Source organism: Loxodonta africana, chromosome 1 (assembly GCF_030014295.1).
Source record: "Loxodonta africana isolate mLoxAfr1 chromosome 1, mLoxAfr1.hap2, whole genome shotgun sequence".
In the NCBI taxonomy this organism is placed as follows: Eukaryota; Metazoa; Chordata; class Mammalia; order Proboscidea; family Elephantidae; genus Loxodonta; species Loxodonta africana.
In genome coordinates, this window is record NC_087342.1 from 87,158,017 (window position 1) to 87,302,195 (window position 144,179).

Genomic DNA, 144,179 nt, shown 5'->3' on the forward strand with positions numbered 1-144,179 from the left:
CAGGGTCAACTGAATGTATTCACCTTTTCTCCACACTGGAAGGGTGATAATGGCTCCAAAAAATATGTATTCATATTCTAGTCCCCAAACCTGTGAATTTTATCTTATTTGAGAAAAAGGTCTTTATAGATTTCATTAAGGATATTGAGGTGAGGAGTTTATTCTGAGTTATCCAGGCCTGCCCTAAATGCCATTACAATTGTTCTTGTAACAGAGAGGCAGAGGGATGTTTGATACACATACACAGGGGAGAAGATGCTGTGAAGACAAAGGCAGAGATTGAAATGACAAGGTCACAAGCCAAGGAATTCCTGAAGCTGCCAGAAGCTGGAAGAGGCAAGGAATGAATTCTCCCATGAGCCTCTGGAGAGTGTGGTCCTGCTAACACCTTGATTTCAGATTTCTGGCCTCCAGGACTGTGAGAAAAAAAATTCCTGTTGTTTTAAGACACCCACTTTGTGTTAACTTGTTACGGCAGCCACAGGAAATTAACATATCTGGTAAAATGGAATAAGCACATTCCACCCCATCTTGCCCACTGAATGCAACCACAAAACCTGAATAGAATGCAAAATCATACAACTACAGTGGATACAGTTTGGCAGTTTTTTATAAAGCTAAACATTTACTTACAATATGACCCATTAATCCTATTCCTAAGTAATTACCTTTAAAGGAAAACTTACATTCATACAAATGTTTTTAGCAGATGTTTTCATAATTACCAAAACTGGAAACAACACAAATGTTCTTTGGTGTGTGAACAAATGAGCAACCTGCTGTACATTTGTAAAATGGAATAATAGCAGTAAAAAGAAGCAAAATTCTGATACACACAGCAGTTTGGATGAAACTTAAAGGCATTACATTAAGTCAAAGAAGCCAGTCTCAATGTAACCTAACCCTACAAATGCCAGTAAATTTCCATTAGTCCTTAAACTAGCCCAAGCCAGTTTGTTCCACCCCACATGTGCAGAAGGGCCAGCTGTGACCCTTAATTGACCTCAACAGAGGCTGTAGCAACAGGTGGAACGAAGCAGAAGGAAAATCATCACCCAGACCCTATTCCAAAGTAGAGGTCTGATGACAAGAAGCACGTCACCTCCAGTTTCCTGGCTGCCATAATTCCTATTAAGTCTTCCTTCTAGAATCCCCCACCCCCCCCCCGCCCCCAGTACCCTTGCACAGCCACCATCTTGCTGTCCAAATCGTGTATAAGCCCTGCATCCCTGTAGCTCCAGTGGGTCGGATCTGAAGAAGTTCCTCACAGCTCATTACTCTGCACATTGCAACAAAGTTACTTTCTCAAAGACAAGTGTCCGGTATTTGGCATGTCTGAGCACACCAGACAAGGGCCCACCTTCCTGGGTTCAGTGAAATCAACAGGTTACATACTATATTATTTCACATTAATGACATTCTTGGAAAAACAAAGCCATAGTGATGGACAGCAGATCAGTGGTTGCCGTGGATTATGGGTGGCGGAGGGCCTGACTACAAAAAGAGAGTATGGAAAGCGATTTGAGGTGATGGAACTGCTCTGTATCCTGATTGTGGTGACTGCTATTGGAAACTATTAAAAAGAAACAGAAAACAAAAACCTCATTGCCGTTGAGTCAATTCTGACTCACGGTAACCCCATGTATGTCAAATTTGAACTGCACTCCATAGGGTTCAATAGCTGTGACTTCTTGGAAGCAGATCATCAGGTTTTCTTCCATGGTGCCTCTGGATGGATTCAAACCAATCTTTAGGTTAGCAGTGAAGCAATTAATGGTTTGCACCACAACTGCCCTATAAAAAATAAAAATCCATTGCCATTGAGTCAATTCTGACTCAAAGCGACCCTGTAGGACAGAGTAGAACTGCCACATTGAGTTTCCAAGGGGCACCTAGCAGATTTGAACTGCCAACCTTTTGGTTAGCAGCCAGAGCTCTTAACCGCTATACCACTAGGGTTTCCAGCAATTGCCCTAGGCTACCAGAAAGTCCTTAGTAATTTCTTTTTATTAATAATATAAGTGATAGTATGGGAAAGCCTGAAACTGCTTATATGGCTCAGATAGAAAGGGTTCTTCATTAAAAGTTTAATTGACACTTTACTTTTGTTGTCTCTCCACTGTCTGTGAAGATACATGATAAAACAGGAGTAACCGAGCCGTCACTATTTTTCCCCTTGGTATCAATAAAATTTGTGATTATATCTGGAAAAGGGTAAACTAATGAATTAGAAGAGATTTACTTGTCTATTTGAATATAAATGGCAGCCCCCCTGAAGTTCTCTAAGGGTTATTTTTTAAAATTACATACAGTAAAATTGACTATGTTTAGTGCATATTTCTGTTAATTTTAACACTTGTGTAGTTTCCTGTAAGGAGCCCTGGTGGTGCAATGGTTAAGAGACCAGCTGCTAACCGAAATGTTGGCAGTTCGAGCCCATTCAGCAGCTCCATGGGAGAAAGACCTGGCAATCTGCTTCTGTAAAGATTACTGCCTAGGAAACCCTGTGGGGTAATTCTACTCTATCACATGGGGTCACTATGAGTTGAAAATTGACTAGACGGCACACAACAACAACATAGTTTTCTGTAGGTCCCTGGGTGGTGCAAACAGTTTGCACTTGACTACTAACCTAAAGGTTGATGGTTTGAATCCACCCAGAAGTGCCTAGGAAAAAAGGCCTGGAGATGTCCTTTCCAAAGGTCATAGCCTTAAAAACCCTGTGGAGCCCTGTTCTACTCTGACACACATGGGGTCACCATGAGTCAGAATTGACTTGACAGCAATGGTTTTTGTTTTTGTTTTTTTTAATTTTCTGTATTTCCTTTTGAGACTTATTTCACTTAGCATAATGTTTTCAAGCTTCAATCTAACTTCATTTCTCTTTATGGCTAAATAATATTCAATTGTGTATATGTACCACATCTTGTTTATCCACCTATCTGTTGATAGACATTTGGATTATTTCCACAAATAGATTTCTAAAAGAAATCATTTTTAATTTTTAAAATATTGGTCCCTCTGAGCTTTTTAGTAATTTGAGTGGATGATATGCTGATCACTTTTCTTTGCAAACACACACCTTTTTTTACAATCCTCTTAAACTATTTAATTCTGAAATGATTAAGGGAATTTTGGTCTGATGAGCACAATAAAATGGGAATATTGTTCATTAATTAAAACATTATTTTGGGTTTTTTATTTTTCTTTTAGTTTTTTTTTTGTTTGTCATTGGATGCTTTTAACATGTATTGATTGGATTTACTCATTCTTTAAAAAAGAAAAAAAACCCACATATCTCTCCAATTTGGATGTGTTTTTATATAAAGTATATTTCTATAAATTTTATTTTATTTGAACTATCCCACAATTTTCTCTGAATTATTCCACTACATTAATTTGCTGAGCTCTCTGGATTTTCTATTAACCAACATGTATAATATTAATTCTAGCTCATTTTTTATAGCCCTTTTACTATTTTTACCAAGGCTTTAATGAAAATATTGATCAGATTATAATCAAAGTCTATGCTAAAATAGAAAATTCCTTCCTCAAAACTGAACCTAATTTACAAACTCAGAGCATCTCTTCAATCACTCATGAATTGTCTCTATGATTTACTGGGACCAGTGAAACTGAAATTGTTAATGAATGAAAAATTCTTCTTATTAGAGAGGCCTAGATCTGAACGCACATCACAGAAAAGAACAGTATACATTTTTTTCCCTCCCTGAAATGCATAGGCTATAAGATTCAGTTAAATGAAGATGATAATTAACTGCTTTCCACTGAGGTAATAATACCTTGAGGGAGAGCTCTGTAAAGTCCTAGTCCTTGAACTCATCGTGTGTACCTGAAACACCAGTCATGCTGAAAAGATTTGTTCCCTAGTGTCTGGGTAACACCGGCTTCATTTCAACTACCATGGGCTTAATGGGGAATTTAAATGTCCCTAAATCTATGCTTCCTGTTCAATCTCTTATGAAAGTGTCTCAGTCTTTTTCTTACATGGAAATTTCACTGACTGAGCTGCCAGCCCGATTCCCAAGTAGAGAAGTTTCATCTCAGGATTAACTGAGATTTGTTCCTACTGACTAGGATCGTCCCTGGTGAGTGTAACTTTTGGAAATTTGATGAAATTTATCCAACAGTTATGTAGCATCTGCTAAGTGCCGGTGACTATGTGAGACACTGTAAATATAACCCTACATAAGATATATTACTCCTTCCCAAATCATGACTAGCTTAAGTAGGCTGAGAAACATATGCAAATAATTAAGTATAACATTAATATAAATTATAAGGAATCTCAGTGAGTGAATGCGGGCTCAAAAGCTAACATTTCATACTACTTGGGTTGCCAGGTAAACTCAGGAGACTTTTTTAAAGGAGAACAATTAAAAGATAATTGTTTGCCAAGCAAATGGAGAAGGTATCTAGTGGTAGGAATTCCAGACAGAAAGAATAGCATGATTACAAAAAAGATTTTTCTAACTGAGCATAGTGTAGCAATATGATTGGTACATTAAGAGTAATCTAAGTAATTCAGCATTACTAAAGTGTGTGTTTGACATGGGGGTGGGAAAGTCACAATGAGAGATAATACTGGAAAGGCAGTCGGGAACATGTTGTGGAAATATTGTTTGCCATCTTAAGTTTTTTGGTCATTATTATATAATCAATAATGCAAACAAAGAGTTAAAAAGCAAAATCTGAAATGTAACAGATGATCATCCTGGCAACAGCATAGAAGTTGGATGGGAGGAACATTGAACTTCAGAACAAGATTGCCAGAGATGATGAAAATGTTAACTTATGTAGAAGTGGTACAACAGAAAGCAACAACTACAAGACACAATGAGCAGATAAAATTTGGAAGCTCAATTGGATGTGCCATCCTTTAAAGTAGAGACCAGTGGCAGGGAGATGGTTGGGAAAAAAGATGAAGTTTCAATTTGACAGCCTCAGTTGGAGGTGGTTGTACGCCAACCATGAAGGTATATATGAGAATCTGGAACTCAGATCTATGGAAATGCTTGAAACATTCTCACCCAGTATGTGTGCAAATCATGTAGAAAAACAGCTAACTCGTCTCCTTTAAATGGCCCTTAAAAAATATTTTTAGTAACAAAAAAGAGATCAAGTACAGAGTTTTGAATACCATCAAATTTCAGTAGGTATATAGAGAGGACTCAGCCAAAGAGAGTGATATCCACACAGGAGAGAACCAGCAGGGCATGCCATCATAGACCAAAGGAAGAGAGATGTTCTAGAAGGAAAAACTGTACAGTAATATCATATATTCAAGAAAGAAAATTTAAAATAATAATAAGAGCACACTGAATTTACTATTGAGATGGTCATTTGTGGATTCGCTAGAGGTGCTTAGGAGGACTCATAAGGATAGAAGCATGACAATCATGGTTCAAAAATGAATGAGATGTTAGAGCGAACCCAGAAATAAACACTGTTCTCTTAGGAGCACAGCTATAAAGAGAACAACAACAGCAAAACTAAACCTGTCGTCATTGAGTTGATTCCAACTCATGGCGACCCTGTAGGACAGAGTACAACTGCCCATAGAGTTTCCCAAGGAGCAGCTGGTAGAATCAAACTGCCGACATTTTGGTTAGCAGCCTGAGCTCTTAACCATCGCACTACCAGGGCTAAGAGAGACCTTAAGAAAGAACTAAAAGTAGAGTTACAGTTTTTCTTTTAGCAAAAGAGCAGATTGCCACTTACAAAAAGCTAGCATAGGGAGAAGGGGTAACCTGGAAAGGAGGAATGAGCTCTCTCCCTCTCTCTCTCTTTGAAGAGTGAGCAGTTAGAAAATTGTAGAGATAATTTCATTTGTATGTAGGTAGGAAATTGAGGGACTTCGCACCTAACTAGCCACATTTTCTTATCTAAGTGATTGGCAATGCCGCCTCCAGGAAACAAGAGGAGAGCAGTGAGGAAGCCGCTTAATGACTGCTGTACTTTCTGAACAGCTTCTGTGATAAATTAGAGAGAGTCTTATTGAAAGGAAGAGATCTACTTTCAGGAAAATACAATGTTTCAACAAATGGGAGCTCAAAAACAGGGGACAAGGTATAGAAATATTTTACAGGATAAAACAAATTTGCAAATACATGGTTAGTGAAGGAAGAAAAAAATCTGTTTTGAAAGCAAATAATGTACAGAGAAGACACCATACTTTCGAAAAAAACGTTAGTTCTACTCTAAGATAAAGAATTATCAGTGGGGTGAAATGCAGGTATTAATGATATTAATTATATCTCCATAGAAATAGGGTTCCCTACCTTCCCGTTTGAGAAGTGATGCATAAATACAATTTGCAAAGAGTGAAATTAAAATAATAAAAATCAAAATATATTGATGGGAACTGCTGAGAGCAGAAGTGTGTGTGTGCGTGTGTGTGTGTGTGTGTGTGTGTGTGTGTAGGCTTTTTCCTGTGGTTTACTTCCTCCTTCCTTCTCTTACGAAGAAACTTTAATATAAAGGCTAAAGGATGGATATTTTTTGTCTAAATTACACTAATAATGTGTATTATAAATGGAAAATATAAGTAATGCTCTTGATTTTCAATCTAGTAACAATTCATTTTTAAACATAATTCAATTGCTTTCAGATATTTCTTTTAAGTTCCAAAGCTATTATCTAATACTGGGAGCAAGATAAACCAAGCATTAGACTTGGCAGCCATGGGGATTAAGTTATGCTTACAGGAGGAACAGGAAAGGGGTAGGGGCAAGAAGGCTATAGAAGCTCTTTGAAGAAAAGAAGTGTTACCTCCCTCTAAACCCTGCTGTTACACTTAGTAAAGTAGGGGGCTGGGACCATGGGGCTAGATTAAGGGCTCTTCCAGTCCTGGTACTGTTCCTTCTGGAGAAAATGGTTCTCGTAAAACATTAGTTTCTGTGAGTTCTCAAAATAAATTATAGCAAAAACAGAATTGCTAGCTCAAGAGGTCTTCAGCCTTTTCCTATTCTTTAGCAAAAAAAAAAAAAAAAAAACACAACATAATGACCCTATAGGACAGAGTGGAACTGCCGCATAGGGTTTCCAAGATTGTAAATCTTTACGGAAGCAGCCTGACACATCTTTCTCCACTGAGCACCAGGCGGGTTCAAACCCCTGACCTTTAGGTTAGCAAGCAGCCTAGCACTTTAACCAGGCCCCCTGGCTTCCATTGTTAAGATGTGAATAAGTGGAACAAACCATAAGATCTAATGGAGTAACTCAAAATTACTTGATAACTATTTTTATTTGTCTGTATAGAATTGAAATCAGTTGTGTATATACTCAGTTAAACACATATTTTCTTAGTGCTTATATGTTAGACGGTGCAAATAGTTAAGGATGGTGCAAACGGTTAAGAATGGGGGTTCACACACATCCAGAGGCAACTCAAAAAAAAAGGCCTAGCTATCTACTTCAGAAAATTCAGCCACTGAAAGCCTTGTGGAACACAGTTCTGGTCCAACACACAGGGGCTTTCCATGAGTTATAATTGACAGATTGGCAACTGGTTTGGTTTTTTGGTTTTGTATGTTAGATACAATTGTCAAAGGTAGAGGAATGAACAGAAATGATGAAGGCATAGTCTTCGCTGTCAAGAAACATAGTGAAAACAATACTAATTGACTTCTCAACAGATTCACAGATTTTTAAAAAAAGAAGAAAAAATCAGCAAGTGATTCTGATACACAGAGTGACTCTATGATTCTATAGTAGCACCCACCAACCTCCCTAACAATTTTGTTACATCTGTTATTAAGTTTTTTTGTTTCGTTGGTTGGTTTACTTTGAGGAAAGGGCTCCCACTAACGTATTTCAACTCCTAGAGAAAAGGAATAAAGAATTGTTTATTCTTGTTTACTCCATTACCTAGCATTCTGCCTATCACACACGGTAGGAATTAAATACATTTTAGAAAATTTTATTATTTGCTAAAAATAAATTTGATTGAAAATGTCCAACCCAAAGTCACTTCAAGTGTCTTGAAAATTAAATGATGTTCTCTGAGGATAACAAATTATCATTTACAAGTTGTTCCCTGAAGTTTCAGTGACATCTACATGTTACCAGTTTGAGACTTGTTTCACTCCTCAAGCTTGCTCTAAAAAGCCTACACCAACCAAACTTCATCTTTTAAAAATGTTAAAAAAAAAGGCAAGGAATATGATTATCCTTATCATTAACACCTTCCCTAGGTTTGCCTGGACTCTGTTCCTAGATTCATTTAAAAGGTAGTTTCAGACTGCTGAAAACCCTGGTGGCGTAGTGGTTAAGTGTTATGGCTGCTGACCAAGAGGTCAGCAGTTTGAATCCTCCAGGCACTCCTCGGAAACTCTATCTGGCAATTCTACTCTATCCTTTAGGGTTGCTATGAGTCGGAATCAACTCGGCAACAGTGGGTTTTGGTTTATCAAAGACTTAACTTAGATGGTTAGCAAAGGAAGTTTTAGTGCAAACCAAAGGTATTACATCAGGGCAATACTTAAGGTAATACTCTTTTTTTTTTTTTCCAGTTGCCTTTGGGTCGATTCCAACTCATGGCATCTCCATTTGTTCAGAGTAGAACTTCACTCCACAGGGTATTCAAGGCTGTGACCTCTCGGAAGAACATTGCTAGGCCTGTCTTCCCAGGTGCCTCTAGGCAGTTCTAACTGCCAACCTTTCATTTAGTAGTGGAGCACTTAACTCTTTGTGCCACCCAAGGACTCCAGTGTACTACTAAATTACTATGCATAAGAAGTAATTATACTGGTATATCAGAATCATTTTCACTGAGTTACTTGAGAGTAAAGATTTTATCATCTCTGTTAATTTTTCTACCTTTGACAATCCAAACTCTGATCCAGAAAATTATCATTACTTTTTTTAATCTATGCAATGTTGTTGAATAGTTAAGTGCTCAACTACTAGCAGAAAGGTAGGTGGTTTGAACCAACCCAGCAGTGCCTGGAAAGACACACCTGGTCATCTGCTTCTGAAAAGCCATAGCCTTGAATACCCTATGGAGCAGTTCTACTCCGCATGGAGTTGCCATGAGTCTGAATCAACTTGATGTCAACTAATAGCAGCAATGCTTTGAATAAATGGTTAAAGATTTTCCTGAACTGAACACGGAGGACACTGAGTTACTCGACATAGGTGTATATTAAGTATCATATGCTCTTTCCCTACAATTCCTTGGCTTCCTAAACAGAATCATACTTGCTGTCTTCAAAATGATCAAGGCCAACTTGACCTCAATGAGTGGATTCCTCCTCATGGGGTTTTCTGATGACCGTAAGTTTCAGATTTTACATGCACTGCTATTTTTGGTGACATACCTCCTGGCCTTGACAGGCAATCTGCTCATTATCACCATCATTACCTTGGACCATCATCTCCATTCCCCCATGTATTACTTCTTGAAGCACCTCTCGCTTCTGGATGTCTGCTTCATCTCTGTCACTGTCCCCCAGTCCATTGCAAACTCACTTACGGACAATGGTTACATCTCCCTTGGTCAGTGCATTCTTCAAGTTTTATTTTTCATAGCTCTGGCCTCATCCGAAGTGGCCATCCTCACAGTGATGTCTTATGACCGGTATGTGGCCATCTGTCAACCACTACACTACGAGGTCGTTATGGATCCCAGTGCTTGTAGACGTGCAGTGATAGCTGTGTGGGTTGCTGGGGGCCTTTCTGGTCTTATGCACACAGCCATTAATTTCTCCATACCTCTCTGTGGGGACCGAGTCATACATCAGTTCTTCTGTGATGTTCCTCAGATGCTGAAACTATCCTGCTCTTACGATTTCATTAATGAGATGGCAGTGGCTGCATTCACAACCTCCACAGCATTTATCTGCTTGATCTCCATTGTGCTCTCCTACATCCACATCTTCTCCACAGTACTGAGAATTCCATCAGCTGAGGCACGGACCAAGGTCTTCTCCACCTGTCTACCTCATCTATTTGTGGTTACTTTCTTCCTCTCAGCTGTAAGCTTTGAGTTTCTAAGGCCACCCTCTGATTCCCTATCAGCTATGGACCTCATGTTCTCCATATTCTATACTGTGATACCTCCAACGCTCAATCCAGTCATCTACAGTTTACGGAATGAAGCCATGAAGGCAGCTCTGAGGAAGGTGCTGTCAAAAGAAGAATTTGTTCAGAGAAAGATGGGTTTAAAAGCCATTTTTAAACTCTAAAGAACCATGTGAATAAAAGACATTGTTAATATGTTTTAGATCTTTAAAGGGATGAATCTATTTCTCCCCAGAACTCTTCTTCCATTTTTTCTTTTCTTCTCAAAATCTCATTTTTCCTAAATTAAAGATGTTATGCTCTTAAGGATGTTGGACCTTCTGCCTCTAATTAAGATGTCTCTTTAAGACATCTTTTGGGAATTTGTCTGAAACAAAAGGGAAAATGCAATTAGTTTGGGGGCTGGCTAGCATAATTTATAGTTGGTTTTGACAATAGGTTCAGGTAAGGATGACTATGTTAATGTGTGAGTATATGCACAATGCATGCATGTGATTTTTAGTGGGCCTCCTAGTTCCCTATCCGTATTAAGTTTCCTTTCCTATTAAGTACTATAATAGCTATTTACACAATTTTTTTCTAAATGCCAGGTATTCTTATACGTTTTACTTTTAACCCTAGCAAATAATTCTTCTTGCTATGCCATATTGTCACTATTTCACCCATGAGGACACAAAATTTAGGAGAGAAGAATTCATTTTCTTGAGATTTCTCAAATAAAAAGTGGTAAATCTGTGATTCAAACTAATATTTCTCTGACTCAAAGCTTGTTTATTTACCTCTATTCATTGCAAATTTTTGTTTTACCCAGATATGAGTGTGTGTGCATCAGCTATAAAAACAAGCATATACTATTATAATCTATTAATGAGATAACTATCAGATATGTGCTTTTCCATTAATGGAAACTTATATACTAATTCATTTCCTCTCCTGATCTGTAGAACAGTTTGAGGAGATGTTTTTGCAGAGTTGGGGTGGGGGTTACCTCCTGAGTCCATAAAGTACAACAATGAGTAGTACATGAAGAGATCAAACCTATGATTGTGTAAGATAATGAGTGACAAGTCTTGTGTATGTTAAGATCTGACTCATTTTTGGGTAATGCTACAAATTCCTTCAAAAAAGCCTCATAATTCATAAAAAGACAAAATTAAACCACTGCCTTCAATTAAAAAAATAATAAATTTATTGTGGTAGACTATATATAACAAAAATTGCTGTTTTAATCATTTTCCAATGTACAATTCAGTGATATTAACTACATTATTCATGATGTTGTACAACCATCACCTCTATTTCCAAAATTTTTTTAGCACTCCAGATAGAAACTCCTCACTCCTTAAACAATAATTCCCCATTCCCTCCTCCTCCCAGCCCCAACCAAAAGCCTGTTGCTATTGAGTTGGTTTCGATTCAGAGTGACCTTATAGGACAGAGCAGAACTGCCCCATAGGGCTTCCAAGGAAGGGCTGGTGGATTTGAACTGCCAACCTTTTGGTTAGCAGCCCAGCTCTTAACCACAGTGCCACTAGGACTCCTCCCAGCTCCTGGCGACCATTAATAAGCTTTTATCTCTATGTATTTTCCTACTCTAGATATTTTCTATGTGTGGAATCATATAATATTTGCCCTTTGTATCTAATTACATTTCCCTAAATGTTTTCAAGGTTTATTCACTGAGATAAATTAAACTATGTGCTCTAATAACAATGGGAATGAGCAATTGTTGAGTAATGGAGGGTTATTTTTAATACAGCATTTTTTAAATTAATGGATCTGTCTGTAACATAAATGTTTGGTCATACATTTCTTCCAGTCTACGGTTGGAATTGATGACAAAAAATTAGAGCCATATTTTACAGGCCTGGAACTTGGTAAACAACCATTCCTTTCTTTACATGTGCATTATATATATATAATATTTACACACACATATACTAGATATATATATGTATGTAAAATGTAAAGAGGTTACATGTTATTTGCATAAAATTCCAAAATGGAGCTAAACAAAGACATAATTAAAAGTAAAAAATAAATCCATTGCAATTGATAGTGTGCAACTTATGAATGCCCTTCTAGATATTTTTCTATTCATACACATGCCTATGTAAATATTATATTGCAAAGTAATCTTACTGTACGTAATGATTACTAAACTTATTTGTTCCAAAATAATGTCATAAGCATGTTTCTAGTTGAAAATATAAAATTATTGCACTGGCTGTATGTCATATTACACCTGTTCAGAATGTTTTCATTTCTGTTGTCATTATTCTAAACAATACTTTGATGAACTTCTTACTCCATACACTTATTTGTGCACATGTATGATAAGCTCCTTAGAACACACGCGTAGTAGTAGAATTCCCTTTTCTTTCTTCTCCCATCACCTGTATGTGTTCCATACATCCTTGCACCTCCCTGGGTGCACAACAATCCTCTGCTTTATCTCCTTTAAAAGAGGAAAAATTCCATGGAATGCGTTAATATTAAATTTTAATTACATAGAGTGTTTTTTCCAGCAAAAGGAATTTTGAAATTCTCAAAGGAAAGAGAAAAAATGATACTAAACAAAGATAATTAACATCGTAGAATTTCCTGTTTATTTGACTGAGATAATTTTGAGCTAGTTTTGGTGTTGCTGTTGTTAGGTGCCATCAAGTTGGTTCCAACTCATAGTCACCCTATGCACAACAGAATGAAACACTGCCCAGTCCTGAGCCATCCTCACAATTGTTGCTCTGCTCGAGCCCATTGTTGCAGCCACTGTGTCAATCCATCTTGTTGAGGGGCTTCTTTTTCACTGATGCTCTATTTTACCAAGCATGATATCCTTTTCCAGGGACTGATCCCTCCTGATAACATGTCCAAAGTATGTGAGACATAGTCTTGCCATCCTTGCTTCTAAGGAGCATTCTGGTTGTACTTCATCCAGGACGGATTTGTTCATTCTTTTGGCAGTCCATGGTATATTCAATACTCTTCACCAACACCGCAATTCAGAGGCATCAATTCTTTGATCTTCCTTGTTTATTGTCCAGCTTTCGCACATATAAGAGGCAACTGAAAACACCATGGCTTGGGTCAGGTGCACCTTAGTCTTCAAGATGACATCTTTGCTTTTCAACACTTTACAAAGGTCTTTTGCAGCAGATTTATCCAATGCAATGCATCTTTTGATTTCTTGACTGCTGCTTCCAAGCGTGTTGATTGTGGATCCAAGTAAAATGAAATCCTTGACAGCCTCAATCTTTACTCCATTTATCATGATGTTGCTTACTGGTCCAGTCGTGAAGATTTTTGTTTTCTTTATGTTGAGGCACAACTCATACTGCAGTCTGTGGTCTTTGATCTTCATCAATAAGTGCTTCAAGTCCTCTTCACTTTCAGCAAGCAAGCTGTGTCATCTGCATAATGCAGGTTATTAATAAGTCTTCCTCCAATCCTGATGCCCTGTTCTTCTCACATAGTCCAGCTTCTCAGATTATTTGCTCAGCATACAGATCGAATAGGTATGGTGAAAGGTACAACCCTGACGCACACCTTTCCTGACTTTAAACCATGCAGTATCCCCTTGTTCTGTTCGAACAACTGCCTCTTGATCTATGTACAGATTCCTAAAGAGCACAATTAAGTATTCTGGAATTCCCATTCTTCACAAAGTTATCCATAATTTGTTATGACCCACACAGTCAAATGCCCTTGCATAGTCAATAAAACACGGGTAAACACCTTTCTGATATTCTCTGCTTTCATCCAAAATCCATCTGACATCAGCAATGATGCCCTTCATTCCAAGCCTTCTTTTGAATCCAGCTTGAATTTCTGGCAGTTCCCAGTCAGTGTATTTCTGCTGACATTTTTTCATTATCTTCAGAAAAATTTTATTTTTGTGTGATATTAATGATATTATTTGATAATTTCCATACTGTGTTGGATCACCTTTCTTTGGAATGGGCCCAAATATGGATCTCTTCCAGTCACTTGGCCAGGTAGCTCTCTTCCAAATATCTTGGCATAGACAAGTCAGACTCTCAGTGCTGCATCCGTGTGTTGAAACATCTCAACTGGTATTTGTTTTTCTCCAATGTCTTCAGTGAAGCTAGGGCTTCTTCCTTCAGAATCATCAGTTCTTGATCATAGGCTACCTCCTGAAATGTTTGAACATTGACCATTCTTTTTGTAGAGTGACTCTGTGTAATCCTCCCATCTTCTTTCAATGCTTCCTGCATCATTCATAATTTTGTCTATATAAACCTTCAGTATTGCAACTCAAGGCTTGAATTTTTCCTTCAGTTCTCTCAGCTTGAGAAATGCTTAGCATGTTCTTCCCTTTAGGTTTTCTATCTCCAGGTCTTTGAGCTGCTCTTGAGCTGCTCTTTGAAATCTTCTATTCAGCTATTTGACTTCATCATTTTTTTTCCTTTTGCTTTAGCTACTCGAAGTTCAAGAGCAAATTTCAGAGTCTCTTCTGACATCCATTTAGGTCTTTTCTTTCTTTCCTGTCTTTTTAATGACCTCTTGCTTTCTTCCTGTATGATGTCCTTCATGGCATTCCACAACTTGTCTGGTCTTTGGTCATTAGTGTTCAGTGCATCAAATCCATTCTTGAGATGGTCTCTAAATTCAGGTGGGATATACTCAAGGTCATATTTTGGCTCTTGTGGACTTGCTCTGATTTTCTTCAGTTTCAACTTGAACTTGCTTATGAGTAATTGATGGTCTAATCCACAGTCAGCCCCTGGCCTTGTTCTGATGGATGATATTGAGCTTTTCCCTCTTTTCTTTCCACAAATGTAGTCAACTTGATTCCTGTGTATTCCATCTGGCGTGGTCCACGTGTGTAGTTGCTATTTATATTGGTGCAAAAGGATTTGCAATGAAGAAGTCATTGGTCTTGCAAAATTCAATCATGCGATCTCCCATATCGTTTCTACCACCAAGGCTATATTTTCCAACTACAGATCCTTCTTTGTTTCCAGCTTTCACATTCCAATCATCAGTAATTATCAGTGCATCCTGATTGTATGTTTGATCAATTTCAGACTGCAGAAGTTGGTAAAAATCTTCAATTTCTTCATCTTTGGCCTTAGTGGTTGGTGGGTAAATTTGAATAATAGTTGTATTAACTGGTCTTCCTTGTAGGCTTATGGATATTATCCTATCACTGACACGGTTGTACTTCAGGATAGATCTTGAAATGTTCTTTTTGACATGAATGCAACACCATTCCTCTTCAAGTTGTTATTTCCAGCATAGTAGACCATATGTGATGTCCTATTCAAAATGACCAATGGTCATCCATTTCAGCTCTCTAATGCCTTGGATATCAATCTTTACGTGTTTCATTTCATTTTTGGTGATCTCCAATTTTCCTGGATTCTTACTTTGTACATTCCATATTCCAATTATTAATTTGTTTGCAGGCGTTTCTTCTCATTTTGAGCTGTGCCACATCACCAAATGAAGGCCCCAAAAGCTTGACTCCATCCAAGTCATTTAGGTCAACTCTACTTTGAGGAGGCAGCTCTTCCCGGTCATATTTTGAGTGCCTTCCAACCTGAGGGCTTATCTTTCTGCACTATATCAGACAATGTTCCACTGCTATTCATAAGGTTTTTACTGGCTAATTCTTTTAAGAAGTAGACCACCAGATCCTTCTTCCTGGTCTGTCTTAGTCTGGAAGCTCAGCTGAAACCTGTCCACCATGGATAACCCTACTGCTATTTGAATACTGGTGGCATAACTTCCAGCATCACAGCAACACACAATCCCCACAGTACAAGAAACTGACAGACATGTGGGGGGAGCTAGGTTTAAGAGGGAAAATATTCTTGGAGCCTCACCAACACCCTCAGATAAATAAGATGCACTATTTATAAAGGAAGTCTTTATTCAACCAAATATGTCATTCAGAGATTACCTATCGAAAAGGAATGAAATGCCTGCAAAAATTGGCAGATTAGTCTTAGGAAGTCACACACCTCAATGATGGAGTTATCATGGGCAGTTTCTCAATTTGTTCTTTGTTCCCTTTTTCATTTATTTGTTCATCCCAAATTTCTCATCTCAATAAATCTTCTGTCCACCTTTTGTTGAAGTCAGATCCTTGAATATTCCCATTTACTCAATGCTTTCATCCAATCAATCAGCACTATTGATTATATCTTTTATTTCTATTGTCATCTTTTTGGTCCAGACAAACATTATGTTGGACTGGTCCATTGGAACAGCCTTATAAATGGTTTCCACAAACTTTCAATTTTTAATGAAATATAAATTTTATTTTGAATACAACTTTTTTTTCTCTGTTTTGCATTTTCATCAACTTTATTATGGCAAAATTTACATATAGCATATTGCATCCATTTACATTCTATAAACCCAAAAACCCAAACCCACTGTTGGGGAGTCATTCTGACTCAGAGACACTCTATAGGACAGAGTGGAACTGCCCCATAGGGTTTCCAAGGAGCCAGAGGCTGGTGGATTTAAATTATTGACCTTTTGGCTAGCAGCCAAGCTCTTAACCATCGTGCCACTGGCGATTATGTATACTGATTAAACCACCACTCATAATCAAGATACTGAACATTTTCATTACCTCCTAAAGAGTCTTGCTTCTTTTTTTGGTCCTTCCTTCCTCTTTCCTTGCCCCCAAAACTGCTAACCTGTTTTCTGCCACTATATATTCGTTTGCCTTTTCCAGGATTTTATATTAGTGAAATTATATTCACTCTTTGGTGTCAAGCTTCTTTTGCTGAGCATAATGTGTTTGAGATTGATTTACAGTTGGGTTCTCTTTTATTGCTAAATTGTATTCCATTATACAAATATATCATATTTTGTTTATTTACCCAGTGGTTTGTGAACAATTGGGTTGTTTCTGGTTTGAGGCTATTATAAATAAAGCTTTTTATGAATAATTGTGTACAAGTCATTTTGTTGACATATGTTTTGATTTTTTTTTTTAAAATAAATCCTTAGGACTGGAATACCAAACACTCATTGCCATCAAGAAGATTCTGACTCACAGTGACCCTATATGACAGAGAAGGACTGCCCCACAGGATCTCTAAGACTATGAATCTTTACAGAAGCAGATGACCACATCTTTCTACCACAGAGCTGCTGGTAGACTCAAACCGCTGACCTTTGGGTTAGTAACTGAGTGCTTAACCACTATGCCACCAGGGCTCCTTTTTAAGGCCTAGAATAGCTGGGTTTATATGGTAGGTGTTTGTTTAATTTTTAAAAGAATTATCAGACTAATTTTCTAAGTGTTTGTTCCATTTTACATTTCATAATAATATGCAGCAGTGCCTAAGAGTCCCAGGTGCTCCACATTCACACAAACACTTGGTATTGTCAGTATTTTTAATTTTTGGCTTGATAAAATATGTGTACAGTGGTGTATAAATATGGTTTTAATTTGCATTTCCTTAATGATTAACGAGGTTGAGCATCTTTTCATGGGCTTATGATCTGTTTCTGTATCTTCATTTGTGAAGTGTTTGTTCAAATCCTTTGCCCATTTTTAAGTGGATCGTAGGTCTTTATATTATTGAGTTGTAAGGCATATATGATTATGTGTGTATATCTATATATCTATCAATATATTCTGGATTCAGTCTTTTTTCAGATATAGTAGTGTTACAAATATTTTCCCCAACCTCCTGGGGCTTGCCTTTTTATTTTTTATTGGGGGGGGGGAGGAAGAGGTTTCTTCTGCAGGGCAAAACACTTTTTTAATTTTGTTGAAGCCCAATGTCCGTGCACTAAGACAAGGAAAGTAAAAGAAATCTACAGAAATTTGACTAGAGGAAAAAAAAAATTTTTTTTTTCTTAATCCTGGAAGATATATTTGACTACATAGGAAAATCTCCAAAAACCAACAGAAAAAGCATTAGAAAAACAAAATAATTGAGCAAATTTCTTGGCTCAAATATAAAATTTATTTCTACACACCAGAAAAACAAAGAGTGAAAATATAATTTTTAATAACTACCAATGTAAAGAAGTCCTGGTGGCATAGGGGTTAAGAGCTTGGCTACCAACCAAAAGGTTGGCTGTTCAGATCTACCTGCCGTTCCTTAGAAACCCTGTGAGGCAATTCTACTTTGTCCTATAGGGTCACTATGAGTCGGAATTGACTGCAACATGTTTGGTGATTTTTTTTTTTTTTTTTTGGTTGTATTAACACAGGGATGGTCAGGTAGACCAGTGGAAGAGAAGAGAGGGCCCAGGAAAGATTCTCACATACACAGTAATTCTAAATCTGTAAATTGTACTGGAACAATTAGTTCTCCACATTGAAGAAAGAAAAACAAATCGATTAAAACCTACCTAACTCCATATCCAAAAATCAATTCCAGGTACATCAAAGATTTAAATATTAAAATCAAAACTTTTAAAAGTTACCTCAAGGACATCTTTATACCCTTGGAATAGGAAATAATTTCTTTACAAAAGACAAAAAATGTCTTTGTCATAAAGGAAAAGACTTATTTTAACAAATTCCACAAATTACATTAGAATATTTGTACAACAAAGAAAACTATAAAAAGTGAAAAATCAAGTACAGAATAAGATAGAATGTTTGTTACCCCCATAAGTGACAAGATTTAGAATAGTATTCTGAAGATACAAATAATTCCTACAAATCAATAGGAAAAAGAAAATGACTCAAATGAAAATGAGCAAAAGTTCATGAACAAGCCCAACATGGTCAATCAACAAGTGAATAAAAATCAAATATTTTTAATAAAATGGAAAAAATAAATTAAAACTACAATGTGCTAATATTTCACACTTATACTTGTTGTCAGAGCAATACCAAGTTAGGTAAGTGTATAGATCTAGGAGAACTCTTATAGAAAGTTGATGGAGGTGTTAATTGCTAAAACTACTTTGGAGATAGTGTCACGTTATTACGTGGGGGGGGGGGGTTAGATGTGAAAAGGAAAAGCATGGCCTCTTGGGGAATTTCAACTGGGGGCCATTTGGGGGACAGGGAAGTAGGAAAAGGAGCTTGGAGTGATGTACAAAGAGAAACAAACTCTGCTCTTACTGGCTTATGTCTTTAAAAATTACTGGAACTTCCTGGATCAAAGGAGAATGAAGAACACCAAGGTCACACAATAACTGTGAGCCCAAGAGACAGAAAGGGCCACATGAACCAGAGACTTACATCATCCTGAGACCAGAAGAACTAGTTGGTGCCCAGCCACAATCGATGACTGCCCTGACAGGGAGCACAACAGAGAACCCCTGAGGGAGCAGGAGATCAGTGGGATGCAGACCCCAAATTCTCACAAAAAGACCACACTTAATGGTCTGACTGAGACTAGAGGAATCCTGGCGATCATGGTCCCCAAACCTTCTGTTGGCCCAGGACAGGAACCATTCCCGAAGACAACTCATCAGACATGGAAGGGACTGGACAGTGGGTAGGAGAGAGATGCTGATGAAGAGTGAGCTATTTGTATCATGTGGACACTTGAGACTGTGTTGGCATCGCCTGTCTGGAGGAGGAGTGGGAGGATAGAGAAAGTTGGAAGCTGGCAAAATTGTCACGAAAGGAGAGACTGGAAGGGCTGACTCATTAGGGGGAGAGCAAGTGGGAGTACGGAGTAAGGTGTATATAAACTTATATGTGACAGTCTGACTTGATTTGTAAACGTTCACTTGAAGCTCAGTAAAAGTTAAAAAAAAAATTACTGGAACTAAATATTACAAACTTTTAATTGTTATTGCTTTATAGAAATTGAAGTGTGAATTTTAGTTGCATTGCTTCTAAGTGCCAGAGGGGTAAAGAAAACAGAATAGTTTTATCACTCAGTTCAGGCTTCCACTATGAAAGATGACTCCTGGCCCCCCCACACACACAAAAAAGAACTGGGTTCTCAAGGGAAATAGCATGTTTAAAAAGATCTGTCTGATTATGGGAAAGAAAGGTTTGAAGTTGGTGATCAGCTTTGATAGCTACTCACACACCAAAAACAGCTTTGGTGAGTTTTCCGATCTTGGATAAGAAAAGAAGGAAATATTTTATGGGAACTCTGACAGAACCTTATGTTCATCGAGTTCAGTTTGAAAAAACAGAGTGTTAATTCTAACAGGGAAGGGTGCTAACTAACTTCCCTGAAAATGGGCAGATTAAGAAAGTTCAAATATCAAATTTATATGAATGTATTATGATAACGAGCTATTTAAGGAAAATCAGTTAGTTGAGAAATGTTCATATTTTATGTGTTTATGTAAGTACGCAGTAAGACAGCTGTGAAACACTTATTCAAATAATTCCTGATAACACTAGGAGGGACACCTTGGATAGATATGTTTTCAGTGTAATTGTGGCTTTCCCCAATGCTCCTGTACATCTTTTATTAAAACTTAGAGATTTTTAGCTGAAACTTAGCAGTATGAATTATAAGGCCAAGTATTTGGGATTCAGATCTCAATTAAATACTCTGAGTCTTAGTTTTTCCTATAAAAATGAGATTTAACTCCTAGAAGATAAAAATGTCTGTGTGGATTAAATAAAATTTATTTAATGATCATTTCTAGCATGGTGCGTGTCTCATAAAAAATAAACACTTAAAATTGTTTAGTTTTTTTTACTTCCCTGTTGGAAGATAATTACTTGTGCAAATTTGGCAAATTAAAATATTTAATGAACCAACGTAAAAATTAAGTATAGACAATAATGCTATATATCATTTTGCCAATTCAAGAAAAAAGAGGACAAAAAAATGAAACTTGAAAAGGGAGATATATGTTGGAAACAACATAATTGCTCCAACACAGTTGTTCCAAAATTGCTCTCTAGTTCCCCCTGATTTTTACTATCTAATAAAAAAAAAAAAAAAAAAGGTTTTGATGGAAATGGATGAAGTTGGAGGAATTCTAGATAGATTAGCCTTATGATTCATTTTCACAGAGTAAAAGAGACTTTAAATTTGGCAGCAAAAACAAGTTTTTAAGATTTTAGTTAATTTAATATCTGTTTTTATTGTAAATCTAAAACCACTGACCCATGTCAGTCAGTAGGATGTATAAATAGAATGCTAAAATGCCAAGTTCATTCTTCGGGGAAGAGAAGAAGTGGAGGAGGCAGAATAAGTCTGGAGCGTTAGTTGGAGATGCTGACATTGGAAAAATAAAGCAAATGAGAGAGCTATTGAATTGACCAACAAAAGTCAGTGGACCAACAAAAAATGGCAAGGAATGGGGAGCAAGGGCTAGCCTCAAGATTTAGCATTCTCCCAGTTATCATTTGTAAGATGAATTATAAAATACAAAAAAAAAAAACATTTGGTAAGATGTCACATGGTTCAGAAAAAAGCCCAAAGAGACTTTGATACAGCAGTTGTTCCAGCTGTTACCTAGAACTCACAGATGGAGGGAAGAAAAATCAAGAAATATGAGGGACTCCTTAAGAAGTGACTCATCAGCCCTCGTAGACTGATGAGCGTCTTAATAAAGGGAGAGATACTGTTTATTTCCATCCCACAAAGCCCAAAACATTGGGCAATAAGCCAAAGCTTGATTTCTTCCTTCTCAGAAATATGTAGCCCTTTATTCCTCCTGAGATTCTCTTTTTATATTGCAAATAATAAGAAGAGAAAGTGAATGAAATGAAGATTCAAAGAGAAAGTTAAGTTAGGTACCAGAAGATGCTTCACAAAATTAAACACCAAATCTGAGGATGATGTGTAAGTATTTCCTTTGAAAAAGTATTTTTGCTCTTGATTTCAATGATATGCCATTAAATAAGATATTAATTGAAAGGGCAATAATGCTACACAATTTGACCCTTGGCTCCACAGTTACAGGCGCTCTCCCTATGACAGAATTGTTTGGCTGGTAGGAACCTTAGGGATTGCTCTGTCCAACAGCTAATCCATTTTTCAGTTCCCAATACTATATTTCCCCTAAAGGGGCATTCCATCTGCTGAAATAAGACAAGATGGTATGCAGAAATACAACACATTCAGTTCTCAGAAATCTGTAGTCAACAGCTGATTATGGCTTTTCTGTTGACTTAAAAAAAGCATTGGGTTTGTTAGTGGAAATGAAAGTTGATGGGGTTTTTGGTGGTACTAATTTAACTATTTTTTGTGTGTGTGACAGAACCAGTGACTTTAACACATTTGTCTCAACTATAACTACCAGGTTACTAGTACAGGCTGTAACCTACATGTTTGGATTTCAAACATGTAAAGCACAGCTGATACATTAAAAAAAAAAACTACCAACCCCACTGCTGTTGAGTCGATTCCGACTCATAGGGACCCTATAGGACAGAGTAGAACTACCGCTTAGAGTTTCCAAGGAGCGTCTGGCGGATTGTGAACTGCGGACCCTTTGGCTAGCAGCTGTAGCACTTAACCGCTATGCCACCAGGGTTTCCAACTGATACATAGCAGTTACTTAATAAATAATTGTTTTAAGGAGCAAAGAAAGATAAATGAATGGAAATTTAGTTTAATACCTTTCTACTGCATCTTCCGTTTTCCGTATCCCATTTTCTTCCAGCTACTACCACAATTGCTATCTTCGATCTGATTATGGCAAACATGACTATGAATGGATTTCTCCTCTTGGGGTTTTCTGACATTCGTGAGCTGCAGATTTTACATGCTTTGCTATTCTTGGTGATATACCTATTAACCTGGGCAGGTAACTTCATCATTATCACCATCACCACACTGGACCAGCATCTCCAATCTCCAATGTATTACTTTTTAAAACACCTTTCCATTCTGGACCTCTTCTTCATTTCTGTCACGGTCCCCCAGTCAATTGACAATTCTCTGACAAATGATGGCTATATTTCTCATGACCAGTGCATACTCCAGGTTTTCTTCTTCACATCTTTGGTTTGGGCTGAGGTGGCCATTCTCACAGTGATGTCTTATGACCGCTATGCAGCCATCTGCTTCCCACTGCACTATGAGGTCATCATGGATCCTAGTAAGTGTAAGTGGGCTGTGATAGCCGTATGGCTAAGTGGAAGCATCTCTGGAATCTTGTACACAACAACCACATTCTCTATCACATTCTGTAAGGCCAAAATAATCCACCACTTCTTCTGTGATGTCCCCCAATTGCTAAAGCTCTCCTGCTCCAATGATTACCTTCGAGTAACTGGAGTGGCCACTTTCATGTCTGTGGTGGCATTCATCTGCTTCACCTCCAGTGTCCTCTCCTATATCCACATTTTCTCCACGGTTCTAAGAATACCCTCTGCTGAGGGCCGATCCAAGGCCTTCTCTACTTGCCTGCCCCACCTCTTTGTTTTCTCATTTTTTCTCTCCACAATTATCTTAGAGTTTCTAAAACCAACGTCAGATTCTCCAACTGTTTTTGACCTTATGATTTCTATCTTTTACACAGTAATGCCCCCGGCACTCAATCCTGTTATCTACAGCCTGAGGAATGAGGCCATCAAGGGAGCTTTCAGAAAGTTATTGTTGGATGGAGAATCCACCAGGAGAAAAATATTTTTGTCCTGGTGTTGATGGCTGGACAATATTATATGCAAGGAACTTGTTAAATAGTACTGAATTCCTTCAACATGTGGTGTTAAGGAAAAAACCAAAAACCAAACTCACTGCCGTTGAGTCGATTCCGACTCATAGCGACCCTTTAGGACAGAGTAGAACTGCCCCATAGAGTTTCCAAGGAGCGCCTGGAGGATTTGAACTGCCGAAGTCTTGGTTAGCAGCCATAGCACTTAACCACTATACCACCAGGATTTTCGTGTTAAGGAAAAGCAATAATATTTCCCCCCCCGTTGATTAAGAAAGGAAACCCTTCACATAGTTCTTACACCTTTTTAGTAATTAAAACCATTTGTTCATTCTTTCAAATTAAGAGAAAATAAACAACTATAACCTTATAACGTAGGCCCGCTCCTCTCCTTTCCCTCCCAGTACATACAGACATAGACACAAACATATATGCAGACACACCAACAATTACAAGAACACTTTCTATTTTTTTTTTTACTCTGAGTAGGCAATACTACAACAAAGAAACAATGAAATAGTGATAATTTATCCACAATCCCACCAACTAAACAAATCAATAATTTTTATTTCAATCATTTAATTTCAAATATCCATTCTCATTCTTGTCTTTATACACGTGTATTGGTACAAGGAGCCCTGGTGGTGCAATGATTACGAGCTTGGCTGCTAACCAAAAGGTTGGCAGTTTGAACACACCTAGTAGCTCTTTGAGGAAAAAGACCTGGTGATCTGCTTCTGTGAAGATTCAAAAACCCGTTGCCATGGGGTCAATTCCAACTCATAGCAACCCCATGAAGATTACAGCCTAGAAAACCCTATGGGGCAGTTCTACTTTATAATATCGGTCCCTATAAATTGAGAATTGACTCAAATGCACCCGAAAACAATGTACAGCCACATAGTTTTACTTTTATGTTCATGGATCCATGGCATTCAACAGAATTCACATTATAATGTAGTAAAACCTGCAAAAGCTGGCACCTATGTAAGGGGGAAACCTGCCAGACAAGGAAAACTCAAATATTTACTACTAAAACCAATGATAGAAGAGTGGTAACACTACTCCCTGTCAAAGGCAGAAAACTTGCCATACCTGGAAAAACAAGGCAGTCCCTTTGAGTTCGGCTATCACCGGTTTTGCTGTATATTTAACCAATTAACTGTTTTATACATATAGGTTGTTTCCAATTTTTAAATGTTATAAATAATGCTGAAAATGGAAGTCCTGCTCTTCATAAAGAATAGGATTGCTGAAGCAAAGTGTATAAAAAGTTCAAATCTTTTGAAAGTATGTGACTATGTTGCTTTCCCACAATATTAAACCATTTTATGTGGCCATTAGCCATGTATGGCCATGTCAGTTCTCCTACATGTTTCATATGATTTTATTAATTTACACAAGAAATATTCATAGAGAGCCTATTAGGGGATTGAAATCATACTGAATGCCTGGAACACAAAAGTGCGTAAGATACACACAGCACTGGATTTTGTAGAGATTTTTAATTTTGCTGTTTGTACAGCAGCAAAATTTTGCTTTTTATAATTTTTTAAATATTCATGACAGCTTCAGAGATGAAGCATGATTATAATATTTATTTTTCATATTTTCTATTTCAATTCTGCACATTTTATGTTTTTTGAATCTTATAAAAAGTTTTATAAATATTAGAACTCTCTTTTATAATGGCAAAAAAAAAAGCTTTTCTAAGTCCCTCTTTAATTTAGTTTTCGGGCTACTTTTTCCGTGCACACATTATACCTTATATGTTGAATATGTATTTTTGAAAGTTGTGAAAATAAAGCTTAACTAGCTCAGGCTATCAAATCAGTCTTATATGTTTAATACTCAGATCTATTTCCTCCTCAATTATTAGGCTATTCAATCTACCTGCAATAATGTGTAAATCACATTTTTTTCTTTCTAAGTTGTATACCACTTAAATATTTTAGCACAATTTCTGAAATAATTATTTTATTAACTATTATTTTAATGTATCTACTGAATCACAAAAAGAACATAGCTATTATTTGTAGTGTTATACTTTCTTTTTTATTAATCTTTTTTATGTTTATGCTAGTTAAATAATATTGTAATTGTTGTTTGCTACACTATTTTGCATAGTAGAATCATTCTTTGATCTATAAAGTATTGTTATTGTCTTCTTATTCTCACAGATGAATTTTTAACCTTTTCAACCATTCCAATATTGTGTTTGTTCTTGAGATGATTCAGTCAATATCTATAAATTAACTTGAGAAATGTTGTGCTCTTTGAAGTTACAAAGTTTGTTTTCAGCAATAAATACTAAAATTTTGTCCACACCAAGTCAAATCTTGTTAATGCTCTTTATCAAAGTAATTCACATTTCTCAATAGGCTTACTATGCATTTACATTTGTGTAATTAATATAAACCTCATTTTCTATTCATGTTTAACAAGCATGTTTGAACAGCATCTTAAATTATCAGAATTCCCACATTACTATTACCACCTCCTCAAAAAGAAAACAAAAACTTCTGGGTGTCCCATAGCATTTCCGAGGAGCCTGGTAGATTTGAACTGCCGACCTTTTGGTTAATAGCTGAGCTCTTAACCACTGGCAGAAGTTATATGAAAAATAAATAAAATGGTGGGGAAAAAAAAGAAGAAAAGGAATGGAAAGCAAAGGAGAAAGGAGGACAGGTGAAAGGAAGAAAGGAGAGGAAAGAAATTTTAGTTTTCCCTAGAGAGCCTGGGTGGCATAATGGTTAAGAGCTTGGATGCTAACCAAAAGTTCAGCAGCTCAAATCCACCAGGCTCCTTGGAAATGCTATGGGACACTTCTGTCCAGTAGGGTCACTATGGGTTGGAATCAACCTGACGACAATGGGAATGTTTTTGTTTTGTTTTAAGAGACGCATGAGAGAACTTGAGACCAAAAAGCTGTAACATCATAAGCAAAGTAGCAATTTTGTAACAATTTCTGTTTTATTTACAAAATTACAAAAAACACGGCAATTGAAATCTAGTCTCCAATTTCTTTAAGCAACAATGATTAACAGTTTGTAATATTTAATTCTAATAGTTTTTAAATATATAACCCATTATGAGTTGAGTTTATTTCTACTTCCACCACCCCAGGCTATTCTTCCTTCTTCCCTGTTCCCCCAAGAGGTCCATCCTCTGAATTCCCCAAGGGGAAGAAAAAAAGAAAAAAAACACGATTGCCGTCTAGTTGATTCCCTACAAGACAGAGTAGAACTGTTCCCAAGGAGCAGCTGGTGGGTTTGAACTGCCAGCCTTTTGGTTAGCAGCCTTAGCTCTTAACCACTGCACTGCAAAAAAAGGCCATCCTTTTCACATCTAAAACCTCCCTATGTAAAGTGAAATTGTCTCCGAAGTAGTTTTAGAGATTTACACCTCTGTCAACTTTGTAAGAGATCTCATAGATTTACATATTACCTAAATTGGCATTGACAATAAAGATGGGTGTGAAATAGTTTTAATTTACTTTTTTCATTTTGTTAAAAACATTTAATGTTTATTCATGTGTTTATTGACCATTTTAGGCTTGTTCACGGACTTTTGCACATTTTCATTTAAGTCATTTTCCTTTTCTTACTGATTTGGACTCAAGCTGCCAACTTCTTGGTTAGCAGCCTGAGGTCTTAACCACTGTACCACTAGGGCTCCTGTCACTTACAGGAGCAGCAAGCATTCTCTCCCATTCTATAGCTTGATTTTTAACTCACTCTATGGTTTCCTTTGATGTGCAGATATTCAAACTGTAGTTTGTGGAATTGATTAAATAAGTCTTTTCCTTTTTGGTAAAGACCTTTTTATGTATTTTATTAAGAAATCCTTTCCTATTCTCAATGACATAAAGATAATCTCTTCCAGTTGCTTTTTGAAGTTTTGACTCTTATATTTAAATCTTTAGTCTACTTGGAATTGATTTTTGGATATGAAGCCAATAGATTTCAGCCTACTTATTTTTCTTCCTTCAATGTAATAACCAGTTTTTCCAGTACCATCTACTGATTTGACATTCCTGTGTATGTGAGAATCCCTTCTGGGCCCTCTGCTCTCTTGCACTAATCTACCTATCCCTGTGTTAATACAGCATTGTCTTAATTACTATGCATTGTAAGTCTTGCTAGCTAGTAAAACAAGTCCCTCCATTTTGTTCCTCTTCTTCAAATATTTCCTAGTTACCTTGCATTCTTCACCTTCTGTGTACATTTTAGAATCGGTACACCAAATTATAATAAAAAAGAATTCTTTTTAACAAGAGTTTTATTAACTCTGCATATCAACAAATGAAAAATAAACTTATTGAACATATCATCTCCCCAATAATAATCAAGGTAAATACCCATATTAATTTAATATTTTTCAGGTACAGTTTTATAATAGTCTCTGTAAAATTCTTTCCATGCTTTATTAGATTTAATTCTGGACATTTTTATTTTGGTAGTTATTAAAAATTATGTTTCTAAATTATGTTTTTACTCTTTTTTTCATTTTTTTATTGTGCTTTAAGTGACAGTTTACAATTCAAGTCCATTTCTCATATAAAGACTAATGTACACATTGTTATGTGACCCTAGTTGCTCTCACTGCAATGTGACAGCACACTGCTTCTCTCCATGCCATATTTCCTGTGTCCGTTCAACCAGCTCCTGGCCCCCTCTGCCTTCTCATCTTGCCTCCAGACAGGAGCTGCCCACATAGTCTCATGTGTCTACTTGAGCTAAGAAGCACACTCCTCACCAGTATCTTTTTATGTCTATAGTCCAGTCTAATCTTTTTCTGAAGAGTTGGCTTCAGGAATAGTTTTAGCTTTGGGCTAACAGTGTCCGGGGGCCATGACCTCTGGGGTCCTTCCAATCTCAGTCAGACCATTAAATCTCTTTGTTTGTTTGTTTTACTAGGATTTGAAGTCTGCATCCCACTTTTTTCCTGCTCCATCAAGGATTCTCTGTTGTGTTCCCTGTCAGGGCAGTGATTGGTGGTAGCCAGACTAGTTCTTCTGGACTCAGGCTGATGGAGTCTGTGGTTTACATGGCCCCTTCTTTCTCTTGGGATCATATTTTTCTGGTGTCTTTGATGTTCTCCATTCTCCTTTGCTCCAGGTTGTTTGGAACCAATTGATGCATCTTAGATGGTCACTTGCTAGCTTTTAAGACCCCAGACACCACTCACCCAAGTGGGATGCAGAACATTTTCTTAATACACTTTGTTATGCCATTTGACCTAGATGTCCCCTGAAGCCATGGTCCCCAAACCCCTACCCCTGCCACTCTGTCTCTCAAAGTGTTTGGTTGTATTAAGGAACCTTCTTAACTTTTGGTTTAGTCCAGTTGTTCTGATTTCCCCTGTATTGTGTGTTGTCCTTCCCTTCACCTAAAATAATTCTTGTCTATTCTCTAATTAGTGAATACCCCTTTCTCTTCCTCTCCACCCTCGTAACCATCAAAAAATGTTTTCTTCTGTGTTTAAACCTTTCTTTGAGTTCTTATAATAGTGGTCTCATACAATATTTGTCCTTTTGTGACTGACTAATTTCACTCAGCATAATGCCTTCCAGATTCCTCCATGTTATGAGATGTTTCAAGGATTCATAGTTGTTGTATAGTATTCCATTGTGTTAATATTCTATAATTTGTTTATCCATTCATCCTTTGATGGGCATCTTGGTTGTTTCCAACTTTTTGCTATTGTAAATACAGTGCTGCAGTGAACATGGGTGTGCATATAGCTATTCCTGTGAGGGCTTTTATTTCTCTAGGATGCATTCCAAGGAGTGGGATTGCTGGATCGTATGGTAGTTCTATTTCTAGCTTTTTAAGGAAGTACCAAATCTATTTCCAAAGTGGTTGTGCTTACATTTTTGCTCTTGGTTTTTCTGGTGTGTAGAAATAGATTTTATATTTGGGCCAAGAAATTTTCTAAATTATCTTATTTTTCTAATGTTTCATATGTAAGTTCTTGGAGATTTTTCTGTGTAGGCAAACATATCTTCTGAGATTAAGGAAATTTTTTTTCTTCCATTCAGATTTCTGTAGATTGTCTTTATATTCCTTGTCTTAATGCACTGACATAGATCACAAGTATAGTACACTTACTGCAATATTTCAGACTTCACGAAGGGTTAGACAATTCTCTAAGCGTCATTTAAAATGATGAAATAAATATTATCTTTGCTCTAAACTGATTCCACAGCACTTGGAGTCCAGGTCAGGGTGATCAGTAATGAAAGTTATGAAGATGGAAGTCCTGCCTGGAGTGCCTGGAAATCAGACCCCGAAACCTTTTGCCATCAAATTGAATCTGATTTATAGTAACCCTATAGGGAACTTCCCATAGTATATCCAAGGCTATAATCCTCACAGAAGCAGACTGCTGCATCTTTCTTCCTTGGAGCAGCTGGTGGATTCAAACTACTGACCTTTCAGTTAGCAGCCAACCCCTTAACCACTGAACGGCTGGGGCTCCTGGAAAGCCAAGCAGTTGGAAACAACAACTGGGCAGCTGGGACAAGCTCTGGGCCAGATACCAATAGAAATACAACTATAGACATGAGTATTTAATATCAGAACAGCAGGGAGATGAAAACACTGAGCTTGTCACTTTTGTTATGGGCCAAAACCTCCAGTGGGGTAGAAGTGATTTAGGATCAACTTAGTGTTCCAAGTCCTGGCAGAAGTAGAAATATGTCCTCTCCAAAAAAAATAAAAAAATTCCCCAAGATAGTCCTGTGTATCTTCCCTAATATTAAGATCACACAACAAAATCAACAGCAAAGACTACTACAGACACAAGAAGGTAAACCACTATGCTTGAGATTCAGCAGATACAAGAAATGACATACTTAGACTCAAAGAACTACAGACATTGAAATTTTATGATACAAAATACAGAATCGCTGTGTAGGACATATAATAATTCATTAAAGATATAACTACAAACAGGAGTATGCAACAACAAATTATAAATGTGTAGAATAATGTAAAATCTTGAGACTTCAAGAAATGAAAGATATGATAGTTGAAATTAAAATATCTTAGTAGAGATGAAGTTAACCAGCATATTAGATGCAGCTGAAGAATTACTAAACTGAGAGATAAAGTAAAAAATTTAATCTAGAGTAAAGCAAAAATAGTTAACAACATGGAACATATGTAACAAACTGTAGTAGATAAATTTGAGGACAAATTATGTACAGCTGCTCCCATCAGGAGATGGGGTCCAATTCCTTAATCCTTGGATACGGAATGACCTTACGACTTGCTTTGACCCATGGAATGCAGTGAAAGTACCATCACGTTACTTCCAAGACTAGGCCTCAAAAGATCTTGCCTTTACCCTTTAGGAATACTGCTATCACAACTAAGAAAGCTGGGTGATCCTGCTGGGGAGATCACATGGAGGAAAACTGATGCATCCCAGGAAATAGCCCCTGCTACCTGCCAGAGATGTGACTGAGGTTATGCAAGAGCAGCTAGTCTCCAGCCAACCTGCCAACTGATCAGAAATGAATTGGTAAACCCAGCTGACCCCACAAGAAGAAGAGATTACGCATCCCAGCAGAGCCCTTCCCAGATTGCCAACCTATAGAATTGCAAGAAAATAAATGAATGTTGCTGTAAACCACTATATTCTGAGTTAGTTTATTACACAGCCGCAGATAACCCATAAGGGAAATTAATAAAGATGGAAGATTGAATAAGAAATTTTGAACTATATCTAATTAGAGCATGAGAATAAGAGAAGAGGAAAAAATGTAGATCAGGCAATATTTACAGAGGTAATAGCTGGCAATTTGCCAGAACTGGAGAGAAATTTTTCATCTATAAATTCAGAAAGCACAGTGTATCACAAGTGCACACACACAAAAAAAAACTAATAACTGCACACATAGTACTGAAACTATGTTACACCAAAGAGGAGGTATTGAAATGAGCCAGAGATAGTGGATAGCTCTCCTGTAAAGGAAGAACAATTAGAAAGTTAACGAACATCTTAACATTTACAATAAAACCCAGAAAAGAGTAAAAAAAAATATTTAGAAGTATTGAATAAAATAATTGTTAATGTAGAATTGTATATTCATCAAACTAACCTTCAAGAATGAGGAATTTTTAGCACTATTTGCAAATAAAAACAGAGTTTACAACCAAGACATTTGTACCTAATAAAATTCTTTCAGTTTTTATTACTAAAACATTCAGACTTAAATAAAATTAGAGAGTGGTATAATCAATCTCCATGCACACATCAACCGGGTTCAACAATGGTTAACATTTACCATTTTTATTTCATTCATCCCCCATTTTTTTTGAAGTATCTTTTTAGCTAATCCCAGGCATCATGTGATTTGATCTTTCAATACTTCAGTACATAGTATAAGAACATTTTTAAAAAATTACAATAACTTTATCATATGTAAAAACTTTAACTAAAATTTCTTAATATTATCTAATACCCAGTCCATGTTTTATGTTCTCAGTTGTGTAAGAATGCCTTTTTAAAGCTGATTTGTTGGATTTAGATTCCAAAAAAGGTCTACTCATTGCTTTTGGTTAATAAATCTCTTAAAACTCTTTTACTATATAACAGTGCCACTTCTACTTTTCTTTTTTTTTTTTTGCATTTATTTGTTGACATAACTGGGCAGCTTGTCTTGTAGAACTTCCTATGCTCTGAGTTTGGCTGATTTTATCCTTATGGAGTCATTTCACATGTTTATTTATTCCCCCCCCCCATTTCCCGTAAACTCATAGTTACATATTGAAGTTTGGTAAATTTATATTCAATTGTTTTAGGCTAGAATACATTCTGGGTATTGCTATATAGCATCACATCAGGTAGTGTATAATAGAGGTACTTCCACTTTTAACTATGCTGAGGTTATTCACCGTTTGCCATCATGCCTGGCAGAGTACAGGGTCAGCAGAAAAGAGGAAGACCCTCAAGGAGGTGGATTAACACAGTGACTGCAACAATGAGCTCAAGCATAACAACGATTGTAAGGATGGGGCAGGACCCGGGCGCGTTTCGTTCTGTGGTGCATGGGGTCGCTATGAGTCGGAGCCGATTCGACGGCACCTAACAACAATGATAACAAGGTTATTCAGTGCATTCAAATATTATAAGCTGTTCCATCTATTTGCCATAGCATCCCCTGTTTATCATTGCTTAGATTCATTATATGGTAAGGATCACAAAATGAGGATTAAAATATTTTAGCATTTCTTTTGCATTTATTACATGTAAACATTCTATTAAAAAGTGTTTTCTTAATATTTTATTGTTTACCTTGAGGAAAGGTAAATGACAAATTTATTAATTATTATTAAAAGAATTTCTAAATGATGTGCTTCAAAAAAAAGAAAAATGATACCAACCTGAGATTTAAGAATGAATAGAGGACAAAATGTAAGCGTGTAAGAAAATCTAGACAATCGTTGTCTGAATGAAATAATAATAGTGTTTAATCTGGAGTTATAAAAAGTGGAAGGGGGGTCATAAACAGAATACAAAACATTACCAAAAATGATGAAGAGAAACCAGATAACTGGGAGCTCCTAAAAATCAAACACCTATGCTCATCTAAAGACTTCACCAAAAGAGCAAAAAGACCACCTACAGATTGGGAAAGAATATTCAGCTATGACATCTCAGACCAGCGCCTGATCTCTAAAATCTACATGACTCTGTCAAAACTCAACCACAAAAAGACAAACAACCCAATCAAGAAGTGGGCAAAGGATATGAACACACATTTCACTAAGGAAGATATTCAGGCAGCCAACAGATACATGAGAAAATGCTCTCGATCATTAGCCATGAGAGAAATGCAAATTAAAACTACGATGAGATTCCATCTGACACCAACTAGACTGGCATTAATTCAAAAAACACAAAATAATAAATGTTGGAGAGGCTGCGGAGAGACTGGAACTCTCATACACTGCTGGTGGGATTGTAAAATGGTACAACCACTTTGGAAATCCATCTGGCGTTATCTTAAACAGTTAGAAATAGAACTACCATACAACCCAGAAATCCCACTTCTCGGAATATACCCTAAAGATACAAGACCCTTCACACAAACAGATATATGCACACCCATGTTTATTGCAGCTCTGTTTACAATAGCAAAAAGCTGGAAGCAACCAAGATGTCCATCAACGGACGAGTGGGTAAATAAATTGTGGTATATTCACACAATGGAATACTACGCATCGATAAAGAACAGTGACGAATCTCTGAAACATTTGATAACATGGAGGAATCTGGAAGGCATTATGCTGAGCGAAATGAGTCAGTTGAAAAAGGACAAATATTGTATAAGACCACTATTATAAGATCTTGAGAAATAGAAAAAACGGAGAAGAACACATACTTATGTGGTTACAAAGGGGGGAGGGAGGGAGGGAGGGAGAGGGCTTTTTATTGATCAATCTGTAGATGGGAACTGCTTTGGGTGAAGGGAAAGACAACACTCAAAACAAGGAAGGTCAGCCTAATTGGACTGGATTAAAAGTAAAGAGGTTTCCGAGATAAAATGAAAGCTTCAAAGGTCAGCGAAGCAGGGGCTAGGGTCTGGGGAACTTGGTTTGAGGGGACTTCTAAGTCAATGGGCAAAACAATTCTATTATGAAAACACTCTGCATCCCACTTTGAATTGTGGCGCCTGGGGTCCTAAATGCCAACAAGCGGCCATCTAAAATACATTAATTGGCCTCAACCCACCGGGAGCAAGGGCAAAGGAAGAACACCAAGATCACACGACAACTAAGAATCCAAGAGACAGAAAGGGCCACTTGAACCAGAGACCTACATTATCCTGAGACCAGAAGAACTAGTTGGTGCCCGGCCACAATCGATGTCTGCCCTGTCAGGGAACACAACAGACAACTCCTGAGGGAGCAGGAGACCAATGGGATACAGACCCCAAATTCTCATTAAAAGACCACACCTAATGGTATGATTGCGACTAGAGGAATCCCAGAGACAATGCTCCCCAGAACTTCTGATGGCACAGGACAGGAACCATCCCCGAAGACAAATCATCAGGCATGATAAGGACTGGTCAGTGGGGGGGAGAGAGATACTGATGAAGAGTGAGCTAATTAAATCAGGTGGACACGGAAAAAAAAAAAAAAAGTGGAAGGGGGTGACATCACCGAAAATGGTGGAACTCCAAAACTGTCCCTCCACTAAAGCAGGGATTAAGCTGACAAAATGGTTGAAATCAACTTCTGTGGAACTCTGGAATCCAATAAGAAACTTAAAACCACTAGGGGAATGCTTAATAAAGAAAGAAGGTACTGTGGCATTTTAAATTGCCCTCCTACTGTCCCCTACTCCCCAGCTCTGTCGTGGCTCTGAAGACAGGAAGCATCATGCCTTCCTGCTGCCAGAGAGAGCAGTGCCCACCTAGTCGAGAAAGAATTGTGGTGGTGTGTTTTGACCTGTCTGGTGGCTCCCTGAAGGATTGGCTTAGGGGCTTGCCTTTGTTTCCCCTTACTGGGCGCTTTCTCAGGGCTGAAGTGGTTTCCTGGGTAGCGTTTGTCAAAGCACTTGCAGGCAAATGTACTAGCCGCGGCCACCTCAAATCAAAAGCAAAGGTGTTGCGGTTGAGCCGATTCCAACTCATAGCGACACTGCAGAACGGAGTAGAACCGCCCCCTAAGGTTTCGGAGGGCCGGCTGGTAGGATTCGAACTGCAGATCTTTTGGTTAGCAGCCAAGCTCCGAACCACTGCGCCACCAGGGCTCCGCAGCCATCTAGAGCATGGCATAACAGTCTGGACAATGGCGGAGAGTAGGGCTTTGAACAGCTCCTGCATATATGGTGCAGAGAAAGACAGAAATAGCCCTCATTTTCAGAGTTGCTAATCAAGAGGCTTCACGGTTGAGTAGTAAAGGAGCTTTGAAATCTGCAGATGAGGACGTTATTAAATTTTATACTTTTATTCGCTTGCATTTTCTAACCTCTAGGTTGTCCATAGTGAATTTCTGACAAATGAGGCATTCAGCCTTTCATTCAACTTTTCATGATTTAAACAGGTATTTGCTTGTCTACCTGTTTGTCCCAAGCTGTTATTAATTTCATCAGGGTAGGGATCCTATGATATTGTTCACCAATTAATTAGTGTAGTACAGTACCAAGCATATAATATTCACTGAAACAAAATTGTGCTAATTTAATTATAATCAAGATTTTAAATAAAAATACTTATGTATCTCTTTTAACAGGAAAGGTTAGTGCTCCCTTCATAGCTTCTAAGAGCATAATGTTCCCTCCTAATGTGGATGCCCAAGTTTTCACTTCAAAGTTTGTATTGAGAAATACTGTTGAAGTCACTGTATAAAATTAGGTTATCCTTGGAGCCCTGAAAGAGGAATAAAAGAGGAGAACATTAAGAGATCTGAGCAGTAGAATGGTAGTCCTAACTCAAGGTTAGAAAAAGCCGTAACAACTGACCTCATTCAAAGAAATAAATGATTTTTGATTCATTAAATGAATAAATCCTTAGTCTTCTAATGCAGGGATTATAGGTTATTTTCCATGACGGGTAGTTGGGTGCTGAATGTGAGTATGCAGAATTCAGTGAAGGACCGTGAAAGGGAGAGAAGACTGTCCTTACTGCCAAAACTCAGAGCATAGGCAGAAATTATATAAGAAGGAAAAAGCAACACATTTTGGCAAGGAAGTATCTTTTCTCTCCAAGTTTCTTTTGGAAATTCTGCACTAAATGTAGGAAAGAAGAGGGACTCCGGTCGTGGAAGGGGTTTCTTGATGCTGAATTTTCTGAGGTTGTCTAATTCGGCTTCCTCCTGGAGAGATGATGGAAATTGTGGGGGTGGGATGGAGGGAGTAGGGATGGAACTGGTGAAGTGGTCTGCCCAAATTTACACAGTGCCTGGGGCAGCCAGGACTCAGGTATCCCAACCCTTGCACCAGTGGACTAGTGAGGATTTCTCCACCCCCACCCCACATCACCCTTCTCATTTTTGGTGGTAAATTAATTTTATGCTTTAATATTTCTGCCTACTGTAGAATCAAAACAATCCCATCAGGGCCCTAGCATTTTTTTTTCCAACCACTTTCTCACCATTGCTGACGTGTCACAGGTTAAAGAGAGAAATACAGGCATTTCCTGGCAGTGGGGCGTACTTCAGAAGCAAATGAAAGGGATCCTCAGAGCCAGGTTTCCTTGTTCCCTGCTATCTCCCAAAAAACAGGAATCCCAGGAGAAATTCTGTTCAGTAGTCAGGAAGCTGGCCCCTCCAATGCAGACAGCTGCAGCAGACAGACTAGTATAGATCTCTGGAATAAAACAGGACGGCTAAAGGGAGCTGGTATGTTCACTCATTCATCTGTTCAGCAAGGATTTATTTGGTGCCTAAGTGTACTGGTTTTACCTGTTCCTTTTATACGTGCCAAGTAACTCTAAGCGTCATTTATCAGTTTTGTGGTTGGTACAAAACGTGCCTAAAGAAGTACTTGATTCTGGGTGTGGTTGTGAGGATTGAGTCAGGATTAAACCAGAGAAAGGATTATTGAATATAATTACTACAGAACAAACACCGACGAGGATGAAAATAAATGCACCCCTCCCGTACTTGACGAGGTGGCCGAGTGGTTAAGGCGATGGACTGCTAATCCATTGTGCTCTGCACGCGTGGGTTCGAATCCCACCCTCGTCGGATAGCAAAGATTTTCTTTAATCCCCTGTTCCAGGTCAGATCACTGCCTAGGCAGCGTTTACCTTTGGTGTATTAGTTTCCTTATCATTAAATTGAGTAAACTTCCAAATTTATCTTCCCAGTTCAGTACTCACTGAAATATTCTCTCAAACTTCGGGAAAATCCCTCCTTGGTAGCATTTATGATTGTAAATTAGGTTAAAAGTAGAATCCTTTGGGTAGTGTTTCTCCTCTAGAGGGTAACCTCCTTGAAAGCAGGAGACATATTTATACTCACCACAGAGTTTCCAGGTTTTTTGAGGAAGTGATTGAATAATTAGTTGAGGCTATGGAATAATTGTCTTACAAACTTAAAGTAAGTGATAAAATTGTCCACAGAGATATGTACAATGAATTACTTATACTGTACATCATGGGTTATTTTCAGTCTAATTTTAACTATACAGCAATTTTCACCAGGTATGCTAACTTTTTTTTTTTTTACTCAAACATTATTGCCTAAAGATCCCTAACTTTGAAGAAGAGGGTGTGACTCTGCTTATAGATATGACAAAAATATACCTCGTACAACATCCCCAGTTAGAGCCAATAATTCCTTCTTAAGCAAGACACAGAAAAATGTCAATATTGTTGAGTTTCTACTTACATTTCCATCTTGTCAGTCCTTCAGGGAAAAATATCTATTGCTTCCTCTAAGGTTTTGAATAGGCACTACATTCATATAACTCTAAAAGTATGAATATCTATCAAAATCCTGCAGTCACCCCTATTCCCCAGCCACCTAATTATGTACCTAATTATGCTCCCCATAGATAAAGCCAAAAAAAGAAAAAAAGAAAGAAAAACCTCACTGCCAACAGTGGATTCCGACTCTTAGCAACCCTACAGGAAGGGTAGAACTGCCCTCTAGAGCTTCCAAGGAGTGGCTGGTAGACTCGAACTGCCAACCTTTTGGTTAAGAGCCAAATGCTTAAGCACTGTGCCACCACTGCTATTAATCCCTTCAAGGAACATACTAAGAACATATGAATGTGTATTATATAAAGCATATATTCCTCTTTTTATCTCAAAAAGAGATAACACAAATGATAACATACTGTACACATTGGTCTGTGCCTTGTCCTTTCCCCATAGCCAATATACCCTGGAGAACTTTTCATACCACAAAAGGAGATAGCTTATTCTTTTCCCAGATTGCACAGTATTCCAATATATGGGTTACTCTATACTGTTTAACCAGCCCTCTATTGACTGAGATGTAGATTTTTCCCTCATCTTTTGCTTTTACGAACTATGCTGCAATGGAAAAGTTTATACATATATCATTTGGAATGTGTGTTTATATATGATACTGTAATATACTTTTTAGGAGTGGACTTACTATGCCCTAAGATATATTCTTTTTAAATATTTAGAGATATTGGCAAATTGCCCTTCAAAGGGATTTTATTAATCTACACTCCCAACCAGTAATGATTGAAGCTCCTATTTCCCCTCACTGTCCCCAGTATGGTGTTTTGACAACTTTGGGATCTCTATTAATTTAGTAGGTGAAAAGTGATATTGTACAGTTTAATTTTCATTTCTTTTATTACAATAAAATATTTGCTATATTTATGAAAATAGCTGTTTTGCTTTTATTCATTTGAACTTTTTTGTTTTTTTTAAAGTTGAGAACAATATTTTGTGAAGCGTTGTCTCTGGGCACATAGGTTAAAAATTTATATACAATTTCCTTCAGTGTAAAAACTCACTCAAGACCATTCCTGGGTAAGATATTTTGATTTCGATACTTCCAATAGAAATGTTCTGATTCTTCAAAGCCTCTGGAACGCGAAATGCCGAAAAAGTAACAAATAGGGACCAAAGTAGGAGGAAAGAAAGAATGTGGAAAGGGAGCCATTCAGCAATTCATCATACATTCCTCGGCGTCTAGTATGTATTGAGCACTCTAGTATGGGGCAGGCCGGGTCCCTGGGTGGTGCAAACCAAAGGTTAGCGGTTTGAGTTCACCCAAGGGTGCCTGGGAAGAAAGGCCTGGCGATCTACTTCGTAAAAATCAGCCGGGAAGGCAAACTAGTTTGGTTTCTGGTTTGTGGGGCAGGCTGGGGCGGGGAGGAGGAAGAGGAATCCAAGGTGGGCATTTGTGATGATTCCTGTGCTCCCAGACCTCTGGCAGAATCCGGTAGCCACAGCCTTTCACTCTTTCAACGACTTTGTCTCCTTGGTAACTGCATACACTCTAGCCAGCTGACTCCGTGCACCTTCAAACACTCTGTCTTTCCGGAAGCACAAGCGGCTTAAAGGAGCATAAACCAAACCAAAACCAAACCCACTGTCGCTGAGTCTGCCCCCTAGGGTTCCCAAGGAGCGGCTAGTGGACTCGAGCTGCCAACCTTTCGGTTAGCAGCCATAGCTCTTAACCATTGCACCACCAGGGCTCCTGGAGGAGTATAGCGGAATTTTCTGGTTACTCCGATTCAGTGACTCGTTAGGCTAGGAAAACTTGTCCAGATTTTGCTTGTCAGTTTCCTGGGGCCACAATCACTTACAGTCAGGGCTCAATGAGCCAGAAGTAACAGACAGCATTTCTGCTTCTCATTAAATGGAAGCCTATCCTCCAAGGATCTTGGTTTTTCCCATTCATAAAATAGAAACATTGGACTAGATCTTGACAGCTCTTTTTCAAGTCTGATGTATGGCGACTGGGAAACGAGAGGATGGCCCGAAACCAACGAGTAAAGGTCAGGGAAGAGGACATTGACTAGCCGATTCGTAGTTGTTGCAAGGATGTCTTTTAGCGTAAGTTTTAGGACGTCGCGATGAGTACCCGGGGGTTGAGTGCCAGCAGCTGTTTATTACGGAACAGAAAAACCTAGAGCAGCCTGTACATCAGCATTGCTCACAGCGTGAAATTCTTTTCACCACAACGACAGATAACTGGGCAACTCGGGAGTTCATTTTTTTTTGTACAGATGCCAGGGCACTTGCTGTCGTAAGTTGACCAGTACGCAGTACCACAACCACCGAGATGACTGCACCACCCGGGATCCTAGAGAGGACCGGAAGTGGAGGCAGGTCCTCTGCCCCGGCCGGAACGTGCCTAGTTTTGCGGCGAGCGTGCCTGTGCAGTGGCGAATTGTGCCCGGAAGTGTTGCCCTCGGCTCACTTCTCCGGCTTGGCCTAGAGTGGGTGTGCACTCCGAAGTGGAAGCTGCGGCCAGGGAAGAGGGCGTGTGCGCGGCGACAACCTGACCTCCGCTGCAGGCAGCTCGTGGTGTGGGAAGAGCCCCTCTCGGTCTTCGTCGCCCCGGCCCAGGCTACGGTCTTCAGAGCGACCCTCTTTTCGTTTCCTTGCCTGGGCTGGTATACCCAGCCCGTATTTAGGGCCAGCGTGTTCTTGGTAACCTCAGTTTTCTGTCTCGCAAGTTACTTGCTGAGCTGTTTGTGACCCTGCAGTTTTAGGGAGTAGTTAGTCCTGTGCTCACTCTTTCCGGTCTTCTTGTCAGAGGATGATTTCACTTCGTTGAATAACTCTTGTAACAGCCCTGTGTTCGCACGGAAACAAGTCCTTTTTCACTGCCACTAAAATTTTTCGGTGTTAGTAGTGTTTCTTATAGCGAAAACTTTCCTGACCAAGGGGGGAAAAACTCAAGTAAAGTCATCCGTTTGTCTAAATCCTGACTGGAGGGTACCTTCCTCTGAGCTAAGCTCGGGATGGCGACAGCCTCTGGGGCCCTCCCTGCCTTGAGTGGCCAGGCTTCAGAGGAACAAGAGGAGATTATCAAAGTAAGGGTTAAGGAGGAAGACCATATTTGGGATCAGGGATCCTGCCTACAGAGAAACTTGTCTCATATCCGAGAATTCTCTCGTCAGCGCTTCAGGCAGTTCTGCTATCAGGAGACACCTGGACCCAGGGAGGCCCTGAGTCAACTCCGGAAACTTTGCTATCAGTGGCTGAGCCCAGAGATACACACCAAGGAACAGATCCTGGAATTGTTGGTGCTGGAGCAGTTTCTGACCATCCTGCCTGAGGAGCTCCAGGCTTGGGTGCGCGAGCATAACCCTGAGAGTGGAGAGGAGGCGGTGACTGTGTTGGAAGATTTGGAGAGGGAGCTCGATGAACCCAGACAGCAGGTGAGAAATTGGCGGCGTCATCTCTGGAGAATTTGGGTGCCTGGATATCCAGGGTGAAGTAAATGGGATTAACTTCACATTGGTGGCTGCAAACTCTGGTTTGGGCCGTTATTTCTTATTTGAGCCCTGATGTATATGAATAGATTGATGCTTATAGGGTAACAGTCTGTGTAAGTGATAGCTGAACCAAATAAGTAGATGATTTAACCAGATGGGAAACTTTGATTTATTGCTTATCTGTGGAAAAAGATATTTTATTTGGTGACTGTGAAATTAAAGAAATATAGTGGGTGAAATTGTACAAAATCACTAATGTCTTGTGTAGCTATCTTTTTTATGATGCCCACTATTTTTACCATATGTGAAAATAAATCAGCATAATACCTTCTAGGAGAGACAAATAGAGAAATAGCCTAATTTAGTGGAAACATCAGGAAAGATGAATCATGAGATCTGGGTTATGTAATAGACTCTGCCACTAATTAGCTGTGTAACTTTAGGCATATCACACCTTCTCCTGACTTTAATATTTTCATCTGTATAATGAAGAGATTAATTGTGTGAATTCCTAGGTACTTTTGAATTTTTTTGAGTACCTGAAAACCCTGGTGGCATAGTGGTTAAGTGCTACGGCTGCTAACCAAAAGGTCGGCAGTTCGAATCCACCAGGCATTCCTTAGAAACTATGGGGCTGTTCTACTGTGTCCCATAGGGTCACTATGAGTCGGAATCTACTCGACAGCGTTGGGTTTGGTTTTGGTTTTTGGTTTTGAGTATCTAGAGTCATTGGTATCTGAGGTGTACTTAGCCTAGAATTCTGCCTTTTACCATTATCCTAGAGGTTATTTTTAAGAGTATATTTATTTTTTGTGACAGTAATTTTAGAACATTGTGGATATTGCCAAACATCCTTACATTTCTATAATGATATCCTCCGTACATTTATTCGAACTTTTTGAAATTGTTTCTTGTGTATAGTATGGTCTGCTAAAACACGTTTCTGGAATGCAAAATTTCTAATATGATGTTGGTGAACAGGGAAATGAGTTAGTATAATGCTGAAATTGTGCTAGCTCCTATCTGAGTTTTCCCAGCAAGTTGCTGTTTTGGGCCAAGTAAGAACAGTTGAATGCAAAGTACATGATTATAGCCGAATGCAGCAAGTTACAGAGATGTACTGTACTGCACATCATTCTCATCCATCCCCTCCGCCTTTGTCTTAACTCAGTTTCGCCACAAGTTCTGTCTTGGAAGTACGTCCTTAAATAGTTTCCTCCCATTTTTGTGTTTTTTTGCTAAACTTTTTTGTATTCTAGAAAATGAGCAAGCAGAGGGGTTTGCAAGTGCTACAGAAACATGCTGGTGGTTCCTTAAAAAAAAAAAAAAAAGTTGCCATCCAGTCAATGCCAACTCATAGTGACTCTATAGGACAGAGTAGAACTGCCCCATAGGGTTTCCAAGGAGCGCCTGGTGGATTCGAGCTGCCAGTCTTTCAGTTAGCAGCCATAGCTCTTAAGCACTATGCCACCAGGGTTTCTGGTGGCTCCTTTTAGTGAGTGTAAAATGAATGTAAAAGAAGAAAAGCTTTAACAATTGAAGAAAAGCGTAAAAATTATAAAACTTTTGATATAACTTGTGACATTGGTTGTGCGACCAGTGTAAAGGAGTCAATGTTGCGCACAATTAGAGAGAATGCTGGGAAAATAAAAGAAAGTTATCTAGCTGGAACAACTGTCAGTGTTACGAAGTCTGTTAAAACAAGGTATAAGGAAAAGGAAGAAACGGAATGTTTGCTTAGTGTATGGGCTAAATACCAAACAAGCAGTCAGGGACAACCTTTCTCAAAAGAGAAAGCTTTATATGAAGATGTTATGAAAAAAGCTGAAAATGCTGAAGAAGCACCTTCCTTTAGTGCAAGTAGTGGCTGGGTTAGTGGTTTCAAGAACTGCTATGCATTACACAATCTTAAGCTCTCTGGTGATGCTGGTGGAGATGAAGAAATTGCGAACACATTTCCTCCAGTGTTAAGAAATTTGATTGATGAAGAACACTATACCCTGGTTCAGAATTTTAATTTTGATGAAACTGGTCTCTGTTGGAAGCAAACACCCTCAAGGGCCTATGTGTTCAAAGAGGAAACACAAGCCCTAGGATTTAAGGCTACAAAGGATCAATTGACGGTGGTGCTGGGTGCATATGCCAGTGGAGGTTTAGAGCTAAAGCCTGTTGTGATTTATCACTCTGCCAACCCACAAATTTTAAAAGGAATTGTAAAGACTAGACTTGGTATCTACTGTAGATGTAGCGAGAGAGGCTAGATGACAGGGCAGATCTTTATTGATCTTTTAGGTAATGTTTTATTTGTAGGTATTTTATAAAAATATTGCAGGAGAAAAAGTTCATTTTTTAAAATTCTTATAATTTTCAGTAATAAACCATGCCATCCTTTCAGCAGTTGCTGAGCTTCCTTCAACTATCAAAGTCCTTTTTTTACCTAATGAAAATTCTTTACACCAGCCACTTGATCAGGGTGTGATTGCAGACTTTAAAGCTTATTATTAAGGCAGACGTTCAAGATGTTAATTACAGCTACAGTGACAATGCCCAAACAGTATTTGAATTCCGGAATAAATTCATCATTAAACTTGCAATTGATATTATGGGTTTCCCCCAATATCCAAAAGTAGAGGGTTCCTATGAAGCCTTTTGTAAGCCCAAGTGGTATAAAGCAAAGAAGCAGTTACCGTTATATGGGAAGGATTTTTTAGCGTTCCCAGACTCAAAAAATAGCCTCTCAAATCATACCAAATAACACAAAATAAAAAATAATACATACAGTAAAAGCAGGAATGAGATGATAGATACACAGCCTATATAAAGTAGAAATAATGTACATACAGTGTAGTTTCACTTACCAGAATTGGGAAGACAGCGAGCACACTGGAAGGCTTCAAGGTGGGGGTAGTGATAATGGCAGCCCAGTAGCCTAGCTGGCAATGGTACATGGGGCTGGATTGAAGAGTGGGATTTAACTGTGCATCTGATTAACCCCCCTACAGCTATCCCATCACTTGCAGTTAATGAGCAATGTTTCACCTGAAATTGATGCCCTACATGGATATGATCGCAGTAGGCCTCAAGAAGTGTCTGCTGCTGTTTGGAGGGGTTTTAGTGGGTGTGACTCCCACGCTATCTGTTACTTGCGCTGCTCTGTGTGCGCTGCCTCTTTAATGACTCACTGAAAAACAAACACTAAATGTTATTTTTGCTTTTCCCCTTTTTTCTGTTAAAGTGAAAATCCTCTCTGGTTTTCTTTCTGTTAGTGAGAACAGGTACTAATGTAGGTCTTCCCTAAAAGCAAAATGGTATAAAGCGAACTTTCAAAAAGCAGGGGGTACTTGAATTGTACAGGCCTACAAAAGCCTGTTTGCGTGGGATGTGGCATAAAATTTTCCATGATTTAATTCATGATTTTAAAAGACTTTGAACCTTCCAAAGAGCTCCCCAAAATCAAAGCAGGTTGTGTTGCTCTTGCAAAGGAAGTTGAATTTGAAGAAGTTGGGAGTGAGGATTTTGAGGAACAGCTGTAATACCATGAAGAGGATCTTTCTTATTTTCGTATGATTTCTGACTGAGAAAAGGAAATAGTGTTGTGGAAGACACTTTTTGCTGCCAACATAGTATCCATTCTCCCCTTCTTTATTCCTAACATTGGTTTTATTCATGTTGGCAGTGTACCTAGCTAAATACTTTTCCAGCCATCCTTTCACTAGAGTTGGCCGTGCAACATAGTTCTGGTCAGGGAGAAATAAGCATATTTTTCTGGGGAAACTTTTACTTTCTTGGTAAAATGGAACAGATGTGTTTGTTTTCATCTTTTTCCACTTCCTGCCTTGAATATTATGGTATCTGGGGCTGTGATAACCCTCCTGTGAACATGCGGTAATGGTAAGCATGAAGATAGATATCAATATGGTAAGAATGGCAGAGCAGAAATGTAAAGAGAGTTAGGGTCCTTGACAAAACTGTTAGGTAAGTGAACCAATGCCAGCAACTTCCTTCCTCTGGACTTCTTGTTATGTGACAAGAAAAACCCCTATTTGTTTAAACCACTGTAAGTAAGGTGTCCTAATGTACTGTTATTGAGGAATATATGCATTTCTAATGAAGACAGCAGTATTTACTGTTTTACCTCAGCAAAAAAGAGGAAGACCCTCAATGAGATGGATTAACGCAGTGGCTGTAACAGTGGGGTGCAGCATAACAACGATTGTGAGGATGGCACACAACTGGGCAGTGCTTTGTTCTATTGTACATAGGGTTTCTATGAGTTGGAACTGAGTCAACAGCACCCAACAGCATCATTTTACAACCAAAAGTCTCTAATAACTTTTTTTTAATCAAACCCAGGGATTATGAAGTGAAAGACAAATAACTGTCATAACCAGCTGAAGTAATTTCACTTTTGAAATTTGTTATTGCCATCCCAAAACACCCATCAAACTTGTGGAATGGGCAGAAGTGGAGTCATCGTGTTCCTTACAAGACCAGGCCCACCTGCCTTGAATCAGCTCTCTGGTGGAAAAGTAGAGGAATCAACAGGATAGGAGGGTGTGTGTGTCTTTATGTGGCATGGGGGAGAAGGCGACAGTGAAGAGTGCATCACGATGAACCATGTTGTTAGGTGCCCTCTGACTCACAGCAACCCCACGTACAACAGAGCGAAACACTGCCTGATCCTGTGCCATCCTCCTAATTGTTATGCTTGAGCCTATCTTTGCAGCCACTGTGTCAAATCATCTCGTGGAGGGTCTTCTACTCTTTCACTGACCCTCTGCTTTACCAAACATGATGTTCTTCTCTAGGCACTGGTCGCTCCTGATAACATGTCCAAAATATGTGAGAAAAAGCCTTACCATCCTGGCTTCTAAGGAGCATCTTGGCTGTAGTTCTTCCAAGACAAATTTGTTCATTTTTCTGGCAGTTCATGGTATATTCCGTATTCTTCAGTAACACCATAATTCATGAGCCATATCCATGCTTTATTTCATATCTTAGTTGCTGTAAGGGCTAGGGGTACTTGTGCTAACTTTACAGAATTGCTGTGATTGTTTAATATAAACAGCAGGTTACACTCTGTCCCAGAAAATGTAGATCTTTCACTCCAAGACCCCGTTTTGCCCCAGTTATGGAAAGCTTTGGGTGAAATGAAACACATACTGGTATATCATACAAAGTAGTCCACATAAGGTGTCTCATTCTAAAGACCAGACAGGGAAAATCTTTACCGAAGGGAACTGGCTCAACCATTTTATAAATTTTGTTTTGGAAGAAAATTTGGTGTTTTATATACTTTGCACAGCCTGGGAAGAGGGAGTAAATTTATAACATCATATTAAATTTGGGGAAAGGGAGCAAGACACAAATTAGGTTTCCTTAAATCCTACCATGATGTTATCTACCTTGGCATTCGTTTCCTCATATGTCATTGAATATTCCCTTTTGAAATATTCTGGTTTATGTGCAATTTTAGGTTCAGTGTCCAAGGACATTTACTAGCCACATAGCTGAGCAAGTTTTGACACCTTAATCCTTTGACCATTTGAGTATCTTGTTCTACCTGGAGAATCTGCATTATTACGTCTCATGGTTCTGACAGTATTTTTTCTCTACCAATTCACTAGTATATAGAATTGAGGAGAAAAAAAACATTGCTGTTGTCATACAACTAGTAGTCACAGCTTAATATTTTTTAGGCGGGCCAAGAAACTTTTCTCTGTAGGGTCTTAGATTTTTAATACTATTCACTCTGCACACTAAAATCATTTCAGAAACTTCTTTAGTCACTTGATGAATTTTAGGTGACTAGGATGACAGTCCCCCACGTGTCTGTCAGTTTGTCGTACTATGGGGGCTTGTGTGTTGCTGTGATGCTGGAAGCTATGCCACCAGTATTCAGATACCAGCAGGGTCACCCATGGAGGACAGGTTTCAGCTGAGCTTCCAGACTAAGACAGACTAGGAAGAAGGACCCGGCAGTCTACTTCTGAAAAGCATTAGCCAGTTAAAACCTCATGAATAGCAGCAGAACATTGTCTGATATAGTACTGGAAGATGAGCCTTCCAGGTTGGAAGGCACTCAAAAGATGACTGGGGAAGAGCTGCCTCCTCAAAGAAGAGTCGACCTTACTGACGTGGATGGAGTAAAGCTTCCGGGACCTTCATTTGCTGATGTGGCATGACTCAAAATGAGAAGAAACATCCATTAATAATCGGAACCTGGAATGTACGAAATATGAATCTAGGAAAATTAGAAATCTTCAAAAATGAAATGGAATGAATAAACATCGATATCCTAGGCATTAATAAGCTGAAATGGACTGGTACTGGTCATTTTGAATCGGACAATCATATAGTTTACTGTGCTGGAAATGACAACTTGAAGAGGAATGATGTTGCATTCATCGTCAAAAAGAATGCTTCAAGATGTATCCTGAAGTACAACGCTGTCAGTGAAAGGATAATATCCATAGGCCTACAAGGAAGACCAGTTAATACGACTATTATTCAAATTTATGCACTAACTACTAGGGCCAAAGATGAACAAATAGAAGATTTTTATCAGCTGCTGCAGTCTGAAATTGACCAAACATGCAATCAAGATTTATTGATAATTACTGGCAATTGGAGTGTGCAAGTTGGAAACAAGAAGGATCAGTAGTTGGAAAATATGGCCTCAGTGATAGAAAAAATGGCGGAGATCGAATGATAGAATTTTGCAAGAACAATGACTTCATTGCAAATACCTTCTCTCACCAGCATAAATGGCGACTGTACACATGGACCTTGCCAGATGGAACACACAGAAATCAAATTGACTACATCTGTGGAAAGAGAAGGTGGAAAAGCTCAATATCATTAGCCAGAACAAGGCCAGGGACCGACTGTGGAACAGACCGTCAATTGCTCATATGCAAGTTCAAGCTGAAACTGAAGAAAATCAGAGCAAGTCCACGAGAGCCAAAATATGACCTTGAGTATATCCCGCCTGTATTTAGAGACAATCTCAAGAATAGATTTGACACATTGAACACTAGTGACTAGAGACCAAATGAGTTGTGGAATGACATCAAGGACATCCTCCATGAAGAAAGCAAGAGGTCATTGAAAAGACAGGAAAGAAAAGACCAAGATGGATGTCAGAGGAGACTCTGAAACTTGCTCTCAAATGTCAAGCAGCTAAAGCAAAAGGAAGAATTGATGAAGTAAAAGACCGAACAGAAGATTTCAAAGGGTGTCTCGAGAAGACAAAATAAAGTATTATAATGACGTGCAAAGAGCTGGAGATGGAAAACCAAAAGGGAAGAACACGTTCGGCGTTTCTGAAGCTGAAAGAACTGAAGAAAAAATTCAAGCCTTGAGTTGCAATAGTGAAGGATTGCATGGGGAAAATATTAAACAACGCAGGAAACATCAAATGAACATGGAAGGAATATGCAGAGTCATTATACCAAAAAGAATTAGTTGATGTTCACCCATTTCAAGAGGTGGCATATGATCAGGAACCGATGGTCCTGAAGCAAGAAATCCAAGCTGCTCTGAAGGCATTGGAGAAAAACAAGGCTCCAGGAATTGATGGAATATCAACTGAGATGTTTCAACAAACAGATGCATCGCTGGAGGTGCTTACTCGTCTATGCCAAGAAATATGGAAGACAGCTTCCTGGCCAGCTGACTGGAAGAGATCCATATTTATGCCTATTCCCAAGAAAGAGGATCCAACCAAATGTGGAAATTGTAGAACAATATCATTAATACCACATGCGAGCAAAATTTTGCTGAAGATCATTCAAAAACAGCTGCAGCAGTATATCGACAGGGAACTGCCAGAAATTCAGGCTGGTTTCAGAAGAGGATGTGGAACCAGGAATATCATTGCTGATGTCAGATGGATCCTGGCTGAAAGCAGAGAATACCAGAAGGATGTTTACCCATGTTTTATTGACTATGCAAAGGCATTTGACTATGTGGATCATGACAAACTATGGATAACATTGTGAAGAATGGGAATTCCAGAACACTTAATTGTGCTCATGAGGAACCTTTTACATAGATCAAGAGGCAGTTGTTTGGACAGAACAGGGGGATACTGATTGGTTTAAAGTCAGGAAATGTGTGCGTCAGGGTTGTATTCTTTCACCATACCTCTTTAGTCTGTATGCTGAGCAAATAATCCAAGAAGCTGGGCTATATGAAGAAGAACGGGGCATCAGGATTGGAGGAAGGCTCTTTAACAACCCGCGTTATGCAGATGACACAACCTTGCTTGCTGAAAGTGAAGAGGACTTGAAGCACTTACTAATGAAGATCGAAGACCACAGCCTTCATTATGGATTGCACCTCAACATAAAGAAAACAAAAATCCTCACAACTGGACCAATGAGCAACATCATGATAAAAAGAGAAAAGATTGAAGTTGTGAAGGATTTCATTTTACTTGGATCCACAATCAACAGCCATGGAAGCAGCAGTCAAGAAATCAAAAGACGCGTTGTGTTGGGTAAATCTGCTGCAAGTGACCTCTTTAAAGTGTTGAAGAGCAAAGATGTCACCTTGAAGACTAAGGTGCGCCTGACCTAAGCCATGGTGTTTTCAATCGCATCGTATGCGTGTGAAAACTGGAGAATGAATAAAGAAGACTGAAGAAGAGTTGACGCCTTTGAATTGTGGTGTTGGCAAAGAATATTGAATATGCCATGGACTGCCAAAAGAATGAACAAATCTGTCTTGGAAGAAGGGCAGCCAGAATGCTCCTTAGAGGCAAGTATGGCGAGACTGTGTCTCACATATTTCGGACATGTTGTCAGGAGTTATCAGTCCCTGGAGAAGGACATGATGCTTGGCAGAGTACAGGGTCAGTGGAAAAGAGGAAGACCCTCAAAGAGGTGGATTGACACAGTGGCTGCAACAGTGGGCTTAAGTATAACAACAATTGTAAGGATGGCGCAGGACCAGGCAGTGTTTCGTTCTGTTGTGCATAGGGTCGCTATGAGTTGGCACTGACTCAACGACACCTAACAACAACAACAGGATGACAATACTAGAAACAACAGTTTCTGTTCATGGATATTGCTCATGAATATAAAATTATTTCCTATTTGTTTTTAAAGCAGAACATTTTACTAGCTGACACGGCTTCTGTTTTTCTTTTTAGAGAGAGAAAACCATAGAAGCATTTAGCATAGGAAAGGCACTAATATACAAGTAATTTGTATATTAACTTTCTTATCCAGCAAAAATTAAGTAATTCTCTGTTTTATTGCCAATTATAGGATAACCCTGATTACTTAACCTAGCATTTCTTTTCAACATACACAAATGGGGAGTTGATAAACTTTAGCCAAGCAGGTTAAATAGATCCGGGCATGCAGATAAACCATATTTTATGGTAATTTGAGTTGTGTTACAACTTCATTGCAAGATTCCTGTAGTTTAGATTCATCAACAAATAATATTTCTAAGCCATATTAAGAACTTATATGTGCTTTATAATCGCCTTTTGCTCTCATTTCATTGTGGACATAAAGTCTTTTTTTGTTTTTGTTTTTTCCCATTGTACATGCTTGGCTTATTTTAATTTGCCATAATAATTGTTTTCTATTACTTAATTTGTCAAGCTTGACTAATTTTAATTTGCCATAATAATTGTTTTCTATTGTTAAATTTGTTATGTGGCATTTAAAATCTGACACCATCTCAGACATCAGTGAAAGCATGATTACTTTCAGACAATATGGTCTTCCAGACTTATTTTATTTTCTGTATGCCAGATCAAGACAAAGTGCATAAAAAAAACACATATCTGAATGTACAAAGTACTACAAATCAATAAGAAAAAAAAGACACCCCAAAAAATCAACAAAAGACTTAAATACTCACTTTACAAAAGAAGGATGACCAGTTGGCCAATAAAATTATAAAACATTTCTCAATTTTATTGTTGATCAGAAACATTAAAACAACCATGTGATACCATTTTATTCCAACCAGAATGGATAAAATTAAAAGTGCTGATATGACCATATTTTGATGAGTATTTCAAGCACCTGAAACTTTGTGCTACCAGAAGGAGTAAATTGTTATGACAACTTGGGAAATACCTACTATATATAATCATACTCCACGATCCAGCAAACCTATTACCATGTATATACCTAACAGAAACATACCCGAAGACGTGTAAGAGAATATCCATAGCAGCATTATTTATAATTGCCAAAAACTGAAAACAGCTCAAATGTTCTTTAAGAGTGGGATTGAATACTATACAACAGTGAACATGAATGAACAATTGCTACATTCAATAATGTGGATGAATCTCACAATGTTGAGGAAAGAAGCCAGACAAAAATGAATACATCTTGTATGATTCTATTTATATAAAGTTGAAAAGGCAAAATGAATCTATCAGTTGATCTCAATTCAAGTCCTTTCTTTGTAGAGTAGTGGTTATTTTGGGGGAAGAAGCTGGGTCACAGGGTGTCTTAGTTATCTAGTGCTGCTGTAACAGAAATATAAGTAGATGGTTTTAATAAACAGAAGTTTATTCTCTTACAGTTTAGGAGGCCAGAAGTCCAAAATCAGGGCCCTGGCTCTAGGGGAAGAATTTCTGTCTCTCTCTGCCTGTCTGCTGTGAAGGAAGGTCTTCATCAGTCTTCCCCTGGGTCTAGGAGATTCTCAGTGCAGGAACCCTGTGCCCAAAGGATGCGTTCTGCTCCTGGCTCTTCTTTCTTGTTGGTAGTAGGTCCTCAGCTTTCTGATTATCTGCCTATATGTCCCCATCCCAAGTTTCAGCATCCCATTTCTTCCCAATCAATGCCCTCACTTTAACTTCAGACACCATTCGAGGTTGGGAATTTAGTTGGCATTGTAATTTGCTACTCTTACAATAAGACTCTGGGTTTGGCTTTCGACAGTATCAGCTCTGTTACTACAAGAAACAAGGCTTTCTTTCAGGGCACAAGTGGCAACTTTAAGGTAACTTATGTGTCACTTGAGCTTTGACTCTGAAGCCCTCAGCTCATCACTTTCTTTCACCACTTTGTTTAGCCATTGGACCAACTACACAACTTCCTTATACTTCTCATTCTGACAAAATTGTGGAGAAGTGTCAAACATGGGACCACCCAGAGCCTTGCCTCTCACCAATACTTGATCTGTTGATGGTGATATTTTGTATATTTCTGTTGCCACCTCGCCATGAATTAGCAGTACCCTCTTTATTACTGGAACCAGACTCACCAACATCTTTAAGACCAGCCAGACTTACAACCAATTTAGAAAAGTCATTCTTACAATTTTGCTTCTGTAGAGAACCCAGCCTAAGATACAAGGTAACCTTCCAAGATGCTGATTAAATTTTATTTCTTGACCTGGTTCACTTTGAGATGTCATTGAGCTCTATCCTTAGGAGTTGTGCACTTTTTTCTACGTTTATAATATGTCAATAAAAAATTGTATTAAGAAAAACTCATCCCATTTTAATGTCTCCTGCATGATAAGTGAGGGTACTTGACTATGTGCATATTCTTAGATTCATATTACATGTGAGTAAGAAGTTATTTCTATAAAGCCAAGGCCTGGTGAGGGAAATTTCCAGAATTAACCATGTAATAAATGCCCACCAGAGGAAGAAATGAGTTCTTATTTGGAGTTTACAAGTTAGACCTAGAGCATAGGGAAGTAATATATATGGTATGGCATGGGTTGATTAGTTTTCCGTACTAGGGACTTACTGGTACATCAAATTACTTTCCTTTGTTTGTCCTCGGTAACATTTGACAAGGCAAATTATTGACAAGGCTTGTGTGCATTGTGGCTTCTACAAGGCATTTTGCAAGAGAGCAGGCGTGGCAAGAATATGAAGTAGCCAGGCCACTCCCATTTCAAGTGGCACACTCACAGAGGTAGAACCAGAGGTGCCATACTTAAAACTTCCAGTTGGAGAGTCTAAGTCTTTATGTTCTTTCCACTGTGTACTAAATATAAATAAAAAATTCCTTTTTGGGGGAAAGGACAGCTTTTTTCTGAGGAGCTTTCACTCTTAGCTCACAGTATTAGAATTAACCAAAAAACAAAAAAAAACAAACCCAATGCTGTCGAGTCAATTCGGATTCACAGCGACCCTATACGACAGAGTAGAACTGCCCCATAGAGTTTCCAAGGAGCGCCTCGTGGATTCAAACTGCTGACCCATAGGTTAGCAACCATAGCACTTAAGCACTATGCCACCAGCATTTCTGAATTAATCAAAAAGATGTGAGTAATCCTAGAGGCACTGTTCTCTTAAGACAGTTTTAGGAGGTTATTGGCCATTGAATACTTATTTTCACTATGTGACCACTAGACTTCACAATGGTGGAGATTCAGAATAGATCCTACCTAACATGCCTTCACATCCCAGCTTACTTGTTGCTTAATTGACCAACAGATACATAGAAATGGCTCCCAAAACTAGGTCCTCAGACACCCTGGTAACTCAGAACTGAAGCCACTCCTGAAGTCCATCTTTCAGCCAAAGATTAGACAGGCCTGTAAAACAATAACACAAATGAGGAACATGCTCCTTAGATCAATCAAGTATACAAGACCCAGTGGGCAACACCTGACCAAAAGCAAAGATGAGACGGCAGGAAAGGACAGGAAAACTGGATGAATGGATATGGAGAACCCAGCTTGGAAAGGGAAAGGGGAATAGCACTGACACGTTGTGGGGATTGCAACCAATGTTACAAAACAATTTGTGTATAAGTTTTTGAGAAACTAATTTGGGCTGTAAAGTTTCACCTAAAGCGCACAGTAAAATTAAAAAACATATGTAGAAATAAGTAGAAGGTTTTTAAGCCGATGACCACCAGTTGCGTCGAGTGATTCTGACTCATGGCAATTCCATATGTGTCAGAGTAGAACTGTGCTCCATAAGGTTTTCAGTGGCTGATTTTTCTAAAGTAGATCACTAGGCCTTTCTTCCCAGGTGCCTCTGGGTGGACTCAAACCTCTAAACTTTTGGTTAGCCCCTGAGCACTTAACCATTTTTATTTATCCAGGAACTTTTTAACTCAATGTAATCTTCCCTAGAGTAGTATAACACACTGTTACACAACTTTTTGGTGTTGTTAATGGCTTTAATGCTTTATCCTTCATCAGGAAACTGATGCTATTATAGTGGGAAAAGTTATAATAAGTTAATAACACAAATACAGTGTTACACTGAAGGAGATGCCAGATGGGAACATTCAGGGTTTCTGCCAGCAAACTGCCAAACAGTGGGCTGTTAGCTACTGTATTAGTTTACTAGGGTTGCCGTAACAAATGGCCACAAACTAACTGGCTTCAACTAACAGTTCTGAAAGCCAAAAGCCTGAAGTCGAGGTTTCGGCAGGGCCATGCTCTCTCTGAAGATGCTAGAGGAGAATCTTTCCTTGACTCTCAGTTGTTGGCAATCCGTAGCATCGCTTGGCTTGCAGCTGCATCACTCCAATCTCTGTCTCTGTCTCCATCTTCAAATGGCCTTTGCCATGTCTCTGCCTCTTCTCCACTTCTTATAAGGACAGCAGTGTGACCCAGCTTACTTGATCACATCTGCAAAGACCCTATTTCTAAATAAGATTACATTCCAGATACTGGGGATTGGGGCTTCAACATAACTTTTTGGAAGACACAATTCAACCCACAATAGCCACCTTCTCCTATTGTACACTGACTGTTGTTTCCTAGCTTGGCACAATCAGATATTAGACTGTAACAGCCCAGAAAAACATACGTATTGGATGGTTAGATAACTAAATTTACAGGCCCATACTTTAGTAAATTGACTTACACAAATGCTCAAAGAGAAAATACATTGGCGATTTAAATTGGTTCTTCTGGTTTCCCAAGAAAGTGGAACCTAATTGAACACCAGTGTAATAAACAGTGCCGTATGGATAATTTGGAGGTATACATCCTTTTATATTAAAGACAGTGGTTTATTTTAAGCATTGTCTTGTTAATCATGTGGTATCAGTTCAAGTTCTAGCTATTTCAAGTGTTTTTCATTTAAAATAGATCCTGTTGAATATTTAAATAATGGTACCTTTCAAAGTCTGCTGCAAAAGACCTCTTTGAAGTGTTAAAAAGCAAAGACATCACTTTGAGTGCTAAGGTGTGCCTGACCCAAGCAATGGTATTTGTAATTGCCTTATATGTTGCAAAAGCTGGACAATGACTAAGGAGAACTGAAGAAGAATTGATGCATTTGAATTATGGTCTTGGCAAAGAATATTGAATGTACAATGGACTGCCAAAAGAATGAACAAATGTGCCTTGGAAGAAGTACAGCCAAGAATGTTCCTTAGAAGTGAGGATGGCAAGACTTCATCCCACTTACCTTGGACATGTTACTAGGAGGGACCAGTCCCTGGAGAAGAACATCACGCTTGGTAAAGTAGAAGGTCAGTGAAAAAGAAGACGATGCATGACAAGATGGATTGATAGAGTAGCTGCAACACTGGGCTCAGACATAGCAACAATTGTATGAATGGCACAGGACTGGGAAGCGTTTTGTTCTGTTGTACATAAGGTTGCTACGTGTCAGAACTAACTTGATGGCACCTAACAGCAATAACAATAACCTTTCAAAGTCAGCTGTAATAATTTATTTTCAGTGTTCCTGCCACATGAACTTATTTGTGACCATTGTTGTCCTCTCCTTTTTACCTCTTCCTTATTTAACCATATCTTTTGTAAAATAAAGGTCCAGGAGAAATCACCTGCCATTTAAAAAAAAAAAAAATGATAGCTAACATAAAAGAGTGAGTAAGCAGAACCCAGGTAAGCTGAGGAACACAGCGAACTAGTTATTGCCCATTGAAATTAATTCTAAGGAAATTACTGTATTGGGTAATAATGAGATGTTACTACATTAGTTTCATCCATAGCCAAAGCAGATATCTGTGCTGCTTAGAACCCAAAACTTAAAGATAACAGAAAATGAATTTCTACCCACACTCTCAGGAAAGGAGCCCTGGTGGCCTAGTGTTCAAGAGCTCAGCTGCTAACTAAAAGGTTGGTAGGTCAAATCCACCAGCTGCTCTTTGGAAACCCTGTGGGGCAGTTGGCAGTTCTACTGTCCTACAGAGTGGCTATAAGTTGGAACCTTCTGCTAAATGGCAATGGGTTTGTTTTGGGGGGGAGGGGCGTGTCTCAGGAAAAAAAACCTAATTGCTTAGTTATAAGAAGGAAAGGGTTAAAGCCCACAAACTTTATTCATATGTGAAAATAAACATGAAAGAATAGCTAGGAAAAACTTTTAAGAGTAAAGAAGAGGGGATAGCCCTACTAGATATTTAAAGTATCATAAAGCCTCTTTAAGTAAAACTGTGGTACTGGCATGTGAATAGATGGATCAGTGAAAGTACAAAAGTAGACCTAAGCACATATGAAAATTTAGTATACTAAATGCGCCATCTCAAACCACTTAGTGCAAGGATGAACTTTTAAATAAATGGTGTCGGGACTAAAGGACAGCCATTTTGAAAGGAAACAAATTAGATTCATACCTTATACCATATACCAGAATAAACTTCAAATGTGTCAGAAATCAACATATAAAATTTTAACCATACAGGCACTAGGAGAAAACATAAATGACTTCTTTTAAAATCTGAGTGGGAGGCAAACCTTTCTAACCATTACTTAGAATTTAGAAGTAATATCAAGAAAATAGTAATAAATTTTTTATATGTGAAAAAGCAGGGGGAAAAACTCACAAGCAAAGTTAAAAAATAATAAGTTGATAAAAATATTAGCAAAATATATCATGGATAAAAACTAATGTCCTTAATAGAAACGCAATTTAAAATATGTAAGAGACATGAGCAGTTTTCAGAAATATAAAGAGATGGCTTTCAAGTATGTGAAAAAATACTTAACTTCAATCGTAATAAGAGCAAATTCAAACTACACTGAAATCCCATTTGTCACCTCTCAGACTGGCAAAAAGTCAAACGCTGGAAAACAGTCCGTTGGCCTGACTGGGGGAAAACAGGTGCTCTCTTACATTGCTGGTAGGAGAACAAAATGGTACAACTCCTACAGAGAGTATTTTGGCACTATCCAGCAAACCTCTTCTGTGTGTTTACCCTTTGACTCAACAACACCACTTCTGGGAATTTACCTTGAAAATACATATATACAAATAAGAAATAACATAGACAGTTTACAATATAGCATTACTTCTAAAAGCAAAATATTTGAAACAACCTAAAGGCCCATCTATAGGTAAGGGGTTGAATAAACCATGGTGCATCACTATAATGCAGTAGTATGCACACTTAATAAAGAATGAGGAAGATCTCTATGAACTGGTATGAAATTATTTCCAGATTATATTTTTATATTAAGTGAAAATGGAAGGTATGAACTACTATATATATTTTATATATTTACATACAGAGGCATCTCTGATTTATTTTCACATTTTATATATACATATGAAAAAGAAAAAATAAGTGCACACATTTGTATTCAATTTGTGTATATATATACACATCTAAGTATTCATATACACAAACGTGTATATATATGTAATGTTTTTACTTATTTTTGTAAAAATATAAGGTAAAGCATAACTAACAAAAAATGGTTTCTTATGGGAGTGGGTGAAAGTAAAATGCAGGGTATATGATTATGAGCAAGACTTCTCTAAGAAAATATATTTTGATCTTTTGATACCAAGTAAATGTTTCAAGTGTTTTACAAACAACGTTGAAAGGGGCAGTGTGAGAAAGAGATTGTAGGGGCCTAACGTCCTGGGTGTTGTAGCATCGTTTCTACACGGCTTACGTAGTTGGATTTTGCATATGCTGGTGATTTTGTGGTTTGTGGTATGTTTCCTTCCTTCCCTCTCCCATTCTCCATGATTCTATAAAGTTTAAAATTAACCTGTGTTCCTCTTGAAGAAGCAGAACAAAAATCACTAAGATCTGGGATGAGACAACCAGACAATGGGGGTCCATCTTGTGACTGAAACCAGGATGGCATCAGAGGACCTCTAAAGAATACCCACAGAAGGTCAGCATGTCTGAAATATGGTCAGCATATCTGCCTCTCAAAGGGGAACTGCCATTCTCCAGATTGTTTAAGCCTAAGCCCTACCCTTATAAAACCCTCCGGTTGGTCTCCAGCAGACAGACAGACTTTGGAGGAGCCCGTTCCCCTCTGTCTGTTGCATACTGGTATACAACAAAGCCCGCTTGCTGCTTACCTCACCCCTGTCTCAGTATTGGTTTTGTCTCAGTCACACAGAAAATTCAGGTCACTTGAATATAGCATTCTGACTATATACCTTCAGTGAGATACTACCTATGGAAAAAAAAAAAGCTACAGAGGTACACTGAATTTTACTTAGTAGATATGTTTTTGAAAGTGTTCTATAACAGATTTAGTACTGTAATTTTGGAACTATTTAAAATGTGTTTATTGTGGTAGGTTAGAGCAAATGAGTAAATACATTGTGATTTTTTCCCCCCAAATGTGGAAGAAGGGAAATACAAATATGAAATGGGGAAGGGTGAGAAAACCCCTATGGTGTTGAATTGAACTTATGATATTTTATAAAATATATTTCTCAGCTCTATCCATGAAAGGGCCTAGAAGCAAAAATTCATTAACAGTGAGCCAAGATCTTTGTTACTAAACACTATTGCCCTATAAAAGGAATCAGGACTTCTTGGAAAAAGTAGTTGGAACTAGGGCCGAAATAGGGAGAATACAAGGTGGGAGATGTATTGTTGATTTTTCCTGAAAACATGGATGTGCTAAAGAACTAATGGGATCGTATGAAATGGATCCAGGAGCCGGCCTGAAGGGGTTCCCGCTGGCCAAATTTGTGCATCAGTTTGAGCATCTCGGTAGATAAGGATGGACTGGATTATAAGTCTATAGTGATAGTGAAAAAAAGAGGCAAAAGGAGAGGGATGGAAAGCTCCTTACAGAAAATTGCTAGCTAATAAATATAGAAGGAATTATAAAAGTAGGAAGTCACCGTTTTGCTACAGCCAGTGTAAAAATTGATTCAGGCAAGGATCATCAATGAATGCAAAAACTGTTGGGTGAAAGACTATTAGTGAATAGGATAGTCACATAGCCCCAAATTATTACTGCATAGCTGATTTATTTATTATAGTGGGAAAATACGTTTTTAGAGTGGATAGACGTGGTAGTCACTGCCATAACCAAATGCTCAAATTTATCATTATCAACAGTGAAATAACTTGATAACATGTTCCCTGTGATGTGACACAGTAAGTACACATCACCTATGTAACATTCTTCCAAAAATGATTGGCCAGAATCTATTTGTGAAGAAACAATCAGACAAATTCATAATATCGGCTATTCTACATTACAACTGGTTCTGACTCTTCAAAATCTAATTTAATTTTTAAAAAGGCAGGAAACTATTTTAGATTAAAAGAAACATAGAAGACATAATAACGCAAAACAATGCATAAACACTAACTGGATCATGGATTTAAAAGAATAAGCAAATCATGAAATAAATTTTTGGGACAACTGGGAAATTTAATTATAAACTATATACTAGGTGATTAGTGTAAAGAGAAGATAATGTTTTCTTTTCTACCTACACAGTTATCCAACTTGGTTGGCTTTTTTATCCATAACACACTATGCTAATGTTTTTCACAGTTGGTCTAAAATAGCTGCCTGGATCCTTCCTTGGTTTAACAGTTTATTTGTCTCTCTCAGATAATTTGCATTCCCCCCACGCAAAAAATTTAACTGTTCACACTAAAACTTATTTATATATATTTTTTCGGTTATCACAATTTAGGAAAGATTTCTTTAGTGTATTTCTACTGCTTTTTTCCCAAAAATTGGAATCACAGGGATGCATATCAACTCCTGTCTGTCGGAAACAGTTTCTGTTGTATGGCTCTAGCATTTCTCATTTCTCTTCTTATTATGTCTTGCACTCCTCTTCAGAATTCAGTGAGGGCTGGTTTTTTTCTTCCTACATTCTGTTTCAGTGGAATCAGAACTTTCTGAAGTTTTGAAGTTTAGCTATGGTTTGTGAAGTGATTACTTATATTGATTCCTAAATGTAATTATTTGTCCCCAGGTTCCACCAGGCACGTATGGGCAGGAAGTTCCTATGGAAGAAATGACCCCTCTGGATATTGCAAAGAAGTCCTTAGGTACCCAGCTCTATCCTGTGGTGGACAGAATGGGATGTGACTGTCGAGAGCCATATCTGCTGCAAGATAATGGTGAGGATAATTTAATCCTTGGAAGGAGGATGAGAATCGGGGGAGGGAAGCATCTAGTCATTGAAGAGTTATCAAACCTCATTCCGTTTCAGCTTCTACTAACTAAATATAGTTCAAGGAAAAGTAGCGTAATGTTATTAAAGGAGTTAAAAAAGCCGTCAGGTTCTACTGTGAAGCACATGGGGTCACCATGAGTCAGATCGACTCGACAGCAACATGTTTGGTTTTTTGGTTGAATAATGTCAACAATTGTTGAACACAAGACTATCCATGGATATTTCGTAACGGAGTTAAGTACTGTGGATAAATCAGAGATGCCTGTGTATGTAAATGTTGAGCTCTTGTCACTCTAGCTCCATTTTTGTTGCCTCCGCTCCCAGTTGTTGTCACATATGGCTCCTTAAGAATCAGAAATTCTGTTGAAGAAAATGGAATTTCTGAAGCCTGTGTTCCTAAGAGTTCTAAAGGCTGTAAATGGTGTAACGTGTAGTGGAGACAGGCACACAGGCTGGCTTGGTTCTGGAATAGCTTTCTTTTCCAAAGAGAGAAGTGTGATGGATACAATTTTCTTTTCCTCTTATCTCCCTAGCAACTGCCTATTCCCTGCTCATCGTATACCTGTTAGTATTGATTCTACTAACTTCTGGAGCTCACATTCTCCTGGTTCTCACTTGTCATTCCCTGTATATTCCTCTCCTCCCCCAAATTCATCCTTGTTTACCTTGCTTTTCTGCTCATAGTCCTTACTACTGCTTCCCACCACTTCTCCTTTCATCCATCATTCCTTATTCAAACCCTTTTAACTCATCACTCTCAAAGTCATTTTCTATCCACTTTGCTGCTCTGTACTAGGCAGTTGAGGGAGTTACACAGATAATATTCCATGCTCACTAGGAGTTGACAATTTATTGCAAACATCAGTGCAGGATAAATAATCCACTAAAAATAGATTAAAACAGGCACCGCACAAAATGGATCAGTGGGGAAAAAAATACTATTCATGCGGTAGTCTTTTCAGTTGCATTTTGAGATAGTACTTACTGTGAGTAATGTCGTCTTCAATTACGAAGTTAGTAAACAAGTTTTTACTGACCACCTTTGTACGTAGTAGTGTGTTAGATAATGTGAAAGCTACTGGAGAAGTAAGTGATCCCTGCTTCTTTAGAAACTTACAGTCTCATTAGATCTATATATGAAATGGTAAAAGAAAGTACTACAGTGCTAATAATTTTTGTTATGAATAGCTTATCAGGAAAGGTAAACTTACTGTGAGCTTAAATTAAATGATCAAGGAAGTCTTCCTGGAACAGCTGAGAGTTAAAGTGAGGCCAGAACACACAGTAACATATCACTAATTCGAACCAAGATTTAGAAATTATGAACATTTGAGAATGATTTAAATTACTAGTTCAACATTTGAGATGCACATTGGTAGGGTAAAGAGTGTTACTTGAGAAAAAGTATTTTTTACAAGCAGCTATAAGACTGGAGGTGATGTGATAATTTTTTTCCATTTTTTTCAGAGCAGTTTTCTTAAGGTTTAGTAAACTAAGTTTGAATTAGCCTCAGCATTTGTAATTATGAATATTCTAAACATTAATGTGCTTTTTAAGTCAGAGATTTTTCACTAGTGCAGGCTCATATGCTACCCCTCCCTTATTGAAATTAGTAATGTGGTTATTTGTATTGGCTTTGTGGTTTCACGAGCCCCACAAGGGAACTGATGTAAGCATATTGTATTGGAACTTAAACTTGAAATGTCGATATAAGAGCTAACCTAACCTGACTGAAACAGAAAATGTGGTACAATCTGGGACCTTTTAAAAAATCTATTAATGTTTTACTGAGGCTTCTTTAACCCCCCCCCCAAAAAAAAGTTCTTATCTAGTTAATAAAGTAAAAATAAATAAATAATAAAATTAAAAAATAATAACACTAATTTGCTTCCTGTTTTACATAAAACTTTAAGGCTAACTCCCGATACTGCTCTGGAAAGTCACCTTCTGGCTTTACTATATCAGAAATTTTTGTTCCTGGATAGAGTCCTTCATTAATCCTGCCTTCATTGCTCCAAGCTTGGACACCCTAACCAAAATTGTGTACTCCGCTTATATATCCATAACCCCTACTTCCATCCTAAGCTGTAGTGGTTTTTTGGGCAATATCTGTATTTTAAAATATGTTTCCAAATATCCTAATTTATTTTTTCCTTTATGTTTTAGGGTCGTTTTCGTGGCTTTCTATGATGTCCCAGAGTGTGGGTGACAATAACCTCAGTGGCTTAGATGCTAATGAAGCAGAAATTGAACCAGAGAACATGAGAGAAAAATTCTTCAGAAGCTTAGCAGTGTTACTGGAAAACAAAAGTAATAACCCTAAGATATTTTCTAAAGCAAAGTATTGTCAGTTGATAAGGGAAGTGAAAGAGGCTAAAGCTAAGGCAAAAAAGGAATCACTTGACTACCGTCGCTTGGCTAGATTTGATGTGATCCTTGTCCAAGGAAATGAGAAACTGATTGAGGCTGTAAATGGAGAAACAGATAAAATACGGTATTATTTACCCAGTGAGGACTTATTTGACATTTTGCATGATACACATCTCAGTATTGGACATGGAGGACGCACCCGCATGGAAAAAGAATTGCAAGCGAAATACAAGAACATCACAAAAGAAGTTATCATGCTATACCTGACACTCTGCAAACCATGCCAACAGAAAAATCCAAAACCCAAGAAAGTTCTAACATTACAGCCAATTAAGGAAGTTAACTCAAGATGCCAAGTGGATCTTATAGACATGCAGTTGAATCCTGATGGAGAGTGTGATGGTTAATGTTATGTGTCAACTTGGCTATGCCATGATTCCCAGTATTGTGTGGTTGTCCTCCATTTTGTGATCTGATACAATTATCCTCCATTTTATGTGCTGTAAATCCTAACTAATATATGTTAATAAGGCAGGATTAGTGTGGGCTGTATCTTGAGTCCCATCCTTATGCAAGTCATGCCCTTACTCCAGTCACAACCTTACTCACACCCTTACTCTGATGTAAGGAGAGTTTCCTTGGGGAGTAGCCTGCATCCAATATATATATATGGATGCTCTGGCAAGGCTCTCCCTTGCTCTCGATCCTGCATCTGGCTCATCACCATCTGACCGCCAGTTCTCGGGACTTGAACTAGCAGCCCGCCATCTGACCTGCTGATTTTGTGACTTACCAGCTTCCAGAGCCCTGTGAGCCAGCAGCCTGCCATCTGACCTGCAGATTTTGTGATTCACCAGCTTCCAGAGCCCTGTGAGCCAACAGTCTACCATCTGACCTACCGATTGTGGGTTCCTTAGCCCCTACGACTACGTGAGTCAGGAGAAGCCTCCAGCCTGACACCTGACCTGCAGATTTGGGACTTGCCAGCCTCCACAACCACATGAGCCATTTCCTTGAGATAAATTTCTCTCTCTATATATATATATGTATATACTTTACTGGTTTTACTTCTCCAGAGAATCTAGCCTAAGACAGGGAGTGTAAATTTATTGTGCATAATTAAGACCTCCATACGCAGTTAAGTTTTTTTAGGTCATTAAAATGTAAAAGGCCCAAGGAAGTTGCACATGCTTTTTTAGATGTTTTTACAATCATTAGAACACCTAGTGTTTTACAGTCTGACAATGGAAGGAAGTTTTCAAGCCAGATTGTTAGTGAACTCAGTAATTTAACTTTTTTTGTTGTTAATTGTGCTTTAAGGGAAAATTTATAGCTCAAGTTAGTTTCTCATACAAAAATTTATACACACATTGTTATGTGACCCTAGTTGCTCTCTCTATAATGTGACAGCATATTCCTCCTTTCCACCCTATATTTCCTGTTCCCATTCAACCAGCTCCTGTCCCTTTCTGCTTTCTCATCTCACCTCTGGACAGGAGCTGCCCATCTAGTCTCTTGTATCTACTTGAACTAAGATGCACACTCTTCATGAGTATCATTTTATGTCTTATAGTTCAGCCTAATCTTTGTCTGAAGAGTTGGCTTTGGGGGTGGTTTTAGTTCTGGGTGAACACAGAATCCAGGAGCCATGTCTTCTGGGGTTCCTTCAGTCTCAGACCATTAAGTCTGTTCTTTTTACTAGAATTTGAGTTCTGTACCCCACGTTTCTCAAATTCAGTAATATTTGGCCAGAGTTGAAATTTGTCCATGGAACTCCTTGGACCTGCCAACATGAAAATTCTATAGAAAAAACTAATGTGGATATCCAAAATAGGTTTATCTCCTGGATGGAAGCTAGCAACTCATCACACTAGGCTGAATTTTTGTGGTTCATTCAGATGACCCAAAATCAGCCCTATCACAGAGACATGTAGCAGACTCCAAGTGAAGGTACATTTAGTCTTGAAGCAAAACCAAGCTTATCTCATTCTCAGTTAACTGAAGAATTTGTGGCCAGCCTGAACAAAGAAAATGAATTAGAACAAGCTGACAAAGAGCTAGAAAATACTCTTAAGAGCACAGTATGAAGGAAACATTGAGACTGGAACAGATAGTGCTATTGAAGAGAACCTTCAAAGACCCCTCCTGAAAGTAGACCAAGATCTTTATCTAGTTTGTGAAAAAGAATGCACAGGTGCTAATAGTTGTATACCATGTGATGGAAATGTCCATGCAATCTGTGGAGTGCCTGCTCAAAGTGAGACTGATGGCTATGGCCACAGAATAATTTGTAGTCTTTATTATGAGACCACTACAGTAGAAAGGAAACATGATTAAACTCAAAGAAATTTGGCTGTTCAACCATCCAAAATGCTAAAACCTTCAGAGACACTGTTTTCATCAAAGAAGGAGATTGAGTAAGAGTTTGAGTATCTGCGATAGATCAAAGAAGGGGAAGGGCCTCATTACACTTTACTGTGATCATAATGAGAGAATTACTGGTACAAGCTTGACGTGGCATACTAAAGCACAATATGTCCACCTTGAATACATTCTCTCCAAAGAAAGACTATTTTGGATGCCTTTTTTTCCCCCATGTTGGAAATTATAACCTTGAAGCCTATCTTATTTGTTGTTCTGGGGTGATGAACAGTAGCTCTTTTACTCCATCTGTTAGGGTAATGAGAAAGCTAAGATCCATGGATAAATGATGTGTTGATTGTATGTTTCCACAAAAGAGTGAATTTTGGAACAGATGAATTTATTTTTACTGTACTTCAATTGTGCATGAATTTGGATAGTGAGGTAAGCTGAGAAAGGGCATTTTAGGTCACGTAAAGAAATATTTAGCAGGGCGTGGGGAGGTGAAAATTTGGCTGGGTGGTATGCGCTCATTTGAATAAATATTCATTTGGGTAAACACCTAGGAACATGATTGCTAGCTTTTATGGTAAGCTTATATTTAACTTTTTAAGAAACTGCCAAATTGTCTTCCAAAGTGGCTGTACCATTTTGCATTCTCACCAGCAATGAATGAGAGAGTTCCTGTTGCCTCACACCCTTACCAGCATTTGATGTCGTCAGTGTTTTGAAATTTAACCATTCTAATAACTGCGTCTACATGTGAAAGCTGGACATTGAATAAGGAAGACCGAAGAAGAATTGATGTCTGTCATGGATTGAATTGTGTCCTCCCAAAGATATGTGTCAGTTTGGTTAGGTCATGATTCCCAGTATTGTGTGGTTATCCTCCATTTTGTGATTGTAGTTTTATGTTGAGAGGACTGAGGTGGGATTTTAACACCACCCTTAATCAGATTGCCTCCCTGATCCAGTGTAAAGGGAGTTTCCCTGGGGTGTGGCCTGCACCACTTTTATCTCTGAAAAGATGGGAAGATTGAGGACAAGGACCTTCTTTCACAGCCGACAGAGAGAGAAAGCCTCTTGGAGCCAACGCTCTGAATTGGGACTTGTAACCTACTAGACTGTGAGAAAATAAATTTCTCCTTGCTAAAGCTATCCACTTGTGGCATTTCTGTTATGGCAGCACTAGATGACTAAGACAATGTCTTTGAATATGGTGTTGACGAAGAATATTGAATATACCGTGGAATTCCAGAAGAATGAACAAGTCTGTCTTGGAAGAAGTATAGCCAGGGTGCTTTTTTGGAGGCAAGGATGCTAAGACTTTGTCTCACATACTTTGGACATGTTATCAAGAGGAACCAGTCCCTGGAGAAGGACATCATGCTTGGTAAGGTAGAGGGTCAATGAAAAAGAGGAAGACCCTCGACAAGATGAATTGACACTGTCTGCAACAATGGGCTCAAGAATAGCAACGACTGTGAGGATGACGCAGGACTGTGCGGTGTTTTATTCTGTTGTGCATCGTGTGCCTATGAGTTGGAAATGGCTCGACAGCAGCTAACAACAATAATAACTGTAGTGGTATCTCATGGTTGTTTTAATTTGCAACTCCTTAATGGCACGTGATGTAGAGAATCTTGTTTGTGTGCCTATTTGCCATTCATATATCTCCTTTGATGAAGTGTCTGTGTAGATCTTTCACTCATTTTTTAATTCGGTGGTTTGTTTTCTTACTGTTGAGTTTTAGGAGCTCTTTGTATATCTTGCATACAAGTACCTTATCAGGTACATGTTTTACAAATATTTTCTCCCAGTCTGTGGCTTGTGTTTGCATTCTCTTAACCATGTCTTTCACAGAGCAGAAGTTTTTAATTTTAATAAAGTCAAATTTACCAAGTTTTTGTTTCATAGATTATGCCTTTGGTGTTGTATTTAAAAAGTTACCGCCAAAGCAGCCTGGGTTTTCTTCTGTTATCTGCTAGAAATTTATGGTTTTGCATTTTACATTTAGGTCTGTTATCCATTTTGAGTTGATTTTTGTGCAGTGTGTAAGGTGTGTGTCTAAATACTTTTTTTGCTCATGGATGTCCAGTTGTTGCTACACCATTTGTGGAAAATATTATCCTTTCTCTCATTGGGTTGCCTTTGCTTATTTTTCAAGATCAGTTGACTATAATTGTGGGCTTTCTATAATGTTCAACGTCTGTTTGTCTATACTTCCACCAATACTGCAGTGTCTTGATCACTGTAGCTTTACAGTAAGTCTTGAAATCAGGTAGTGTCAGCCCTCCAACTATTTTTCCTCTGTATTGTGTTGACTATTCTGGATCTTTTGCATTTCCAGGTAAGCTTTAGGATCAATTTGTTTATATCCATAAAATAACTTGGTGGGATTTTGATTGAGATTGCCTTGAGTCCATAGATCAAGTTGGGGAGCACTGACATCTTAATATTTAATCTCTTTATCCATAAACATGGACTATTTCTCCATTTATTTATATCTTATTTCATCTGAGTTTTATAGTTTTCCTCATATAGATCTTGTACATATTTTGTTAAATTTATACCTAAGAGGTTCATTTTTTAGTGCTAATATAAACGGCATATTTTTTATTTCATTGTTCATTGCTAATATATAGGAAAGCAATTGACCTTTGTATATTAACCTTGTATCCTGCAGCCTTACTACAATTATTTATTAGTACCAGAAATCTTTTTCTGAATTGTTTCTAAGATTTTGTGCATAGACAGTTGTATCATCTGTGAACAAAGCCAGTTTTATTTCTTCCTTCCCAATCTGTATACATTTTATTTCTTTTTCTTACCTTTTTTAATTGCATTAGCTGAGACTTCCAGCCTCGTTCTTGATCTTAAGGGGAAAGCACCTTGTTTTAAGTATGATGGCAGCTGTAGGTTTTTTTTGTAGATGTTCTTTATAAAATTGAGGAGGTTCTCCCTATTCCTAGTTTGCTGAGAATTTTTATCATGAGTGGGTGTTGAATTTTGTCAGTTTTTCATCTATTGATATGATCATACAGTTTTTCTTCTTTAGCCTTTTGATGCGATGAATTACATTAATTGTTTTTCAAATGTTGAACAAGCCTTGCATACCTGGAATCAGTCCCACTTGGTCATTGAGTGTAATTGTCTTTATCCATTCTTGGGTTCAGTTTGCTGATATTTTGGTGCAGACTTTTGCCTGTGTTCATGAGAGAGATTGGCCTATATTTTCCTTTCCTGTAATGCCTTTTTTTTTGGTACTGGGGTAATGCTAGCCTCATAAAATGAATTAAGTAGTATTCTTTTGCTTGTATTTTCTGAAATAGATTGTAGAGAATTGGTATCATTTCTCCTCTAAATGTTTCATAGATTTCCCTACTGAAACCACCTGGACCTTGTGCTTTTCAACTTCTTTAGTATAGACCATAAGTTGGGAACTTACTCAACAGCAACAACAACATAATTTATTAAAATTTATTGTTCAGTATTCTGTCATCTACAACTATTTTGTACATTGTGGTACCCACAGAGCAGCAGCTCATTTCAGCAGCTGATGCAGAAGTACTCACTAATCTCACTTTTATTGAACAGTACAACAAAACCTGTCACTGTTAAGTCAATGCCAACACATGACAAACCCATGTGTTACAGAGCAGAACTGTTCCGTAGGGTTTTCTTGGCCATAATTTTTATGGAAGCAGATCACCAGGCCTTTCTTCCACAGTGCCTCTGGGTGGCTTCACACCACCAACCTTTAGGTTAGTAGTCTAGCACAAACCATTTCTTCTACTAGGAAACCCTATTTGAACAATGTTGTTGTTGTTGTTAGGTGTCGTTGAGTCGGGTCCGACTCATAGCGACCCTATGCACAACAGAGCAAAACACTGCTCGATCCTGCACCATCCTTACAATCATTGTTATGCTTGAGCTCATTGTTGCAGCTACTGTGTCAGTCCGCCTCATTGAAGGTCTTCCTCTTTTCCACTGACCCTGTACCTTGCCAAGCATGATGTCCTTCTCCAGGGACTGAACCCTCCTGGCATATCTCCAAAGTATGAAAGACCCAGACTTGCCATCCTTGCTTCTAAGGAGCATTCTGGTTATACTTCTTCTGAGATAGATTTGTTCGTTCTTTTGGCAGTCCATGGCATATTCAGTATTCTTTGCCAACACCACGGTTCAAAGGCGTCAACTATTTTTCCGTCTTCCTTATTCATCGTCCAGCTTTAACATGCATATGATGCGATTGAAAATACCATTGCTTGGGTCAGGCACACCTTAGTCTTCAAGCTGACATCTTTGCTTTTCAACACTTTAAGAGGTCCTTTGCAGCAGATTTACCAAATGCAATGCATCGTTTGATTTCTTGACTGCTGCTTCCATGGCTGTTCATTGTGGATCCAAGTAAAATGACATCCTTGACAAATTCAATCTTTTCTTTGTTTATCATGAGTTGCTAATTGGTCCAGTTGTGAGGATTTGTTTTCTTTATGTTGAGGTGTAATCCATACTGAAGGCTGTGGTCTTTGATCATCATTAGTAAGTGCTTCCAGTCCTTTTCACTTTCAGCAAGCAAGGTTGTGTCATCTACATAACGCAGGTTGTTAATGAGTCTTCCTCCAATCCTGATGCCCCATCCTTCTTCATATAGTCCAGCTTCTCGGATTATTTGCTCAGCATACAGACTAAATAGGTATGGTGAAAGAATACAACGATGACACACCCCTTTCCTGACTTTAGACCAATCAGTATCTGTCCGAACAACTGCCTCTTGATCTATGTAAGGGTTCCTCATGAGCACAATTAAGGGTTCTGGAATTCCCATTCTTTGCGGTGTTATCCAAAATTTGTTATGATGCACACAGTTGAATGCCTTTGCATAGTCAATAAAACACAGGTAAACATCCTTCTGGTATTCTCTGCATTCAGCCAGGATCCATCTGACATCAGCAATGATATCCCTGGTTCTATGTCCTCTTTTGAAACCAGCCTGGATCTCTGGCAGTTCCCTGTTGATATACTGCTGCAGCCGTTTTTGAATGATCTTCAGCAAAATTTTCCTTGCATGTGATATTAATGATATAGTTCTATAATATCCACATTTGGTTGGATCACCTTTCTTGGGAATAGGGATAAATATGGATCTCTTCCAGTCAGTTGGCCAGGAAGCTGTCTTCCGTATTTCCTGGCATAGACAAGTGAGCACCTCCAGCGCCGCATCCGTTTTCGTTTGTTGAAACCTCTCGATATTCCATCAATTCCTGGAGGCTTGTTTTTCGCCAATGCCTTCATAGCAGCTTGGACTTCTTCCTTCAGGACCATCGGTTCCTGATCATATGCTACCTCTTTGAAATGGTTGAACATTGACTAATTCCTTCTGGTATAATGACTCTGTGTATTCCTTCCATCTTCTTTAATGCTTCCTGCGTCATTTAATATTTTTCCCATAGAATCCTTCACAATTGCAAATCGAGGCTTAATTTTTTTTCTTCAGTTCTTTCAGCTTGAGAAACGCCAAGCGTGTTCTTCCCTTTTGGTTTTTCATCTCCAGCTCTTTGCACATGTCATTATAGTACTTTGTCTTCTCGAGTTGCCCTTTGAAATCTTCTGTTCAGTCTTTTACTTCATCAATTCTTCCTTTTGCTTTAGCCATTTGACATTCATGAGCAAGTTTCAGAGTCTCCTCTGACATCCATCTTGGTCTTTTCTTTGTTTCCTGTCTTTTCAGTGACCTCTTGCTTTTCATGTATAATGTCCTTGATGTCATTCCACAACTCGTCTGATCATCGGTCACTAGTGTTCAGTGTGTCAAATCTATTCTTAAAATGGTCTCTAAAATCAGGTGGGGTGTACTCAAGGTCATATTTTGGCTCTTGTGGACTTGCTCTGATTTTCTTCAGTTTCAGCTTGAACTTCCATATGAGCAATTGTTCCATAGTTGGCCCCTGGCCTTGTTCTGACTGATGGTGTTGAGCTTTTCCACCTTCTCTTTCCACAGATACAGTCAATTTTATTCCTGTGTGTTCCTTCTGGCGAGGTCCAATGTGTATAGTTGCCATTCATGTTGGTGAAAGAAGGTATTTGCAATGAAGAAGTTGTTAGACTTGCAAAGTTCTATCATTTGATCTCCAGCATTATTTCTGTCACCAAGGCCATATTTTCCAACTACTGATCCTTCTTCTTTGTTTCCAACTTTCACATTCCAATCACCAGTAATTATCAATGCATCCTGATTGCATGTTTGATCAATTTCAGACTGCAACAGCTGATAAAAATCTTCTGTTTTTTCATCTTTGGGCTTAGTGGTTGGTGTGTAAATTTAGATAATAGTTGTATTAACTGGTTTTCTTGCAGGCGTATGGATATTATCCCATCACTGACAGCATTGTACTTCAGGATAGATCTTGAAACATTCTTTTTGACGATGAATGCAACACCATTCCTCTTCAAGTTGTCATTCCCAGCATAGTAGACTATATGATTGTCCGGTTCAAAATGGCCAATACCAGTCCATTTCAGCTTACTAATGCCTAGATTATTGATGTTTATGCATTCCATTTTATTTTTGATGATTTCCAATTTTCCTAGGTTCATACTTTGTACATTCCAGGTTCCAGTTATTAATGGATGTTTGCAGCTGTTTCTTCTCATTTTGAGTTGTGCCACATCAGCAAATGAAGATTTTGAAAGCTTTATTTCATCCACATCAAGGTCGACTCTACTTTGAGGAGGCAGCTCTTCCCCAGTCATCTCTTGAGTGCTTTCCAACCTGGGGGGCTCATCTTCCAGCACTATATCAAACAATGTTCCGCTACTATTCATAAGGCTTTCACTGGCTAATGCTTTTCAGAAGTAGACTGCCGGGTCCTTCCTAGTCTGTCTTAGTCTGGAAGCTCAGCCAAAACCTGTCCTTCATGGGTGACCCTGCCAGTTTCTGAATACCGGTGGCATAGCTTCCAACGTCACAGCAACACCCAAGCCGCTACAGTATGAGAAACTGGCAGACACATGGGGGACTTGAACAATACTTCACTGTAAATACTAACGTTCCAGTTATACCTTTTTTCCCTAAAATTTATACGATCCTTATCATAAACAGTTCAGCTAATAAGATTTCAAAGTGTCATGATCCTTGGTACATTATGATTTTGGGGTGCTTTCCAAACTCACTAAGTGTGCAGTAACTGTAATTGGAGTAATAGTGGTGGTCGTATACATTGCAATTTGGTAACGTGGGAAATTAAGAGGTGATCACCCTTGTTAATAAGTAAATAACTTTACATTCACTACAAAAAACATTCTGAGTGGATTTGAAAATGGCAATGTCAGACATTTGACTCAAGAATTAAGAAAGACTTTAGGATTCAAGGGCTCTTCCAGTCCCAGAGAAGTCTCTGGGTGATGCAAATGTTAACCGCTGGGCTACAAAAAAGGTTGGCAGTGTGAACCCCTGCCCCCAGAGGTCCCTTAGAAGGTAGGCCTGGCAATATGTTTTCAAAAGGTCATAGCCTTGAGAACCCTACAGAGCGGTTCTACTCTGTACACATGGCAACTGGTTTGGTTTGGGTTTTGGACCAGTCCCAGAGGCCCTTCCAGCCTTTGCTCAGTTAAAGAAATAATTTTTGAGTCCCCCCTGTTGTCTTTTTAACAAGGCAGGGGAAGCTGGGTAGATGTGTGGTGGCTCTTGCTTATTTGAAGAACTCCCTTCCTGTTCAGCATCACCCTCAATTCCAATTAAAGGCAGAAAACTAGGACCCAAATGTTAACAGTTTTAGATTATTAATTTTGTGATTTTTTTAGTTATTTAATGTTTATTTAGCTTCTAAATAAATTGAGGAAGATACTAAAGAGCATCCTCTTGAAGTCTCAAAATGAGGAAGGCAGAACAGAAAATAAGGAATTTTCTGATGACGCCTCCACAACTGCAAGTTGTAGTTTCCGCCTGCGCAGCTCCTAAGAGCCACAGGAATACGCCATTTTCCTCCCTCAGGCAAGGAGCAGGCGTTGGAATCTGAATTATAAAATCGTTCAGTGAGCCCAGACCAACCCCCCTGCTTGGTGTCTCAAGCAGAGTAAGATCGTTTTGATGGCAACGGGCTTACGTTTCAACTTTTAGTCTGAAGTTACCTTAAATCACAATGTCCAATCCACTGCTTGGTGCTGTGTCCTGTGCAAATTCCCCTCTTTCCACCTACATGCTCTGTAACGCAGGCTCTGTACCCGTGGTCTATCACACAAATATACCAGGATTTAACTCTTCCTGAGGGTTCAAAGCAATCATGGATCAACAATTTCTAAAGTAAAATGGAAAAACCTTAAATGCAAACCATTTAAAAATATATTCTGGTTCTCAAACTCTAAGCACTCTAAATCACAGATGAAAAATGGTTACCATTTCTTCAACACTGTGTTGTGTTTTGTGTATTTTCTCACATTAAGTCTCAAGAAAAACTCTCAAAAGTAAATATTCTTATGTACATTTTACAGATGAGGAAACTGAAAATTGGAAAGAAGTGAAGTAAGTTGCCCAGATTGCACAGCTAGTAAATAAGCTGGAATTTAAAGTCATTTTTCTCATTTAAAAGTTCTGGCCTTAAATACCAAATATTATTATTTATAAAAGCAAACAGTATCTGGTATGGTTTAGGAATAATAGTTCTTAAAATTGTATGATGCATGAACTTATTTGATTATCTGATGATAACTTTGGCCCATGACCAAATAAAATGAATAAATTTTGTATATACTTTCAAGGTGTTCACTGACCTCTTTAGACCCTTGGGTGTCCATGAACCACTGAAAGAAACCCTTGACTTCTGTAAATCAATAAAGAGTAAATCACAAATAGGTGTTAAGGAAACACAAGCTGTTTTGGAAACACTTCTTGATATTTGTCTTTGTTCGTGTTACTACAACAGAAATACAACAAGTGGGTGGCGTTAACAAACATTTATTTTCTCAGAGCTAGAAGGCTAGCAGTCTGAATTCAGGTGTCAGCTCTAGGAAAAGGCCTTCTCTCTGTATTCTCTGGAGGAAGGTCCTTGTCTCTTTTCAGCCTCTGTTTCTCCATTCCTTGGCAATCTTCACGTGGTGTGGCATCTCTCCTCCCAGTCTGCTTGCTTGCTTCTGTGCCTAATGTGTAATTTTGTATCTCAAAAGTGATGGGTTTCAAACACATTCTACACTGATAATGGCCTCATTAACATAACAAACAAAACTATCCCAAATGGGATTACATCCACAGGTATAGAGGTTAGGATTTACAACACATTTTGCGGGGGGACAATTCAGTCCATAACCATGTTGTTTTTTGTATGACTATCATTCCCTTTCCTTGGTTTTTTTTTTAATAACACTTTTCAGGATCAGCAGTGTATATAGCTACCAATTACTTTGTGTACCTCTAGGATTGATTGAGAAGCTGCTGTCCCACTGACAGTATATGCTGATGGCAGGTGGGGAACTGTATAACTGTTAAAATGGAAGAAATAGGCATGTGCTGCAAATTACTGATTTTACAGGGTATTGTATAAAGTGTCTGAACTTTTGGTAGGAAAAGCAAATTTTGAAAAATTTTATGTGGCATATATATGTCACAGTGGACTATGAGGGAACTCGGGTAGAATTAGTGGTACCTTGGGACAGTCCGGGTACACTTGTGGGAGGGGGCAAGAAAAACAAATCCATACTACCTACTAAAAATTCAGACACACAATGATTTAGCATGATTCCATTAATAAAAACGATATCAAAAAAAAATAATTGTGTCTTGTAATTAAAATTCAGGCATTAGAGGCAGATGGTTGGACTGGGGAATCATGAATCTGGACCAGAATGTCAATTTCAAGAAGTTATGTTTCTCTTTTTGCTTCTGGACATAAGATCACTGAAATAAATTTTGGAAGTGCTCTGTGGTGCACAAGTTCCTCTTAAATCTGATCCCAAGGAGTTCAAGATCTGCCTTTATCTATTTTAGTTGATCTTATAGAGCTCATTCCTTCATCCACTCATTCAATTAAAAATTATGTATTGAATGCCCATTTAATGCTAGCTTGTGGAAAAGGGAGCTAAACAGGTCTTGTCTACTAATACCCCTGGTGTCACAGTGGTAAAAGCACTCGGCTGCTAATCGAAAGGTTGGTGGTTGGAACCCACCAGCCTCGCCAGGAGAGGAAGATGTGGCAGTCTGCTTCCATAAAGACTTACAGTCTTGGAAGCTCTATGGGGTAGTTCTACTCTGTCCTATAGGGTCACTATGATTGGGAATCAACTTGACAGCAGTGAATTTGGTTTGCTTTTTTTTTTTTTTTTTAACCAAAGAGAAGATAAGAGCTTAATTGGGGGGACAGAATTAATCACATAATCACAAACATAAATAAGACACTGTGGCTGTGATAAGTACTACAAAACCGGATTACTGAGATTTAGAACATAAAAGAGGAATTTAGGTAAGTCAGGGAGATCAGAGAAGGAGAGACTTGAGTTGCAAAGAAAGGAAAGAACAGTACAGGAGACAGAGGCAGAGCATACAATATTTAAGGTAGAGGAAGTCAGGCAAAGTGCCTGAGACTGAAGGAAAGCCAGTATGGCTGGAGTGGAAGGACATGGCTACACCATGTCAGGCATTTATAGGCTATATTCGGGAGTTTTAATTTTATCTTAAAAGCAATCAGAATCCATGTGGAGGTGGATGGGAACATATACTCATTTCAAAATATTGATAGTCAAGAAATAAAAATTTGAAGTTTGGGATTTGTTCTCCAAAGCTGTTTATTGTTTTCTTTTTGGCAAATAGCTTTAAAATAAAAAAAAAGAGCAGAGTTTAAGCAACATAAATAGAGGTGCAAAAAATGTAAATCCAAGAAATAATCAAAGGGAATGGCATAGTGGAATCTGACAGTTTTCTCCACTGTAAAATTATTACTTTTTCCTTTTAATTTATATCTATGAGGAGATAGTTTGAGACTATGTAAATATCTCATCATTTATCTTTTACCCCTCTAATACCCACTGATGATGCCTACCTGAACCTATTATTAATATAATGATCGCCAAATGATGATTTTCTAAATCCATCATTCTACATTTGCTAGTTGACTTTCTACTGTAAGAGGAAGAACGTTTCCTCCATTTATTTATATGTACTCATGGATTCTTATTTTATTCATAGGTTATAACCCATTGCTATCATTATTTTGAGATTTCTTAATCTGCAAAATCAGAATTTGGTGTAGGAAACAGGATTCATCCTTAAGCATTTTTAGCAGGAAATCATTAAATATAGGAAATTGTATAATTACATAATCATTAGAAGAGGTTGAGAAACAGACTTTAGACCTTCAAGTATGACTCCAAAAAAAAAATCTATGGAACTAATCTACAAGGAAAACTAGTAATCAAATTGCTGAGACTCAGAACATACCGCTGTAGCTGTAGCCCAGGAAACACAAAGGTAGGGTCAGGAGACTCTTTATAACTACTTCGAAGCTTATGAAGCTGCTGACTGGACATTGTAACATGGATTATGGTCACTTCTTCTGCCACTGCTCTAGTCCTATAGAGTTAAAGATTAGACTCTGTAACACTGCTGCAGAAAAACCACATGTCCATGATCTTGCTCACTAACAGAAAATATCCTGCCTTCTAAATCTCAGAGAAGCACATCTAATAATTGGTTAGATCTCATTTGCATCAAAATCCTTAGCTTGAGGGGAGCCTGGGAAATTTTTTTTTTGGGGGGGGGTGTTTACCAGGCTCTCCAGCGTAGAAAGTCAATCAGAATAAAGTGGGAATAGATGCTGAATGCCAATTAACAATATCCAACAAATGTACACTCTTCTATTTTTTCTGGGTTGTGAAGAGACTAGGAAACAAAATTAATAAAATGCTTTTTGTAAACTACAAAATACAACATATTTGTTATTTAATTTTTTTTTTTTTCTCCTGGACAACATTTAGAATTAAATAAATACTGAAGGCTTTACCAAGTAAATTTCTTGGAACAAGTTTGTTCATTTGTTCATTCACTCACTGTTTTGTTAATTCATTTACCCTTCTTCCTTCCCTCCATTTCTTCTTTCATTTATTGGAAACTTTCAATGAAGATTTGAGCTGACACTTTCAATAATCCCAATAAAATACCATTAGCAAAGTGGAAGGGGGACCAGTAAGCAACATCATGATAAATGGAGAAAATATCGAAGTTGTGAAAGATTTCATTTTACTTGGATCCACAATCAACCCTCATGGAAGCAGCAGTCAAGAAAACAAACATATTGCATTGGGCAATCTGCTTCAAAAGACCTCTTTAAAATATTCAAAAGCAAAGATGTCAGCTTAAAGACTAAGGTGTGCCTGACCCAAGCCATGGTATTTTCAACCACCTCACATGCATGCAAAAGCTGGACAATGAATAAGGAAAACCGAAGAATTGGTGCCTTTGAATTATGGTGTAGGCAAAGAATATTGAATATAAAATGGACTGCCAGAAGAACAAACATCTGTTTTGGAAGAAGTGCAGCAAGAATGCTCCTTAGAAGCAAGGATGGAGAGACTTCGTCTCAAGTATTTTAGGCATGTTATCAGGAGGGACCAGTCCCTGGAGACAACTGTAGTGTTTTGTTCTGTACCTAGTGTTGCTATGAGTCGGAACTGACTCAATGGCACCTAACAATAGTCCAGGTTAAGAAAGCTTCAGTGACTGAGAGAAATTTTACTTGGAGTGATAATACAGAGTAAAATGCTGTGATTATGTTGCTAAGGAAACCTGATATTTCTTAGATAAAAACAACTCTTCCCTGCCTCTGAAATTTGAGATATATTGGTCACCTTTTGTGTGTGTGTGCCTATTTTCACTTTCTTCCTTCTTTTTTTCCAAACTTAATGTTAATTTTTTTAATGTAGAAAACTATAAATTATAATTTGCCTGATTGAAATCGAAACAATTGCCCATTGGCTAATGGGAGAGTTTCAGGCAAAATTTAAGTTTTCTTGTTCAAAATATTTTAAGTCAAAATAAATGTCACTTGAAGCTCATTTTAGACTGAAATACTACCTGCTGCAGAAACACAATTACATAACTCCCTTGTAGGTTAATTTTTTCAACAATCAGGGTCACCTTACACAAGTTTCACCTTCATCCAAATTATTGGTTAGACAAAAAAAAATAAAATATTTTGCTTTTTCTGATTGGTTTCATTTAGAAATTAATTTGTAGAAGCTGACTATTTTTAATAATAATTTAATCTTTATATATGATAAACATATTACAGTTTATATCTAGTTTTTCAGTTTGTCTAAAGGTCATATTCCACCAACCACCACTCCTCTGTCAGTTTGTTATCCTGTGGTGGCTTGTATGTTGCTGTGATGCTGGAAGCTACGCTGCTGGTATTTTAAATACCAGCAGGGTCACCCATGGTGGACAGGTTTCAGCAGAACTTCCAGATTAAGACAGACTAGAAAGAAAGGACTGGCAAGCTACTTCCAAAAATTAGCCAGTGAAAACCTTATGTATCCCAACAGAATACTGTCTGACTCTCTTGCTTCGGACATGTCACCAACCAAACCAAACAAAAAATCCATTGCTGTTGAGTAAATTCTGACTCATAGTGACCCTATAGGACAGAGTAGAACTGCCCCCTCATAGGGTTTCCAAGGAGTGGCTGGTGGATTTGATCTGCCAACCTTTTGGTTAGTAGCCAAGTGCTTAACCACTCTACCCCCAGGGCTCCAAGGAGAGATCAATTGCTAGAGTAGGACATCATGTTTGGTGAAGTAGAGGGCCAATGAGGGCATGGGAGACCCTAGTGGGACTGATTTGCATAATATCCACAAGAATGGACTTGAACATGCTGGTGATTTTGAGGATGATGCAGGACTGGGAATGTTTCATTCTGTTCTACATAAGGTCGCCATGAGTCGGAGTCCAATCTTTTTATTTATGTAGTTGGTTCTTTATGTCTTAAGTAGGGCTTTCCTTTACTAAATTCATGAACTTTTATATATATATTATAGATTTTGGCTGAGACAAGGACTCAGGATTCTATTTTCTTGAAACTACAGAGTTAAGATAAATATTAAAAGATGTGCCTGAAATACTTTCTGAACTCTGAAGTTGATTGGAAATCAAGGCTGAGGCCCTATGTCAAAGTGACCCATTTGGCTCAGATAACCGAGGTGCTAGTAGGATGTTCCATTCTTACCGACACGATTTCCAAGAGTAAATTTTCTCAGCTCATAATTTTAGAGAACACTGTAGCCTATGTCCTTGATCTTAATTGACGTAACAAAAGCAGTTTTTGCTAGCTTAGAAAAAGAATTAAGGAGCAGCTGATAAAAGCCCTTCACCTCTTTGCATCCATTTCTAACCAACTCTCTCCTCTTACCTGAGAGACTGTTCTTTGCCTACAATTTCTCCTCTTCACCTTCTTTGCTTCTTTCAGGCAATCAACTAATTACAAATTAGTCATACTTTTAACCAACTTATGTAGCCCTGGTGACGCAGTGGTTAGGAGCTCGGCTGCTAACCAAAAGGTTGACAGTTTGAATCCATCAGCAGCTCCTTGGAAACCCTATGGGGCAGTTGTACTCTGTACTATAGGGTCGCTATACATCAGAATCGACTTGACGGCAATGGGTTTTTACCCACTTATACTATTATTGTACTTTCTATTCAGCAGTTGACTTAAAATATGATCGTTTCCAAAATAAAAGGAATAAGAAACAAAATATTTGTTTACAGCCTGGGAGCATAGAAGTACTTGTGACAAAGATCAAAGACTTGTAAGAGGGGAGAGAGTAGGAACGGAAACCAATCTATTTTCTCAGCCTAACCTCCTCTCTTAATCCTCCTCCCCATCCCCGAAGAAAGATTATGTATAGCATCAGGGACTGGGGGTGTTGACAGTGTAAGCTCAGAAAACTTTGCAGCAGCATCATACTTGTCTTTGGAACTAGGATGCAGGAAGATGAAATCTCACTTAGCTATTTCAAGTTTAAAATGCTTAGGAATATGCAAAGCGCTAAAAGCAAACGTATTTGTTCGTCAGTATTTACCACCTAACAGTCTTAAATGAGTCCCCAGGAACAACAGAAGCTGGAGATGCTCACAGTTGAACTCAGGACCTCAGGCATGCAAAGGAAGTGCTTTACCACTGAGCTACCTCCCCACAGAATGCTCAGTGGTAGATCCCCTACGGCATACATAATTTTCTTTATGAATACTCGATCAAATTTTCCTTAAAATATATTTTGTGTGGTTTGTTGTGCAAGAATTACTTGAATTTTACTGGTCTTGAATGTCAGAAAGAAGAAACTGTAGTTTATGTAAACCAATGTCACTAACAACTAGATTCATTTAAACCTAACTAGCTCAGAACAAGCGGTTTCAAAATTGGCATATACCTATGTAGGACCATAAACATAAGTCGTTCAGATCAAAAGCCATTTGGAAAGGCCAGCATCAGAAAATATAGAAACATAGGCAGTTACAGCAAGCCACTGGGAAATTTCTTGATGTATAGTGCAAAGTCTATCTGTAAACAGAGCCAATTCAGCTGGGTAATAGGCCTCAGATACAACCATGATGCAAGGTGCCTCTAAATCTCACGTTTAGGGCCTGGAATTACCCACAGTCAACCTCTATCTAAATCTTAGCCTGGCCTAAGGGGAAAAATCTCGCTCTGCAGATTGGGTGAGTAAACCTGTATCCTGGGGAATAAAAAGTGTAACGGACATGCTGAAGATTAAAATATAAATCCAGGATATAATGCTTTTGAAATGGGTTTTAGTTGTAAGGTGGTGATCCTCAAAGTGTGGCCTTAGGTCCAGTAGTATCAGCATCACCTGGATCTAGTTAAAAACACAAATTCTTGGCCCCACCTCAGACCTAAGGAATCAGAAAATCTGGGGGTAGGCCCCAGAAATCTGTGTTTTAATAAGCCCTACAAATGATTCTAAAGTTCAAAAACCACTGGTGTAAGGCACTGATGGAGCAGTGGTGGTGCAGTGGTTAAGAGTTATGGTTGCTAACCAAAAGCTCAGCAGTTCAACGGTACCAGCTGCTCCTTGGAAACCCTATGGGGCAATTTTACTCAAGTCCTATAAGGTCACTATGAGTCGGACTCGACGGCATTTTTGGGGGTAAGGTATTGATCAAGACGGCATTTATTGTATCTTTTTTTTTTTTTTTTTGACGGTAACACAGTACTAAGATGTTTCCAGAAGAAGCCCTGGTGGTACAGTGGTTAAGTCCTCTGCGCCTAATCAAAAGGTGTCACTATGAGTCGGAATTGACTCCATGGCAGCGGGTTCAGTTTTTGGTTCTGGTAAGGTATTTCCAGCATTTAAAGGTAAAATGATATGACATTTCAGGCTTGAATTTTTTTTGAGAGGAAATCTGTTTTCGAATTTACATTTTTATAAAACAGAGTATAAATATTTGAAAAATATTAATTGAAAAAGTACAAACAGCAGTGGACATTTCTCTTGACACTTCTAAGTTCCTGAACATTAAAGAATCTATTCAGAAGCTGTAGGAAGAGAAGGAAAGAGGAAAGCAAAGATGAGCAAAAGCAGGATAAGAAAAGCAATAAAGCCAGAATAAAGCAACAGGACATAGCCGGGCACACCAAGGATAGAACTCATGACGTTTTACGTACAAAGCAAATAAGCTACCCCAGAGCTACAGCAAAGAGAATAAAGAGTAAGAAGAAGGAGGAAGGAACGTCTGTTCTGTAATCAAATCTCCTGTGACTAGATTTCTAAGAATTTGGGAAGGTCGACAGTTCCGGGGTCGTGTAATAGTTATCTGTCCGAGTCTCCTTATCGAATTCCCCACACAAACCTCTCCTCTACTGAACTAGGCCGCCACGCACCACCACTCCCTGATTCCACAAAGGGCTACCAACTTCTCGGTCCTGCGGGCATCCGGGAACCGGGAGGTTTCCTGCGTTGCATCCAACCAAGCCGCAGGCTCCCCTCTTCATCAGTCCTTTAAGTTACAGCTTTGTGAGCGGCTCAAATTTTTCTCCTACCAGAATCCAAAGACTTGGCTTTCCCAGAGCTGGTCAGCGCACCAGTCGATTTCATTCACTTAGGATGGCAACGAAGAAGGGAAACAGAGGCCTTTGATTCTCCGACCTTTGCTGTTGATTGATAAAAACACCCTTGGCTTTTGCTCAGGTCTGTCTTGCGCGGATCCAAGAATTTCACCGCTGACAGTAGCACAGCGGCACCCCGGCCGCTGCTGTTAATCATGGCCTCAGTTAGAAAATCAGTTTAAGGTAGAATCTAGTCCTTCTCCGGGACAGCAGCCCGTCGTTTGTCTGTCGCGAGGCATCCGGGGGAGGAGCCGAGGTGCAGGCAACGTTCGCTCGGCGGTGCGCGGGGCTGAGCAGCAGTCTCGGACTGACCTCCGAGTGAGCGGGACCGGAGGGCTCAGTTACCTGCACACCCCGCGGCCAAGGCCAGGGACACCCAGGACTTCCCCGCCCCCCGTCCCGCTCCCAGCCTGCACAGAAACCACTTGGGACCCCGAGGAACTGCTGCTGGTGGGTTGGGGAAAGTGAGCTTCGGGATGCAGAGATGAAAGAGCCGGAGATCCAAGGAAGTTCTACGATCAGGAGAGAGGGAAGGGGCACCTGGCCATGCTGTCATCGACTACACCTGGCAGTAAACTCGGGTCGCCGTGTTGTCGCGTCACAAACGTCCCTGCATGAAAACCCTGTGAAGCACAGTTCTATTCTGACACACATGGGGTCTCCATGAGTCCAAATCCACTAGAGGGCAATTGGTTTATGGACTTCTGCTTATATTAAAAGGAGCCCTGGTGGCGCAGTTGTTAAAGTGCTCGGCTGCTTACTGAAAATTCAGCAGTACACCAGCCACTCTGCAGAATAAACATGTGACAGTCTACTTCTGTAAAGATTGCAGCCTTGAAAACCCTATGGGGCAAGTTCTACTCTGTCATAAAGGGTAGCCATGAGTCGGAGTCGACTGGGTGGCAACGGGTGGGTGGATCATATTAAAGGGGTTTCAGAAAGTTCATCGTCCTCACCAACGGCCTTGCGCCTTGCTGGAGGAAAAAACCATTCGCTGTATTGCTTATTTTTTAGAGATTTACACTAATCTATTTGTTGTGCCCCTCTCTATTCCCAAAGGCAGTTTAGCGTTTGTCTTTTTTTTTTTTTTTTTTTGGTTTTGTTATTTTCCCGCTGTCTCTCTCCCCTTCTCAACACGGCTGTGCCCATAGCGGTCTGGGAAAGGGCAGGCCTCCCGGGCATTTTCTGGGAGACCTGACGTGCTCCAGAGGCCCCAGCAACGGCCGGACTGGCAACAGGGCAAGGCTTGCTCCAACCATGGAGAAGGGCCTTCACTGGCACGTGAACCCGGGGAGGCCAAGGAGTCTGCAACCAGGAAGAAAGGGGGTGGTGGAGGGTGAGGAATAGGATCCCTGCCCTGCACACTTGTCCCGGCAGGAAGAGAGCAGGAGTGCGAGGAAGGCAGGACGCCGGCTCCTGCGTGACGCCGCCCCAAAAGCTAGAAACGACACCGGGGAAGTAAACAGAGCATTCCAGCTGAATCCTAAAGGAGAAAAGAGGCTTTAGACTTTAAACCCTGATAAATAATATTAAGGAAAAGTATAGGGAACCTATACTTAGTAAAAAAAACAAAAAAAAAACTTTTTTTTTTTTTAAACGCTTTGTTAAATCGACCCGATTCTATTCCTATGAATGTGTATAGGAAAAGCTCCTGGAATTGTGCAGTCTGAATCATAGTATTTAGGGAACACTATTTTATTAGCCAATAATCAAAAAGAAAAGCAGCCTCACAGCTTTGGGGATGTAGCTCAGTGGTAGAGCGCATGCTTTGCATGTATGAGGCCCCGGGTTCGATCCCCGGCATCTCCACTTAAGCTAACTTTCCTCGGGATAAGATTTTGAAGAGTTTTCTCCGACTTGGCAGGCATATTCCAGCTCTGCTTAGATGGCATATTCAAACACTACTAGGAGATTTAAAACAGATGTATCAAATTACCTGGAATATTAACCAAATGCCTCCAAAGAATTAATAGGATTTATAAATCTAATATAGCAAAATTATAAGTATTTCTAAACACTTTTAAACGTCATCGCAAGTCAATAAAACGACAAGCCTTCCTCTAAAACAAGTTATGAGTGGCAATAGCTGGAATTTGTTTCTTTGTCATCTTTTCTTCCCATAGATACTGTTTTAATCACTCAGTTTACATAGTCGGGTTTACATTGTCATACAGGAAGGCAGTGATTGACTGAAGGTGGATGATTTGTGACTAGAAATGTAATTCTCTGGAGCCAAGTTCAAGATGATTCTGCTCTCTTCTCTTAAGACTTGATGCTTTATGTCAGATTTTTATCAGAACCATGTGAGCTTTTTAAGACTTTTTTTTTTTTTAAACTCTGGTCTTTCCATCAGTGTGATCTTTTTTTTTTTTTTTTTTTTTAATGTCATATATACAACCTGCTGTAAACCAATTTTTCAGCTCTTTGTTGAATGAAGCCTGGTCTGGTTCAAATGGGTGACCTAAAGGCAAATTTTCTTCCCGTCAAGACCTGTTTTATTGACACAGTCTTGTTACAAGGGGCTATGCAAATCAGGTTAAAGAATTATTTCTTTGACCAAAGGCTAGGATGAGAACAGAGATAGGTGCAGGGATACAATAAGTAATTTGCATGCAGGAGGTTCCCAATTCTATTCTTAGTCTCTCCACTTATGTCTTCTCCACCAAGGGACAAAGAGGCAAAACCTCCAGCTACTCAATCTGTCTGGTCATTTATGGTTTATTTTATTCCCTTTCCCATCTCTGTACTAGTCGTTACATTCAACCTTCCCACTTCTCAGGTACAGGTATTCTAGAAGAAGCTGTATAAAGATGCAATTTGGTGGAATTTTGGGTCGACCTTCAGAAGAGTCAGAAACATCCATAATCGGGATGTGGTTCAGAGGTGGAGCACAGAAGCCCTACCTTGGAGGACCCAGATTTAATCCCCAGCACTTCCTCTTTCCCCTTACCTCTGAAAGGCTTGGCACGGCCTGAAATCTGAAACAAAACCTAGCTTTTGGCTTTGTTCCTTTAGCAACTCTGAAAATAGATTAAAATGCCAAAAGTACAAGCAGTTAAATACAAACATTTTTTTTTTGTTTTTTATTTTATTTTTTTATTGACGTATCATTCCATGTGCAGCTGGCTCAGTTGGTTAGATGCTGACACTGAGCAGGTTTTTGATCCCTGTAAGGACCTCTTTTTTAAGTGGCAAATTTAAACTTATCCTTTCACAGAAGTCCCCAACATGTATTTACTCTATGTCCTGTTTAATATCACATGACAAATGTTTTCTCCCTTTTGGTTCCAGGAAGAAACTTTTCTATATTTAATTATTGCCCTGTAAAAAAAAAAAAAAAAGGGTCTTCTCAATACATCACCCTTGCTCTGGTGCACTAGCTATTGACCTAAGGAATGAGAATGTGGCAAATTGAAAACAGATGCCATATTCTCCTACACGCTCATGGTGTTTCTTGTGTTCTGTGAATGCAAATATAATCACACTGAACATATAAATAACTGAATACCACCTTTCTTTATCTTACTTTGAAAAAGAAGTGCAGAGGCTGAAATGAAGTCACATTGCTTCCAGTGCTGGGACCTTTTTGATGCTGCTCCAAGAGCTCTTTGGTGGAAGGGGGAGCAGCATGGGGGAGAGTAATACATGGATGAGTAGCTTATTCTTGTCATTAATCTTGCAACAACACCAAGATCTTTGGCATAGGGAAGTCCATCACTCTAACTTCTCCTCATCCTCCTGGTTTCGATTTGAAGCCAACTGCTGTTAAGTAATACATACCACACGGAACATACATAACTCAGGTAAGTTGAATTCAACCCTAAAGGACAGAGCAAAACTGCTCCATAGGGTTTCCAAGGAGTACCTGGTGGACTCAAACTGCTGACCTTTTGGTTAGCAGATGTAGCTGTTAACCACTATGCCAGTATAGATTAGGAAGGGTCTTTTCAATCAGGGGAATTTGTTCTGAGGGAAAAGTGACTGTTTCTCCTTCAAGAGGTAACTAGATACATAAACTTGCTCTCCATTTTTGCTTTATTCTCTTTGCCCTATCGGTAGGCAGAGGAGTTGTTATTATGTTTTTAGAATTAATATTTTGGTTATGCTCCTTCATAAAAATTACTGACATGACTAATTTTTAATAAGAAATTATAAAAAGCCTCTTTCTTATCTATTAAGCATAGAATAAGTTAACTGCCATCAGTATTATCTTTATCATCATCATAGTTTTACCACCATTCTTATCTAATGGCATACAGGGCTCTCCCAAGCACAATCCATAAGGCCAAAAAAAAAAAAGTAATCATTAAATCAAAATTAAAGATTTCAACAAAGATAGCTTAGAATAAATTATCACATATTTGACAGATTGGAGGGAGTTATTTGCAATATTTAAAACCAACTGTCTTTGTCATCGGAAACCCTGGTGGAGTAGTGGCTACATGCTACGGCTGCTAACCAAAGGGTCTGCAGTTCGAATCCACCAGGTGCTCCTTGGAAACTCTATGGGGCAGTTCTACTCTGTCCTACAGGGTCGCTATGAGTTGGAATCGACTCCACGGCACTGGGTTTGGTTTTTGGTTTGGTCTTGGTCATCCAGTGCTGCTGTAACAGAAATACCACATGTGGGTGGCTTTAACAAAGAAAAGTTTATTCTCTCATAGTCCAGTAGGTTGGAAGTCTGAATTCAGGGCACCAGCTCCAGGGGAAGGCTTTCTCTCTCTGTCGACTCTGGAGGAACTTCCTTGTCATCAGTCTTCCCTCGTTGTGGGAGCAGCTTGGCACAGGAACCTCAGGTCCAAAGGATGAGCTCTGCTCCTGGCGCTGCTTTCTTGGTGGCATCAGCTCCCCATGTCTCTCTGCTCACTTCTGTCTTTTGTATCACAGAAGAGATGGGCTTAAGACACTAATCTTGTAGAGCACAGCATTATATCTGCTGATAATCATCTCATTAACATCATAGTGATAGGATTTACAACACACAGGGAAATCACATCAGATAACAAAATGGTAGACAATCATACAATGCTGGGAATCATGACCTAGCCAACTTGTCAGATATTTTGGGGGGACACAATTCAATCCATGACACCAACTATGAAATAATTTCTAGAATATTCGGACAACTGTGAATCAATAATAAACCTGCCAACTCTTGACGTTATTCAAGACCTTCTGACATTACTTACTTAAATTACTTACTTTTGCCAGAATCAGTGGTGTAACATGAATTTTTTAAAACAATATTTTATTATGTTTTTGGTGTTTATATAGCAGTTTAGGGTCCTACTCAATAATTTTACACAAGTTCTTCACATTCTTAATATGAAATTTTATTGTTATTTGATTTTATATTTCACTGATTACTAATGAGTTTGAGTATTGCTTCACGTCCTTGTTAGATTCTTGTGTCTCTTCTTTTGTAAATGCCCATTAATATCCTTTGGTCATCTCATTATTTGCTTCTTTTTGCTTTTGATTTGTACTACTGGTTAAAGTGCCAAATAGTGCAGCCATCTGCAGAGAAATCTGCCAGTACTTTGACAATTATGCAAAAACATTCCCTATGATCAAATGTGATAGACACAAAGATGCTTTGCCGAGATTCCAGTTCCAGGAATAACTTGTTGCCCCAGCTGCCCAGCTTTAGCTATCAGGTCTTTCAGAGTTGTCTTAGCTGCAGAGAGCCACCTGTCCAAGGTCGCATCCTTTTGGGGCAATTCACATCAAATGACCGAAGGAGAAGGTGTATGAAGACCCTGTCATTTTAGCCAAACATGTGAGGACTTGGGTGGGGTATTTTTGATTCAGAACTCCCTCCCCATAGTGTGGGCTGAGGCTGTCAGGCCTGCATCACAGTTTGATGTCTCCCTTTGTACAATCTTGTGTCTACTCCCTGCCTTCCACAGATTAAAAAAAAAAAAACTAGATCCCAGAAAAAAAACAAACCCATTGCCGTCGAGTCGCCCCGACTCATAGTGACCCTATCTGACAGAGTAGAACTGCCCATAGGGTTTCCAAAGAGTGCCTAGTGGATTTGAACTGCCGACCTCTTGATTAGCAGCTGTAGTTCTTGACCACTATACCACCAGGGTTTCCATGTGAATCCCAAAGGTACTCCCTAATCAATATCCTGCTTCATAGAGAAACTAATCTGTGATGCCAAGGCACTATGCTCCTGTGCATATATCCTAGGAAAATTTACATATGTATGGGGCTATATGGGAGTATTCTTATTGCAACACTTGTTATAAATGGGAGGGATTTTGGAGGTAATCTTTTGTCCATCTCTGGAGGAATGGAAAGGTAAATTGTGGTAGACATACACCATGGACTACTACGGATCCATTAGAAACAATGAACAAGATATGCATATAGTCACACTGATGAATCTTAAAAACACTGTACTCATTTTAAAGGATAAGAAACATTGAATTCTATAAATCATTCTATTTACATAAAGAAAAAAATACTGTATGTATACAGAAGTCCCTGGGTGGCACAAACAGTTTGCACCTGGCTATTAACTTTCAGGTTGATGGTTCAAATCTGCTCAGTGAGTGCTGCAGAGAAAAGTCCTGATGATCTGCTTCTGTAAAGATTACAGCCAAGAATACCTTATGGAGCTTAGTTCTACTCTGTAACACATTGGGTTGCCATGAGTTGGAATCGCCTTAATGGCAGCGGGTTTTTGTTTTTTTTTTTTTGTATAGGTAAGAAAGCTATATAAGTTACAAGAAGACATACAAATAAAAAGATACATTAAACACATTCGAAGTATTACATGTGGTGGGAAGAATCTGAGATAAGAAAGGGGGAGTGAAATAAAAAGAAGCAAATACACATCATTACACAAATATGAGCAAGGACCTTCCACAAACTTATAGCATACAATGTAGTGAAGAAAAAAGCATGACTAACTCAAACCTGGTGGCTGGAAGAGGGGAGAAGAAGGGCTTCTGGGGCACTAAGGAATGTTCTGTTTCTTTATCTAGGCACAGGTTATCTGCATGTGTTCACTTTATGAAAAAACATTAAGCATGATTTGTGCACTTATTCTGTGTATATGTTATGCTTCAATGTAAAGTTTTTGAAAACACAGTAAAATAAAACTCAATGTATAGAGATATATGTGTTAATTCAGTTCCTGGGAAATTTCTATTCTTATTTCTGCCTGGAATTCATTTCCAGAATGGATTGCCCGTATAAGTATTCTATAGCGTCTAATACAGTACATCAAGATGTACCATCAGAGTTTAACAGAACTCTTTTTCATGTGTAATAATTAAAAGAGCTATGATTTTTTAACTTGTACCTTCAAAGTGGGGGATAATTATAATTTACCTAAACTCCTGATTTAGTGCCTCTACATTTAGTTGAAATTTCTCTTTTTCTTCTTTCCAAAGCTATGAGGAGTGAAATCTGGGTCATTTCATTGGAATTTTTGTTGTTGTTAGCTGCTGTCAAGTTGGCTCTGACTCATGGTGTCCTTATGTATAACAGAATGAAATGTTGCCCACTCCTGTACCATCCTCATGACTATTGGTATGTTTGAGCATCTTGTTATGGTTTCTGTGTGAATCCATCTCATCAAGAGTTTCCCTCATTTTCCTTGGCCCTCTACTAAACTCATTGGAATTAGTTCCTCTTAAAATACTCTCAAAACCAATACTGGAGACTTGCCTCTGCCTCTTCACTTTGAAGCTCCCTCTGAGGATGCCCAATACTACCATCAAGACCAGTATTGCTACCTCCTCCACCTTGAAACCAGAAGAACTAGAAGGTGTCCAGCTACTACTATTGAATCTTCTGATTAGGAATATAATAGATGAATCCTGATAAAAAGGGAGAAAAATGTGGAACAGAACCTCAAATTATTAAAGAATCTAGACTTACCAGGCCTATTGAGGCTAGAGGAGTCCCTGAAACTATGGCTCTGAGTTGCTCTTCAAACCTTGAATTGAAACTATTCTCTGAAATCGCGTTTAAACTAAGTAAAACTTTAACTCAAAGAGTAAAGATTGTTACCCTTGAGTACTGGGCTTCTTTTTTAAAAAAATTATCTATGTAAGACCAAAGGGTCAGTGACTATTTTAAAACATAGATGAGAAGGTTGAGGGGAAGGGAGATTAAATAAACGGAAGTGAAACAATTAGAACAGACATAATGAGATTGTTGACTTAAGGTGAAGAACGTAACCAATGTCACTGATCATTATGTCTAAAACCTGTAGAATGGGAGTGGGGTTTGCTGTGTATATTTTCACCAAAAATAAAATAAAAAGAGACTAGTACTGACAGAGCCTGATTTCTATTCCACACTCTGCATAGGGTAATGTGGTGCAAAACAAACTTCTTCCACTTCGTGATTTATATACATTTTAAATTTTGTGCTCAGTGTAGTTTAAAAAAGCTTTTAAGAAAACATAAAAGAGATTTCAGGAACAAATTGGTAGGATCCTTTTTCCCTCCCCTAGGACAGTGCTGCACAGTTCTGCCTTATGAGTAAGAATATCCAAAGAAACCTAAATTTAGACAGATATTTCTTTAGGAACAAACACCATTTGGATTTTGCAGTAGAGAACACTGGCCTGGGGAGAAGGGGAAATTTTACTATATATTTGTTCAGATTAGGGGTTGAAATGGCCTTGGAGACCTTTTAGCTGACTGGATTGGACCAGTTATTCAACTTCTCTAAATCTTAGTTTATTCACATGTATATCAGTGACGATAATACCTATATTTCAGGACTATTGCAAGGTTTAAAGAAGAAATGTAATAACTTGTTTTCATGAGGACCAGGCACAGAATGTGGCTTCATTATTTGGTGACTATTATTATTGCTGGCATTAAGTTGGGTCTTCTCAACTTGGAGGGATCTATTTATTTGTCTTTGATCAGCACTGCCTTCCAAACTCAGGAACTCCCCATGTGTGTGGGACTATTAATTGTTCATTGGCCAAAGTTATCTTGGAGGGTGCAAGAGAAGCCACAGGGAAATAAATAATTCCTCTAAGAAATGAATCATCTCATAGAAAAATGTCATTTAAATAGTTGTTCTCTATAAGCATGGTTTGGATACAAGGTTCACTGCTCTTAGAGAAATTAAGGATCCAGGGAATTTTTGTGAGAAATTTTTTTTTTTTTTTTTGCTGTGTATGAAAGTAGAAGTTTCTGAAACCTACTGTAGGTACAATTGTTCTTTACTGATTTTGTGTAGGAGGAGGTAGGAAGAAAGAAGAGGTAGAAAGTGGAAAAATCGTGCTCAGGAAGGACTGAGAGCCAAAACTAATGACAATGCCAAACCTAGATACTCTGTTTTTTTAGTGAGAACTAGCACATGGATGATGTTTAGCATGAGAAGAGAAAAGAAGAGGGGTAACAATCAAATTTAAGACCTTAAAATTAGGTGTTGTCCCTTGCTGTAGTAAACATCATTGTATGGATTTCCCTAAAGATCTGAGGAAGAATTTCACTGGGATATATGCCCAGGACTTGTATCACTGTGTCCAAAATATATATATTATAATAGGCTAAATAATAGCCCTCAAAGATATCCAAGTCCTCATTCCTGGAACCTAAGAATGTAACCTTATATGGCAAAAGAGACTGTAGATGTGATTAAGTTAAGGATTTTGAGATGAGGAGATAATCCTGGGTTATCTAGGTGGGCCCTAAATGTAAATCACGTGTGTCCTTTTAAGACTGAAGCAGAGAAGGAAAAGGCAATGTGTAGAATGAAGCAAGATGCTACACTGCTGGCTTTGAAGATGGAGAAAGGGGCCACCAGTCAAAGAATGGAGCCCTAGAAACTGGAAAAAAGTAGGAAAAGGATTCTCCCTTAGAGCCTCCAATGGGAGCATGGCCCTACCAACACCTTGATTTCAGCCTGATTACACTGATTTTTTATTTCTGACCTCCAAAACTATAAGAGAATAAATGTGTTGTTTTAAGCCTCCAAGTTTGTGGTAATTTTTTAAAGCAGTCGTAGGAACAAATACACACACTTAATTGCACTAAGTATCACAAGGTTGCATTCCAGGATGGCTGCAATAATTTAATTTCTCTTTTGCCAGCAGTTCATGTAAGTTTCTGTTTCCCTACACCTTTAACCACATATGGTGTTATCCATATTTGTGGTTTTTACCATTCTATGTGTCTTATTTATCTAGTGCTGCTAAAACAGAAATACCACAAGTGGATGGCTTTAACAAACAGAAATTTATGTTCTCACAGTTCAGGAGGCTAGAAAGCTGAGTTCAGGGTGCTGGCTCTAGGGGAAGGCTCTCTCTGACAGCTTTGGGAATTTCCTTGTCTCTTCAACACCTGTTTCCTGATTCCTTGGAGATCACCATGTGGTGTGGCATCTGTCTTCCAGCATCTCTCCTTGCTTAATCTGCTACTTTTATATCTTGTACGAGATTGACTCAAAACACACTCTACACTAATCTTGCCTTATTAACATAACAAAATCAGTCCATTCCCAAATGAAATTATAACCACAGGCATAGAGGTTGTCAAATAGAGGTTAGGATTTACAAAATATATGTTGGGGGGACACAATTCAATCCATAACACTGCAGATATAAAATTTTGTATTATTGTTGATTTAGTTTGCATTTCTTTGATTCCTACTACAGTTTAACATCTCCTCATATTATAAGCCTCTTAGGCATACCTTCTCTAAATTGTTTATTTCCTTGACCAATTTTTTCTTTTGTTTCCTTTTTTTTCTGATGCTATTTTATGATTTTTCTTGTTTGCTTGCTCTTTTGCATGAGATCTTTTTTTTATATATGCACTTTATTTTGTAGAGCAGATTTAGGTTTACAGAAAAATTGTGCAGAAAGTAGAGGGCTTCTTTATGCATCCGCTACCCACTGCACTCAGTTTTTCCTATTATTAACATCTTACAGGTTGGGGGTTACGTTAATGTGGTAGATTTTTACAATTGATGAATGAACATTGATACATAATTACTAACTAACGTCCTTAGTTTACATTAGGGTTTGCTCTTCGTGTTGTACTGTTCTACTGGCTTTGACAAATGCATAAAGTCATGTATCCATTACAGTATCGTATAGAATAGTTTCAAATAGTTTTGCCGCCCTTAAAATGCCCGGGCTTCATCTATTTATCCCTTCCCTCCTCTCCTGAATCCCTTGAACCGCTGATGTTTTTACTGTCTCTATCATTTTGCCTTTCCCAGAATGTCATAAGGTTGAATTATACAATATGTAGCTTTTTCAAACTGGCTTCTTTCACTTAACATTTAACATTCCTCCATGTCATTTTGTAGCTTGGTAGCTCATTTGTTTTTATCCCTGAATAATACTTCATTGTATGAATGTACCACAGTTTATCTGTTCACCTATTGAAGGACATCTTGGTTGCTTCCAACTTTTGGCATTTATGAATAAACTTGCTTATAAACATTCATATGCAGGATTTTGTGTGAATATAAGTTTTCAACTTATTTGGGTAAATACCTAGGTGTGTGATTGCTGATCTATGGTAAGCATATGTTTAACTTTGTAATAAATTGCCAAATTGCTTTCCAAAGTGGCTGTACCGTTTTGCATTTCCACCAGCATTGAATGAAAGTTCATGTTGCTCCATCTCCTCACAAGTGTGTGTTGTTGATTTAGCCATTTTGTAAAATAGTAGTGGCATCAGAGGTCCTCTAATTTAATGAGGGCAAAGGAGAATCAAGATCAGCTTCGGCCTCAAGCTGATTTCCATTAGGTTAGGCATACCTCCAACTCTCCAAACTTTTACAAATTCCGACACCAGCTGCCTCTTCCACTGCACTCCCTACTTCTCTTCTCAGTTCAGTAATTCATTGCAATGGTCACACAGAACTCACAGACTGTACTCACAGTTATGAAATTTATTAGGGATGTAACAGGCTATAATCCAGAATCAGGATCAACTTGGAAGTAACGGGAACAACTCAGGATGCAGTTCTACTCTGTCCTATAGGGTCACTATGAGTCGAAATCGACTTGACAGAAATGAGTTTATGGGTGACTACAAATGTTACAGCTTTAATAATTTTATTATCTAATTTGCTATTTGTACTTATCAATTCTGATAATTTGAGTAATTTTCTTCTCAAATTTTTATGTACACAACCATGTCATCTGTTTCTAAATTTTGTATCCTGTTTGTCATTTTTTCTTGTTTTATTCAACTGTTGAATAGAAGTGTCTATGGTCAGTCTTGTCTAATTCCTTAACTCACAGAAGAAATATTAAATATTTCCTCATTAAGTATGATGTGTACTGTAGCTTTTATGTACTTCCTTTTCATGGGATCAAAAGTTCCCTTTTCACCTGAATTTATGATTAAGAATTTAGTGCTTTTATTGTGAAAGGATGTTGAATTTTTTTTTTTTTAACGTTTTTTAATATGTTTTTCTCTGGCCAAAGTTCTTTCTGTCTCTTCTTCTCTCTCTTTTTTTACATGTGTGTGTATGTGTAATATCTTTCTCAGATCTTGTTATCAAACGTATACCTGACCTCATAAAAAAATTAGACATGTTTCCTATTTTCTATCACCTGGAAAGTTTTGTGTGATAAATTTTAAAGAAAACATTAATGATGATAACACTAACATCATTAACTGCTTCCCATTTTCCAGTCATTTTCTGAGCACTTTACATGCATCCTTAATATTCTCATTTTACAGATGAGAAATCAAAGGTCTGGAAAGATGAAGTAATTAAGCAAAGCAACTTCAGAAACAATAAGGGGTAGAGCCAGGATTCAAACCTGGGTAATCTGACTCCAGTGGCTACATGCTTAAATATATTTCTGTTCTATCTTTTAAGCATAAAAAAGAAAAATTATAGATTCCTCATGTAAGCAAGACGGTGGACAAACAATACTGAGAACAATATAACACTTCACAATAATTTTGGGAAGGAATTTGGCAACACTGAAAACCCATACAATTGTTTTCATGACCTTAAATTGAATAATTCCATCTTCCTTAATTTTATTTTAAGGAAAAAAAATCAAATGCACAAAATTGAAAGTTAAAAGAATAATCATGCCAACACTATTAATTATTACATTAATCATAATTAAGAAAAATATTAATAGAGCTGTTTACATCTGTTTGGAGTCCTTCGGTGGCACAAACAGTTAAGTACTCTGCTACTAGCTGAAAGGTTAGCAATTCAAACCCATCCATAGGTGCCTTGAAGACAGCTCTGGTGAGCAGCTTCTGAAGGGTCACAGCCTTGAAAATCCTGTGGAGCATTTCTGCTCTGCACACATGGAGCCATCATGAGTCAGAATTGATTTCAGGGGCAACTAACTACACTGTGTCTTTAGGTGAATGGGATAACCCATTACACCGCGAAAACCAGTGACTAGTGCTATTTATGATAGTGACAAACTGGAAAACGCCTGGTACACAATAAGCACTCCTGGGCAGGATACTATGTAGCTTTAAAAGCATAATAAATATCCACTTAGCTTCAGAGAATATCCTTGCAATATAAAGTTAATAAATTTATAGTCACAGGACTGTTCCTGAAAAATATTAATATTTTTTATAAAATATTGTAAGACAACTCAGAAACTCCAAAACAACATTGTGGACTTAAAAAACCAAAAAACCCAGTGAACTTATATGGTATTTATTCCTAAGTACTTACAAAATTGTTGCAAAGCTTTTAATGATATATTTTAACGGGCTGGGCCATCTTATGAGGCTTTCAGGTACTGTTGCTATCTTTGTTTTAGGGGTCTTTTAGTGGGTATTTTGAGGATTCATAGAGATTGTAATGAAAGAAGTGAAATGGTTACTTCAGATCTGAGATTAAATGCCTAGGCCTGAATTTCTCACATAAAGATAAACATAAACACTGGCTTCTAGTTTTCCATGATACCTGACTTCAGAGATTCATCTATTTAAAAAAAGTTTAAATATTTCTGTATCTGTTTCAGAAATACATACTGTAGCTAGGACAATTGTTCCCCAAGTGTGGCCCTCATACCAGCAGCATTAGTATCACCTGGGAGCTTTTTAGAAATCCAGATTCATGAATGCCCCCTAGACCTGATGAATCAGAGTTTCTGAGCGTGGGACTTCTGTACCTGTTTTAACAAGCTCTCCTTTAACAAGATGGACTCATACGTCTGCTAAATTTGAGAACCACTGAGCTAGGGATAAAAAACACCCACCTCTTACTAGGCTGGCCACTCGCCCTGTGGGTGAATGTTTCTAAGGCTTCAAGTCCCAGGTGCCAGAGGGGTAGAGAAATTGAAATATCTTTATCATTCAGTTCAGGCTTCCATTAGAAAAGATGAAAAAGCAAAAAGAAAAAAAGAACTGGGTTCTCAAGGGAGACAACATGTTCAAGAGGATCTGTAGGCTTATAAGCGAGAAAGGTTTGAAGTTGGTGATCAGTTTTCATAGCTACCCACACACCAAAAACAGCTGTGGTGAGTTTACTGATCTTGGATAAGGAAAGAGAGAAATATTTTATGGAAATTCTGACAGAATTTTATGTTTTTTGAATTGAGTTTGAATAAGTAATATTGTTAATTCTAACAAGGAAGGAAGCTAGCTTCCCTGAAAATGAGCAGATTAAAAGTCCAAATACCAAATTTATATAAATGTATTATGATAACAAGCCATTTAAGGAAAATCAGTTAGTTGAGAAATGTTAATGTGTTATGTGTTTATAAATATTCACTAAAACAACTGTGAAACACTTCTTCAGATAATTCCTGGCAACACAGTGAGAGAGCCTTGGATGGACATTCTGCCAGTATAATTGTGGCTTTCCTCAATGCTCCTGTAAGCCTCTTATTAATACTTAAAAAAGAGATTTTTAAATATAAAGCAGCAGTATGAATTGGAAAGGACAAGAGTTTGGAGCTCGGATCTCAATTATGTGCTTAAGTACTCCAAGCTTTATTTTTTTCCTATAAAAACGGAGATTAAAATATTTAAAACTCATAGTAGATAAAAGTGCGTGTGGATTAAATAAGATATATTTTACAAGGGCTTCTAGTGTGGCGTGTGTCCTATAAAAATGAACACTAAAATTTCTAAGTTTTTACTTTCCTGTCTGTTGGTAATTACTTGTACAAATTTGGCAAATTAAAATATTTAATGAACCAAAGTCCAAATTAAGTATGGATAATAAGGCTGTTTATCATTTTATCAGTTCAAGAAAAAAGAGGGCAAAAAAATACAGGACATGGAGAGGGAGAAATTATGTCAGAAGCATACCCTTGCTCTGTAATACCTCTTGTTTTCTATTGTCGTGTGTGAGATTTTGATGGAAATGGATAAAGCTGGTGAAATTGTAGACAGATTAAACTTGTGGTTCACATTCACAGAGTAAGAGAAAAGAGGCTTTCAAATTTGGCAGCCAAAACAAGACTTTTGAACCGTTTAGTTAATTTAGTATCTATTTTTATTGTAAATCTAAAACCACTGACCTCGGCCAGACAGTAGGCGTAGAAATGAAATGTTCCAATGCCAAATTCATTCTTCACAGAAGAGAAGTATGGAAGGTAGAGTAAGCCTGGATGTCAGCAGGAGAGACTTGACATTAGACATGAGAAAAACAGAGCAAATGAGAGAACTATTGAATTGACTAACAAACAAAAAAAAGTCTCTCTCAAAATGAGAAGGAATGGGGAGGAAATACTGGCCTCAAGGTTTAGAATTTTCTGAGTTATCGTTTCTAAGATGAGTTACTAAAACACAAAAACCATCTGGTGAGATTTCGCTTGGCTCAGGATAAAGCACAGAGACTCTAATACAGCACTTTTTTTCAATTGTTGCCTACACCTCACAGATTACAAAGCAACTCATCAGTCCTCATATACTGATGAGTATTTTAAAGAGGGTAGAACTCTTGGTTATTTTTGTCCCACAAAGTTTCTAAAATCAAAATACTGGACAATGGAGCCAATTTTTTTTTTCTCCCTTCACTGAGATGTATATGTCTTTACACCTCTTCACATTCTCTTCCTGAAGTAAGTATATTGGATATTTAAATATTTTCCTTCCACATTTGAAACTACCTCAGAGCAGTCACTATGTGTTTCTCTTCTTTGCAAATGCCTTTGCGTGTAGTCAATAAATATATGATGACTTGAACGAAAGACAAATGATGTGAACAGAAGGTGAGTAAAATGAAGATTCAGAGAAAGTTGTTAGATACCAGGCGATACTCCAGGCAATCAAAGCAGATGCTGAATCTGAGAGTAACATGTATTTCCTTTGCAAAAGTGCATTTGCTCTTACTTCAATGAGAAGTTCCTGGCTGCTAAATAAAATATTAATTGGAAGGTTGATAACAAGACACAATTTGGCCCTTGGCTCCACAATTATAGGTGCTCTCTCGATAATGACAGAATTGCTTGACAGGAAGGAAACTTGGATTTTATTCAGTTCAAAAACATCTAACCCATGTTTCAATTCCCAATACCACATTGCCTCTAACAAGCCATTCCATCTGCTAAGATTGGGTAGGGTACTATACACAAATGCATCCCATCCAGTTTTCAAAAATCTGTATTCAAGAGCTGATCACTGCTTTTCTGTTATCGACTTAAAGTAAAGCAATGGGTTTTATCAGTGAAAAGGAGAGTGGTGTTTGTGGGTGAGTAGTGCAAAAATTTTTATGGTGCAAACTCTTTTTCTATGACGGGACCAATGACTTTAATACACTTAACTAAACTGTACCTACTGGTTTACTACTATAAACTGTAAGCTCCATGAACACAATAAATACATCTCTTCCCCTTTTGGATCCCAAAAATGTAGGGCATGGCTAATACACAGCAAGCACTTAATAAATAATTGTTCTAAGAAGCAATGATGGATAAATGAATGGAGCTTTAGTTTAATATCTTTCTCCTACATTTTCCATTTCCCCTTTTCTTCCAGCTGCTGCCACAATTGGCATCTTCAAAACGGTTATGACAAACGTAACCACAATGAGTGGATTCCTTCTCATGGGATTTTCTGACATTCGTGAGCTGCAGATTTTACATGCTTTGCTGTTCTTGGTGATATATCTATTGGCCTTGGCAGGTAACCTCATCATTATCATCATCACCACGTTGGACCAGCATCTCCAATCCCCAATGTATTACTTCTTGAAGCACCTTTCCGTTCTGGACCTCTCCTTCATTTCTGTCACGGTCCCCCAGTCCATTGACAATTCTCTGATGGATAATGGCTATATTTCTCATGGCCAGTGCATAGTCCAGGTTTTCTTCTTCACAGCCTTGGCTTGGGGTGAGGTGGTCATTCTCACAGCAATGTCTTATGACCGCTATGCAGCCATCTGCTTCCCACTGCATTACGAGGTCATCATGGATCCTAGTAAGTGTAAGTGGGCTGTGATAGCCGTATGGCTAAGCGGAAGCATCTCTGGAATCTTGTACACAACAACCACATTCTCCATCACATTCTGTAAGGTCAAAATAATCCACCAGTTTTTCTGCAACATCCCCCAATTGCTAAAGCTCTCCTGCTCCAATGATTATCTTGGAGCGATTGGAGTGGCTGCTTTCATAGCTGTGATGGCATTCATCTGCTTCACCTCCAGTGTCCTGTCCTATATCCACATCTTCTCCACAGTTCTAAGAATACCCTCTGCTGAGGGCCGATCCAAGGCCTTCTCTACTTGCCTGCCCCACCTCTTCGTTTTCTCATTTTTTCTCTCCACAGGTATGTTTGAGTTTCTAAAACCAACTTCAGATTCTCCAACTGTTTTTGACCTTATGATTTCTATCTTTTACACAGTAATGCCCCCAGCACTCAACCCTATTATCTACAGTCTGAGGAATGAGGCCATCAAGGGAGCTTTCAGAAAGTTACTGTTGGGTGGAGAATTCACCAGGAAAAAAATATTTTTCTCCCATTGTTGATGGCTCTTCTATATTATATATAAGAAACACTTTAAATAATATTGAATTCTTTTAATACATGGTATTGAGGAAAAGCAATACATTTATTTTTCCCTATAGATTATGCATGTAATATAACAATTGTCATTAGGGAAGCTCTTCATGTAATTACTACACCTCTTTGGTAATTGAAACCATTTGTTCATTCTTTCATTTTTTTTTTTCAAATTAAGAGAAAATAGACAATTATAATCTTCTAATATAAGCTCATTACTTTTCTTTCCCTCCCAATACACATAGGCACAAACACATACAGAAGCATAGTAGTAAGCACAGTTTTTATTTTTTATTCTGAATAGGCAATATTATAACAGAAAGAATAAAAAAGTGATAAATTACCCACAATCTCACCAAAAAACCAAATTAACTATTTTTACTTCAATTGTTTAATTTCACATCTTCATTTTATCTTCATGAATACCAATTTTGCAGATTGGTACACATTTATATACCATTACTATGTGCAGATACGTAGTTTTACTTTTATAATTTCACATATGCATGGCATTCAATGGAATTCATGTCATAAAATATTTAGCCATTTACCTATATTATACATACAGGTTATTTCCAATTTTTCAGTCTTATAAATAATGCTAAAAATTAAAGTTTTGCTTTTCTTAATGCCAAGGAATGGGGTTGCTGAATTAAAGTATATAAAAAGTTCAAGTCTCTTGAACACATACTGCTTTCCAAAAAATATTAAACCATTTGATGTGGCTATTAGCAATGTATGGCCATGTCACTTCTCCTACATACATGTTTCATATGATTTTATTAGTTCAGACGACAAATATTCATAGAGAACCTACTAGGTGACTGAAACACAAAAGTGCATAAAGTATACATAGTATTGAATATTGTGGTGATTGTAAATTTTTGCTATTTTTACTGCAGTAAAATTTTAACATTTATAATTTTTTAAAAAATTTATGACAACTTGAGATTAAACATGATTGCATTTATTTCTCTTTCATGTTAGTGATTTCAATTTTATACCTTTTTATATTTCATCAGTTTTATAAAAGTTTTATAAATATTACAGTTCTGTGTTTTAAAATGCCAGAAAATATTTTTCTAAGCCCGTCTTTAATTTATTTTCAGGTTTTTTTTTCCTATGCAAACGTTGTATCTTATAAGTTGAATATATATTTTTAAAGGTTGTGGTAATAAAGTTTAACCAGCTTAGGCTAGAAAGACTTTGTTTTAAATGGTTGATACTCAGATCTATTTCCTCCATAATTATGAGACTATTCAATCCACCTGCAATAATTTGTAAATCAGATTAAATATTTAATGTAGTTTCTGAAATAATTCTTTTAACTATTATTTTAATGGACCTACTAAATCACCAAAAAGCAGAGATATTTTTATTTCTCGTCCTATGTTTTCAATTCTTTTTTTATTAATCTGTATTTATATGTCTATGCAAGTTAACAATATTTTAGTTATTGTTTGCTGCAATATTTTGGGTAGTAGAACCATTCTTTGATCTAGAAAGTATTTTTGTCTTCTATTCTTATTCTCTCAGATGAATTTTTTTTAACCTCTCCATCCACTCTAATACTGTGTTTTCTTGAGAAGATATTAATTATTTAACCTGAGAAATGTTGTGCTCTTTAAAATTACGTAATTCGTTTTCAGCAATAAATACTCAAATGTTGTTTGCACCAAGTCAAATTTTGCTGATTCTTTTTGTGAAAGTAATTCACATTTCTCCATAGATTTACTCTATAATTTTACATTTGTGTAATTGATATAAATCGGACTCATTTGCTATTCATATTGAACATGTATTGCAACTACCAATCACCTTTGAACACCATCTTAAATTATGGGAATTCCCACATTACTAATACTACCTACCAAGGCAGAAAACGAAAACTCACTGATCCGGGTCTCCCTTCCAGTCAGAATGCAGGCATAGGACCTGATTTCTAAGATTAGATGCTGCAGCCTGAGACTTCAAGTTAAGAAGCGCAATGTGAGGAAGGAGGCACTATGTGGAATATATTTCCTCTGACGTTGTTTGGTTGAAACATTCAGCTTTGGGGAGTAGAAGTAGTGGAATCTGGAATCCAGTGATTAGCATCACTAGTGAAAACCTTGATGTCAATTGTGTCATCCTGGGCTCACAGCTTTTAAGCTTGATTATCAGGCCTTCTAAGAGACCCTGGAGCCCTAGTGGCATAGTGGTTAAGAGCTCACGTGCTAACCAAAAATCAGCAGTTGAAATCCACCAGCTAGTTGCTCCTTGGGAACCGTATGGAGCAGTCCTTCCCTGTCCTATAGGGTCACTATGAGTTAGGATAGACTCTATAGCAATGGGTTTGGTTCTTTGGGTTTTTGGGTAATGTGGCCAATATTCTTAAATAAATTTATTTTCTGATTAATAGAGTTAGAATTGGTTCTGTATGATGCAACTAAGAGACCTGAGAGATACAATTGTTAAAAAAAATGAATGCACTGATCTGTATACAAAGAAATGAACCCAGCCACTGTCTTAATTTTTAAACAATTCTAAGTAATAACTGATTTCTTGGTGTTTTCCACATAATTCTATTATTATCTATATAATCCTGTTATAATCAAGTGGATTCTCAGCTTTTACATTCATAAACAGACTAGCCCATCTTTCAAATGTTGTTAGTTGCTGCCACGACAACCTTGTGCGCAACAGAATAAAGCATTTCCCGGTCCTGCACCATCTCCATGATCTTTGGTATGTTTGAGCCCATTGTTGAGACTATTGTGTCAATCCATTTTCTTGACAGTTTTTCTCAAATACATAATTCTTATTCAGAAAATTATTCAAAGATTAATTTAAAATCATGTGTTCAGCATCTGTCATGCCCTCTCCCAGTTGATACAGGATAAAGCAGACTTTGACTAGGAGTAGCTCAGGTTCTAGTATAGGAAATAAATATGTAAACGTTGAATCTATTTCCCACTGGCATGGTAGATCTGGAAATACTCTGCTGCAAATGAGTGTGTGTCTGTGTGAGGTAATATTTTTAAAGTTTTAATATGTTTTTCTCTTTTTTATTTTAAGACTAAGTTCTTTTGCCCTAAGGAGTATTATAGTGGTTAAGAGCAAAGACTCTAATCTAGATTTCCAAGGTTCAAATGCTGGTTCTCCTACTTACTAGCTGCATGACCACTGAGAGCTGCTAAAGCTTTCTGTGCCTTAGTCTCTTCACCTGTAAAATAGGGGTAATAATAGTAACTTCTTGTAATGTTGTGGTGCCTATTAAGTGTTAACACATGTAAGACACTTAGAATCATACTTGATGTGTGTTGTTAGCTGCCATCAAGTCACCCTGGACTTAATGGCAGCTGCATGTGTTACAGAGTAGAACTGCTCTGTAGGGTTTTTTTGGCTGTAATCTTTAAGGAAGTGATTCGCCAGGTCTTTTCTTCTACAGAAACCATGGTGGCATAGTGGTTAAGTGCTATGGCTGCTAACCAACAAGTTGGCAGTTCGAATCCACCAGCCACTCCTTGGAAACTCTGGGGCAGTTCTAACCTGTTCTATAGGGTTGCTATGAGTCAGAATCAATTTGAGGGCAACAAGTTTGCTTTTTGGTTTTTTGTTTCTTCTACAGAGTAGCTGGGTGGATTTGAACCACCAACCTTTGAGTTAGCAACTAATCACAAACTGCTTCTGCCATCCAGGATCCTTTTACTTAACATGTAGTAAGTACTAAATAAATGGGAGCAATCATCATTCTTAATTTGTTCTATACATCCATATCTTTGAGTAGTGGTGAAAATTTCTAATAGAAAAAAAAATGAAAAATTGAATTATAAACCAGGACGAAAACCAAAACCAAACCCGCTGCCATTAAGTTAATTCTGACTCATAACAACGTTATAGGACAGGGAAGAAGTGTCCCATACGGTTTCTAAGGTTGTAATCTTTATGGACGCAGACTGCCACATCTTTCTCATGTGGTGTGGCTGGTGGGTTCAAATTGCCAGCCTTTCAGTTAACAGCCGAGCACTTAACCACTGTGCCACCAAGGCCACTTGAAGCAGGATGAGAGCCTTATAAATCAGTTTATTGACTTGATCATTCCCTTATCTCCCTTTGGAAAATCAACACCTGAGCTGAGAGCACTCAACTCAGGAGGTTCTCTCTCTCATCGTGCATAGGGAAGAACATTATTTGACACTAACACCTAGCTGAATTCAGAAAGAAGGAAACATAACAGGGAAAGTTAGAGAAAAGCCCTGTGTATTTTCTAGTCCAAGACCTTAAGAGCTGGACAGTGGGAGGAGATAGAATATAAAGATCACTGAAATCACATGCATTCTGATATCCTCTTTCTGAGAAAATCTCAGATAAGAAATGTTGAATAAATAGGGAGTAAATGTGAGAGAAGAGCTTGTTGTGTCTAATCAGGACAAGTGCCACGTCAAAGTAAACCAGGTGCACTGTGTGATAAGGCCTAGGGACATCTGAGGTTTATTTTTCTGAGTTGCTCTTAAACCCTCAGGCACTACTGCTGATAGCTGATGGGCCCACCATGGTGCCATGTTGTTGTTTTTGTTGTTAGGTGCCCTCAAGTCAGTTCCAACTCATAGCTACCCTATGTACAACAGAAGGAAACACTGCCCAGTCCTGTGTCATCCTCCATATCATTGTTTACTTGAGCCCATTGTTACAGCCACTGTGTCAGTTCATCTCATTGAGGGTCTTCCTCTTTTTCACTGACCCTCTACTTTACCAAGCATGGTGTCCTTTTCCAGGGACTAGTCCCTCCCGATAATATGTCTAAATTACGTGAGATGAAGTTTTACCATCCTTGCTTCTAATGAGCATTCTGGCTGTACTTCTTCCAAGACAGATTTGTTTGTTCTTCTGGAACTTCATGGTATATTCAATACTTTTTGCCCACACCATAATTCAAATGTATCAATTCTTCTTCAGTCTTCTTTATTCATTTCCCAGCTTTTACATGCATATGAGGCAATAGGAAACACCATAGCCTGGGTAAGGCACATCTTAGTCCTTAAAGTGACATCTTTGCTTTTTAACACTTGAAAGTGGACTTTTGCAACAGATTTGCCCAATGCAATGCTTCATTTGATTTCTTGAGTGCTGCTTTCATGGGCATTGATTGTGGATCCAAGTAAAATGAAATCCTTGACAACTTCAATCTTTTCTCTGTTTATCATGATATTGCTTACTGGTCCAGTTGTGAGGATTTTTGTTTTCTTTATGTTGAGGTGTAATCCATACTGAAGGCTGTAATCTTTGATCTTCATCAGTAAGTGCTTCAAGTCCTCATCACTTTCAGCAAGGATGGTGCAGTGGAGGGGAAAATTGGGAGATGGACCACTCTGGCCCCACAGTAGGGTGTGGAGGTGGTACACTGAGCAAGTAGCTTGATAGAGATTTGTAAGACACAGAGGTCTGCAGCCAGAGATGCAAAGGTGAGACTTAGTCACCCAGTGAGTGCCACTATGGTTTGATCAAACCAAAAGTGCTAAACTCATGACTTATTTTAGTAGCAGACATCACCTGCTAATGCCAGCAAGTCAAGTTGCAACCAGGTTTTCAAAACAAATTATTTTAATGCCAGATGAGAGGAAAAGAACACCACTTCCAAAATGAGACTTCAGCCCTTACCCAGTAATATATATGAGTTTCCCTCCTTCATACACTTGGATGCATCTTAAGAAGACAAGCAGGAGGAATGAGTGGCTCTCTGAGAGGCTAAATATTTTACCCAGGGGTCAGAACGGATATTTCTGATTAAATTATTAACTTGGGCTAAGATTAAACTGGATTTGGCATTTAGTTAATTAGGATTTCTGCTGAGGGTTGAGAACAAAAGATTAACTGTAGACAAGTAATGATATTATATATTTTTAACTTGTCCAAAGGAGCCCTGGTGGTGCATTGGTTAAAGTGCTTGGCTGCTAACCCAGACATCAGTGGTTTGAACCCACCAGCCACTCTGCAGGAGAAAGATGTGGCAGTCTGTTTCTGTAAAGATTTATAGTCTTGGAAACACTTTGGGGCAGTCCTACTCTGTCCTATAGGGTTACTATAAGTTGGAATCAACTCAATGGTGGCAGGTAACTTGCCCAAGCTTTCAAGTTAAATTTCAATATGCTTATTAGTTACTTCTGGAGAATAATTTATTTCATGACACTTTTTCTGCCCAGTTATCTTATTCTATTCAGAACTTTTGCATAATGTAACACCCTCCAGCTACCTTGGGAATTTGAACTCACTTCTGAACCCAGATCTACCTATCAAAGACAATCACCCTAAGACTGGTTTTCCTGAGCAGCCACCATATACCATTATATCGATCACCCAACAACCATGCGTTTAGTCTGGATTTCATGCTTTGCCCAAATCTCTAACACTTCTTTTAAAAAAAAGGCCCTGGAGAGGAGAAAGAAAAGAATAAGAAATAAGCCTGCTTCCCAGCTCAATTTTCCTAGCTTCCAACTCAGAGCTCATCCACACTTTGTTATTATTCACCTATTTAAACTCTTTAGTAGGTATTTGTATAGCTTATATGGTGGCGTAGTGGTTAAGTGCTACAGCTGCTAACCAAGAAGTCGTCAGTTTAGAATCTGCCAGGTGCTCCTTGGAAACTCTATGGGGCAGTTCTACTCTGTCCTATAGGGTCGCTATGAGTCAGAATCTACTTGATGGCAATGGGGTTTGGTTTTTGGATACAGTGGAGACAATGAGTTTCAAAAACTTCAGAAAAATGAGAGAATAAACAGAGAATCTCTGAATTAAATGCAGATATGAAGAAAAGGCCACCAAAAGTAGAATTAAATTTATAACCTAAATAAGTTAAACTCAGGAATAATGAAGTGTGACCATTAAAGTGAGAGAAAAGTCATGTCTTTGTTGTCTAGTGCTGCTATAACAGAAATACCACAGTAGATGGCTTTAACAAACACAACTGTACTCTCTCACAGTTTAGGAGCCTAGAAGTCCAAAATCAGGGTGCCAATTTTAGGAGAAGGCTTTCTTTCTCTGTCAACTATACGGGAAGGTCCTTGTCTCAATCTTCCCCTGGGTCTAGGAGGTTCTTAGCACAGGGACCCTGGGTACAAAGGATGTGCTCTGCTCCTGGCTCTTCTTTCTTGGTGGAAATGAGGTCCATCTCCTTTCTGCTCGCTTCTCTCTTTCATGTCTCAAAAAAGATTAACACAAGATACAACTTAGTCTTGTAGATTGTGTTCTGCCTCATTAACATAATGGCCTCTAATCCTTTCTCATTAATATCCTAGAGGTTAGGATTTATAACACAAAGGATAATTACATCAGATCACAAAATGGAGGACAACCACACAATACCAGGAATCATGGCCTAGCCAAGTTGACACACGTTTTTGGCGGGCATAATTCAATCCATAACAGTTCCCCATATTTTTTTGGTAATTTTAGGGCTTGGTGGTGCCATTAATGTCAAGAAGAAAGTAGGAAGAGGTTGGAATGTCATAAATTTTGTTTTCAACATGTTTTATTTCCACTAATCCAGGCAACTTTTCTCATATTACAGTCAAAAGGAGCAAAGACCAAATATTTTTCCCATTCTCTTCTCAGGTTTCAGTGTCTTAGATAGACAGACACATTCCGAAACCCTTGTTTTCTTCAATGTCTTGCCACAATTCTTAATTAGAACCGTCATGCTATGTCATATCCACATTTTGGTATTGATACTAGGAACCCTCAGACTGTCTCTCAAAAAAAAAAACAAGAAGAAAAGCTTTATTAGTTTAGAAGTGTGTCTAAGTTTGGTTTCTCCTAGAAGCAAATCCTGAGGTGAGGATTTGAGTGTAAGTAGTTGATCTGGAAGGCAGCTCTGGTGGCAAAGTGGAAAGGCACTCAGCTGCTAGCTGAAAGCTGGTTGTTTAAACCCACCAGCTGCTCTGTGGAAGAAAGATGTGGTAGTCTGCTTCCATACAGATTTGTTATTGTTGTTGTTAGGTGCAGTCGAGTCAGTTCTGACTCATAGCGGCTCTATGTACAACGGAATGAAACACTGCCCTGTCCTGTATCATCCTCACAACCATTGCTATATTTGAGCCCATTGTTGTAGCCACTGTGTCAATTCATCTTGTTGACTGTCTTTCTGTTTTTCACTGACCCTCTGCTTTACCTAGCATGATGTCCTTCTCCAGGGACTGGTCACTCCTGATAACATGTCCAAAACCAAGTGAGATGAAATCTTGTCATCCTTGCTTCTAAAGAGAATTCTATCTGTACTTCCTCCAGGATAGATTTTTTCATTCTTCTATCAGTCAATGGTATATTCATTATTCTTTGCCAACACCATAATTCAAAGGCATCCATTCTTCATTCTTCCTTGGTCATTGTCCAGCTTTCACATGCAAATAAGGCAATTGAAAATACCAGGGCTTGGGGCAGGCCCATCGTAGTCCTCAAATTGACATCTTTGCTTTGCTTTTGAAAGAGGTCTTTTGCAGCAGATTTGCCCAATGCAATGGGTCGTTTGATTTCTTGACTGCTGTTTCCATACCTATTGATTGTGGATCCATGTAAAATGACATCCTTGACAACTTCAATCTTTTCTTCCTTTATCATGAAGTGGCTTATTGATCCAGGTGTGAGGATTTTTTTCTTTATGTTGAGGTGTCATCCATACTGAAGGCTGTAATCTTTGATCTTCATCAGTAAGTGCTTAAAGTTCTCTTCACTTTCGGCAAGCAAGGTTGTGTCATCTGCATAACTCAGGTTGTTAATGAGTCTTCCTCCAGTCCTGATACTGCATTCTTCTTCATATAGTCCAGCTTTTCAGATTATTTGCTCAGCATACAGATTGAATAAGTCCTGTGAAAGGATACAATCTGGACGCACACCTTTCCTGATTTTAAGCCACATAGCATCCCCCTGTTCTGCTAGAACAACTGCCTCTTGGTCCATGTACAGGTTCCACATGATCACAATTAAGTGTTCTGGAATTCCCATTCTTTGCAGTGTTATACATAATTTGTATGATGCACACAGTCGAATGCCTTTGCATAGTCAATAAAACACAGGTAAACTTCTTTCTGAAAGCAGAGGCTTTCAGCCAAGATCCATCTGACATAATTGAGTGCTGCTATACCAGAAACACCACAAGTGGATGGCTTTAACAAAGAGAAATTTGTTATCTCACTGGAAAGTAGGTAAAGTCCAAATTCAAGGTGTTGGCTCCAGGGGAGGGCTTTCTGTCTCTATTGGCTCTGGAGGAAGGTCCTTGTCCTCAATCTGCCCCTGGTCGAGGAGCTTCTCGGGTACGGGGACCCTGGGTCCAAAGGACACACTCTGCTTCAGTGCTGCTTTCTTGGTGGTATGAGGTCCCAGCTCTCTGCTTACTTCCCTTTTCTTTCACCTCTTGAGAGATTAAAGGTGGTGCAGGCCACACCCAGGAAAACTCCCTTTACATTGGATCAGGGAGGTGACCTGAGTAAGGGTGGTATTAAAATCCCATCCTAATCCTCTCAACATAAAATTACAATCACAAAATAGAGGACAACCACGCAGTACTGGGAATCATGGCCTAACCAAGTTGATGTGCACATTTTTGGGAAGGCATAATTCAATCCAAGACACGCTTGTTCACGTCATTCTCTGAACCTGGCTTGAATTTCTGGAATTTCCCTGTTGATATACTGCTGAACCATTTTCGAATTATCTTCAGAAAATTTTACTTGCATGTGATATTAATGATATTATTTGATAATTTTCACATCATTTTGGATGACCTTTTTTTGGAATGGGCACAAATATGGTTCTCTTCTAGTCAGTTGGCCAGAGAGCTGTCTTCCAAATTTCTTGGCATAGATGAATGAGCACTTCCAGTGTTGCATCCGTTTGTTGAAACATCTTAACTGGTACTCTGTCGGTTCCTGGAGCCTTGTTTTTCCCCAATGCCTTCAGTGTAACTTGGATTTCTTCCTTCAACACTGTTGGTTCTTGATCTTTGCTACCTCCTGAAAAGTTTAAACCTGAACCAATTCTTTTTGGTAGAGTGACTCTTTATATTCCTTCCATCTTCTTTTGCTGCTTCCTGCCTCACTCAATATTTTTGTTCATACAATCCTTCAATACTGCAATTCAAGACTTGAATTTTTTCTTCAGTACATTATTTTTCTGTCCTGTGGGGACACTATGAGTCAGAATCATCTCCATGGCAATGGGTTTGTATGTTTGTTTAATTTATTTAGTTAACCTGGGCGGTAATCCCATGAAAACCCAGCTGGGTCTGGGAGAAATATTACAGGGAAAAGAAGAAACCAAGTAGCGGGGATTGTTATGTAGAAGTTGAGCACATAATCCCACTGCAGAAACTTTAGGAGAGAGAATAAAAGATAGGCCTCAGCATTACTACACAAAATGGATTAGAAAACTGGGTATTTATCTATCAACAGCTATGAGTCATTGGCTGTAGGCTGCCTCGTGGGTGGTGTGACTTTAATTTCCCAGCACTTTAGTTCTGGCCTGCAGGCAAGCAGGGTGGATTCTAGCAGTAAAAGGAAGCTCTCAGGCAAAGACACACAGGTTGGAAATTAGGCCCATTGCATAAAAATAGTAAGTGTGTGAAGCAGACATCAAGGGCATTTCCTACTAGGAATTTTGTTACACAGAAATATCAGGGTTCTCATTCCTCCCATGCCTGTTGAAAAGCCTATGGATTCTGTATTTTTATGATTAGAATGCTTCCCCTCCTCTGACACCTAACAACCACATTAACAGCACTACTATATTACAACAATATTTCACAGCTGGAAGAACTTCAAGGCTTAGACTCTACTTAAAAAAGAGTTTCTAAGGAAGTTCAAAGACACCAGGGGAGACAAAAAAAAAAACAAGGACAGTAGAGGAAACTGAAGTTTCTGAAACCTGCAGCTACTCCCCAAACTAAAAACCTATTGCTGCAGAGTCGATTCCAACTCATAGCAACCTTACAGGATGGAGTAGAACTGCCCCACAGGGTTTCCAAGGAGTGGAGACAGTCCATCTCAAAATAAGTCCCAGTGCAACTCTACATAAAGGTGATAGGAAAATAAAAAAAAAACACTGCCTGCAAGTCAACTCTATAGGACAGGGTAGAATTGCCCCATACGGTTTCCAAGGAGTTCTTGGTGGATTCAGACCCCTGATCTTTTTGGTTAGCAGCCAAGTTGTTAACTATTGTGCCACCAAAGATCCTCCTAAGGGTGACAGAGTCTAATAATAATTTCTTCCCAAGTCTTCAAAGCTCTTTTAATACCTTTCATCCTCAAGTCACACGACACCAAGCATCCTGAAAAAAAAGATACGTTGCTAAAAGTTTCTGACAAGGAGCCATTTGGCATTTCTACACACACTTATTATGCTACTATATCAAAAACTGATACAGGAGAAATGGATTTTCAACAATTACCTTAGGTAAGTTGTTGTGAACAAAAAATATTTCCTCACAATTTTGCTGTGACTAGAAAGAATGTGGAGTCCCTGGGTGACACTAATGGTTAAGGACTCTACTACTAATCAAAAGGTCGGCATTCCAGTCTTCCCCAAAATACCTTGGAATAAAGGCCTGGTGATCTATTTCCAAAAAGGTCAAAACCAGTAAAAACCTTATGGAGTTGCCATGAATTGGAATTGACTTGAGGGCAACAGGTGCGTATGGTGAGAAAGAATGTGCTGTGAAAAATCTTCCTCAGGTTTTTTTTAAATTTATAATTATATTATTTTTGTTGTTGTTGAGGATATATATACTTAGCAAAATATACACCAATGCAACAGTTTCTACGTGTACAATTTAGTGACATTAATTACATTCTTCAAGTTGTGCAACTATTCTCACCCTCCTTTTCTGAGTTGTTCCTCTTCCATGAACATAAACTCACTGCCCTCTAAGGTTCTTATCTAATCTTTTCAGTTGTTGTCAATTTGATCCCATACAGAGAGTTGTTAAAACAGCATAATGTTCAAGGCAGACCTTTTTTACTAGTTAAGCTAAACTACTGTTCGGTTTTAAGAAGACTTCAGGAGATATTTGTGGTTTAAGGTTTAAAGATTATCTCAGTGTAATAGTTCCAGGGATCCATTCACCCTCCATGGCTCCAGGAAGTCTGGAGCCCATGAGAACCTGAAATTCCGTTCCGTATTCCCTACTCCTGCTCCTTTAACAATTGTGCTTTAGGTGAAAATTTACAGATCAAATTAGTTTGTCATTCAGCAATTTATACTCAAATTGTTTTGTGACATTGGTTGCAATCCCTGTGATGTGTCAACACTCTCTGCTTGTTTACCCTGGGTTCCCGGTTTCCATTCACCTTGTTTTCCTATCCCTTCCTGTCTTCTTATCTTTGCGTTTTGGCATATGTTGCCCGTTTGGTCTCATTTAAATGACTGAGTTAAGAAGTATGTTCCTCACATGTTTCATTATTTGTTTTATAGACCTGTGTAATCTTTGGCTGAAGGGTGAACTCAGGAGTGACTTTAGTTCTGAGTTAAAAGGTTCCGGGGGCATAGTCTCAGCAGTTCCTCCAGTCTCTGTCAGATCAATAAGTCTGGTATTTTTTTGTGGAATTGAATTTTTTCTACATTTTTTCTCCCGTTCTGTCCTGGATCCTCTATTGTGATCCCTGGCAGAGCGGTCGGAGAGAGGTGTTGGTGATGGTAGCTGGGCTCTGCTTTTTTAGGCTCAGGCTGGTGGAGACTGTGGTTCTTGTTTCCCATTAGTCCTTTGGACTAACATTTCCCTTGTGTCTTTGGCTTCTTCATTCTCCTTTGCTCTGGGCAGGATGGGACCAGTAGGTGTATCTTAGATGGCTACTCGCAAGCTTTTAAGACTCCAGACACTACTCATCAAAATTGGGTGTAGAACATTTCATTTATGAACTATGTTATGCCAATTGGCCTAGATGTCCCCTGAGACCATGATCTCCAGCCCTCGGATTTACCATCTATGTCTCTCTCAAATTCTCTACAGCAGGGGAAGAAACTATATTTCACTAACATTCAATTTGGATAATCCACGTGTGTTTCATTCAAACAGGACTTAGATGTGCATCAACCAATGAGTAATCCAATTATGAAGAGTAAAGATGGAGGGCACAGCTAGTCATTCAGATCAAGCATGTCGGACAGGTTCATGTGAGCACAGGTCTTGAATATGGCCAAAGGGAGGATCAAAGAAGGCCAGAGACAACTCTGTTTCCAGATCTCCAGCCAAAATTTTAAATTTATGTCTAGCTCTGGTACCGAACGACGTGTTCTCAAAGATACACTTGATTTATAGATTCGCAAGGAGGCGGCAGAGACTGCTGAACATTAGAGGCCAAACAGCAATACAGACTAGGAAGACAGGCCTTGCAGTCTACTTCTGAAAATTTTATGGATCATAATTGAACCTTGTTAGATCCACAACCAATCCTAAGGATGGCGCAGGACCCAGCAGCATTTCATTCAGTTGTGCATGGGACCGCCATGAGTTGGGCCTACTTGATGGCAGCTAACAACAGCAAACAAGGCCAGATAAAATAAGGAAATGAAGTTTCAAAGAGTAATGTGTTTTCCCCACTTTAATCAGGCCCTAAATACTTGTACTTTTGCCCTAAATATACATTAGGACTAATGAACATACAATACTTTATGAGTTATAAAATATTTAGCTCTTACTTTGATCTTTAGCCTACACTACTCCATTCCTCCTGTCCTTTCCCTAAAGCTATCACATGTCTGTACCAAACCCCTAACACATCTACCTGATCAAGTCACTCCCAAACAGAAATTATCAAAGCCCTACCTCCATTTTCTGAACAATAATATCCAAATTCCTTAACCTGTATTTAAGAACTTCCTAAATCCGATGCTACTTTTTTGCCTAGTCACTTACACTATGACATAATAGCCAGATTACTTAATATGAGCTTTATATTCTTCATTTATAAAATTGAAGAAGAAGAAACTCAAAAAGGTTTTACCACAGGCCAGGCACATAGCACATACTCAATAAATATTAGTTTCACCTTCTAAGCCCTCCTTTCTTCTTGAAATGGTTGACTGGCTTTTACTGAAATTACCCCCAGTGATGATTATCATCTCTTCAATTCAGTTACCCTCTCTTATGGCCATATCCAGGATTTATCAACACCCAAATGGCTCCATCTCTGAAATCTCAAATTCTGACATCATATCCCTCCAGCTTTTGCACTTATTTATTAGTACTATACACAATATTCAAGCTCACCATTTTAATCCTTTTTTTCCTGATTTTAGTGTGTACTTAGTTTTCTACCAGCTTAGATCACCAAGCCCATAAATTCTTTCATTCTTACATTAACATCTTTAATGAACCTTGCCCTATTGTCCTTTCATTGAATACTCCTGGCAAGATGCATCACTCTAAAACTTGAGCTGTCTTATTTCCAGGCTGCTGAATTGTTGCATAAAGTCACAGAGATGAACAGATTGGTGCCAGCCAAGGGAGGAGGAAAAGGAGTGAGAGAGGGTAAGAGAGGGAGAGGGAGAAAAGAGAGAGAATGGGAGGAAGAGAGGGAGAACTAAACGGACTATGGTAGGTTAGGATCTACTACATGTAACTGTGGTTAATACTTGAAGAGACTCCCAACTACCAGGAAAGATAACCCAGCCGGTATACTGGAATTTGCCCTCCCACATTGATGGAGGAAGTAGGATAGGGATTGTAGTGAAAATTGCTAGAGAGGAGCCTCTCCACAGGCACCTAAATGTCAGTGTTTCCCACACCAATACCTCTAACCCAAATCTCTCTCTTGAGTTCCATACTCATATATTACATTGCCTTGCATGTGCCAAAAGTGTCTAAAATTCACGTCCAAAACAGTTACCTCCTCTTCCCAGATTCCATACTTGACCTCCTCCCGTATTCCAAATATTTTATAAATGACAACATTCATTCACCAGTTCTGTTTGATCTTTGACTCCATACTCTGACTTATAATCAATTAGTCACCAAATAAATCAATGTTTAGTTGCTAGACAGAGATTTAAGTGAGGATGGTGAGATTTTGTCTCATGTACTTTGGACATGTTATTAAGAGGGACCAGTCCCTGGAGAAGGACATCACGCTTGGTAAAGTAGAGGGTCAGCAAAAAAGAGGAAGACCCTCAGTGAGGTGGATTGACCAGTGGCTGAAACAATGGGCTGGAACTTAGCAAGGATTGTGAGGATGGTGCAGGACTGGGCAGTGTCTCATTCTGTTGTGCCTGAGTTCGTTATGAGTCAGAACCGACTGGATGGCACCTAACAACAACAGTTGCTAGTACCTCTTGATTCTATTCCACATCTCTCAATAACTAATACCACTACTCAACTTAAAGCTGCCACTATCTCTCCCCCAGCGTACTGCAGCAGCCCCAAGGTGGTTACTTCACATTCACCCCTGAATTCCTGCAATCCACTTTCCAAACAACAGCCTGAGTAGTCTGCCTAAAATTTAAAAGGAACAACTCCATTCTCTTGCTTAAAACATTCCATTAACTTCCTACTGTTATAAAGTGGTTAGCATGGCCTTTTTAGTCCTTTCATGATCTATCCTCTTTAGCTCTTGGTTTCACTTCTCTATGGTCCTCTCCACAACCTAAAAGTTCTATGCTCTAGCTATTCTTCAAGCAGTCTCTCTCTCTCTCTCAGCTTTGAGATGTAGCACAGTTGCACACAGGCTGGGAAAAACTCATCTCTCTAATTTTCCTAGCCAACTCATATTCTTTATTCAAGTACCAACTCAGATCGCTTTTCTTTGCCAAGGGGCCTCTCTCTAGTCCTGAGTCAGTGTTAGGAGTGTCTATTAATTTCAATTTCATTTATATAACAACTTATTTTTGATGTGTCTCTTCATTTCTTTCAGTCCATGATGCATATGTGCCACTCCATTCTCTCAGCCACCCTTGGCTGCAGCACAGCTATGATAGACAGCTCCACACAGGCTAGAGCTTGTCTCTTCAAGTGCTCACCTCCGTTTCTCTTCACTTTTCTGCCACAGGCTTTTCTCCAATGACACAGAAAGCTCCACAGTGTGTGAGCAGGCAGAGCCTGGAAGTAAGGATGAGTTGATGATCCCAGGGCAACCTTCAAGAAATGGGGACTAGAAATGTGAATAAATTTAACATTCTACTGTTCTAAGAGGTGCTCAGCATAATATTCTACTCCTTTCTCAGAGAGTGCTTAGCCTGGCTGAGTTCCAGTAGCCCATATTTAACCTAATGATGCTTACTTTACTGGCCCTTCTTTCTTACTTGTCTCATTTTCCCCAAATTTGTTGCCTGAGGTCCCTGGGTGGTGGAAATGGCTTGCAGTCAGTCATCTACCAACCTGAAGGTTGGAGGTTCAAACCCACCCAGTGGAGCCAAGGAAGAAAAGCCTGGCAATCTGTTTCCATAAAGATTGCCACCAAGAAAGCCCTATGGAGCAGTTCTAGTTTGTAACACATGGGGTCAGAATCAAATTCATGGCAACATGTTTGCTTTTTTTGGTCTTTGCTTCTAGAGATCACCTCCCAAATTAAATATGTAGTCCTTGTTCCAGACTCTGCTTTAAAGGGAGCCCAAAATAAGACAATAGCTCTTATTGAATATAATTACATGTATAGCCTTTTGCTAAACTAGCCCACTTCGGTCTGATTTTTTTAATTCTGTTTGTTTGACTTTTTTTCTTTTTTTTTTTTTCCCCTATCTTGTCTGTCAAGAAACTAATAACAGTGCTTATTTTGGGGGAAATGGATGACTGTGGTAAAGGGATAAAAAGAAGAGGGATAAGTTGTACACCTTTCATGTATTTTACTTTTTAAAATATATGAGAGTAACATCTATTCAATAACTAAGTAAATAATTACATGTGGCAGAGGTGTGTATGCAAGGGTATTCTCTTGTTACTTAGTATCCGATTTGTGGTTCAATTACAACTTTGAATATGGTAGGCTATTATAACAATGATCCAGTATACCAGAATAAATGATTGAATGAAGTAAGTGAATAAGTGAATAAATGGTTGGATCTGTATATATCATTGGTATTAACAAGGACCCAGTTCTCATTCATTCTGGTATTAGCTGCTCTTAGAGAAAATGTAAAAGCATAGAGGTTTCCTAAGGTCTCTCTCTTTTACAGTAGCAGTGACTCTTTTCTACTTTACAGCTGAGTGCTTTGTGTTCAGTTACTGTCTCTTTTCTCTGGGGAAGACTTAAACTTTGAAGAAAGTTTATCTCAATATTGCTTGTTAGCTAGCCTGTCCCCAGAGGCTTCTTCAGAGAGTAATTGTTAAAACCATCAGGAAAAATTGAGAAAGAAGTATCAGTGATTGCCTAACAAAGCTGGCACCTCTGGAGACAATGTTGGAAGTGTTAACGTGTGTGTCCTGATGATTCATCATGATCTTCAAAGAAAATTGTTTTGAGGCACCTAAACAATTATGTACTTACTGACTCTGTGAAAACATTTATAACGTTTTAGTAATACAATTATCCGTAAGCCTTTTAATGAGCCCACAGATGACCTACTGGTATAACAAGACCTTGCTGACAACAGTTTCCAAGGAGACCATTTTTAATTGCACGGAAACTGCAAAATGATGGCTTTAAGCAGCTGCTACTTGATCTGTATAAAATGAGTGAATTGTTTGCGGGTATAGGTCTCTAGAAGCACACGTCTTTAGTACAGATTAATAAGTGCTGTACCCTGTTGTCTCAAAGAGGGAATAAATCCTATAGGGGCCTCCAAAGTTATTCTCATTCCTACTCTGTACATCAGGAGAAAGGATTCAAAGTCCAAAATTTCAAACTTTTTTTTTGTGTGTGTGTGGTTAAATGGACTGGAATAGCCTAATGAAATATTTCAAATAAATTGCTTCGGTCACTCTCTGTCTCTTTTTTATTAAACTGTTCCATAAAAGCAATAAATCATGCTACCATATAGAACAGACAGACACACCAGTTAGGAACAGAGCTTTAGGAATCAGGTTGACGGAGCTTGAACAAGGAGCCTATCACTTATTAAATATGTGATCTTAAGAAAGCTAGTTAACAATTCTACAGCTCAGTTGTTTATCTGTAAAAGAAGCTAGTAGTAATACTTCCTTCTGTGTGACACTCATGAATATAAATGGGTTTATATATGCTAATCACATGAAATAGCATCAACCATACTATGCATGCAATGTGTTAGCTGTCATCATTCTACCCCCTAGCAACAGTGTGTTGTTTTACCATAGTTACTTATTCAGAAAGTACTTTTGCATATACACTTTTTAAAAATTACCTTTATTTTACAGAAAAGAAAAGTTCAGGAAGCCAAAATGGCCTTGACTAAGATTGCACAGGTATTTAACAGTAATGTCCAATTTCCAAATCAAGTCTTCTGATTAAAAATCTGGTGACATTTCCACTACCTTACAGGTATTTCCTTACCATCTACAATTGCTGTTACAGTCAATCCCTTCCAATACTGACAGGAAAAGAGGGGACAAAATGTTGCATCTAGAAGAAATAAGAATTGACTATCTAATTTCATCTAAGGTTAATTAAATTTCAAAATATAGATTCTGGTTCCCAGTATGATGGAAAAATCGCTCACCCTGTCTCTCCTACTGAAACAAACATACAAACAAAACAAACCCATTGCCACAGGGTGAATTCCTTCTCGTAGTGACTTTATAGGACAAAATAGAACTGCCCCATAGGATTTCCAAGGCTGCAATGTTTACAGAAGTAGACTGCCACATATTTCTCCTGAGAAAGAGTTGGTGGGTTCAAACTATGGACCATTTGGTTAGCAGGCAAGCTCTTAACCACTGCGCCACCAGGGCTCCTACTGCAGACAGCTATAAAACCTGAGCAGAACACATGAAGAAGATATATGTTCTGCATGTGAAAAGTAACTATTAGCACGTGGATTTGGGAAAACACCAGCACTCAAAGAACTATTTCACTGGCAGTTTGAGTTTATCAATTTTTTTCCCTCCAGAATTTCCCAGCCTAAACCTAACACAGCTAGAAACACAGTAAAAATAGTAGCACAGACAGCTCCAGGAGAAGCCCTCTAACTCTGGCTCAAGAAGCACAAAAAGGAATTCCTAATGCTCAGAGAAAGTGAAAAAATTCTTTGTTTTCTGTTCTCTTATGCCCCAGCCAACTCTGTGGCTGAAGTGGCAGTGGCAAGCAACAGTGAGAAACCATAAGAGTCGAACTCTGATGGGACGGAATCTATCCCTGCATTCTGTGGAGCTGTAGTTCCATGCAGGTGGAACCAACTGTATTAATCACCCCCCACCCCGCCCTGCCCCGTACTCCTGCTTCTTGTCCTCAGAATAAGTGTAATTGAGGAAGTACTTGGCAGAGTAAGGTAATTAGAGCCCCAGGTTTCTAGGCAAGTACCAAAAAGTGTATAACCAAGGAACTAGAAATTACCATGGAGATTACAGAGATAGATGCTCAGGGAAGCTACCCTCAAGCTGCACATGAGGGGGTCTGATCCTAAATAGCATAGCAAATATTTTGAGAAGCAAACCTCCAAGTCCCAGACAGATCACTCCACTGAGCCTTGTTTTTCACCAATGCCTTCAGAGCAGCTTGGACTTCTTCCTTCAGGACCATTGGTTCCTGATCATATGCCACCTATTGAAATGGTTGAACACTGACTAATTCTTTTTGGTATATGACTCTGTGTATTCCTTCCATCTTCTTTTGATGCTTCCTGCGTCTTTGAATATTTTCCCCATAGAATCCTTCACTATTGCAACTCGAAGCTTGAATTTTTCCTTCAGTTCTTTCAGCTTGAGAAACACCAAGTGTGTTCTTTTCTTCTGGTTTTCCATTTCCAGCTCTTTGCACATGTCATTATAATACTTTACCTTGTCTTCTTGAGCCGCCCTTTGAAATCTTCTGTTCAGTTCTTTTACTTCATCAATTCTTCCTTTTGCTTTAGCTGCTCGACGTTCGAGAGCAAGTTTCAGAGTCTCCTCTGACTTCCACCTTGGTCTTTTCTTTTTTTCCTGTCTTTTCAATTACCTCTTGCTTTCTTCATAGATGATGTCCTTGATGTCATTCCGCAACTCGTCTGGTCTCCGGTAACAGGGTTCAATGTGTCAAATCTATTCTTCAGATGGTCTATTAATTCAGTTAGGATGTACCCAAGGTCATATTTTGGCTCTCGTGGACTTGCTCTGATTTTCTTCAGTTTCAGCTTGAACTTGCATATGAGCAATTGATGGCCTTGTTCTGACTGATGATATTGAGCTTTTCCATTGTCTCTTTCCACAGATGTAGTCAATTTGATTTCTGTGTCTTCCATCTGGTAAGTTCCATGTATATAGCCGCTGTTCATGTTGGTGAGAAAAGGTATTTGCAATGAAGAAGTCGTTGGTTTTGCAAAATTCTATCATACTATCTCCAGCATTGTTTCTATCACCAAGGCCATATTTTCCAACTATGAATCCTTGTTTGTTTCCAACTGTCGTATTCCAATTGCCAGTAATTATCAATGCATCTTGATTGCATGTTCGTTCAATTTTAGACTGCAGCAGCTCGTATATATCTTCTATTTCTTCATCTTTGGCCCTAGTGTTTGGTGCATAAATCTGAATAATAGTCGTATTAACTGGTTTTCCTTGTAGGCATATGGATATTATCCTATCACTGACAGCACTGTACTTCAGGATAGATCTTGAAATGTTCTTTTTATGATAAATGCAACACCATTCCTCTTCAAGTTGTCATTCCCATCATAGTAGACTATATGATTGTCTGATTCAAAATGGCCAGTACCAGTCCATTTCAGTTCACTGATGTCTAGGATATCGATGTTTATGTGTTCCATTTCATTTTTGACAATTTCTAATTTTTCTAGATTCATACTTCGTACATTCCAGGTTCCAATTATTAAAGGATGTTTGCAGCTGTTTCTTCTCATTTTGAGTCGTGCCACATCAGCAAATGAAGGTCCCGAAAGCTTTACTCCATCGACGTCTTTAAGGTTGACTCTACTTTGAGGAGGCAGCTCTTCCCCAGTCATCTTTGTGTGCCTTCCAACGTGGGGGGTTCATCTTTCAGCACTATGTCAGGCAATGTTCCGCTACTCTTCATAAGGTTTTTACTGGCTAATGCTTTACAGATGTAGACTGCCAGGTCCTTCTTCCTAGTCTGTCTTAGTCTGGAAGCTCAGCTAAAACCTGTTCTTCATGGGTGACTCTGCTGGTATCTGAATACCAGTGGCATGGCTTCTAGTATCACAGCAACACGCAAGCCCCCACAGTACGACAAACTGACAGACACTTTGGATTTACACCTGCCATTATACTATTTGTCTTGTTTGTTACCTTTTTTCTGTTGTTGTTGTTGTTCATCTGTTTTCCGTTTTCTGCTTTTTTAAAGACTATTTGAATATTTAAAAACTATTTTGTATCAATTTATTTACTGCGATTTTGGCTATGTTTCTATTCTTTTTTTTAATGACTGCTCTTGTAATCACAAAATGTGTACATGACTTTTCACATCCTACACAGAATTGAAATTTTACCATTTTAATTGAAATATAGAAACTTTACCATTATATAAATACTTGTACCCTCTCACCCTATTACACAGGGATCCCTGATGATGTAGTGGTTAAGCACTCTCCTGCTAACTGAAAGGTGACTCCCAGCTGCTCCATGGGAGAAAGATGTGGCAGTCTGCTTCTTTAAAGATTACAACCTTGATAACCCTATGGGCCAGTTCTATTCCATCCAATAGGCTCGCTATGAGTTAGGATTCACTCGACGGCAACAGATTTGCCAGTCTGTTTTCAGGTTTACTCTATATTTGTCCTAAATATTACATCTGCATATATTAAAAACCCCTTCAGACAAGGTTATAGTTTTAGCTTTTAACTATCAAGTATATTTTAAAGAATTCAAAAGGAGAGAATAATCTTTTATCATTACCTAGGTATTTCTTCCACCACTCCTCTGTCAGTTTGTCACACTGTGCTGGCTTGCACGTTGCTCTGATGCTGGAAGATATGCCAGTGGTATTTCAAATACCATCAGGGCCACCCATGGTGGACAGGTTCAGTGGTGCTTCCAGATGAAGATTAGGAAAAAGGACCTGGAGATCTATTTCTAAAACAATTGGCCAGTGAAAACCTTATGAACAGCAGCAGAACATTGTCTTATATAGTGCCAGAAGATGAGACCTTCAGGGTGGAAGTCATTCAAAAGACTATTGGGGGAGAGCTGCCTCTTCAAAGTAGGGCTGACCTTAATGACATGGATGGAATAAAGCTTTTGGGGCCTTCATTTGCTGATGTAGTGTGACTCAAAATGAGAAGAAAAAGCTATAAACATCCATAGCCAGAATGTGGGATGTATGAAGTATGAATCTAGGAAAATTGGAAATCGTCAAAAATGAAATGGAACACATAAAGATTGATATCCTCCTAGGCATTAGTGAGCTGAAATGGACTGGTATTGGCCATTTTTAATCTGACAATTACATGGTCTGCTGTGCTAGGAATGACAACTTGAACAGGAAAGGTGCCTCATTCATTGTTAAAAAGAACATTTCGTGATTTATTCTGGGATTTATCCAGAAGTACAACTCAGTCAGTGATGGGTTAATGCCCATATGCCTACAAGGAAGACCAGTTAATATGACTATTATTCAAATTGACACACCAAACACTAGTGCCAAAGATGAAGAAATTGAAGGTTTTTACCAATTCTGCAGTCTGAAATTGATCAAACATGTAAACAAGATGTTGGTGATTAGAATGTGAAAGCTGGACACAAAGAAGAGGGATTGGTACTTGGAAAATATGGCTTTAGTGATAGAAAGACACCAGGGGTCACATGGTAGAATTTTGTAAGACCAATTACTTATTCATTTCAAATACCTTTTTTCAATAACAAAAAAGAGCAATTTTACATGTGGACCTCACCGGATGGAATACACAGGGACCAAATCGACTGTATGTGTGGAAAGAGACAATGAAAAAGCTCAATATCATCAGTCAGAACAAGGCTGGGGTCAACTGTGGAGTATAGCATCAATTGGTCATACGCAAGTTCAAGTTGAAGCTGAAGAAAATTAAAACAAGTCCATGAGAGCCAAAGTACAACCTTGAGTATATCCCATCTGAATTTAGAGACCATCTCAAGAATTGGTTTGATACATTGGACATTAATGACTGAAGACCAGATGAGTTGTGGGTTAACATCAAACACATCATACATGAAGAAAGCAAAAAGTCATTAAAAAGACAGGAAAGAAAGAAAAGGCCAAAATGGATGTCAGAAGAGAGTCTGAAACTTGCTTCTGAATGTAGAGTAGCTAAAGTGAATGGGAGAAATGATGAAGTGAAAGAGTTGAACAGAATATTTCAAAGGGCAGCTCAAGAAGACAAAGTAAGGTGTTATAATGGAATGTGGAAAGACCTGGAGTTAGAAAACCAAAATGGAAGAACATGTTCAGCATTTCTCAAGCTGAAAGAATGGAAGAAACTATCGAAGCCTTCAGTTTCAATACTGAAGGACTCTACAGACAAAATATTGAACAATGCAAGAAGCAGCAAAAGAAAATGGAAAGAATACACAGAGTCACTGTACCAAAGAGAAACTGGTCGACATTTGACCATTTCGGGAAGTAGTAAATGATCAAGAACTGATGGTACTGAAGGAAGAAGTCCATGCTACAATGAAGACACTGGTGAAAAACAAGTCTCTAGGAATTGATGTAATACCAATTGAGATGTTTCAACAAACAGATGGAACACAGGAGCCCTCATTTGTCTATGCCAAGAAATATGGAAGAGAATCAACCAGCTGGAAGAGACTCATATTCACGCCCATTCCAAAGAAAGATGATCCAACAAAATGCAGAAATTACAAATAATATCATTAATATCACATGTAAGTAAAATTTTGCTGAAGATAATTCAAAAATGGTTGCAGCAGTACATCAACATGGAACTACCAGACATTTCAGCCAGATTCAGAAGAAGATCTGGAATGTGGGATATCATTGCCGATGTCAGATGGATATTGACTGAAAACAGATAATACCAGAAAAATGTTTACCTGTCCTTTATTGACTATGGAAGGGCATTTGACTGTGTGGATCACAACAAATTATGGATAACATTGTAAAGAATGGGAATTTCAAAACACTTAACTGTGCTCCTGAGAAACCTGTACATAGACCAAGAGGCAGTAGCTCAAACAGAAAAAAGGGATATTGGATGGTTTAAAGTCAGGAAGGTTATGTGTCAGGATTGTATCTTTTCACCATATTTATTCGATCTTATATGCTGAGCAAATAATCAGAAAAGTTGGGCTATATGAAGAAGAATGTGGCATCAGGTTTGGAGGAAAACTCATTAACAATCTGTGATATGCAGATGACACAATCTTGCTTGCTGAAAGTAAAGAGGACTTGAAGTACTTACTGATGAAGATAAAAGCATGGATCGTACTTCAACTTAAAGAAAACAAAAATTATCATAACTAGACCTATAAGGAACACCATGATACACGGAGAAAACATTGACCTTGTTAAGGATTTTGTTTTACTTGGATCCACAATCCAAGTAACACCTATGAAAGCAGAAATAGGAAATCAAACAATATATTACATTGGGCAAGTCTGCAGGAAAAGATCACTGTAAAGTGTTAAAAAACAAAAATTTCCCTTGAGGACTGTGGTGCACCTTACCCAAGCTGTGGTATTTTCAGTTGACTCATGTGCATGTCAAAGCTGGGCAATGAATAAGGAAGACCAAAGACGAATTGACACCTTTGTACTATGGTGTTGATGAAGAATATTCAATATATGGTCTGCCAGAAGAATGGACAAAAATGTCTTGGAAAAAGTACAGCCAGAATGCTCCTTAGAAGTGAGGATAGTGTCTCACTTACTTTGGACATGTTTTCAGGAGTGATCAGTTCCTGCAGAAGGACATCATGCTTTGCAACACAGAGGGTCAGCAAAAAAGAGGAAGACCCTCAACAAGATGGACTGACACAGTGGCTGTAACAATGGGCTCAAGCATAGCAATGCTCGTGAGAATGGGCCAAGACCCTGCAGCATTTCAGTCTGTTGTATCTAGGGTCACTATGAGTCAGAGCTGACTGGATGGCACCTAACAACAACATATTATGTGTCTGTATATACGTATATCTGTATACATAGAGAGGGAGAGAGATTTACTTCAGGGGATTGGTTCATGCAATTGTGGGGCTGGCAGGTCCAAAATCTGTAAGTCAGGCACAAACCAGAGACTTCTGCAACCTTACATTCCAAAATCAGTAGGTCAGGTGATGAGAAGAGTGCAGGGTCCAAAAAGAGAGGAAATGAGCTTTGCTAGAATATCCATTTACACTCTAGAGGCAGAACACACTTTCAGGGAAACTCCCCTTTCAACTGATTGGTTGATCTCATCAGATTGCATCATGGAAAGTCATGTTGGAAAGTCACGTCATTCTTAATGGTGAGAGGCTGAAAACATTCTCCCTGAGAAAAGGAACAAGACAAGGATGCCCTTCATCACCCTTCTATTTAACACTGTGCTGGAAATCCTAGCTGGAGCAATAAGGCAAGAAAAAGAAATAAAGAGCATTCAGACTGGTAAGGAAGAATTAAAACTATCTCTAATTATAGATGATATGTTACTATACATACAGAACCCAAAGCACTCTATAAGAAAACTACTGAAATTAATAGAATGATTTAGCAGAGTGGTAGGATATAAGATAAACATAAAAATCAATTGAATTCCTATACACCAATAAAGAGAATGATGACAAGGAAATCAGGAAAGCAATACCATTTATAATAGCCCCTAAAAGAAACAAAATACTTAGGAATAAATCCAACCAGGGGCTTAAAAGACCTATACAAAGAAAACTACAAAACACTACTGCAAGAACACAAAAGAAACCTACATAAATGGGAAAACATACCATGCTCATGGATAGGTAGACTCAACATTGTGAAAATGTTAATTCTACCCAAAGCAATCTACAAATACAATGTGATCTTGATCCAAATACCAGCAGCATTCTTTAATGAGTTGGAAAAAGCATCATTAAATTTATACGGAAAGGAAAGAGGCCTTGGATAAGCAAAGCACTACTGAAGAAAAACAATAAAGTAGAAGGACTCCACTACCTGACCTCAGAACCTACTATGCAACTAAGGTATTTAAAACAGCCTGGTAGTGGTACAATGACAGACACATTGACCAATGGAACAGAATCAAGAACCCAGATGTAAATCCATCTACCTATGGTCACCTGATCTTCAACAAGGGCCCAAAGTCCATCATATGGGGAAAAACAGTCTTTTTTAACACATGGTGCTGGCAAAACTGGATGTCCATCTGCAAAAAAATGAAACAGGAACCGTACCTCAAGCCATACACAAAAACTAATTCAAAATGGATCAAAGAGCTAAATATAACACCAAAAACTACAAAGATCATAGAAGAAAAAACAAAATCAATGCTAGAGGCCTTAATACATGGCATTAATAGGATACAAACCATAACTAACATTTACACAAACACTGGAAGATAAGCTAGATTTCTGAGATCTTCTAAAAGTTAAACACTTATGTTCATCAAAAGACTTCACCAAAAGAGTAAAAAATATTAATTTTGGTGAAGGAAAAGACAACACACGAAATATATTGGAAGTCAACACAACTTGATCAAGGCAAAGGTATACAAGCTCCCTAGACACATCCAAACACCTTGAAGGACCAAACTGCTGGGGCTGAAGGCTGGGGACCATGGTCTTGGGGAACATCTATGTTATTGTTCTACATCCTACTTTGGTGAGTAGCACCTGGGGTCTTAAAAGCGTTCTAATAGCCATCTAAGATACATCCATTGGTTCTACCATGTTTGGAGCAAAGGAGAAGGAAGAAAACCAAAAACACAAGGAAGATATTAGTCCAAAGACTAATGGACCACATGAACCACAGCCTCCACCAGCCTGAGCATAGAAGAACTAGATGGTGCCCGGCTACCACCACTGACTGCTCTGACAGGGATCACAACATAGGGTCCTAGAGAGAGTGGGAGAAAAATGGAGAACAAAATTCAGATTCACAAAAAGAGACCAGGATTACTGGTCTGACAGAGTCTGGAGGAACCCCCAAGACTATGGATCCCAGATACCCTGCTAACTCAGAACTGAAGCCACTCCCAAAGTCTACCTTTCAGCCAAAGATGAAAACTCTTTGCTGCTGAGCCAATTCTGACTCATAACGACCCTATAGGACAGAGTAGAACTGCCCCATAGGGTTTCCAACGAGTGCCTGATGGATTTGAACGGCTGACCTTTTGATTAGCAGCCAAGCTCCTAACCACTATTCTACCAGAGTTTCCAGCCAAAGATTAGAAAGGCCTATAAAACAGGTGAGGAAAATGTTCCTTAGTTTAATCAAGTATACAAGACCAAATGGACAACACTTGCTCAAAAAAAAAAGATGAGAAGGCAGGAAGGGACAAGAAAACTGGACCAATGGACACAGAGAACCTGGGGTGTAAAGGGAAAGGGTGAGAGTGCTGATACATTGTGGGGGATGCAACCAATGTCACAAAACAATTTTGTGTATAAATTTTTTAATGAGAAACTGATTTGTGCTGTAAACTTTCACCTAAAATTCAATAAAAATATTTTTGAACTCAATCATGTTTCCATATATTAGCAATGTACAAATGGAAAGTGAAATTTTAAAATACTCCATTTACAATAACACAAAAATTAAGAAATCTGACAGAAGATGTGCAAGACCTGTACATTTAAATGTATAAAACGTTTTTAACAGAAATTAAAGAAAGTCTAATAAATGAAGAAGGAGCCCTGGTTGCACAGTAGTTAAACATTTGGCAGCTAACCGAAAGGTTGGCCATTTAAACCCAAAAGCTGCTCCTTGGTAGAAAGAGGGCAGTTGGTTTCAATAAACATTACAGTCTTGGAAACACTGTGGCACAACTGTACGCTGTCCTATAGGGTTCAGTGAGTCAGAATCGACTCGACAACAGTGGATTTTGAATAAACGGGGAGACACATCTTGTTCATACGTTGGAAATGACACTATTTTGAAGATGGCAAATTTTGCAAATTGAGACATAGATTGAACATAATCACAACCAAGACTCAAGTGGTATTGTTTGAAGAAATTGAGCAGCTGATTCTAAAATTCAGATGGAAATGCAAAGGATCTAGAATAACCAAAATCATTTTGAAAAAGAACATAGCTGAAAGGCTAACAATACAGAATTTCAAGATTTATTATAAAGCTACAGTAATAAAAACAGTGTGCTATTGGCCTAAACATAGACATATAAATCAATGAGACAACATAGAATCCAGAAATGTTGTTGGTGCTGTTAGGTGCTGTAGAATTGGTTCTGCCTCATAGTGATCCTATGTACGACAGAGCGAAACACTGCCAGGTCCTGTACCATGTTTGTAATCGTTATGTTTGAGCCCATTGTTGCAGCCACTGTGTCAATCCATCTTGTTGAGGATCTTCCTCTTTTTTCCTGACCCTCTACCAAGCATGATGTCCTTCTCCAGGGACTGGTCCCTACAGACAACATGTCCAAAGTATGTGAGAGGAAGTCTGGCCATCCTTGCTTCTGAGGAGGAATCTGGCTATATATTTTCCAAGACAGACTTGTTCGTTCTTCTGGCAGTCCATGGTATATTCAATATTCTTTGCCAACGCCATAACTCAAAGGCTTCAATTCTTCTTTAATCTTTCTTATTCATTGTCCAGATTTCTCATGCATATGAGGTGATTGAAAATAATAACATGGCTTGAGTCAGATGCACTTTAGTTCTCAAAGTGACATCTTTGCTTTTTAACACTGTTTTAAAGCAGTCTTTTGCAGCAGATTTGATCAATGCAGTATGTCATTTGATTTCCTGAGTACTTCTTCCATGGGTGTTGATTGTGAACTGGAGTAAAATGAAATCATTGATGACATCAGTCTTCCTCCATTTATCATGAGGTTGCTTATCGGTCCAGTTGTGAGGATTTTTGTTTTCTTTGTGTTGAGGTGTAATCCGTATTGAAAGCTGTAGTCTTTGATATTCATCAGTAAGTACTTCAAGTCCTCTTTGCTTTCAGCAAGCAAGGTTGTGTCATCTGCATATTGCAGGTCGTTAATGAGCCTTCCACCAATCCTGATGACACATTCTTTTTCATACAGCCCATCATCTTGAATTATTTGCTTAGCATACAGATTAAGTATGGTGAAAGGATGCAGCCCTGGCACATACCTTTCTTGATTTTAAACTATGCAGTATCCCCTTGCTCTGTTCAAATGATTACCTCTTGGTCTATGTATAGGTCACACATGAGCACAATTAAGTATTCCGGAATTCCCATTCTTCACAATGTTATCCATAATTTCTTATGATCCACACAGTCAAATGCCTTTGCATAGTCAATAAAACACAAGTAAACATCTTTCTGATATTCTCTGCCTTCAGCCAAGATCCATTTGACATCAGCAATTATATCCGTTCATTCCACTTCTGAACCTGGGTGGAATTTCTGGCAGTTCCCTTTCAATGTACTGCTGCAATCGCTTTTGAATTATCTTCAGCAAAATTTTACATGCATATGATATGAATGATATTTTTCAATAGTGTCCACATTCTGTTGGAACACCTTTTTTTTTGGACTGAACACAAACATGGATCTCTTCTAGTCGGTTGGCCAGGTAGCTGTCTTCCAAATTTCTTGGCATAGACAAGTGAGCATCTGCAGTGCTGCATTCGCTTGTTGAAACATCTCAACTGGTATTTCATCAATTCCTGGGGCCTTGTTTTTCACCAACGCCTTCATTGTAGCTTGGACTTCTTCCTGAATACCCTCAGTTCTTGATCATATGCTACCTCCTAAAATGATTGAATGTCGACCAGTTCTTTTTGGTACAGTGACTCTGTGTATTCCTTCCATTTTCTTTTGATGCTTTCTTCATCGTTCAATATTTTGCCCCTAGAATTCCTTCAGTATTGCAACTCAAAGCTTGAATAATCTCTTCAGTTCTTTTAGCTTGAGAAATTCTGAGTTTGTCCTTCCCTTTTGGTTTTCTAACTCCAGGTCTTTGCACATTTCATTATAATACATTACTTTGTCTTCTCAAGATGCCATTTGAAATCTTCTGTTCACCTCTTTCACTTAATCATTTCTTCCACTTGTTTCAGCTACTCTAAGTTCAAAAGCAAGTTTCAGAGTCTCTTCTGACTTCCATTTTGGTCTTTTCTTTCTTTTCTGTCCTATTAATGGCCTTTGCTTTCTAAATGAATGATGTCCTTGGTGTCTTCCCACAAATTGTCTGGTCTTTGGTCATTAGTGTTCAATGCTTCAAATCTGTTCTTGAAATGGTCTCCAAATTCAGGTGGAATTCAAGGTTGTATTTTGCCTCTTGTGGACGTCTTTTAATTTTCTTCTGCTTCGACTTGAACTTGCGTATAAGCAATTGAGAAATAGACCCACATGCATAAAGCCTTTCTTTTGTGGTGTTGCTATTGCTGGGTGGATTCAAACTGCCAACCTCTTGGTTAGTAGCCAAGAGCAAACCATTTGCTCTACCCAGGGACCTACAATTGTACCCCCTAGTTAATCCTTATTTCTCCTTTTCTTGCTTCAGAAACAGCAACCAACTAAGAACTGATCCCTGCTTCCCTTAGATTCTCCTCAGAATCCTTCAGCAAGGACCTTACAAATGATGCTTCCCGTTTTGCTGTAGAGAGTGGAAGGCACTGGTTCTTCTGGAGCGCCCTCCCTGACGGTAAATCGATGTCTTTTTTTTTTTTTTTTTTTCAGACTGCAGGTTTATTCCTAGTGGTCTTTGGCTGATTAGGTTTAAACAGAACAATATGGAACATCCAGATAGACCAATATATATATGGTCAATTGGTTTTTAACAAGACAATTTACAACAGCATGAATCGTCTTTTCAACAAGTGTGCTGTGATAGCACAACATGACATGGCTATTTTTACAAAAAAAGGAAAAAACAAAAAAGCAAAACCCTTAACATTATACCCCCAAATTAATTTAAGTTGAATCATAGACCTAAATATAAAATCTATGTGAAAATAAAGGAGTCCTTGTGGCACGATGGCTAAGTGTTCAACTGCTAACTGAAAGGTTGGTGGTTCAAACCCACCCAGTGGTTCTGGGGTAGAAAGAACTGGTGATCTGCTTCCGTAAAGATTACAGCCAAGAAAACCTACGTGGCAGTTCTACTCTGTCCCGTGGGGTTGAAATAAATTGATATGCTAGAATTAATGAAAAGTAAACACTATAAAAAATGGAAAAGAATGCTACAGAATAGGAGGAAATATTCACAAAATATGTAATGTGACAAATTTGCATCCAAAATATATTTTAAAATTTCTAAAATATGATAATAAAAAGAAAAATGACCCAATTTAAAAAAAAGAATAAAAACTTAAAAAAGCGTTTCACAAAAGAAAAAATGCAAATGGCCAGTAGGCCCTAAAAATATGTTCAATACTATCAGTCATTTTGGGAATACGAATTTAAACTAATATGATGGTACCACGAGATACATCCTCTAAAATCATTTAAATTAAAAAAAATTGGCAATATCAAGCTGGTGTTTGAAAGGATATGGAACATCTGGAGCTCTCATATATTGCCAGTGAGAGAATAAAATAAAACAACCATTTTTGGATATTTTTTGCCAGTTTTAAATAAAGCTAAATATAATTGCTCTAAGGCCCCACAATTCCACCCTAGGTACTTACCCAAGAGAAATTAATGCACATGCCTGCCAAATGACTTGTATGAGAATTTCCATAGAAGCTTTATTTGTAATAGCTAAACACTATAAACAACTGGTAAAAGAACAAATAAAATGCAGTGAATCCATGCAATGGAATACTATTCTGCAATAAAAAAATTGCAGAGTAGTACTCCATTGTATTCATTCCTACTGATATGCTCAACAACATGGAAGAATCTTATAAACGTTATTTTAATCAAAAGAAGCTAGGCACAAAATAGTACATGCCATATGATTCCACATATACAAAAATCTAGAACAGGCCAAATTAAGCTTCAAACCCACTAGATTGGTTGCCATCAAGTAGAGTCCAATACATAGCGTTCCTATAAGACAGAGTAGAATCATCCCAAGGTTTCCAAGGCTGTAATCTTTATGGATTGCCAAGAAAGGGTGATCCAATCGAATCAAAATTATTGAACAATGTCATTAATACCACACACAAGCAAAATTTTGCTGAAGATCAGTCAAAAGCAGCTGCAGCAGTATGTTGACAGGAAACTGCCAGAAATTCAGGCTGGATTCAGAAGAGGGCGTGGAACCCAGGATATCATTGCTGATGTCAGATGGATCCTGAATGAAAGCAGAGAATACCAGAAGGATGTTTACTTGTGTTTTATTGACTACACAAAGGCATTTGACTGTGTGGATCATAACAAATTACGGATAACATTGTGAAGAATGGGAATTCTAGAACACTTAATTGTGTTCATGAGGAACCTGTACATAGATCAAGAAGCAGCTGTTTGGACAAAACAAGGGGATGCTGCGTGGTTTAAAGTAAGGAAGGGTGTGCATCAGGGTTGTATCCTTTCACCATACCTATTGAATCTGTATGCTAAGCAAATAATCCAAGAAACTGGACTGCATGAAGAAGAACGGGGCATCAGGATTGGAGGAAGACTCATTAACAACCCGCGTTATGCAGATGACACAACCTTGCTTGCTGAAAGTGAAGAGGACTTGGAGCACTTACTGATGAGGATCACAGGCCACAGCCTTTAGTATGGATTGCACCTCAACATAAAGAAAACAAAAATCTTCACAACTGGACCAATAAGCAATATCATAATAAATGGAGAAAAGATTGACATTGTCAATGATTTCATTTTACTTGAATCCATAATCAACACCCATGGAAGCAACAGTCAAGAAATCAAAAGACCCATTGCATTGGGAAAAATCTGCTTCAAAGGACCTCTTTAAAGTGTTGAAAAGCAAAGATGTCACCTTGAAGACTAAGGTGTGCCTGGCCTAAGCCATGGTATTTTCAATTGTGCCATATGCATGCGAAAGTTGGACAATGAATAGGAAGACCGAAGAAGAATTGATGCCTTTCAATTGTGGTGTTGGCAAAGGATATTGACTATACCATGGACTGCCAAGGGAACAAACAAATCTGTCTTGGAAGAAGTACAATCAGAGTGCTCCTTAGAAGTAAGGATGGTGAGACTGCATCTTACATGCTTTGTCTATGTTGTCAGGAGAGCTCAGTCCCTGGAGAAGGACATCATGCTTGGTAAAGTACAGGGTCAGTGGAAAAGAGGAAGACCCTCAATGTGATGGATTTACACAGTGGCTGCAAAAATGGGCTCAAGCATAACAACAATTGTGATGATGGGGCAGGATTGTGCATTGTTTCGTTCTGTGGTACATAGGGTTGCTATGGGTCAGAACCAACTCTACGGCACCTAACAACAACAATCTTTATGGAGGATTACCACATCTTTCTCCCGCAGAGCAGCTGTTCAAACCACTGACCTTTTGGTTAACAGTGGAGATTTTAACCGCTGTGCCACCAGGGTTCCTTAAAATTAAGCTATGTTGGTATAAATCTGAAGAGTGGTTGTTTCTGGAGGGAGTGGGAAGATGGACTAGAAGACGGCACAGAGGAAATTTTCTGGAGGGATAGATGCGTTTTATATCTTGATTAGAATGGTAGTTACATAAGATTTGTCAGATCTTATCAAAATGCACATTTAAATTTTGTGCATTTCATTGTATACTTATTAAATCTCAATTAAAAAATAACTGTTAGTTACCCTCAAGGTGCTTCTGACTCATAGCAACCCTATGTGTGCAAACCATAGGATTTTCAATGCTGTGACCTTTCAGAAGCACATTGCCAGTCCTGTCTTCTAAGACACCTGTGGGTAAGTTCGAATCACTACTTTTTCAGCTAGTAGTTGACAGCTTAATAGTTTTCGCCACTCAGGGACCTTTAAAAAATAACAGTGACACTGAAAATGAACAAACCAGTTTCTGTCAAGTCAATTCTGACCCATGGGACCCCATGTTTTTCAGAGTAGAACTGCACTCCATAAGATTATATAATTTTTACTGTGCTTTAAGTGAAACTTTACAAATCAAGTCACTCTCTCACACAAAAACTTAGGTACACCTTGCCACATACTCCCAATTGCTCTCCCCTTAATGAGACAGCCCACTCCCTCCCTCCACTCTCTATTTTCATGTCCATTTCGCCAGCTTCTAATCCCCTCTACCCCCTCATCTCCCCTCCAGGCAGGAGATACCAACATAGTTTAAAGTGTCCACATGATCCAAGAAGCTCACTTCTCACCAGCATCCCTCTCCAACACTTTGTTCAGTCCAATCCATGTCTGAACAGTTGGCTTTGGGAATGGTTCCTGTCCTGGGCCAACAGAAGGTCTGGGGGCACGACCACGGGGGTCCTTCTAGTCTCAGTCAGACCTTTAAGTCTGGTCTTTTTATGAGAATTTGGGGTCTGCATCCCATTGCTTTCCTACTCCCTCAGGGATTCTCTAGCTCTTCTGGTCTCAGGCTGATGTAGTCTCTGGTTTATGTGGCACTTTCTGTCTCTTGCGCTTCTAATTACATTGTGTCCTTGGTGTTCTCCATTCTCCTTTGATCCAGGTGGGTTGAGACTCATCGATGCATCTTAGATGGCTGCTTGCTAGCTCTTAAGACCCCAGACACCACTCTTCAAAGTGGGATGCAGAATGTTTTCTTAATAGATTTTATTGTGCCAATAGACTTAGATGTCCCCTGAAACCGTGATTCCCAAACCCCTGCCCCTGCTACACTGGCCTTCGAAGCATTCAGTTTATTCAGGAAACTTCTTTGCTTTTGGTTTAGTCCAGTTGTGCTGACCTTCCCTGTATTGTGCGTTGTATTTCTCACCTAAAGTAGTTCTTATCTACTATCTAAATAGTGAATACCCCTCTCCCACCCTCCATCCCTCCCACCTCTTGAAACCACAAAAGAATGTTTTCTTCTCAGTTTAAACTATTTCTCAAGCTCTTATAATAGTGGTCTTATACAATACTTGTCCTTTTGTGACTAATTTCACTCACCATAACACCTTCCAGGTTCCTCCATGTTATAAAATGTTTCACAGATTCATCACTGTTCTTTATGGATGTGTAGTATTCCATTATGAGAATATACCATATTTTATTTATCCATTCTTCCGTTGATGGGCACCTTGGTTGCTTCCACCTTTTTGCTATTGTAAAACAGTGCTGCAATAAGCATGGGTGTGCATATATCTGTTTGTGTAAAGACTCTTATTTCTCTAGGATATATTCCGAGGGATGGGATTGCTGGGTCCTATGGTAGTTCTATTTCTAGCTTTTTATGGAAGCGCCAAATCGATTTCCAAGGTGGTTGTACCATTTGACATTCCCACCAGCAGTGTATAAGTGTTGCAATATCTCCACAGCCTCTCCAACATTTATTATTTTGTGTTTTTTGGATTAATGCCAGGCTTGCTGGAGTGAGATGAAATCTCATTGTAGTTTTGATTTGCATTTCTCTAATGGCTAATGATCGTGAGCGTTTCCTCATGTATCTGTTAGCTATCTGAATGCCTTCTTTAGTGAATGGTCTATTCATATCTTTTGCCTGTTTTTTAATTGGGTTATTTGTCTTTTTGCAGTTGAGTTTTTGCTGTATCATGTAGATTTTAGAGATCAAGCACTGATGGGAAATGTCATAGTTAAAACTTTTTCCCAGTCTGTAGGTAGTCTTTTTACCCTTTTGGTGAAGTCTTTGGTTGAGCATAGATGTTTCATTTTTAGGAACTCCCAGTTATCTAGCTTCTCTTATGCATTCTTAATAATGTTTTGTGTACTGTTTATGCCATGTATTAGGGCTCCTAACATTGTCCCTATTTTTTCTTCCATGATCTTTATTGTTTTAGATTTTATATTTAGGTCTTTGAGCTAGTTTTTGTGCATGGTGTGAGGTATGGGTCTTGTTTCATTTTTTTGCACATGGATATCCAGTTATGCCAGCACCATTTGTTAAAAAGACTGTCTTTTCCCGAGTTAACTGTTTTGGGGCCTTTGTCAAATATCAACTGCTCGTATGTGGATGGATTTATGTCTAGATTCTCAATTCTGTTACATTGGTCCATATATCTGTTGTTGTACTAGTACCAGGCTGTTTTGACTACTGTGGTGGTATAATAGGTTCTAAAGCCAGGTAAAGTAAGGCCTCCCACTTTGTTCTTCTTTTCCAATTAAAAAAAAAATTTTTTTTTTATTTCAATAATGCCTTATTTTTCCGGGGCCTCTTTCCCTTCCATATAAAGTTGGTGATTTGTTTCTCCATCTCATTAAAGAATGTCATTGGGATTTGGATCGGAATTGCATTAAATGTATAGATCACTTTTGGTAGAATAGACATTTTTATAATGTTATGTCTTCCTATCCATGAACAAGGTATGTTCTTCCACTTATGTAAGTCCCTTTTGGTTTCTTGAAGAAGCGTATTGAAGTTTTCTTTGTATAAGTCTTTTACATCTCTGGTAAGATTTATTCCTAAGTATTTTATCTTCTTGCGGGGCTACTGTAAATGGCATTGATGTGGTGATTTCCTCTTCGATATTCTTTTTGTTGGCATAGAGGAATCCAACTGATTTTTGTATGTTTATCTTGTATCCCGACATTCCCTGAATTCTTCTATTAGTTTCGGTAGTTTTCTTGAGGATTCCTTAGGGTTTTTTTGTGCATAAGATCATGTCAACTTCAAATAGAGATAATTTTACTTCTTCCTTGCCAATCTGGATACCCTTTATTTCTTTATCTAGCCTAAATTGCTCCAGCTAAGACTTCCAACACAATGTTGAATAAGAGTAGTGTAAGGGACATCCTTGTCTAGTTCCGGATCTCAGTGGGAATGCTTTCAGGCTCTCTTCATTTAGGATGATGTTGGCTGTTGGCTTTGTATAAATGCCCTTTATTATGTTGAAGAATTTTCCTTCTGTGACTATTTTGCTGAGAGTTTTTATCATGAATGGGTGTTGGACTTTGTCAAATGCCTTTTCTGCACCATTTGATAAAATCATGTGATTCTTGTCTTTTGTTTTATTTATGTGGTGGATTACATTAATTGTTTTTGTAATGTTGAACCATGCTTGCATATCTGGTATGAATCCCACTTGGTCATGGTGAATTATTTTTTTGATATGTTGTTGAATTCTATTGGCTAGAATTTTGTTGAGGACTTTTGTATCTATGTTCATGAGGGATATAGGTCTATAATTTTCTTTTCTTGTGGTGTCTTTACCTGGTTTTGGTATCAGGGATATGGTGGCTTTATAGAATGATTTTGGTAGTATTCCATCCTTTTCTATGCTCTGAAATACCTTTAGTAGTAGTGGTGTTACCTCTTCTCTGAGAGTTTGGTAGAACTCTGCAGTGAAGCTGTCTGGACCAGGGCTTTTTTTTTGTTAGGAGTTTTTTGATTACCTTTTCAATCTCTTCTTTTGTGATGGGTCTATTTTGTTGTTCTACCTCTGTTTGTGTTAGTTTAGGTAGGTCGTGTGTTTCTAGGAATTCATCCATTTGTTTTGGGTTTTCAAATTTGTTAGAGTACAACTTTTCTTAGTAATCTGATATAATTCTTTTAATTTCACTTGGGTCTGTTGTGATATCGTCCATCTTATTTCTTATTTGGGTTATTTTCTTCCTCTCCTGTTTTTCTGTTGTCAGTTTGGCCGGTGGCTTATCAGTTTTGTTGATTTTTTCAAAGAACCAGCTTTTGGTCTTGTTAATTCTTTCAATTGTTCTTCTGTTTTCTCTTTCATTTAGTTCTGCTCTAATTTTTATCATTTGTTTTTTTCTGGTACATGCAGTTTATTTCCTTGCTGTCTTTCTATTTGTTCAAGTTTTAGGAACAATTCTTTTATTTTGGCCCTTTCTTCTTTTTGGATGTGTGCATTTACTGATACAAATTGTCTTCTGAGCACCAGTTTTGCTGTGTCCCAAAGGTTCTGATAGGAAGTGTTTTCATTACCATTGCATTGTATGAATTTCTTTATTCCATCCTTAATGTCTTCTATAATCCAGTCTTTTTTGAGCAGGGTATTGTTCAGTTTCCAAGTATTTGGTTTCTTTTCCCTGCTTTTCCTGTTATTGATTTCCACTTTTATGGCATTATGGTCAGAGAAGATGCTTTGTAATATTTCAAAGTTTTGGATTCTGCTAAGGCTTGCTTTATGATGTAATATGTGGTCTATTCTAGAGAATATTCCATGTGCACTAGAAAGGAAAATATACTTGGCTGCTTTTGGGTGGAGTGTTCTGTATATGTCTATGAGGTCAAGTTGGTTGATTGTGGCATTTACATCTCCCGTGTCTTTATTGAGATTCTTTCTGGATGTCCTGTCCTTCACCAAAAGTGGTATGTTGAATTTTCCTACTATTATTGTGGAGCTGTCTATCTCACTTTTCACTGCTGATAGAGTTTGTTTTATGAATCTTGCAGCCCTGTCTTTGGGTGCATAAATATTTAATATGGTTGTATCTTCTTGGTGTATTGTCCCTTTAATCATTATATAGTGTCCTTCCTTAACCTTTCTGATGGACTTAACTTTAAAGTCGATGTTGTCAGAAATTAATATCACCACTCCTGCTCTTTTTTGATTGTTGTTTGCTTGATATATTTTTTTTTCCGTCCTTTGAGTTTTAGTTTGTTTGTGTCTCTAAGGTGTGTCTCTTGTAGGCAGCATATTGACAGATCTTGTTTTTTAATCCATTCTGCCACTCCCTGTCTCTTTGTTGGTGCATTTAGTCCATTTACATTCAGCGTAATTATGGACAGGTATGAATTTAGTGCTATCATTTTGATTTTTTTTTAATAATTTTTATTGAGCTGTAAGTGAAAGTTTAGAAATCAAGTCAGTCTGTCACATATAAGCTTATATACATCTTACTCCATACTCCCACTTACTCTCCCCCTAATGAGTCACCCAGCTCCCTCCTTCCAGTCTCTCCTTTCATGATGGTTTTGCCAGTTTCTAACCCTCTCTACCCTCCCATCTCCCCTCCAGACAGGAGATGCGAACACAGTCTCAAGGGTCCACCTGATACAAGTAGCTCACTCTTCATGAGCATCTCTCTCCGACCCATTGTCCAGTCCCTTCCATGTCTGATGAGTTCTCTTCAGGAATGGTTCCTGTCCTGGGCCAACAGAAGGTTTGGGGACCATGACCGCTGGGATTCTTCTAGTCTCAGTCAGACCCTTAAGTCTGGTCTTTTTATGAGAATTTGGGGTTTGCATCCCATTGTTCTCCTGCTCCCTCAGGGGTTCTCTGTTGTGCTCCCTGACAGGGCAGTCATTGGTTGTGGCCAGGCACCATCTAGTTCTTCTGGTCTCAGGATGATGTAAGTCTCTGATTCTTGTGGCCCTTTCTGTCTCTTGGGCTCATAGTTATTGTGTGACCTTGGTGTTCTTCATTCTCCTTTGATCCAGGTGGGTTGAGACCAATTGATCCATCTTAGATGGCCGCTTGTTAGCATCTAAGACCGCAGACGCCACACTTCAAAGTGGGATGCAGAATGTTTTCATAATAGAATTATTTTGCCAATTGACTTAGAAGTCCCCTTAAGCCATAGTCACCAAACCCCCGCCCTTGCCCCGCTGACCTTTGAAGCATTCCCTTTATCCCGGAAACATCTTTGCTTTTGGTCCAGTCCAGTTGAGCTGACCTTCCGTGTATTGAGTATTGTCCTTCCCTTCACCTAAAGTAGTTCTTATCTATTACCTATTCAGTAAATAACCCTCTCCCACCCTCCCTCCCTCTCAACCACAAAAGTATATGTTCGTCTCAGTTTTTACTATTTCTCAAGATCTTATAATAGTGATCTTATACAATATTTGTCCTTTTGCCTCTGACTAATTTCACTCAGGATAATGCCTTCCAGGTTCCTCCATGTTATAAAATGTTTCACAGATTCTTTACTATTCCTTATCGATGGGTAGTATTCCATTGTGTGAATATAGCATAATTTACTTAACCATTCATTCGTTGATGGATACCTTGGTTGCTTCCAGCTTTTTGCTATTGTAAACAGAGCTGCAATAAACATGGGTGTGCATATATCTGTTCGTGTAAAGTCTCTTTTTCTCTAGGGTATATTCCGAGGAGTGGGATTTCTGGGTTGTATGGTAGTTCTATTTCTAACTGTTTAAGAAAATGCCAGATAGATTTCCAAAGTGGTTGTACCATTTTACATTCCCACCTGCAGTGTATAAGAGTTCGAGTCTCTCCGCAGCCTCTCCAACATTTATTCTTTTGTGTTTTTTGGATTAATGCCAGCCTTGTTGGAGTGAGATGGAATCTCATCGTAGTTTTAATTTGCATTTCTCTAATGGCTAATGATCGAGACCATTTTCTCATGTATCTGTTAGCTGCCTGAATATCTTCTTTAGTGAAGTGCGTGTTCATATCCTTTGCCCACTTCTTGATTGGGTTGTTTGACTTTTTGTGGTTGAGTTTTAACAGAATCATATAGATTTTAGAGATCAGGTGCTGGTCGGAGATGTCATAGCTGAAAATTCTTTCCCAATCTGTAGGTGGTCTTTTTGCTCTTTTGGTGAAGTCTTTAGATGAGCATAGGTGTTTGATTTTTAGGAGCTCCCAGTTATCTGGTTTCTCTTTGTCATTTTTGGTAATGTTTTGTATTCTGTTTATACCTTGTATTAGGGCTCCTAGGGTTGTCCCAATTTTTTGTTCCATGACCTTTATCGTTTTAGTCTTTATGTTTAGGTCTTTGATCCACTTGGAGTTAGTTTTTGTGCATGGTGTGAGGTATGGGTCCTGTTTCATTTTTTTGCAAATTGATATCCAGTTATGCCAGCACCATTTGTTAAAAAGACTATCTTTTCTCCAATTAACTGACACTGGTCCTTTGTCAAATATCAGCTGCTCATATGTGGATGGATTTATATCTGGGTTCTCAATTCTGTTCCACTGGTCTATGTGTCTGTTGTTGTACGAGTACCAGGCTGTTTTGACTACTGTGGCTGTATAATAAGTTCTGAAATCAGGTAGAGTGTGGCCTCCCAGTTTCTTCTTCTTTTTCAGTGATGCTTTGCTTATCCGAGGCTTCTTCCCCTTCTATATGAAGTTGGTGATTTGTTTCTCTATCACATTAAAAAATGACATTGGAACTTGGATCGGAAGTGCATTGTATGTATAGGTGGCTTTTGGTAGAATAGACATTTTTACTATGTTAAGTCTTCCTATCCATGAGCAAGGTATGTTTTCCCACTTAAGTATGTCCTTTTTACTTTCTTGTAGTAGCACTTTGTAGTTTTCTTTGTATAGGTCTTTTACATCCTTGGTAAGATTTATTCCTAAGTATTTTATCTTCTTGGGGGCTACTGTGAATGGTATTGATTTTGTGATTTCCTCTTCGATGTTCTTTTTGTTGATGTAGAGGAATCCAAGTGATTTTTGTATGTTTATTTTATAACTTGAGACTCTGCCAAACTCTTCTATTAGTTTCGATAGTTTTCTGGAGGATTCCTTAGGGTTTTCTGTGTATAAGATCATGTCATCTGCAAATAGAGATAATTTTACTTCCTCCTTCCCAATCCAGATGCCGTTTATTTCTTTGTCTAGCCTAATTGCTCTGGCTAGGACTTCTAGCACAATGTTGAATAAGAGCGCTGATAAAGGGCATCCTTGTCTGGTTCCCGTTCTCAAAGGAAATGCTTTCAGGCTCTCTCCATTTAGAGTGATGTTGGCTGTTGCATAGATGCCCTTTATTATGTTGAGGAATTTTCCTTCAATTCCTGTTTTGGTGAGAGTTTTTATCATAAATAGGTGTTGGACTTTGTCAAATGCCTTTTCTGCATCAATTGATAAGATCATGTGGTTTTTGTCTTTTGTTTTATTTATATGGTGGATTACATTAATGGTTTTTCTAATATTAAACCAGCCTTGCATACCTGGTATAAATCCCACTTGGTCGTGGTGAATTATTTTTTTGATATGTTGTTGAATTCTATTGGCTAGAATTTTGTTGAGGATTTTTGCATCTATGTTCATGAGGGATATAGGTCTGTAATTTTCTTTTTTTGTGATGTCTTTACCTGGTTTTGGTATCAGGGAGATTGTTGCTTCATAGAATGAGTTAGGTAGTATTCCGTCCTTTTCTATGCTTTGAAATAACTTTAGTAGTAGTGGTGTTAACTCTTCTCTGAAAGTTTGGTAGCACTCTGCAGTATAGGCATCCGGCCAGGGCTTTTTTTTTGTTGGGAGTTTTTTGATTACCGTTTGAATCTCTTTTTTTGTTATGGGTCTATTTAGTTGTTCTTCTTCTGATTGTGTTAGTTTAGATAGGTAGTGTTTTTCCAGGAATTCTTCCATTTCTTCTAGGTTTGCAAATTTGTTAGAATACAATTTTTTGTAATAATCTGATATGATTCTTTTAATTTCAGTTGGGTCTGTTGTGATGTGGCCCTTCTCGTTTCTTATTCAGGTTATTTGTTTCCTTTCCTGTATTTCTTTAGTCAGTCTAGCCAATGGTTTATCAATTTTGTTAATTTTTTTAAAGAACCAGCTTTTGGCTTTGTTAATTCTTTCAATTGTTTTTCTGTTCTCTAATTCATTTAGTTCAGCTCTAATTTTTATTATTTGTTTTCTTCTGGAGCCTGATGGATTCTTTTGTTGCTCACTTTCTATTTGTTGAAGTTGTAGGGACAGTTCTCTGATTTTGGCTCTTTCTTCTTTTTGTATGTGTGCATTTATTGATATAAATTGATCTCTGAGCACCGCTTTTGCTGTGTCCCAGAGGTTTTGATAGGAAGTGTTTTCATTCTCATTGCATTCTATGAATTTCCTTATTCCCTCCTTGATGTCTTCTATAACCCAGTCTTTTTTGAGCAGGGTATTGTTCAGTTTCCATGTATTTGATTTCTTTTCCCTAATTTTTCTGTTATTGATTTCCACTTTTATGGCCTTGTGGTCTGAGAAGATGCTTTGTCATATTTCAATGTTTTGGATTCTGCACAGGTTTGTTTTATGACCTAATATGTGGTCTATTCTAGAGAATGTTCCATGTGCGCTAGAAAATAAAGTATGTTTTGCAGCAGTTGGGTGGAGAGTTCTGTATAAGTCAATGAGGTCAAGTTGGTTGATTGTTGTAATTAGGTCTTCCGTGTCTCTATTGAGCTTCTTACTGGATGTCCTGTCCTTCTCCGAAAGTGGTGTGTTGAAGTCTCCTACTATAATTGTGGAGGTGTCTATCTCACTTTTCAGTTCTGTTAAAATTTGATTTATGTATTTTGCAGCCCTGACATTGGGTGCATCAGTATTTAATATGCTTATATCTTCCTGGTCAATTGTCCCTTTAATCATTATGTAGTGTCCTTCTTTATCCTTTGTGGTGGATTTAAGTTTAAAGTCTATATTTTCAGAAATTAATATTGCTACTCCTCTTCTTTTTTGCTTATTGTTTGCTTGATATATAT

At 38.4% G+C, this 144,179-nt stretch overlaps 4 protein-coding genes, 2 non-coding genes and 1 pseudogene across 6 annotated transcripts; all 7 read left to right on the plus strand.

The window, feature by feature from the left end:
* Positions 1-9,141: 9,141 nt before the first annotated feature.
* On the plus strand, positions 9,142-10,208 carry LOC100668592 (olfactory receptor 14J1). The gene has a single exon (XM_010601192.2). The coding sequence runs from the start codon at positions 9,237-9,239 to the stop codon at positions 10,206-10,208; it is 972 nt and encodes a 323-aa protein (XP_010599494.2). The 5' UTR covers positions 9,142-9,236.
* A 12,414-nt stretch (positions 10,209-22,622) lies between these two features.
* Positions 22,623-23,982, plus strand: LOC100668872 (olfactory receptor 14J1-like). Its single transcript, XM_003421833.3, has one exon. It carries the CDS (start codon positions 22,623-22,625, stop codon positions 23,574-23,576), a length of 954 nt encoding a protein of 317 aa, XP_003421881.2. The 3' UTR covers positions 23,577-23,982.
* A 13,231-nt stretch (positions 23,983-37,213) lies between these two features.
* On the plus strand, positions 37,214-37,295 carry TRNAS-GCU (transfer RNA serine (anticodon GCU)). The gene has a single exon. It is a non-coding gene; the product is annotated as a tRNA-Ser (tRNA).
* Positions 37,296-39,940: 2,645 nt separating this feature from the next.
* Positions 39,941-67,451, plus strand: LOC100669149 (SCAN domain-containing protein 3-like). The gene is made up of 3 exons (XM_010601181.3): positions 39,941-41,430; positions 60,614-60,761; positions 62,984-67,451. Exons 1-3 carry the CDS (start codon positions 41,011-41,013, stop codon positions 63,592-63,594), a joined length of 1,179 nt encoding a protein of 392 aa, XP_010599483.2. The 5' UTR covers positions 39,941-41,010; the 3' UTR covers positions 63,595-67,451.
* LOC135230800 (SCAN domain-containing protein 3-like) lies at positions 64,897-67,451 on the plus strand (annotated as a pseudogene).
* A 16,942-nt stretch (positions 67,452-84,393) lies between these two features.
* Positions 84,394-84,465, plus strand: TRNAA-UGC (transfer RNA alanine (anticodon UGC)). The gene has a single exon. It is a non-coding gene; the product is annotated as a tRNA-Ala (tRNA).
* Positions 84,466-99,610: 15,145 nt separating this feature from the next.
* Positions 99,611-100,567, plus strand: LOC100669433 (olfactory receptor 14J1-like). The gene has a single exon (XM_003421834.3). The coding sequence runs from the start codon at positions 99,611-99,613 to the stop codon at positions 100,565-100,567; it is 957 nt and encodes a 318-aa protein (XP_003421882.2).
* The last annotated feature ends 43,612 nt before the right edge of the window (positions 100,568-144,179 follow it).

Coding starts and splice junctions, on each gene's coding strand:
- LOC100668592 (XM_010601192.2), top strand. CDS start 9,237: ATGATCAAGGCCAACTTGACCTCAATGAGTGGATTCCTCCTCATGGGG.
- LOC100668872 (XM_003421833.3), top strand. CDS start 22,623: ATGGCAAACATGACTATGAATGGATTTCTCCTCTTGGGGTTTTCTGAC.
- LOC100669149 (XM_010601181.3), top strand. CDS start 41,011: ATGGCGACAGCCTCTGGGGCCCTCCCTGCCTTGAGTGGCCAGGCTTCA. Junction 41,431..60,613: donor TCGATGAACCCAGACAGCAG/GTGAGAAATTGG, acceptor ATTTGTCCCCAG/GTTCCACCAGGCACGTATGG. Junction 60,762..62,983: donor ATATCTGCTGCAAGATAATG/GTGAGGATAATT, acceptor TTTATGTTTTAG/GGTCGTTTTCGTGGCTTTCT.
- LOC100669433 (XM_003421834.3), top strand. CDS start 99,611: ATGACAAACGTAACCACAATGAGTGGATTCCTTCTCATGGGATTTTCT.